We start from the raw sequence: 144179 nt of genomic DNA on the forward strand, positions 1-144179 counted from the left end.
TAGAGGACTTCCCATCTTCCTATTAGTATACTATCAGTGTTCCCAGACTGAACAGCAATGTCTACAATAGGAGCCAAAGTCAGATGGGAAGTAGTTTTATGGTGGCACAATGAATCCAGCAAAGAAACTACACCATGCTTAAGGGGAACTTCTGGACCACCCCACACAAGGGAGAAAAGGACTTCCAGCAATCAGAAACTATGAGTTACACCTTCGACAAATGTCCTTGATATGATTGGGCCCACTTTCCCCTGAGCTTTGCATGTTCTTACAGGAGAATGTCACAGACTTTTTTTTTGGTGGAGGATGTTTTGTACTGTCTATCTTTAATATACCACTGTAGTAAATATCCCTTTGTAAAAGCCACTTATAGTTGTCTGACTAAATTGTTTCTTAATTTATAATCTTGAGGGGAAACATACTAATGGGGGCTCACGGGCTATAGCACTTCTTCCAACTTCTCAAAGGTAACCCTAGAGCAGAGGTGTCAAACATCTGATCCATAAAACTCCTAGGTGTGGCCTAGTTGGATTAAAATATAGTGTTTAATAAAATAAATAAAAATATAATACTATATAGATAATGTTAATTTTTAGTTTTCTGAGTCAATATGTGACTTACAGGGATCTGTTTCCATTTGAGTTTGGCACCACTGCTCTAGAGTACTAAGGGCATATTGTAAGCCAAGCAATTAGGATAAACACTTCAAAAATGTGCTAAATACACACACACACACACACACACACACATATGTACATCTGTATGTGTACATATATGCATGTGTGTATGTATATGTAAATATATGAAATATATACAAAATAAATACACGTTAATTTGGGGAGAAAGACACTAGCATCTAGAGGGATCAGGAAAGGCCTTCTATAGGAGGTGGTATTTATTGCCCATGATCACACAGCAAATTAGTAGTAGAAATTGAATTATAAATTGGGTCTTAGCTCAGTATATTTGCCTTCATACCAAATAAGCTTGAGGTTCCTAGATTTCATTCTATTCTGTTCTACGCTATCTTTCTATTTATTGCTGATCAGTTTTTCAGTCACATCTGACTCTTTATGACCCCATTTGGGCTGTTTTTTTTTTCTTTTTGGCAAAGATACTGGAATGGTTTGCCACTTATATTTTCAGCTCATTTTATAGATAAGGAAACTACAGTGGTAAGTGACTTGTCCAGGTCATATAGCTAGTGAGTGTCTGAGGCCGGATTTGAACTCACAGAGATGAGTCAACCTGACTCCAGGCCCAGCGCTCTATCCACTGTGCCACCTAGCTGCCCATATCTTACAAACATTTATTATCTCTCCCTCCTATTTCTTCTCCCTATCACCTGAACAATAAAAATTTAAAAAGACAAAACCATCATAATAAATAAACATATTTGAGCAAAACAAATTCCCACATTGGCCACTTTCAAAAATGTGCATCTCATTCTTCATTTCAAGTTCATCACTTCTCTGGTAGGAGTTCATTACTGGTCTTCATGTTCAGTTATCTAGAATTATGTTTGATCCTAGCATTGATTAGAGGTCCAGAGTCTTTTAAAGTTGTTTTTCTTTATAATGTTGTCATTACATTAATTATTCTAGTTCTGCTCACTTTGTTCAGCATCAATTCATAGAGGTCTTCCCAATTTCTTCCAAAACTGTCCATCATCTTATGGCACAATAATATTCCATTACATTCACATACAATGATTTGTTTAGCCATTCCCCAAAAGTTGGGCATACCCTTAAACGCCCAGTTTTTGGTTACTACCAAAAGAGCTAAAATAAATATTTTCATACCTATGGATCCTTTTCCTTTTTTTTTTTTTGGTCTTTTTGGGGTATGGACCTAGTAGTGGTATTGCTGGGTCAAAAGGCATAGATATTTTACTGCCTTTGGGGGAATAGTTATAAATTGCTTCCTGGATTTAATTCTAAAATGAAGTGCACGCTGTATGTAAGAGAGAATCGACCAACCCACTTCCAAACTACCAGTTATTCATATAGCCATAGATTTAGAGCTAGAAGAGACCTTAGAGTTTACCAAGTCTAAGCCGCTCCTTTTAAAAATGAAAAAATTAAGGTTCAGAAGAGATGCTCAAGGTTACACAGGAAGTACACTAAACAGGATTCAAACTTAGGTCTTGGTGACTCCAAGGCTAGTACTCTACCCATTTTTCCACTCAGCTGCCTCTCATTCCTTTTATAGTCATTCAAATGCCAACCAAAGCTTGGGCACAGTCTCTGACTTTTTTGCAGTGTAATTATAGCGAGACTAACAGATGCCACTATAGCAGAAGTTTTACCACCTTGGGGTCTAAACCCTGTGGGCTTTTTCTTAGGCCCTACTACTGTGGAGGACATTGCAATAACAAAACCCAGAGATTCATGCTCAATCTCAGAAGGTTTTATTTGTTAGTAGATGCTGGGGTGTTGCTGCTGGTTGCTGCTTATTGGCTATTGATTAGAATTTCTCTTCTTTTCCAGGATGCTTCTCATGCTGGTCTTCTTCACCCTGACTTCCCCTCTCCCCTGCCCACCAGAAGGATACAAAATAATACAATGTTTGCCTAGATAAGCTACAGTGCTTCAGAATTAGAAAGTTCTGCAACTTCTTCAAAGTCAAGAGTTACCTACAGAAAGAGACAATGCAATTCAATGGAAAGCACACTGGATAATGAGACGTGAGACCTACTAGCTGTGGGACCTTAAGCAAATTTGTATCTTCTCTTTTGGCCTCAGTTTCTTCATCTGGAAAATGGGGATTAAAGAAAAACCTGGGTTGCCTTTCTTGCTTAGTTTTCGGCTATCTTTTGCAAAAGAAAGTTTCCTGACTCCCTTAAGGATAGGAGAGGATAGGTCACACCTTTGAAGCACCCTTAGCAATGGCCTTTACAATTCAAAGTGAGATAGAGGTTCAAACAGGCATGTGAATCATTTCCAATCATCAGTCTAATAATAGTTATCAGGGTAACAACAACTCCTTATGTTTGTAGGAGGTAAAGTACTTTCCCATCTGGTTTTGGCTTCACAGAAGCCCTATGGAATAGATGAAGTCAGAGAATAATTATTATCTGGATTTTATTCAACCAACCAGCCAATAAACAAGAATTTAAGTACTTACTGCATAGCAAGATCTGTGCTGGGTTCTGGGATATGAACAAAAAAAATGGAAAATTTCTTGCCCTCAAGGAGCTTCTATCCTGGCAGGCTGATGGTATACAACAAGTATACATATAAGAATAGGACAAGAATAGAATACATACAGAATAAATGTCCCTTCTCAATTAATATAATCACAGAAGGCCTAAACATCTCAACTGAATCAATTGACAGTTTAAACTAGGCATTAAGGAATTTTCCTACAGCCTCAATCCATTGTATGAATAAACCCTTAATCAATTTGAAAGGATCGTAGTACTCTGACCTTCAAATGAAGGCTGATGATGCCATGCAGGAAAGATTTTATATTTTGTTGAAAGAATCAGACACCCCCCTGGGCCTTTGTATAAAAATAACTGTCAGTCTAGCTATGACTCAGTTAAGTCCTCTCCAAAGTTACCAATGACCTTTTGGAAAAAAGACTGTCTCTCTCTCTCTCTCTCTCTCTCTCTCTCTCTCTCTCTCTCTCTCTCTCTGTCTCTCTCTCTCTCTCTCCCTCTTCTCCCCCCCCCCACCTCTCATGCTCTCATCTCTTACTGACCATATCACTAGAGAGACTGGACCAACAGCAGACAGTATATCCAGATGGTGTATGAGAAATTGGACTAGTAGGAGACAACATATCTATCCAGGACCATAGTAAGCCACTGGGGACAAATGGTTTTGGAAAGATAGTCCCCCCAAATGGGAGATAGCTTCAAAGAACATGACCCCCACTGTACTAGAGAAGAATGCTTGCTATGGATTAAAGAAAGGACTTCCAGACCACAAAGCACCAGGAATACTGAATTATCCCACTTGCCACACATGTATCTTACATGTGTGACTCAGTACCATTCTTATCTAAGTTTGAGCCTATTCTTCTCATGGACCTCTCTGTACGAATAGGATAAAATATCCTAGGCTTTGGAGGGGAATGTTTTATACCAAATATTCTTGTTAGACCATCTTAGTAAATGATTTTGCTAAAACCTAATTAAATCAACTGGTTGATTGTTAATGGGAAGCACACTAATGGGGGCTCATGAGAAATCATACTAGAAAGCTAGTTTCTCAAGATTACAAAAACCTTGATCAATAGTAGTAGCCACCCTTTAGAGACTCCAAAGTATAACTGCAAGTACAAGTTGGGGAAGTAGCCCTGTAGAGTCTACTACATAAATACAAACTAGTTTGGGGAGGGCATTAGCAACTGGGATGAGAAGAGAAGACTTCATGTAGAAGGTAGATCTTGAGATGAATTTTGAAGGAAGCAAGGGATTCTTTGAGGTTGAAGAGTGGAGGGAGTATATTCCAGGCATAGGTGACAGCCAGTTCAAAGGCACAGAGACAGGAGTTGGAGAGTCATACTTGAGGAACAGCAAGAAGGCCAGTTTGACTGGACCATAAACTGAGTGAAAGGGAGTGATGTATAATGAAGCTGGAGGGGTAGGTTGGTGCTAGACTACAAAGGTCTTTAAAAGCCACATGGAAGACTTGATGTTTTATTTTAGAAGCAATAGCGAGCCACCCACTGGAGTTTACTGAGTAAGGAGATGACTTGCTCAGACCTGCTTAAGGAAAATCACTTTAGTGGCTGTGTCATCCCTTTTCCTTGGACTTTAAGAAATATTTGGTCCTATGGTCCCTCTTCTAAGTGTTGTGGGATATGAAGAATCAATCAATCAATAAACAAATGTTTATTAAAAGTGCCTACTGTATGCAAGGCACTGTGCTAAATGCCAGAGGTCTAAAGACCAAGTAAAACAGTCCTTGCCTGCAAGGAAGAAGATATGGGCCATAGAATTTACAGTCTGGAGACTTACAATAGAAAAGGAGGTGGAGGTAGTCAGCTAGGACGACTGAAAAGAAAGCTTGCCTGGTAACTTTTCTTATGCATGGGGTCTCTAATACCTTGGACTCTTTTCCAGAAACATAAAATGTTTCTATCTTTGCTCTTCCCTTTAAAAAATGGAAATCTATACCAACATTTGCAAATCATTCTTTCATCATGGTAAGTCATTAACTGGAGCCTGCCCAGTAGGGTACTTCCTCTACAAAGAAGAAGGAGAACAGCTCAATTACAAATCCTATTTCTAGCTTCCTAACTGTAGGTTGTGAATATTCACTGCAGGTGGAAACTTGGTAGACAGAGCTCAGCATGAGAGGAAGTTATTTCTTCCAGTTTTGCTAAATAAATAAATTTTGCCAGCTTTGCACTTGGCGCCTAGGAAACCCAGGAAAGAGGCTTGGCTCTAGGGCTGTGGTTTTTGGTTGGGGAGCAGCAAGTAATAACAAAAGTAGCTCCCATATTAAAGTGCTTTAAGTTTTTCAAAGTCCTTTGCGCACAATCTCTTCTCTGAGCCTTACAACAAAATGGTGAGGGAGTAAAGGCATTATTATCCCCCAAATGAGTCTCTGAAACAGAATTAATTAATAATAATAATTGCCCAAGGTCACACAGCTAGTAAATGACAGAGCTCAGACTAAACCAAAGTCGTGAGATCTTAGGTTTCCATCTCAAAGGGGCCTTAGAAGCCTTGAAGTCCAACCCTCTGCTTTTCAGCCAAGGAAAATGAATCCTAGAAAGGATAAGTAACTCACCCAGAGTCACATAGCTAGTGAGAGTCTGAGGCAGCATTTGAACTCAGGTCTTCCTAACTCCCTGCCCTACCCACTGCGGCACCTACCAAGGTAGGTCATCTACTGTTCATTGCTGACTGGAATCTTTTAAAACTAAAGCCAAAACATCAATGTCTAGAGGCTGTAGTGGTATAAGCCAAAGAGGCACTGGGCTGGGAGTTTGAGAAAACTGAGGCCTAGAAGGTTTAAGCCTTGTGCTAAGGCTGATCAGTTGTTCCAAACTTTAAAGCCTTGAGAATTATTAAGTACTGTTAAGTACAAATACCAGGAGTGCTGTTAAGGTTAAGTGATTTGCAAATGGCTACACTGCTACTAAGTAACAGAGCTGGGAATCAAACCCCACTTCTCTGTTCAAAATAGGTGGGAAGCCTGGTGTAGTGGGAAAGACCCTTGATCTAGGGCTTTAAAGTTGGTTCTGTCACATACTATGCATCTGATTTGGGGCAAGTGATTTAACTTTGGGTCTTGATTTCCTCATCAGTAAAATGGAAAATAAGGTGATTGAAGTCTCTTCATCCTATGATCCCAAGACCAGGTCACAATGAATACCGAAGGCAGACTATGTGGAGGAGCAGGGTAGGGTTGGCTAGAGGGGAAGTCCTCAAAGGCCAGCTTGAAGTAAAGAGAAGGGCAAGATTAGCCCTAGTTGATTTGTCTAGGTGGGTGAGAGCAAATCCTGGGCTGATTTTGTTTCTCATCATCTCAACTGTAATGGTGGCCTCTGAGGAGGCCATGAGACACTGCTACTGCCCAGGTATCCTGAGCTGTGAGATCTGTTTGGTACCTGTAAAGACCTTAGTAGCATCCCCACTCCACAAAAATGTAGTAGTCAGTTGGAGATGAGGGTGGGGGAGGAAGCTCCAAACCCCTGAGTTACTTTGTCAAATTAATACCAGTACTAAAGTCCAAAAGCCCCCTTTCTGCAGGGGAGTTTGAGTAACCAGCAGCCAATTCTCCAGGAGTTTTTCATGTCCCAACCACTCTGCTCTCCTATGGATCAATAGCAGTTCCCAGGGCAGAGCTCCCTTTTCCTAATACCTGGTCCTGCTCAAGACCCACATAAAAACCCTATAAAAACCCACCAGACTTACCTGGTGTGGGATGCCCAATTCTGCCAGGAGTCCCAGCAAACCTAATCTGTTTCCATCCTTCCTGACTGCCTTTATTGTAGGTATGGCTCTTCAATAAAGCTGGTTTGCTTTACTGTCTTATGAGCTCTGCATTTCCTTGTATTAGGCTTTGGTATTCGGAACCTTAAAAGCAAAGAAACAAACAAAAACAACCCCATGCTGAGACAGTATCATCGTGGATTTCTGGCAGTATGGTAAATAAAGTGGCAATAACTTCAGACTTGAAGTTAGGAGATCTGGCTCTTTTTACTAGCTTTGAGAAGATGGGCAAACTACTTTAACCTCTGTAAGCCTCAGTTTCTTCATCTGTAAAATGACAAGAAGAAGACTAGCTGGCTTTCAAATTTTGCAAACCACTTTACATAAGTTAACTGATTTTATCCTCACAATAACTTTTGGAAGAAGAGGCTATTGTTATCAGACCCATTTTACAGATGAGGAAACTGAGGCTGGTTAAGTGATTTACACAGGGTCACACCATTAGTAAGTGCATGAAACAGTATTTGAACTCAGGTTTTTCTGAGCTTGGTTTCCAGGCTCAGTCCTCTACCCATTGTACTACGTAACAATCCTGCTAACAAGATATTTCCAGGTTGTGATGAGGAAGGTGCTTTAAAGACTCTAAAGTGCTGTAAAAATATGAGTGATGAATATTTCTGGTTCTTGACACCAGTTCTTTCCCTTTCTCCTCCCCTACTCCTCAGGGCCATCCCAGGGGCTGTAGCAGAAATCCAGTGGTACAGTAAGAATACTGTCTCTGGAATCAGAGGATCTGGATTCAAATTTAGCCTCTGACGCTATCTGTGTGACCATGGGCAAATCACAACCTCCTGGGGCCTCAGTTTCCTCACTTGTAAAATGAGGAGTTGGACTGAATGATCTCTGTGGCTCCAGAGCCATTGGTTGTAGAGCCTATGACCTAATATAATAGGTTGGGGGGAGGGGGAAGGCAGTGAGAGAAGCTATGCCTGGTGTGGTGTGTCCTCCTGATGGATACATGATGGCCTGCAGGTTTGGCCCTGCTCCTCAGCAGAGCTCTGGCTCTTTCAGTCTCATTTCTCTTAGGTTAGTAGAGCCTGCTGGGATGACCTAGTTCCCCAATTTAGAGATTGAGAGTAATTTGTCTTCTTCCTGGTAATTTCAAGCAATGTATCACTTCCCTGGCAAGGTGGATTTCCTTCCAAGATGCTTATAGAACAGACAGCCCATTTGTTGGCAAGTCCTAGTGCCTGCCTGGGCACGAGGAAATCATCTCCAGGAGGTGTATCTTCCCTTAAAAATTGGGATGGGGAGCCAACTTGTGGGGGTGTGAGGAAATTATTATATAGTTCTGTTTGCAAACGTAGAGTAATCAGCTGTTCCTGATTGTTAGTGTTTATTCTTACTGTTGTAGATAGAGAGAGGTAATAAGGACTGGACCTATGATGGCACTGGTATAGAGAACTCCCAGGTGAGGAGAGCCCCTCTACCAATGAAGGTTGGCCCCTCCTCTGCACCTTCTAGTCTTAGAGAGGTCTCCAGACCCCTAACAGGTTAAGCAACTTGCCCAGGGTCATGTCACCCACTTACTCATATAATGTCCAGTGGCTCCCTATTGCCTCCAGGATCAAATATAAAATGCTCTGTTCGGCATTCAAAACCCTTCATAACCTAGTCCCCTTCTACCTTTCCAGTCTTCTCATACCTTACAGCCCAACATGTACTCTTCAGTCCAGTGAGACTGATATCCTGACTATTCCTGGACAAAGGCACTCTGCCTCTTGGCCTTGGGCATTTTCTCTGGCTGTCCTCAATGCCTGGAATATTCTCTCTCCTCTCCAATTACTGACCTCTCTGGCTCCCTTTAAGTTCCAGCTAAAATCTTCCCAGGGCAGCAAGGTGGCCTAGTGAATAGAACACCAGGCCTGGAGTCAGGAAGACTCATCTTCTTGAGTTCAAATCAGACCTCAGCCACTTACTAGGTGTGTGGCCCTGGGCAGGTTACTTAACCCAGTTTGCCTCAGTTTCCTCATATGTACAATGAGCTGCAGAAGAAAATGGCAAACCACTCTAGTATCTTTGCCAAGAAAACCCCCAATGGGGTCACAAAGAATGAGATACAATTGAAACAACTGAACAATGACAACAAAATACTCCCTTTTACAGAAAGCCTTCCCGAACTCCTCTTAATTCTAGTACTTTCCCTCTTTTGTTTACCACTTATCCTGTATTTATATACGCATATGTATATGTACACACACACACACATACACACACACACATACACCCACCCACACATGCATATACACACACACACACACACATATATATATATATATTTTTGGAGTGTTGTTTCATCTATTAGACTGTAAGCTCCTTGAGGACAAGGACTGTCTTTTGCCTCTATTTGTATCTCCAACACTTACCACAGTGATTTCCCTCTTTTAACTATTTCCTATTTATCCTCTCTATAGCTTATATTTGTTTGCATATTGTTCCCCTTCTTCCCCTCCCCCATTGGACTGTAAGCTCCTTGAGGGCAGGGACTGTCTCTTGCCTCCTTTTGTGTCCCCAGCACTTAGTGCAGGGCCTGCCACGTTGTAGACACTTAATAAATGTTTATTGAGTTGAATGGATCCAAGATGTGTCAGAGGCAAAATGTGAACCAAGGTCTTCCAGGACAGCTCTTTGCCTCACAGTGATGTCTCCCTTTATAGAAAGAATGAATAAAAGAATAAATAATTAACTGGAGAAGTAGCTATAATTTCTGATTCAGTTGATCACTACTTTTTGTAAGGCAATACTATTTGTAGCATAAGGTCACAACCAAAGGACATTTGTATATCTGGTGACAGGTTACTTTACTTACAGTCATAATATCTGGAATGAAATAACCAACCAAGAATCATTAGCCTTTTTAATTCATTCAACAGACATTTTGGAAGTGTGTTTTGATGTATAGAGAGCTGGCTTTAGAGTCAGGAATTTCAGTCATTTTTCGGTCCTGTCCAATTTTTCATGACCCCATTTGGGCAAAAATGCTGAAGTAGTTCGCAGTTCCTTTTTCAACTCATTTTACAGATGAGGAAACTGAGGCAAACTGGGTTACGTGACCTGACTAGGGTCACACAGCTAGGAAGTGGCTGAGGCCAGATTTGAACTCACAAAGATGAGTCTTCCTGACTCTGGCCCATCCATCCACTGTGCCACCTAGCCTTGGGCAACCACTCAGTTGCAGAGAAGGTGTCAACCGCATTGGTAGAGGGAGTTTCATCTTCCTGGAATTCTCTATATCAATAAAATCTCAGGGTTAGGCCTTATCCCTAATAAACATTTGTTTAGAGCCTTCTATGCAAAAGGACTCCCTGCTGTAAGGGAGGTATCAGGTCCCTAACCTCCAAGACCTCCTAGTCTATTAGGGGAGGGGTAGAGGTGTACAGAAATAAATATGCTACTAAGTAGAATGTGATAAACGGTGGGTGCAGGAAAATTCTGGGCCAAGGACCTCCTTTGGATTCATTGTAGCCTGTTCATTTTCCCTGACAAGTATCAAGAGCTGGAAAAAGACAACAGGGTTGGTTTGGTTTTAGAATCTCAGAATTTTCGAGTTGGGAGGGAGCTCAGGCTCCTTCCAAGGTGCTTATAAAACAAACACCTCCTTTGTTGGCAAATGCAGTGCTTGGGACTCAAGGAAGCCTTATCTGGGAAGTGTCTTCTGTTAACGCCTGAGACGGGGAGCCAGCATATGGGGGTATGAGGAAGTCATGATAAAGCTATGTTTTCAAACCTGCGGTAATTAGCAATTTGCTGCTGCTTAACGTGCTCTCTGGTCCAAACTATACTTTGTAAAAATAATTCCCTTTAAGGTATACACAGCAGGGGCATCTATGTGGCACAGTGAATAGAGCCTTGGAGTCAGGAGGACCTGAGTTCAAATCTTGCCTCAGATACCTGATACTTACTAGCTGTGTGATCCTGAGCAAGTCCCTTAACCCTGATTACCTCACAAAAAAAAATAAAATGTATGTGCAGCAAGTAGTTGTCTGGCCTCTGTTTGAGGTCTGAGGTGGAACTCAGTATCTGTCATTCCACTTTGGGGCAGACCTCTCTTTGGTCATCCCACCTACAAATGGACATCGTGTTGAGGATTCTCCTGAAGCTGGCATGGCAGAGAAGGAGCTCCATGGGGATGAATTGCTCAATGTGAAAGGGACAATTTCAACAAGGGGATTTGCTGGAGTGGCCTGTTAAAGCTGGAGGCTCCTGAGAGTGTGAGGGGAGAATGTAGGCTGAGAGGCAGGTGAGCTGAGAGGCTCAATGAGTGATGGCACCCGAAATGTTGGAACTCCTGGGGACTGATTCTCTTTTGCCTTGGTTACAGTGTGTATGGGGCATTTATGGGTGTCTGTGTCGGTTGTGGCCTCTTCTGGTTCAGAGACCAGACACAAAACACCAGAGCAGGGAGATGGAGCATTGAAGAAACCGTTCTTTCTGGAGCACAGAATTACAGAGCCTTAGGCCTTGAACAGACCTCGGGGATCACAGAGGTTATGCTGTTCCTGAGTAGAAAAGACCTCTCTCTGCAATATCTCCAGCAAGTGGTTATTTAGCCTCAAGCGGAAGACCTCCATTGATGGGGAGTTGACTCCTGAGTGTCTCAGCTGAACTTAGTCCATCTGGAGAGAAAAGATGACTGATGACAGGTAGTACGGTGTGATAGCTGACCTCATCTCTCTCCTCCACTGCCCCATTTTCCCATCTTCAAAAATGAGAGGCTTTTGGACAATTGTCAAAGAATTCCCCAGTCAACTCAACCAACCTCACTTATGGCAGCTACAAGAGCTTAAGGAAAAACAAATTATTAAAAGAGCCACTTAACTGTGTCAATTTTTCAAGTCCCCCAGGTTAGGAGTCAGGGTTAAGCAATTTCTCTGAAGGGCTTATGAAAAGGATTGTCACCAGCAGGCTAGGCAGCTGAAGGAACTAGGCAGAGAGCAAGACTCTAGGGGAGAGCATTCCTGCCCCCGGGAATAGTGGAAAGGGAGAAAAGAAAGAGAGAAGGAATATAGGAAGAAAAGAGAAAGAAAGACATCAAAAAGAATGGCATTTGAGGGGGTGGTCTTAAAAGGATAACTTGCCTCAAAAGGAACATGTTTCCATGGAAGCAGTGAGAAATAGTTTACTAGATCAGCTGGGGCCAAATTTTGAAAGGCCTTAAATGCCAAGGAATCTTAGAACAAATAGGCCTCTCTGCCTAGGAAAACTGTTCGGAATCTGAGTCACCCCATGCAATTAGGTCCTTTTTGAAACTCGAGAAAGGCCAAAATTAAGTCAAATTGCAAAGTGAGGAGTTTTAAAATACCAGAAATTGGGCCAGAGTCAGAAGCCCCAACCATGCCTGTGAGATTCTTTTGGTCTGAGACCTATGTGCCTAGCAGAGGCAGCTAAGTGGTGCATCTTTACCAATGGTGGTGGATTTTGAGCCAGCAGCCCCTGACTCTATCGGGCCATGGAGAGGGACCCATTATTAGGCCCTGAGGCAGAAATCAAGGGAATTCTTCCTTCTAAAATAAAAGAAAATACTACCCCTCCCAATAGCACCAGGCAACATGGAAACCTTTCAAGTAAAAATGCCTGGGGTAGAATATGGTCCATTTTCTTCTGAAACCACCTCCCCTCTGGTTGTATACTTTGGCTTGTCATATTATCCCATCTGAGAAGGGCAGGAAATGGAAATAATAAGTCACAGCTGAGAAAAAGGATTCCTTCTGCAAATTCAGGAAAGCTGTTTGAAATGAACAATGTGGGGTTCTGATTCTGGCCCCTTCGGATCTCGACTCACAGGCCTTACTAAGAACTCAGTTCACAAAGGTAGCTATCATTTGTTTCATTTGCACAGATGAATAAGCGACATAAAGCACTGATTATTATATCTGAGTCTCTCAGACATGCTCTTTGAATATCAGGGTGGAGTTTCAGGGAAAAAAAAGTTAGCATATGAAAAATATGGTCAGGGCAGCCTCTCATGCCTTTATTATCACATATTTGCCTGTACTGGAAAACTAAACACCTGCCCCTGGTGACAGTTCCAAGAGTTGCTGTGGCACATGGGATGCCCAGGCCAGGAATGTGAAATACAGATACAATACTTCCTCCTGTGGCTGCTTGGGGTGCAAAGAAAGATTGTCCAGTGTGGCTACCTCTTTTTTCCTGAGCTAGTCCCTTCCTGGGCTTGAATACTCACTCCTTAAACAACTTGGTTTTCCTAGAATAGGATAACCTGTTCTTAACCTAGGGGCCCAAGACCCCCAAGGTGTTTTTGCATAAGTTTCAGGGATTCATAAACTTGGAGCTTTAAATATTACTATACTTCAATATAATTGGTTTCTTTGGTAATTGTCTGCACCTTATTTTATGCATTTAAAGACCTTATTCTGATAAGAGGTCTAAAGGCTTCATCAGACTGCCACAGTGGTCCATGACACACCAAGAGTTAAGAATCCCTAACCTACAGGCAAGTTTTATGACCAATCTAATTATCTGCCTGCAACCAGCAATTTACCCTTCCTCACCCTTCAAAATCTCAACTCCGTTCACCTCCACATTCTCTAGCCAGCTCAGTTGCTCAAAATGTTTTTCACCTGGTCTTCTGGTCTCTGCTGGGCCCTAATTAAGTGCTATCAACAAGAAGAATAGAGAGGTTGGGCACCTGGCCCAGGTCACACTGAGTGAACAAGGCATCCCAGAGCCTCTCGTGAACTTAATCTCTCGTCCCCCACCTGAATTAATTTTACACCAATGAGTCTGAGTAGCCGAGCCAAAGAAAAGCATCACTCCAAAGAATTGTAAAATTTATTGTATAAGTAGTGCAGTGTTTTTGAATGTCATCACTGCTGCTATTGATTACTGTTATACAATAAGCGTTTACAACAGATTTTTGTAAATTGGCATCAGAGTACATATTTATACTAAAACAGCAAAATATAGATTAGGTACTGCATTGAATGTGCTGCCAATAGTTTACAGAAGTTTATCTTGAACAGAACTCAGGATACAGGTCTGCCTATAGCTGAAGCAACATAATCGGAAGTTTCAGAAAATATTAATACAGTGAAATGTGATTATAAGGCAGGCAAATGAGGACTGTAATGTCGTCCTTCTGAGCTCTATAGTACAGCAAAGTCTGAAGCGCGGTTTCTGGAAAACATGGTTTGGTTTGGTTTTTTAAAATTTTTGTATCTGAGCTGCACGTATAAAAATCTCCGAAATATACAATTCACAGGGAGTAGAAATGAATTCGGTTTTTGCCTAGCACACTGTTTATGCTACACATCTGGATTCTGTCAATTTCAACCCTTTATGGAAATGGTGGGCATTTAAAAAAAATATGGTGATTAGTGCAATTTCAATATGTCCATCCAACATACAAAAGGGGTTTGCTGAGGAAACCCACTCATTACCCTTCCTTCCACTTAAATACAATGATGGACTTGGAAGGAAGCAGTTCACTAGGTTAGGAAAGTGTCTACCTGCCCTTGAACTCCTCAAGGAGCAGCTGGATTTCACCAGTCTCTACACCCAAGGGAATGACCCAGACTGTCCTCCTTCATCAAAGAGTCACATTCACCTTCAACACCACAAGGCTTGGGTGACGCCATCATCCCTATTTGGTCTAAGAGACAAGACCCCTCCCCATTTTCACCTTACTTAAAACTAGTGTATGTTTCTCCAGCCGGCTGTTGAATGAGAGGGAGAGCCTGCTGAGAACTGTCTGGGAATATCTGCCTCCAAAGAAAGGGGGACCAAGATCCAAGACAGGAATGTTCCCTGTCGTCTCTGTTGGGGTGGGGGATGGGGTGGGAAAGGGGAGTGCTCTATGGAGACATGCTAAAGGAAACACGAGCTATGACACACTGTGATTTGTGGGTAAAGCACTGTCCTGGGGATATTGTGATATTGGCTATTAGCATGTTGATTTCAAGTGCCCCATGCATGACTGCCCTGCTGTTTACTGAGGCCAAGAGTAAGTACCAGCAGCATTTGGATGGCATCTGTCTTCAGTTCAACTGGAAAAATAAGATAGAACCTTTTCCTCTGTCATTTCACAAGCCCTGCTTCCTGACCAGAGCTTTGTCGGAAGGGCACTGGGTGGGCAGATGGAGAATGGCCTTTTAAGCCAGCTTCCTGGGGCAATTCTAAAGACAGGTGCTGGTTTTTGGTCAGTGTCCTCCTATAGATCAGCTTGCTTTCCTGTTCACATTTTTCCCCACTCTCTGCTCATAGGAGTGGCCCCCTCCAACCAGGCCAAGCCCAAGTGGATGCTTCAACTCAGAATGTGACACCTACTTCTGCCACCAACCTGCAAAGGCAATCGTTTTTCTTTCTTTTTATCTCATGGCAAAGAAACCACTCTGACTGCAGAATGAAACCCCATTACTCAAGCATGCCAGCTCAAGGGGGCAGTGAATCTATGCCAGTCTTTTTGGTTGGTGTCATGTAGGCAATATCCACTGTGGCTCTTCAGCAGCACAGTGCCTGCCCAACAGCCCGAGAACATGGGTGACAGAAGGGCACATCTTACAGGGCCAGGCACATTGCACAGGGGCTAGTGGGTGAAGGGGATGGTTTTAAAGAAGCAGTAGCCCTTGTCATCGAGGAGAACAAACGCCGGTTCCCTTTGGTGCTTGTAACAGGAGTTTTACTTCCTTGACCCCCTTTGCAAGAGAGGGTTACTGTTTCTTTAATAAGGCACTAGATAGACATGTCACATAAAAAGAAAGATACATTTTAAAAACTTCTACAAATGCGTCCGTGTACCTTTCAGAACAAATTGGATTGGTTTCTCTACGCGAATTTTTTTTTTTGAGAGACAGAAAGAGAGAGAGAGGGAGGCAGGGAGGGAAGCAAAATTTAGGTGATAGGACTAAAGTCCTGGGGATTTGAAGACATCATAAAGGAGCAGATTCAAATATTGTGAAGGTACAGTATTGCCAGGCAAACGAGCCAAGTGGTGAAACTTCAAGTTTGTCTATTCGTCATCTTCTTAAAATATATATATATGTGTATATATAAATATTGTTCAAATGGTCAGAACTTCAAAACTGTTCTCAAGTTTTTCAAGTAATAGAAAAAAGTTGCTTAAAAACAATAGTTATTGCCTTTTATATCTTTCATTTATGTTATTCTACTAGTTAGCAGAAAATGAAACACACCTCCATGGGAATAGAACTCTTCAGCCTTGGGGTTCACCCAGCTAACACTACCTCCCAGTTCAGGGAAGTCCAGTCCTTAGCGGTCAAGAAAGTGTGGCAAGCTTGGTTATAACTGCCCATCAGACAACAAGGAGGTGGACTCCTCCCTTCCCATTTCCTGGTCTCTCTTCCTCGAACATTCTCTTTCCCTCTGGCTCCCACTCGCTCTCTCTCTGACATACAAGTACACCGCAAGGGTATCACATCTATCTGAAGTAATCAACACAATATAAAAATGTAAACAATAGCATAGTAAGACAAAAATGCGTATGTAACACAGATAAATAAACACATCAAAACGATTGTTGGGGTGGAGGGTCAGGGGAGTGAGGGATGATGCTGCCTAGTGAAAACACCTCAGAAGAGGTAAAGAGTTTTGCTTCTTAAGCATCAAGCATGACTTTTTTTAAAATTTATTTTTTAAGCCTTAAACACATCACAGGAGCCAACCTAGGTTCTTTTATTTTTCCCATATGTGGTCTTTTTTTGTTTGTTTGTTGCTTAAGCTAGAATCTATTCACAGGGATGCAATTAGCTCCTAAACATTTTGACTGCACTAACCCTTCATGAAAGTTTTGGAATTCACTGAATCACTCTGAAGACATTTTGCACAGTGATGAAGACTGTCATTTGAGTCTTCAAAGAAACACTGAAACTCTTAAAGGCAGACTAGCTATATTGCAATTGACTCCCGTGGACTTTTTGAAACATTCTCAATGGGGACCTTCATCAATCTGATTTAAGAAGAAAAAAAAAGGGGGGGGGACTAGATTCCTTCAGTAACAGAAGTTTATTGTTATCATGGAAAAAGATATAGCTCACAACAGGTAATTTGGACTTCATAACTTTCTGGGTTTCCTTGGTAATTCAGAAGCATTTGAATTTTGTTTACTCCAATGATCATAACTGGCCCAGAGGAGAATTTCCGTGCTCAGTACGGAATGTAAAGAACAGTAATTGTCTATCACTAAAGTACGCCTTACTAGGTTGGGACATCCTAGGCCCAAGCTTGGGGACCTTGGAAATGACTGTTTTGCCTAGAATGCAGTCTCTTCGACTGTGCTCTTATAGAGGGGTGTTGTTTTTCAAAGTTTGGATAGCCTACCCCTTCGGCTAATTAGATTCCATTGAACATTTATCCCCTACAGTCTGTGGTAGATGTGACAGAGGCTGCCATAAACACAAGCACTGACATATTTATATTAAAAAATAGTGCAAAATTTCAACATTTATATAAATAACTCTAAACCCCTGCTTTGTAGGTTTTTTTACAATGTAATTAATACACACTTTTTTTGAGTTGGCACTCAAAAAAATTGCCATTTTTTCTTCTAGTCAGAAAACAAAACTTTTTTTAATAGGCCTCTTCTAATACAAAAATACTCCTGCCGCCGCACATACAGTTTCTCATATTTTATATATATTTATATATATATATTGCAGATCTTTAAACAAATGTTTTTGTGCAAATATGTCTTTAAAGTTAAGTGAAATCATCATAAACAAAAAAAAAGCATTCACGCACACAGCTCAACTAGAAACAAAAACAAAGACTACTGTCAATTTTTTTTTCTTTTGACTTCAAGACACAGCTAACAAAGAAACGTTTTTGCAAGCTTTCTTGGCTTGAGCATTCAGACCAGACATAACAAGTAAATATTTATACACAGAGAGGTGGAGACGGGTTGATTTTGCTCTCACTTCCCCCATCTCCTCCCATCCTCATCCCCACCCCACCCCCATCCCCGGTCCATCTCTTGCTTTTTCTTTTAAGAAGTGCAGAGTGTTTAATTTACTTTTTTTCTGTGTGTGTATGCGTGTTTCTGCGTTTCCTTCTCTTGGATTTTAAAAGGGGTGTCCTTTTTGCTTCTCTTTATCTTTGTTCCATGCAATTGTGCTCTCGAGGCTACTGATTTGTGACTGGTGAAGTCTATTGTTCTCCAGGATGGAGGGCGTCCCATTGTTTTGCTGGTGTTGGTAAAATGTTGACCCAGGATAGTGCCCGATCACTTCATTGTACGTCGGTGGTGGTCCTTCCATCCTCCCGTTGCTCCCGTAACATGTGGCGCTGATACCAGAGTTACTGCTTGGAGGGCAGGGCCCCCCATACATGGAATTGTCTATTAAGTCACTATCAAAGATGGTTCTGTTAGGTGGGGCTCGGACAGACTCACGGTTGAGTTCCATCTGCTGCTCTGGGTCCCGAAGCTGAAGTGTGCATGGGCCTTGGTAGGGGGGTGGCTCTTCTCCATCAGAGAGGGAGATGGTGGGTGGGAGGTCTATCTCATGCTGCAAATAAGGGTAGGTGGGCTGAAAGCGGTTGAATCGGTCTCTCTGGAGGAAGGATGGCACTGTCAGGCGGTCTGCTGAGCGTGGTGGTGCGTAGATCTGCTGCTGAAGGGAAACAAGGCAGTTAGTAGGGCTGACAGAAGAAGGTTGGACTAGTTGAGGACTAAGGAAAGGAAAGGGGTATAGGACAGGGGGTTGTTCTTACCTCTGTGAGGCCATTGCCTGACACTGTGCTTTCTGAAGGCCACAGACTTCCTTCCTAAACAGAGGGAAACAAAAAGAGGGATAAATCACTAATGGGGGGTTGGTGGTTTATTTCTGCTATTCCTCATGAGTCTGGAATAGCAAAGAATCAGAAATATTTCTGGGTCCCCTCAGCTAGCTGTACACCCTTCAAGAAATCACTTTCATTCTCTGGGTCTCAGTTTCCTCATCTAGAAAAGGAGAGGGTTGACATGAATAAGCTCTAAGGTCCCTGACAACCCTAAAAGTTCATTCATAAGTTCTGAGGACTTAGAGAGGGGATTCTGACCAAGGTTCCTTCCAGCTCTGATGGTCTATAATCTGTTTTAAAGCTCTTCTCAATTCTTACAATCTGTTTACTGAATGATTCATAAAGTAACCAGGGCTGAAATAGATGGGGATCTCCAGGATATCTTATGGAGTAGATCCTTATACCATCCCCCAAAGTCCAAGAACTAGGCAAGTGGTCCCCAGAATGCCCTCCCTATTAACCACTAAACATGGTATGGTGAGGCTTTGGGGGGGCAGGTAGAGCGAGGAGAGCAGCTGCCTGGTTTACAGAGGAGATAGCCCCAGCACACCCTGTGGAGTGTCCAAACCACACAAACCACTCTCACTCATCACAGCCAAGCAAGGTTGAGACATTCCAAACCGGATTTCATTAGGGCTCCATTGCTGCCAGAGGCAGGCCCACCCAGCCAGGCCTCTCTGGCCTAAGAAGGTGGTGTTCTTTCCTGCTGAGACCTCACATTTCCACCAGTTCCCTGGGGGGGACCAGCCCCCTTCTATCAACTAATAAGCAGCAAAGCCTTAGCCAATTCTCTACCAACCGTATGATTTTTTTTCTACTCTAGCTTAACTAAAGCAAATTTTAAACTTTCTTCTGCCCCAAATGCCCATCCTCAGTCATCAGCCAGTCTTTCTACACAGAACACAAATTCATTTTAATGTTGGCCAAACTCCATTATGCTTCCTTCCCCCAAACCCAATAATACAAGGCATCCTAAGTCAAACAGAAATGGATTTTGGATCATTTGTTGTTGGGAAGGAGGAAGGAGGTATGAATTGTGTCACTGCTGCCTTCTCCTTCCCTCACCCTGTCCCCTATAATACATATAATTTTACATAGATTTTGTTAATGTTGTTTGCTGTTATATCACCTGTATTTCTCCCTGTGCGCCTTCCTTTCCCCCTCCCCAAGAGTCAGGCCTGAAAATAAAGAATTCACTATGCATATAATTGAATTACTCTACCTGGTTGCAAGCATTCTCAGCCTGGAAAGCAATACAGGCATGTTGTCATTGTTGTGGTTGTTGTGGTTGTTGTGGTTGTTGTTGTTGAGTCACGTCTGAGTCTCCATGACTCTGTGGATGATACTGTCCATAGGGTTTTCTTGACAAAGATACTGGAGTGGTTTGCCATTTCCTTCTCCAACTCATTTTACAGATGAGGAAACTGAGACAAACAGGGTTAAGTGACTTGTCCAGAGTCACCCAGCTAGTAAGTGTCTGGAAGCCAGATTTGAACTTAGGTCTTCCTGACTCCAGGTCCAGAGCTCTATCCACTGTGCCGCCTGGCTGCTTCCTGATACGGATGTAGATGCCAGCAAAGAAAGGCAGTTGTGTCCCCATGGAGTTCTCAGGGGAAGAGCAGTATGGTGCATTTGAAAAATTATTGCTTTTAGATCAGAAGACCTAGGTTCGCATCCTAACTCTGCTACTTACTCCCTGGCTGACCTTTGGGCAGTCACTTAAATGCTCTGAGCCTCAGTTTCCACAATTGTGAAGTGAAGAGTTGGGACTAGATGGTCTGTAAGGGCCTCTCCATCTCTATGGACTTTTAGAGGAATAGGAAAATTCTCTGGGTGCCAGGGAAATAATCCCTTTAGAGGGTTGGGCCTGTAGTCAAGAAGACTCATCTTCCTGTGTTCCAATCACTTACTAGCTGTGTGACCCTGGGCAAATCACTTAACTCTGTTTGCCTCAGTTTCCCCATCTGTAAAATGAGCTGGAGAAGGAAATTGCGAACCACTCCAGTATCTTTGCCAAGAAAACCCCAAAAGGGGTCACGGCTGAAATGACTAAACAACACCTTACAATTCACATTTGCACAGTGCTTAATAAGCTACAAACTGCTTTCCATGCACTATTTCTTTTGGTCCACATAAGCTCTATAAGGAAAGTAGAACATATGTTACCAGCTCCTCTTTATAAATCACTAAATCCGAAATAAACAATGCTATTTCAAAGAATCATACACAATTTTACCTTGGTAAAAATAATTGAAAAACAGAGATGCAAATGTACCCAAGGGAAAAAAATTTCCAAATGAAATCACGTTATTTGTTTAAAATTGAAATATGGTACCTCCACTGAACGTGCAAGTTCACTAAATGTGAACAGTTTTGCTTTTCAAATGATAAGACCCTCTTCCGAATTATAGAAGCTTTTAGGAACCTTATTACTCTCGTGATATTTCATTAATCTCCATCATGCATGCTAAATCTGACATATTCGAGAGTGAGGACAATGTGGCTTGCTCTTTTTAAAATCTACATATACTACATGTTTCACTGTACTCCCAACGTCTATTCTGGATAACATTCGACGAAAACAAAATAACAACAAAAACCAGAAGATGAATGACTTGCCCAGAATCAAGGGTTAACAGCTGCTTGAAGGAGAGGATCAGAATACAGAAAAACTGACTTTAGTCCCCCATGGGCCCCAGGGGGTCTTGTGAAGGCCAGAAGACCAGAAAGCAGAGGACTCAGACACCTAGGAAACTGTTCAGACAGTCCGGACAGAGTCAACAGCTGTCATTCCCTGCTGACCCACTAGAGGGGACTTTCAAGTCTCATGAACAATGCAGGCTCTGCTGCAGAAAGCTGGGCCCCTCACTGCTCCTTTTCCAAGGGATGCACAGAGCTTATCTATGACACGGGCCAGAAAAGAGTAGCCTTTTGGCTGGGCCTACGTGCTGTATGCTACAGCCCCTGGCAACAGGGCTCACAGACATTGAGGTGGAAGGAAAGCAGGAAATCAGTAGTTCCTGACCTCAGCTTGCTCCCAGCTAAAGGAGGGGGGTAAAGGGGGTGTTCTTCCTTTCCACAGCATCCTGTATGATATCCATGTAGACGATCCTGAGAGATTGCTGGGAATTCAGCTTTCTGAGGACCCTCTAGAATATGGAGAAGAGTTCATTCATTCCTCATCTTCCAATGGTCACCACTGGGAATGCATAGGTAGTGGTAAGAGCACAGGAATTTGGAATCAGAAGCTCTGGGTTCAAATTCTGCCTCTGCTACTTTGTATCCGCATGACTTTAGACCAGACACTTAACTTTCTGGGCTTCGGTCTTTCCTGAATAATTGGAGAGTTGGCCTTGCTGATCTCTAAGGCCCTTTCCAGCTATAGATTTCATAATCCCCAGCTAAGTTGGGGGAGGGATTCTTCTCGTTGTGGTTGAGTCATTTTTCAGTCATATCTGACCCTTCGTGACCCTATTTGGGATTTTCTTGGCAAAAATACTAGAGAGGTTTGCCATTTCCCTCTCCATTTCCTTTTACAGATGACAAACTGAGGCAAACAGGGTTAAGTGACTTGCCCAAGGTCACACAGCTAGGAAGTGTCTGAAGCTGGATTTGAACTCACAAAGGTGAATCTTCCTGATTTCAAGCTCAGTGCTGTAGCCACTGTCCCACCTAGCAGCCTTAGGGATTCTTCTTAACGGTGGTCAAAATCCTGATCATGGTATATTGTAAAGTATTCAGCTGAGAGTCAGGCAATACCTTCCAGGGATTTGTTAACCTAAGTGACACATATGTCACTTAACTTTGCCAGTCCTCAGCTTCCTTATCTCTAAGGTGGAACTGATGATACCTTCTCTGTTTCTGCAGGGTTGTGATGATCAAAAAGTGATGATGGTTGGTATGTAATAGGGAAAAAAAAGCACTACACTATGTCATAGAAAAAAAAAAGCCAGATGGTCTGGGTTTGAATTCTGTGTGTGACCTCAGGAAAGTCACTAGACCTCAGTTTGCACATCTCTAAAGTGTGTGTGGGGGGGGTTTGAACTAGATGGTCTCTGCAACTTTCCATCTCATGTAGCATGGCATTCAATAAGGGGCCCCAAGTGGTCAAGAACTTTTCTCACATTTTTAAGAGAGGAGGAGGGAAGTTGGGATGATCTAAGTTCCAGTCCAGAAGAATGTCAGCTCCTTGAGGACAGGGACAATTTCATTTTTGTCTTTATGTCCATCTCCAGTGCCTAGCACCATCCCTGGCATAGAGTAAACAAAGTACTTAATATAAATGTTTGTTAAATTGAATTTAACTGGTTCTTCCACGGTGGATATTATCCTGTTCTGCCCTGACTTTCCTGTCTGCCTGGGGAGTGATGTGGGGAGAAGACTCCACTCTTCACAATCTCAGACTTCCTATCTGGAAAGTGGGAAGAATAATTAGCCTTGCTTCGTTCATTGGGACAATGTGAGTTTAGAAGGCTAAATGATTTCAGAGACAGGCAATGATGGTGACAGCTGCCTTGGCTTAATACTGTGCTCCCTGGTTCTGGCTTCTGACTAAAAGCCTCCTATGTCAGAGGCTAGATCTTAACCTCTAGGCCCCAGATTCCCAATATCCACTGACAGGCGGGAGCAAGTTATGCTTGGAGGCAGAAGGCAGCTTTTGCCCTATCACATAGGTCTCATCAAAAACACAGAGTATTCCGAGGGAACCACTGATGAAGTGGCTATCATCATTCAAGATGCATAAACATTTGGAAAAATAATTAAAGGTTGCATAAGGAGAGGAAATTAAAAATAGGAATGATTTGGCTAAATTGTTTCATGAAAGCAAAGCTCAGAGCCCCAGCAATAGCACTGAAACTAACAGGGGACTTCCCTGGTAGAATATCCCCAAGCTGTGCCAATCTGACTGGCCCTCGCCCTGTCCCACATGAGCCTTGTGAATTCCCAACCTGGACCTTTGCTCCAGCCCATGAAAATAGATGCCCCTCTCTCCTCCTCAGCTACTCTGAGTCTTCTTCAAAAACTAAACTCAGGTCTCATCTCCTTCATGAAGTCTTCCCCCTGTTCCTAAGCCTATACCAGTCACCCACCTACAGTGTTTATTTTCCATTTAATCTACTGTTTCTTTGTGCTATTCACTGACTGTTTCCTGCTGGAAGTGGAGTCAAAAAGGGTGGGTCTGAACGCTAGTTCTATCACTCACTAGCTGTGTGACCTTGAGCAAAATCATTTAAACCTCTCTGGACCTTAATCTTCCCCTCTGTAAAATGCGGCATTAGACTAAATGGTCTCTAAGATCCAATTTAACTTTAAAATCCTGTGATCCTTTGTAGGTTGTATTTCTGTCTCCTCACTTGACCCAGTCTCTGGCTTAAAATCAAGCAACACGTCTTTATTTAGGATTTGTCATGTTAAGGCAGTGTAGGGGTAGTGGTTAGAGGTCTGGGCTCTAAGTCAAGAAGAACAGGGTTTAAATCTCACCTCAAATATTTACTAGCATTGTGATTATGACTTAACTTCACCATGCCTCAGTTTTCTTATCTGTAAAATGAAGGAATTGGACCCAATGGCTTCTCAGGTCCCTTCTACCTCTAAATCTATGATTCTACATACCCAACCCTGTGGTCAAGGTTGTGGGGGATAACACAATAAGTATAAATAGCCTTCAAGGAGTTCACAGTCTAATTGACAAAATAAGATATGCACACAGGAAACAATAATGAACCATATAAAACAATGTATAATTAGCAGTTCAATTACATAGCCGAGATTATAAATAGGCTAAGAGGTGAGCCGTTTGAATCAGTCAATGCATTTCTATGAAGCGTCTAGTATATGCCAGGCACAGTGCTGAGCTCTGGGGATACAAAAAGGACAAGGACAGTCCCTGCCCTCAGGGAGTACACAATCTAATTGGGGAGCCAACAAGCAAAGAAATACATATAAATAAACCATATATTGGAACAATTGGAAATAACAGAGGGAAGACAGTAGAAGATGATTCTGGCAGTGTGTACAAGACTGCTTAGAGAAGGAAGCATGGAGAAGAGGCAGAAAGCTCTTGCAGAAGATGAGGGTAGTTAGAGTAGGAAATGAAGAGGAAGAGGAAGAGGAGGACTTGACAAGTACTTTGGAGGGGAATGGACAGGACCTGGTAACTTGATGAGATGAAGAGGAAAAATACCTTCAGGGTTTGGGGTCTGGGTTGGGGTAATAGCAGTGCAGTACTCTAAGGAATGAGGTGGGGTGATGAGGATCAGGGCTAGCTCAGGAGGTAACAAGGAAGCAGACATGAGAGACAACTTGAAGAGGAACTGACAGGAGGACCTGGTGACTGCCTGGATATGGAGGCTCAAAGAGAATTCCAGGGTTATGAGGCTGGCTTGAAGCTGGCAAGGTAAGGGAGAGGCAATATGATACAACTGGCTCCAGACCCAGCGAATCTTGGTTCAACTGCCACTGAGCACTCACCACCTGGATGCCCCAGGGCAAGACCTTTTAACCTCAGTGGGCTTCAGTTTTCTCATCTACCAAACGAGGGGGCTGGATCTGAAGGCCTCCTAGGTGGCCATGAACTACAAAGAAGGTGTCGAATTCAGTCTGGTGGATCCTGCAGTTTGAGAATAAAAAGGACATTCAAGCAAAGATGTCCACTAGGCAGGAGGAGGTATAGGACTGCGGTCTGAGAGGGATGGCAGAACTAGAGATAGGGATTTGGTCACTGGAATTCATTCGGAGACAGGAAAATAACAGGGTAGCTCCTCCATGGCCAGACAAGGCAGCTCTGTTCATGGAATGTGCTTCCTTACCACTCCGGGAGGTCACTGGGGTGTGTGAGGGCCTTAGTTTGCTCATCTGGTGTACTCTCTGATGGCTACCCACTCTTGGGAAGATACACCTTCCATCCTCCCCCTTTCTCTGCCCTCCTGCCAGAGACATCTGATTTAATGAGGCTTTGTGTTTACACGGTGGCCTTCCCCAGGGGCCAGTGGCTGGCTTAGCTTTCGCAGGAACGTTGGTCAAGGGACTCCTAAGCTGACTTATTATAATAATAATGATAATGGAGGAGGGAAAGTAGAAACCACAGGAGAAGGATGTCCCTCATGGCCTAGTCATGGGATCATAAAGGGAGCTGGAAGGGGGACCTCAGAAATCATAGCACAACCCATGCATTTTGCAGATGAGGAAACTGAGATCAAGAAAGAAGAAGCCATTTACTCAAGGTCATACTTAGCTAGAAAATAACCCAGTCAGAATTAGACCCAGGTCCTCTGACTCCTGATCTATTGTTTCTTGATTCTTTTTTTAAACATATTTTCTTTTTTATTATGAACTGAAAAATCATCAACATAACATTTAAATTCACAGAGTATAACAAGTAGGAGGCCTGCAAGTGAAGTAGTGAACTACTTAAACGGTTCATTTTTTAAAGTGCATATTAAACTTAACAAGGTAGTTAACGAAATTGCCCTGGTTGTGTCTCTTTCTGAACTTTCTGTTTCCTTCTGTGCGTATGTTTTAAAATGTTTTATCAGTGCTTTTCTCTTCCATGTTTTGTATCTCTATCATTGCCTCCTAGTTCTCTTCTCACTCCACCAACCTACTTCCAGCTTGCTCCCTTATCTTTCCACTTTTGAACTCTGCCAAGTTATGGGGAGGAGACACTTTGGATTTCTCTCCTGGTGGCAGACAGGAGCCAGACTGAGTTTCTGCAAGTCTTCTTTCCACATGTGGTAAACCGTGGCCAGATCCTTTGCTCTCTGTGTGTCTCATTTTTTCCATCCATTAAATGGGAAAGATACTATGAAAATGGACTGTGAAAATGACTACTGGTTTCTCTAGTGAAGAGTGGGTCTTCCCTTCCCCCCCTCCTCCCGCCCCCAGAATGAGATAAGGCATAACATTAAAGAAAATGAGCTTCATTTTGGTCAGGGAGACGCAGGTTACATAACAAAGTATGCCAGTCACACCTTCTCCTGGAAGAATCACCACTTTGTAGGAAGTAAAGGCAAAGAAATAACTACCCAAAGCTCAGGGACTTCAAAGCAAAATGTGGCTTTTTCTTTAGTAGCACAAAAGCTGATTGTGAATTCCAGGACAATGACAGCGCCAGAGATTTCAAAGTGTCTTTTGCTTTTCTGACTAGATGCTTAACTACTCCCATTTTCAATGAGGGCACCTTCCTACCTGCCAGCCTATGCCTGGCCCCTCGGTGCTGACGTAGTAGCCTCCAGGGTCTGGGCGGCTGGAGGTGCCCCAACCTGCCAGGAGAAAGCCTGTTTGCTCAGTACCCTTTGCCAAATGAACCTTATACCCATTGCCACCAAGTCTTCTCCTGCCTGGGGCCCCAGGTTGTGTAGATCTCTCTTGGAAGGGGCCTTCCTTGAAGGATTCAATTCAGAAACTTATGAGGTCACTCAACCTAAGGGTCCTTTACAGAAAGGTAATATGAAGCCCGCTCTTTCCTCCACAACAACTCTTGACTGCTCTGTGTGTGTGTGTGTGTGTGTGTGTGTGTGTGTGTTTGGGAGGGGGCAGGGGGCTAAAGTATTGCCTTAATGTACTCTAAGCAACATAAATCAAGGGCTGTGTCCCATCTACTTTTGTACCTCCCCTTGTCCCCAGTCAGTGCTTTGCAAACAGCAAGTGCTCAACTTGTTGAATAATCATAACTCATAATTATATGATGCCTTAAGGTTTACAAAATGCTTTCTTCATATAACCTTGAGAAGAGAGTAATATAAGCATCATTATCTTCATTTTACAGATAAAGAAACTGAGGTTGAGAGAGATTAAGCACTTTGCCTAAGGTCACACAGGGAGTAAATGTCAGAGCTGAGATTCTCTCCTAATTCCAAGACCCATGTTCCTTCTGCTATGTCACTCGGCAAGTCCTTGACTGACTGACTAATTGGCCTGGTGTCAATTTTGGTAATTCCAGCTGGGCTCCTATATGATTAGCTGCTGAACACCCAGCAGTGTGTGCTTCACCAAGGTGTTCCGCTCAGACAAGGACATGGCTCCTGCCCCGAGGACCTACATCCCTTCTCAATTCTCCTCTATAATTTCAATTAGGCACATTATACGGCGGCACTTCCTGTCTTAAATTATTAAATTATAGATCACAGAGACTTAGGAGGGAAAAGGTCTAGGAATTAGTTGGGTCACACCCTCTTTTCTTTCCAGACTCCCTGCTCCCCACCAAGTGCCAACAGGTAGGTGAGGCAAAGGATAAAGGGCATAGGATAATTGTGTTTGCTTTTCAAAGAAGCTAAGGGCATCCCATCCTGCCCTGGAGGGAGTGCTTTCTGAAGAAGCTAAGGGCATCCCATCCTACCTGGTAGAGGGTAGATTTCTAGCACTAGATGTAAACTGATCCATCCTGCCCTGTTTGAGTCCACATTAGTCTGGGAGACATTTCAAGAAAGTGCACAGAAGGCATAAAAATATTCTGTAAGAATCCCTTACATCTGGACATCCCTTCATTCCTTTCAATGTTTTCTTTCCTGCTATCTCATTGGGTCCACCTTGTGGGATGGGTAGATTGTCACATTTTACATGAGGCCCAGAGAGAGAAAGTGATTTGCCCCCCAAATTCCCAACAGCTGAGGGTTGGGGAAGAGATGGACAAAGAGGATTGCTTACCGAAGAGAGGTTCTCTTCTCTTCTCCGCCCTTGGCTGTGCCGGTGGATGAAGGAGCGGGCAGAGAGCTTATAGTGATTCAACAGGCATGTAATCACCACCACCATCACCATCATAACCACCACAATGATGATTATCTGCACGAACTCCAATTCCGCTGTCAAGACAGAAACAAAGAGGTACTGAGACCTTGGAGACACAAAAGATGACTTGCAACACAGTGGAAAACATATTAGAGGGGAAATGAGAGGTCTTGCGCTTGAATCTGGGCATTGCCACTCTACTCCCCTGTGTTTCAATTTGTGAAATGAAGACATTTGACCTAAATGACTGAAAAGGTACCCCTTTAATTCTTAAGGGATTGGAAAGGAGACAGTTATCAGACTAGGTCTTGCCTTTCTTTATAACCTCTGACAACACAAGTATGCAATAAATGTTTTCTGACTTGTTCTTTGTTTCACGAAAGAATGAGAAAACTATTCAGCCAACTAATACTATTATACCGGTGAAAACAACAATAATAACACAGAGTGAAGTTGAAAGAAGGCTGATTTTTGAGTCAGAGGACCTGGGTTCAGTACCCATCTCTGCCGCCAGCTACCTTGTGGGACTTTGGACAAGTCTCTTTACCCTGCTAGGACTCAGTTTCCTCATCCACAAAGTAGGCTAAATGATCTCTAAAGTCCTTCCAACTCAGTCTATGTTCTTATGCTCTGGAATCCAGAAATGATATGATATGACACAAATATCCTCATGTTTCCATAATGCTTCATTGGATACAAAATGCTTTACACTTTATCTTATTTAAGGAGGACGGTATTTCAAGTATCATTATTTCTGTTACAAATAAGCGAAGTCAGATTGGTGAGATGCACACATGGGACTGGGGTCAGCAAGGTAGGCCGTGATATAGGATGTAACAAGCCATGGCTAGTTATCTGGAAAAGATCTAGGAGGCACTAGTGAACTGCAAACTCAATATGAGTTAACGGTATATCATTCTGTTTGGGATGGTTCAGGTGTCTGGAGACGGAAGCGGGGACTAATCTAGCTGACATTCTAAAGTCATTTCCTCTTCAGGGATTTTATCTTCTCTTGAGTAACATCAGGGTAGATGGGGAATTTTTAATTTCTGCAGTTAGTGTGGTAAAAGATGGAGTCTGCTGGCCTCATAGGTACCTGTGTATATGTAAATTCATAATTATATTTTTGTGGTGTTATTTTTCTAAGACCCAGGACCCTTTAAAAAAGAAAACAGAAAGAGGGATGAGTCAGCAGCATTTTAAATGGACCCAGCTGGGTGGGTGGGGTGAAGAGTTACTAGGGAACAGGCAGTGATTCAAATGGGAGAAGAGAAGACTATTTCCTGGCTGTTACCCAGGCAAACCTGCCTTAATCAGAAGAGTCAGAGAAAAGGAAAGAAGCTGTGAGGGAATAAGCCTTATACCCTTGGCCTGAAATGATGGGGTCTGGAAGGGGAGAGGAAATGAGATGATCTGAATATCGTCTAACTAGAGAGAAAATGGGGCCACTGACTCACAGGCATATGATGGGGCCACTTTTCTCTGTACAAACTCCCTTAATCAATTTAATTCAACAAATGGTTATTGAGATAAAACTGTCGTTCAAAGCACACCCAAAGTGGTACCCTTTCTATGAGGCCTTTATCCCTGCCCACAGGGATCCCTCATTTCTCAAATTCTTATATCATCTCCCCAGTCAGAATGGAAGCTCCCCAGAGGCAGGGATCATAATGCACCAGTCGAGCCAGTCTGGAGTACGGTACCCATTACAGAGTGCCACATGCTAGGAGGGAAACTGACAAGTATGAGTATATGCAGAGGAAGGCAATCAGGTTGGTGAGACGACCCCTAAACATATCATTAAATGCCATACGAGGCTCAGATGAAGGAAATAAATTTGTTTAGTCCAGTGAAAAGGAGGCTCAGGAAGACATTATCATCACTATCAACCAGCACTTATATAGCACACTTTAAGACTTGCAAAGTGCTGTATATATGTTAGATCATTTGACTCACAATAACTCTGAGAAGTAGTACTTTTATTATCTTCATTATCCCCATTTTACAGATGAGAGAAGTTAAATTAGTTACCCAGGGCCCCATGGCTAGTAAGTATCTGAGGTAGGATTTGAACTGAGGCTTACCTGACTCTAGGTCTAACCCTCTTAGCCACTAGACCACCTACCTATTCCCAGACCTCTTGATTCTTTCCATTACACTACACTGTGTTTTTTCTGCTCATTTCATGCGTAATCAATAAATATTTGTTGGGAAGTAAGGGCTGAGTCCTTCCTCTATCTGGAGCCTCAGATTTGTCTTTGAATTACAGTCACAGAATCTTAGCGTTGGAAGGGACCTCAAAGGTCATTCCACCTGACCTGTACCTGTACCTCTACAGAATACCCAAGAAGCAGTCATCTAGCCTCGACTTGAGCCATCCCCCCTATCCCAACCTCCCAGATGAAAATCATACCACTTCTCAAGGCAGCCCACTTCACATTTGGACAGTTCTAATTGTTAGGAATTTGTTTTTCCTTACATTGAGCCAAAATCTGCCTCTCTGCAACTTCCCCACATTGTTCCTAGTTGTGTCCTTTGAGGCCAAAGAAAACAAATCAAATCCCTCTTCCAGATGACAGCCATTCAAATGGACGTCTTTTTATTAAAAGTCTTCTGCAGGCTAAACATCCCCATTTCCTTCAACCAGTCTTCCTATGTCAACATTTGAAGTCCTTTCACCACTATAGTTGCCTTTCTCTATAGGGCAGCTTTTTAGCTGGGCAAGGTCCTTTCTAAAATGTGATGAAGATATAATACTACATATATGGTCTATAGAAAGCACCACAGTGAGATTATTAACTCCCTCATTCTGGACACTATGGCTCTGTTAATGCAGCCCATGTTTGGATTGCATTAGTATGTTTGGGTGCCATGCCATATTTTTAAAAATTCATATTGACTCTGACCTTGTACTTTACAGATACCTCAAGGTCACATGAACTGATGTTTAGCCACCCCTTCCCCAATTTGCCATTTATTCCTATTAAATTTAATTTTAAATGTGACCATAATTCTAGCCTGTAGTCGCTTAGATAGCTGTTCTGCCATCCAATGAATTTGGCTATCCCATCCAGATCTGCAAATCTGATACACATGCCTTTCATCTAAGTCATTGATAAAAATGTTAAATGAAATAGAGCTATACAGAGATCCCTGGGGCACTCCATTGGAGATCTCCTACCAAGGGCAATTGCTATTCAGTCATTTCAGTCACGTCAGACTCTTCGTGATGCCATTTGGAGTTTTCTTGGCAAAGATGCTGGAATAATTTACCACTTCCTTCCATAGTTCATTTTACAGATGAGGAAACTGAGGCAAACAGGGTTAACTGACTTGCCCAGGGTCACACAGCTAATAAGTGTCTGAGGTCAAATTTGAATTCAGGTCCTCCTGACTCCAGGCCCAGCACTCTATACGCTGTGCCACCTACCTGCCCCCATCAAGGTCATTACTGATCCTTTAATCAGCACTCTTTGGAATTAGTTGCTTAGGTAGTTTTGAAGCCATCTATCTGTATTATTATACAGCCCACACACGGGTGTGCTGGAGCCAGCTCCAACTGGCTCATAAAGGCTTATTATTAAATTTTCAAAATTTCAGTGTGAACATTTATATCTTAGAAATGGACAAATGCTACAAATCAAGTCTTAATTTATTGTTTTGTTGATTATTTAGACTTCAGAAAGTGATGACAAAAATGTTAATAATGCAGATTAAACTTAAAAGTGGGTCATGCAGACTTCTGGGTCATATGAGCAACAATATGGAAGACTAGACCTTTTCTCTAATCCCTATGACCTTGAAAACCTCTTCAAAACAGATAATATGTACCAAGGATAAAGCAACTTCAGCTATCTCCATGGTCTAGTATCCCCAGAATCCAAAAGAAGGTTAAAAACTCCCCCACAAAACCTGAACTGGAAAAATCTGAACCAAAAACTGCAAAAAAGAATAGAATAATGTGTTCCAAAGAGCAGTGGAGCACAGGATACAGCCCAAGGTGACCAACCCTGCAAATCTAAGCTTAATCATCAATGAAAAAAAAGAGGGATGTTCAATAATAAAGAAACCTTTGAAACATTTTTGGAAAGAAAACCAGAACTGAAGAGATTAATTGTTTCCAGAAAAGTAAGTTGTATACAAATTTTTTTTCTCCCAAAAAGCTGGTTGTTAAACATTTACTAGCATACCAGTAAACCCACACCTCTCTATCTTGCCTGAGTGAATACCTTGAGAGACTTAAGTCAAAGATTTGGTTGAAATTTAGTTGTACTATGGCTCAAGCATAGTACAACTAAACCTACCAATCCAGGAATCCTGTTAAAAGAAGGAAATGAATTGAGGAAATGAGGTTAGGTGTCTCCGAACATATGAAGGTCTATGTCATGTGCATGAGGGATTAGATTTGTTCTGCATAACTTCAGAGTTTAGAACAATGACTAGTGGGCATAGTAAACAAAACTGGAGTCAGAAGATCTGGGTTCAAACATAGCTCTACCACTCATTACCTCCGTTGCCTTAGGCACATTATTTTGCCTCTTTAAGTCTTGATTTCCTCATCTGTAAAGTTAGGGGGTGGGACTAGATGACTGAAAAGCATTTATTAAACAATAGTCAAAGCAATGTACTACATGCTGAGTGTACAAATGGAAAAGAAAGATAGTTCCTATCTTCAAGGACCTTATTTTCTAACAAAGCAAAGAAATACATGGTGGAAGGGAGTTTTGATCTGGAAGTCATAGGGTGCCCCTTCCAAAAGCAATGGTAGTATTGACTCAATTACTGTTGTCAAAGCCAGAAGTGGAAGAAGGAACAGCATAGGTTTCAGCAAACAGATGGCAAATAGATGGCAGAAGTTGATGCTTGGGTGAGATGTAAAGTATGGCCTTGTCTGGGGCTGGGTAGATATAGTGAGCTTTCTGAATTTGTGCTCACTCACTGCCCTATAACGCAGTAAGGACGAAGGTAGAGGACAGGCAAAGGCCAGCTTGAGGGCTAAGCTGTCTTGACTGGCGACTAAGCATAAATTCACATAGCCTATCGTATCTAACCAGACTTGGACTAGGCCATGCTTTACATCCTATCCAGCCAGTGTTCAATTGTCTATCTCCTCTGATGATCTCAGTTCCCTTCTAGCTTTAAAACTATGATTCTTTCACCTACCCCAGAGCCTAGCAGAGCCTAGCACTTTGTAAGCCCTCAATAAATTGAAAGAACTTTCTTTAAGAAATCCTAGGATCAGGCTCAGACACCCAAAATTCAGACAGGATCATTTAATAAACTGACCAGGCTTCTGGAACCACAGACATTACCTAACGGGGCAAAAAATATTAGAGAATTGAAAAAAAAAGAGGGAAAATTAACCCAATTAACTTTAGGTTGGTGTCAAAAAACAAATTATAAGAAGGCTTGCGAGAAATGTGAACTAAACTCCAAGGAAGTGTGTTCCTTCTCTTCTTGCCCAGCTCTGACCACAGCTGGCAGGAGATGAATGGGATTTCACACTGGAGATGGCACATCATAGTTTGATAAATATTTCCACGTGTTCTCCAGGTCCAAGGATGTCTTCAGCATTCAGGAAGAGGCTGGAAGCCACCCTTATGCTTTAGCTTCCTGTCAGCTGGCCAAGAAAATGCTGTGTAATTTGTCTGTGAGGAGAGGCAGAAGGCTCTCACCTGTCTGGGTAGGACTGAGGAAGGAGGGGGAGTGGGGAGAAAGGAAACAATTCCTTTGTGTGTGACAGGAGGTATTGGTGGAAGCAAAGGGGGAAGGGCTGACGGCTGGGGAGTTCTGGTGGTGTTTGTGGTGTTTGTGGTGCTCCATTCAATCAAAAGGGACTCGCGTGAATTGGGAGCCTTCCAAGAGAAAAAAAAAGCAGGAAATACACACACACACACACACACACACACACACACACACACACACACACACACACACACACACACACGGCAGGTTGGTGACTTATAAGTAACCTGCTTTCCAGGGAGGAGGCCACAGAAACCACGCTCAGAGAGGCTGGCTTCTCAAATATCGCAGATGTTGCAATTTCCATTAAAAAAAAAATATCCAGGGGGGGAAAAAAAGGAAGAATGTTATTTTGATCCTGCATGAGATGGGACAGTTTTTGCTGACTAAGGCGGGTTTTTAACTGCGAGATCTCCTGACAGCTGGTAGTTGTTAAGTGCCAGTAAATGCATAAGACTGTTCCGGATGGCAGTTCCTGCCAGTTACCTTGGAGTTAATTCTGCTAAACAGTCACCACCCTGCAAAGACCCAAAGGGGAAACGTCAAGGTCCCCACAGCTCCATTCTTCAGAGCCAATGTATCAAAAAAGAAGGAAAAGCTGTCTAAGAGATCCAGCAGAACAATGAGCCCACCTTGTTCTCTCCCTCAACCCGGTCAAGGAAGGAAGGAGAATGTCTGTTCAGGCTCTCCGGCTTAGATGCTGCTTAAAGGGACTGGGAGGCATGGGGCTCTGGGACTCCCCAGTGTCACAAGTTCAAGTCTCAGCTCTGTTGACTCAGCTCCTCACCCTCCCAAGACAGAGAAGCACAATGAGGAATAGGAAGTTTTCAGGTGAGAACTTGCCCTGCACCACACACAAGAAAAATGAGACCATCCAAAACTGAAAAGGACCTTGAGAGGTCATCTCATCCAGCTCATGATTCCTAAGCAAGAAAGCCCTCCAGCCATGCCCAGGAGATAGCTAGCTAGGCTTTTATTAAAGGAAACAATGCTTTGTGCAAGTCCTTCCCCTGCCTTAGACTTCTGTTTTCTCATCCGTAAAATAAAGGGGATAGAATAGATGATATGTGAGTGGGAGGCCCCTTTCCATTTCTACTTACTCAAACCTCCGCCACAGACTCTATATCCTTCCTAAAGTAATATATTCTATGGTATTAGAACCTTATTACTTAGGAAGTTCTTTGGAGTGTCTCACCTGAATCCCTACAATTTTTCTACAGCGAAACTCTTGCCCTAATTTTTTTTTAATAGAAACAAAGTGCAGGTTCAATATAACAATGTCAATGATAGTCCCATCTATGTATAAGTGCTTAATGGTCTTGAAGGTACTTTTCTACGTTCCCCGCCGCCCCCTCCCCAAACAATCATCCAGTGAGGCAGGCAGCACTTTCCTTGCTTTACAGATGAAAAGATTTTCTTCAGCATTGAAATGAGGCCCAAGACTCAGGAACCTCCACTATTTATTCTCTAGACAGGGGATGGGCAACCTTTCTGAAGTAGCATGCCAAATGGTCAATCATCCCTTTCCTTATATGTAGGGGAAAAGATTGTTGAAATTTAGAGTGCTTTCAGGCACCATGCTAAGCGCTTTACAATTATTATGATTTCATTTGATCCTCACAACAGCCCTATAAGGTAGGTGATGTTTTCATCCTCATTTTACAGATGAGGAAACTGAGGGAAACAGAGGTTTGCCACTTACCCGGCGTCACGCAGCTAGTGTCTGACTCAGAATTTGAATTCAGGTCTTCCTGACTCCAACCTCAGTGCTCTATCCACTACTCCACTTGACAGCAGTATGTAGTTGTTGCTAATTTGGGTCTAGAATATACCTGTATACAGCCATAGCGTGGCAAGGTAACTAATAGTGCTTGCTAACACTTAGGACACTGATAACATGTTTAGTTCTTCAGTGGCATAGAAACAATTGATCTTAAAACCCAGCGACGGTTAGGGACTATACTTGCGTTTCATAGATATAGGACACTCCCAGCTGAGGCAACTCCCTCTATGAATCAGGCTGGCACCTTCTCTGCAAATTCTAGTCTTAAAGAGCTGCCTATTGCACTGAGAGGTCATGACTTGTGTGGGGTCACATGTTCAGTAAGGATTACAGGCAAGATCTGACCTAGGTCATCATGGTTCTCAGGTCAGCTTTCTACCCCTATGTCATGCTGCTTCTCTACTAAGATTAATTAATTAATTAATTAATTAATTGACCTTCACTGAATAGAGGGAACATTTCATATTATTTCCTCTAGGCACAGAAACGTTCAGTTACTGCTCTCCTGTTGGGGTCTTTCCCCAGTTCCTCCAGTAAAGCCATCAAGGGAAGTCTATCCCAACAACCCATATGGCAACAGTTGAGTATTTGGCACTCAAACATGTTCCATTTCAGACTTCCTAATATCTTGTCTTTTACCATTGTATAGGTATTAGTGATGTCTCCCAAAAGAGACTATAAGTTCCTTGAGGTCAGGAATCATGTCTAATATTTCTACTGTATACCCTGGATCTCTTAGTTGCAGAGTATTGAAGCTGGCTGGGGCTTTAGAAATAATTTCATTTAACTGCCACATTTCATAGTGGAGAAAATTGAGGCTTGAAAGAGTTGAAATCCGGAGTCATGGGTTGGGAATATGACCTGTGTGACTTTGGACAAGCCACTTCTTCCTCTGTAAAACTTCAGGGTGACCCTAGATGATCCCTAAGACTTTTTCTAGCTCTAAATCCCATGATCCTGCACTATAGGTACAAGAAAATCATGCTGGGAGCTAATGGCACAGCCAGGACCAGAAGCTACATCTCTTGATTCTCAATCTGATCATCTCCCCACTAAACCATCCTGACCCTTTGCTTAATAATAATAATTATGATAGCTGATATACTGTGCTTTAAGGTTCATATGATGCTTTACACACCTTATTTCATCTGACTCTTACAAATCTATGAGGCATAAGCTATAGGTTTTTTCTTCATTTTATAGATGAGAAAATTGAGGCTTTAAAAGTTCAAGTGACTTTCCCAGGGAGATACAGTTTGTAAGAACTAGAGAGGCCCTCTAGTTGGGCCTCTCCTAAACTCTGAGTCTAAAGTTCTTTCTACTGCATCGAGCTCAGCAGTAGGTGCTCAGAAAGATCTGTAGAACTGAATGGGAGTAAGTAGGGCCTGGGTCTTTCATACCTCCCTTCCTTATCATTGATCTTGGGACCTTGGGGTCTAAACTAAACCTTAAGTTCTCTCCCTATTCAACAAATCCTTCCCCCTTGGGAGTGGGGTTAGTTTAATCAGGGATAGAAGGGCTTAGAAATGATTAATTGCATTAATGTTCCTGTTATGATTATTCAGGGAAGACTCTATAAAAAAGCCTCCAAGGGAACAACTCCACCCCACTGTAAAACACTATTTATTTTCCTTTGAAATTACCTGGGAAACAGTTCTGGCAAAAGCAGATGCCAGGGATATCAAGAGTTTGCTCTTGCAAGGGCCTGAGATCCAGGTCACAGACAAGATCCCACCAGTCCCTCTGTCCTTAATTAATAGGGACCCATAGGGTCCCAGAACTGGAGATACAGGAATTGGGATGGGGAAGAGTAAGTTAAATTTCTAAAGCTAGAACTCTTCCATAGCCATAGAATCATACACACTAAATTTGCCCAGCAACAGCAAGGTGGGGGGCTCATTTCTGGTCCCTGGACGGTTCTTTCAACATCTCAAATAATACACTCCATTCAGTGGGTGTCATACAGTATGTATATTGTTCCTAACACCCACAGCCTGTGTCTCAGACTGTCTCAGGGGAGGGTTTAGGAGGGGGGTGCTCTCCCTAAACAGGGGCTTTTAAACTGACTTGGAAAAAAAGGGAGGGGGAGGGGGAGGGAATAGTGGGTAAGGGTGCACTTTTCACCTCAATGAGGAGGGACAGAGGCAGGCCCTCAGACATTCAGAGGCCTTGGCCCTTATTTAAATGTGTGTGTGTGTGTGTGTGTGTGTGTGTGTGTGTGTGTGTGTGTGTGTGTGTGTGTGTCTCCTTTCCATTTAGGACTCAAGGCTCTTTGTGGAAAGTTTTTGCTGTGGTGACCAAAAGGACGAGCTTTGAACCCATTGCTAAGGCCTGGGAGTAAGGCGGGTGGGTGGGTCTGTTTTTCTCCTTTTCCCCAGGCTGGGAAGGTTAAAGGTAGCAGGAGTTGGACCACACTTGGCTGCTTCCCTAGATGGCTTGTTCGGGCCAGGCTACCAACTAGGCAGCTGAGGTTACGGGGTGGAGTTTGGGCGGACTGGGCATTTGGCAGTCCCCTCACGGACACCACAGGCCTCAACCTTGGACTGGGATGTGCGTGTTGGGGGGAGAAGCTGGGGGATGAAGGATGAGGCCAGGAATGGAGGCTAGGGAGGAGAGCCAAGAACACAGGAAGATGGATTTTGCTAGTTGAATTTCCAGCTAGCTGTGTGCACTGGGAGGCACTGGCTCTCTATCCTCTTATGCTGGGCAAGGATGAATGGATTTCAGCAGGCCTGTGTGAGCGGGGCAGGGGGGAGAGAAGCTAGGGGAGATGGACACACAGAGGCACTGGTCTATCTGCAGCTGCCAAGGCCCTTTGAGGCCACCTAGTTCATCCCCCCCCCCATTTTCCAGATGAGGAAAGGGCATCTCAAAGAGGTTAAGTGACTCTCCCAAAGTCACATAGCTGGGAAGTAGCAAAGCTGGGATATGAATGGGAGCTGGATGATGGCAAAAGGGAAATGAATGTAATGCTTCTCAGAGTATTACATAAATGTGAGCTATTATTATGATAAATGATATTATCATATATCTTATTTGCTGGGAAACTGACCCCATTAAGAAACCACCCTGAGAAATTCAGATTAGGGGAGGCAGGCAAGAGGAGAGAAGGAAGGGTAAATTACTAAGTAATTTACTAAGTAAATTAGTACCAATTCTTTCCTGAAAGCTATTGGAAGCTTTTTGCCAGGCTCTCCCAACACACAGCATGGTGTGGTTGAAACCAAGAGCCCTGGGTTCTAGGTCTTACCTCTGCTTACCTAGCTGGGTGACCTTGGGCAAATCCCTTTCCCTTTCTTGGCCTCAGTCTCCTCTGTAAATTAGAGGGTGAGACTACATGCTCCTTTAAGGTCCTTGCCAGCTCTAGCAATCTCTATTTTAGGTTTGAATGCCTCTCCAACATTCTAGGACTCTCTAAGTCCTTCAACCCCCACGTGATTTCCGACATAATTGTCCCCTCAAAACCTTTGTCTCTAATTCCATTATCCCTTATTGTCTATAATCTAAAAGAAATCCCCTTCAATGGCCTGACATTGCGAGCAGGTCACGTAGGATCCCCAGATGCCACTGTGACATTTGCAGCACGCGTGGGTAATGTTAAAGGTTGTCCTACTTCTCCGGGTTTGATGGCATTGGCCCAGGAGGGAATTATAGCATCAGAGGCTTAGCCACAGCACAGCTTACTCTGCTGGAGGCAGGGTGAGACCCCAACCCCTATTTTACAATGCAGTCTGGATTTACTTTCCATGGTTCCATTGAACTTTCCCTATAGTCTCCCCCTTGTCTCCCCTGACCCTTTCCCCCTCCCCAAAGGCTATTGAGCATAAACAGTTAAGTGTTTATTCTGTAACTAACACTTGGCATGGGCTGACTAGTGCACTGATGAAGTACATTCCAGTTCTAATTACTCTGCCCTTGTCAAGATGCCCAAATTACTCAATGATTCCATTTTGGCAGATGTAATGAACAGCTCTTTAAAACACGGCGCAGGGATCTCTGGTTCTTATAATAATGTCTTTTCTAAAACACATGCACTCAAATTCCCAGTCCAATCTAGTTAAGTAAGCATTTACTAAATACCTACTGTGTGCATGGCACCTCCAAACCCTGACTGTCTCATGCTCAAGGTGTTATAAAGTAACATATATTAAGTTTGGGAAAAGGTCGGTCCTCTGGGGTAATGGACTAACTGCACAGAGAAGTGACAGTATCCAAGAAAGCATTGGACCCTGATTTCCTCAGTTTGGGTTAGATGGTCTCTGAGGTTCCTTGTAGCTCTAACATCCTAGGGTCATTTGAAGTATATATGGACACCTATGTATCATTGACCTGTGCTAGGTACAGCAGGAGAAATACATGATACGATAGCCCTGAGCCCTCCATTTGCTCAGTCTAGTTGGAGGAGGCAAAATGATCACGAGTGAAGTTCAGAACAATAGAAGACAGTTTAGGATTGAGGACTAGACTATGTACAATAGAAGGCTGGAGGGACAGGTGGATATGGATATGGACAGAATGAACCATGCAAGAAAGCTTGGGCAGGGATAAAGAAAGGGAGGGACTTGACTCTAGTACTTCTGTACCTACTCTATCACTGGTTCTAATGAGATTCCTCTCTGTCCAAGCAGAACCTTTAACACTGTTGGTGGGAGAAGGAAAATGACGAAGGGGAAAAATATTCACCCAAGAATTACAAAGCCAACTTTATTGGCCCAAAGGTGACTGGAGAGGCATACTGGAGGATTTGGTCCAATTGATTAAGTTCCCTGTCTTTCAGAGGTGGCCATTCTTGAGCACAAATACCCATATCCCCTCCAGACTAATATTTAGGAGACAGTGTAATGGAACTTGGAGTCAGAAGAGAGCTCGGTTCAAATTCTGGCCTGAATGCTTAATACTTGTGTGACATTGGGCAAGCCCCTTCATCCCATTTTTAAGTTCTTGTAAGGATCAGATGAAATCATGTACGTAAAGCACTTTGCAAAACTCAAAAGTGCTAAATAAAAGTCAGCTATTACTGTTATTATTCTCTGCTTCAGTCCTCTGTAATCTCAACGACGTGGACAATCCCTCCGCTAGTCCAGATCACTACCCATCTCTTCCTCTTCTTCTGTGTGATTCTTCTCCACATCTTTCCATGAATTCTCTGAAAAGAGGACCTACACTAATGTGCATGGGAAACACTGCAGCTGAACTAAGCTATGAAATAAGAATGGAAAATGCTTTCCTGGAAAGAAGCTTCCCTACAATCTTGTTGCTGGCCCTTGTTTTGAGGGAAATGGTATGCCCTGGGCCAAGCAAGTGTGTCCAAATCGCAACAATATCCACCAGCTGACAGTGCAAACTCTGGAGCGCTTGGTCCCAAGGCCCATCTATGCAAACAGGAGTCTTTTGGAAAAGGAAATTTCATTTTCACATTTGGGTATTTGGCTTCAGATACTTGTCACTTTTAAATTGCGTAGTAAGCAGTGGGCAGGAGTGAAAAAAAATATCCTCATTCAATTTCTCCCTAAGGAATTTGGCTTTTATGAGGTGGCCAAGCTCCTTTCTCCAAATACAAAGTAAGGTCACACTAATTTAATTTAGCATCATTTTTACTCATGAATAATTTCAAATTAGCAGGTTCATATGTCACATTTGTGTAGTCTAATACAGCTTCCCCCACCCCTAGCTTTGCATTTTTCTCCTGAAATAAACAGTTCCAGATGTATATTAATCTTACTGTTCATTCCCAGGATGCATTTTGAACAGATTTGCCAAAGACTGCCCACTGCACTTGTTATCTAATGAATCGGTGCTATGGAAAGGGGGCTGGATTTGGAGGGAGGGTCTGAGTTCTACCTAGCTTTACCTAGCTCTAGGCCTTAGCTGTACCCCTTACTACATGTGTAACCTTGGGCAAGTCATGTCAACCTCTCTGGGCCTCAGTTTCTTCACCTGTAAAATGAGCAGGTTGTACGAGATGATCTCTATGATTCCTGCTAGCACTATGACTCAAAACTACCTGAAATGCCCTTTCAGTGACTGGACAAATTTTGAAGTCTTCGTGGATTAAGGAAGGGTTTAATGCTGAACCAAAATGAGAGTTAGGTTCAATCAGAGATGCACCAAGCCTTTCCACAGGCCGCTTGCTTTTGCATGGAATACATGCCCTTCCTCCAAATACAAAGTGAGTCACTTTTCCACTTACAATTTTCTCATCTGTAAAACAAGGTGGGGAGGGGGCTTGGGTAAGGGGTACAGTGGCTTAAATATTCTTTAATGTTCTTTCCAGTGGATAGAGCATTGGGCTTGGAATCAGAAAGAATCATCCACATGAGTTTAAATCCGGTGTCAGACATGTCCTAGCTGTGTGACCCTGGGCAAGTCACTTCATCCTGTCTGCCTCAGTTTCCTCATTTGTAAAACAAGCTGGAGAAGGAAATGGCAAACCACTCCAGTATCTTTGTCAAGAAAACCCCAAAATGGGGTCACAGACAGGCAGATACGACCGAAACAACTAAACAACAACCAGCTCTAAATCCTTTAACGCAATGAAAACAGATGATTGGGAATGGCCTGTGATGAAAAATGAACTGAAGGTAATTCCTGGTTACCAACTTGGGTAAGAACCAAGGAGTCACCAATAGGCTCTTCTTTTTCACATGTAATTTTATTTTTCGAGTCATGCCAAAAGTGCAGCTAGGTTGGCTACTGCCACCTGGCTCTTGTAAACAGATCAAGGCCCGAGAGGCCCCAGGATTTCCCTCCCAATTCCTTTTGTGTCTCCTTCATCCCACAGAGCCCCAACTGCAAAACTGGCCTCCCTTAATGGAAATTAGAAGGAGCCAGAGAGGAGCAAAGCAAGTCCTTTCTGGTTAACAAGCAACACGCACGCATTTAGCCTTGTCTGGACCTCTGGCTGCCCACTAAGGTATTAGGAATTGGAACTGTCTGAAATTTATGAAAATCTAATCTTGTTAGCTGCTGTTGGGATGTGACAAGGCAGGGGGAAGACTCATTGTCATTCCAACTAGCCAGGCCCCTTGTGAGTGACTTTCAACTTGCTTGCCATTTCATTTATCTGGATTGAGGAAAGCAGCAGAGCTAGCTAGGCCCCTCATTTGAATGAGAACCTGGCTCTTTAGAATTTTAAATCAAATTGAACCAGACGTTAAAGGAATAACTTCTGGATCGCTCCTACAGCAATTTCAAATGCTCTGCCTTTGGAGCATTTATTTCCTTCTATGAAAACTTGCCTGGGTAAGAAGTTGGTGTGCATATTCCTCCAGGCTTGGGGTTTTTTTTGGGGGGAAGGGGAGAAGGGGAATTGTTGGGAGGGAGAAGGGTTGTAAGCGAACCCTTGACAGATTCCCTCGGAGGGCATTACCCATTTCAAACAGATGCTACAAGCTTTTTGGGCTGAGAAATCATTCAGCTGGAAAACCTAGGAGCTGGAGGAAAACTGCAGAAAAAAGAGCTCCCCAATCTTTACTCTTCAGTAGTTATCAGATAAAGGGGTCTCCATTTGGGACTTTAGCTAGTTGTCTACCATCTTGACCCCTTCATACATGCAGACCAGGCCCCATAGCTAAGACTCTGGACCTCTAAGTCATGGGGACCTCTAAGATTAGGAAGGGAAGGAAGGAAGAAGCTATAGATTTAGAGTTTTGTTGAAATGAACACTGGTAACAGAAAGGCATCTTAAAGATCATCTAATCCTATAATCACAGAATCTAAGAGGTCTCTCTGATTATTTCTTTTCTTTTCTTTTTTCTTTTTTCTTTTTTTTTTAAGGCAATTTGGGGTTAAGTGACTTGCCCAGGGTCACACAGCTAGTACGCTTCAAGTGTTTGGTCTGAGGCTGGATTTGAACTCAGGTCCTCCTGACTTCAGGGCCAGTGCTCTATCCACTGCACCACCTAGGTGCCCTCTCCGATTATTTCTTAATGAATTAGCAAAACTTTGCCCTTAAAAACACAACTACTGGTTACAGCAAGACCACCACTGCCCTGAGATTTACACCTGGAAAGGTATATGAAATACAGCTACTCTTTTCTCTACCCTGACCTCATTCTGAAGCAAGTACCGGGCTGTAGGGAGAACTTTCAAGGTAGGGCTTATGAAATCACTTTTCAGGTCACAAGGAGAGCTTAAACCATCTAAAGAGCTCAGAGTTTGTTTATCGCCATGGCTGCATTTTTCATACCTCTTCTTCCCACCCATCTTTCCTTTTTTCAATCTTTAATAGCATCCAGAAGCCCAGGGGCCAGGCTGTTCTGTTATCTTTAACTACCCACTATCTTCAATCATGACATAGAATGAAATTACATCGATACAAGAGAAGAAAATGACAATGGCAAACAAATCACTCAAAGAGATAATGATGTCATTAGATTTTATTCTACTGTCATTAGTCCCAACTGGAAATATAGAGATGGTTTTGACTGGAGCATATCAATATACCAATCTACTGGTGTCCTACAAAGAGTGCTGGATTTAGACTCAGAAGAACTGAATTCAAGCCCTGTACCTTACTACCTGTATGATCTAGGGCAAGTTCCTGAACCTCTCTGGATGTGGATTGGGATAGATGATATTTTCCATCATTCCTTCTAGCTCTATATCCTGTGGAGGTAGGAGGGAATCACACTTCTAATGAGATTAAGAGTTACTTATACACACTTTATTTTGGAAGTGCTCTGAGTCTGTGGTCTTCCCAATATTTGAATTGAAGACCCTATATCGTAAGCTTTCATGTGAAGCAGTGTGGTATAGTGGGTAAAACACTGAATTGGGAGAAAGAAGACCTGGGATCAGTTCCTTTTTTACCCATCTCATTTTGACCTTTGTTAAGTGTGATATATAATATCCTTGAACGTTAGAGCTGGAAAAGGCTTTGCTGATCACTGAACCCCGTCATCTCATTTTATAGTTGAGAAAATGCATGCCCAAGTAAGTGCAATGACTTGCCCAAGGTGACATAACTAATTAGTAATAGAGCTGGGATTTGAAGTCAGGAACCCAGCAAGTTCAATGCTCTTTCCCACTAGGCAAACTGCCCTTATGAGACTCAATATCCTTATTAATAAACTGGAAATAATAATACCGCTGTTCCCTCCCTTAACTATTTCCTATTATTCTGTATGTAAGTTATTTGTCTATATTTGTTGGCTGGTTATCTCCCCTATTAGATTATGAGCTCCCTGAAGGCTTATCTTTTGCCTCTTTTTGTATCCTTAACACTTAGCACAGTGCCTGGCACATAATCAGTACTTGATAAATACTTATAGACTGGTTGACTGACCAGTGAGATAATGGATGTGAAAGCACTTATTACAAAGCCAGTCAGAAACATAAGGGGTTCACTAGCATATCGCATAATGTTTCTCTACATTTGGAATGTCCCATTCTTGGGAATGCACAAAACAAGGTGTACACTACACAGCCTAGGATTTTAAGCTCTCCTGGTATGACCACCTCCAGGATGGACTCACATGATTCCAAAGCAGCCCAGTCTACCACTAGTAAGTAAAAATACAGTTGGACAGCTCTTGCAGGGAAAAGGTTGTTGAAATATACAAACTCCTGGGGATGGCATAATTGGGCTAGACTTTAATGATTAAAAGCTCCTTCAATAAGGAAAGACAAAGAAGGAGCTTTCATCTTTCCCACTTTTATCCAAATGGAGAAGACTAATGGTCTTTTGGAGTATTTTTTTTCTTCCCTCCATCACCAGCAGTGAACATCTTTAAATACACACTGTCGGCAAAATATCAGTCTCCACTCAATAGCTATTGGCAGAATGAAGTGAATTCGCTGTATGAAATCAGCTAGCTTGTGGTCAATGGGCAGCTAGACCAGGAACAAAATTATTGAAAAGAATGCATTTTGTTAATTGAGGAAAGTAATAGGCAAGCTAAGTGTAGGGCTTTGATTTTGCTTTACACTAATATGGTATTGTAAGTTTGACTTTAAAAAGTCAATGTTAATGTGCCCTCCTTTTTTGGTCTATATAGAAGGTGGCTTTGTACTCTCTTCCCCAATAGCTGAGTGACATGTCTTTATGTAAAAGAATTTTTAAGAGGTGATATTTTTTGAGAGAGAACAGAATTGGATCTATCTTGGGGAAACAGTGCAAGGTTATATTTCTAAGACACTGAGAAATCTGTGAAGGTGGGGAGGATGATTGATAGACACACACACACACACACACACACACACACAGAGGCAGCATTTAGATGTTTCTCTAGAGTTGTCAATTCAATTCAATTCAGTATTTATCAAATGCCTATTACTTGCCTAGGAATATGTTTGAATTTTCTAAAAACTGATTAGCTGTATCATCATTCAAAGGACTATGGGATTTAGAGTTAGGAGGGACCTTAGAAATCATCCCACTCCAACTCTTTTTTTGAAAGTAGGGAAACTGAGGCCTAAAGAAGGAATATGACTTGCCTACACACAGCTAGAAGTAGGAGAGCTGGGATTTGAACCTAATCCACTCATCTCCAGATATAGTGCTCTTTCTATGACATACTCACTTATTCATTTAACAATGATTTAACTATATCATATTCAATCTTAATAGCTCACATTTTCGTAGGACTTTGTAAAGCTAAGTGATCTTCTGTAAGGCAGATCATGAGAGTCTTCAATAAGTGAAGTGATTTGCCCAACATCACCCAACTTTAGTGCTGAGCCAGTATTCAAAGAGAAATCTCTAGAACAGCACATAGTAGACACTTAATGAAAGCCTGTCCAATAACTGGGCAGAATTAATCAGATGCTGGATGAATGTGAGTAAGGAACTCCTATTTAGATGCAGAATGGACAAGATATTTCCAATGTCCCTTCAAACTCTGATATTCTAGAATTCTATGACAAAGTCTTCTCTAATAGGGCCCTAAATGCCCCTCCTAGCTCTAACTCCTACTGTACTCTCCTATACATTTCCACTTAGGATTGGTCAAGTTCTGTCTTGAACAAAATCTGTTCCTTTCCCACTTTGTACATTTGCTGGAACCATTTTCCTATGTAGAAGGGATCCTATTGTCTCTTCTCTCCCTCTCCTTCCTAAATCTTGTCCATTTTTAAAGACCTACAAGTCCCAAGTGTGAGATACAGACTATTTCCAGAAAAATGATTGCTATTACTAGAATACCCCAGCTCATGGTGATCTTTCCCTCTTTGATTTTTTTTTTAACCAGGCTGACTGTCTACACAGAAATTTGGATCACAACTATAGGAACTGCCTTAGCCTCTCTTGTATTATTGTCCTGTTGATTTAACATGTGAATTATTATTTAACTTTTCATTGATTGTATCTTAGCTCTCTAGCTAGAAGGTAAGCTCTTAGAGGGCAGGAATCAGTGGCATATATTGGGAGGAACACTGGCAAGCTGGATAGCATCTATAAGAGGTCAGCCAGGGGGCAGCTAGGTGGTGCAGTGGATAGAGCACCAGCCCTGGATTCAGGAGGACCTGAGTTCAAATCCGGCCTCAGACACAAAACACTTACTAGCTGTGTGACCGTGGGCAAGTCACTTAACCCCATTGCCTAACCAGAAAAAAAAAAACCAAGGGGTCAGCCAGGATGCCACGGGTACTGGAAAGCATGTCATATGATGGTTGGCTGAAGGAATTGGAAATATTTTAGCCTGAAGAAGGGAAAACTTAAGAAGAACATTATAGTTGTCTTCAAGTACCTGAAGGACTATTCATGTGGATGAGAGCAAACTTGCTTTGTTTAGCCCTACTGGAAAGAATTAGGAGCAGATGGATAGAAGTTGCCAAGAGGCAAAATTTGGCTCAGTGTAAGGGAAACAAATTCCTAACAATTGGAGCTATCCCACAGTGGAATGAGCTGCCTGGTTAGATAGTGGGCTTCCCATCACCAGAGGTCAGAGCTACTGTAGATGTGATTTAAATATGGATTAACTCTGATGGATCTTTGAGGTCCCTTCCAAATCTGAGATTCTGCTTTTTTGATATTTCCAAAATATGATGTTCAGCATGTCAGTTGCTCAATAAATATACATATTTTTAAATTTGCAGACACAGACAAGAAATAGAAATTAGTTAAATGGGAACTATCCATGTCATGAAGCCACATCAGTATATTCACAGGCTAAATATGCCATGCTTATATAGCATCAGAGTTTAGTAAATACTACTCCATTCTGCTATAGAACATAGACTGTCAGAGCTGGAAGGGACCTTAGACTTGCTCAGATTTCAGAGAAAGAAATGTGTTTTGTCTCTTCTTATATCCCCTGTACTTAACAGTGCTTGGCATTTAGTAAGGACTTAATAAATAGTTATTAGAAAAAAATGAACGAATGAAACTGAGGTTCAGAAAGGGAAAGCAATAGATTATAGTGTCTCTGAGAGCTGTTATTTTTCACTTTCATATCCCTAGAAATCTGCACAGTGCTTTTTTTAGCCATAGTTGGCATGGTTATGTATAGTATTTGCCAAATTTACTGTTGAAGGGACATGCCCAAAGTCACACTGCTGGTTTATGATTGAGGCAGGTCTCCTGACTTCCAGTTTAGTACTCTGTCTACTGCACTAACGTTACCACTAAAAGGAAGAATGAGCTTGAATGTTAGAATTTCACAAATAACAGGAAGTTCACTCTTTGAAGGCAAGTGAAGCAAGATGTGTACACAGAGTTCTGAATCTTCTAAAAATGTCAGTGGAATTGTCCTGATGATTAAGGTACAGACACCCACTCATCAGCCCCAGACCTGTGAAAAAGACCTCTGGTGACTGCAAGCTCCATAATTAAGAGGCATCATTGTCATATGGGAGCCCAAAAGGCTACCAGGATCTTGGGCTAACTTTACAGATGCAGATTATCAGTAATGAGGGAAGTGAGGGTTCCACTGTATTCTGCCCTAGTTAGAACTGACCTGAAGTACTGTGTTTGGTTCTGGAAGCCACATCTTAGGACAGACATCAGCAAGCTGGTTGGAGTCTAGAGGAGGTAACCATGATGGCAAAGGGAACTGGATAACATGTCATACAAAGATGGAGGAAGGGACTAAGAATGTCTACAATGGAGACAAGAAAAGTCAGGTGGGCCAAGCATGACTGTTGTCTTCAAGCAGGACCACAGTATCATAAAATCATAGCATTTGGGCTGGTATTTGACGGGCTGTCACATGGTAAAAGGATTAGCCTTGTTCTGTTCACCCCCTCTCCCCCCAAGGTCAGAACTAGGATCAATGGGAAAAAGTTGTAGAAGAACAGATTTTGGCTCAAAACAAGAAAAAAAGCTTACCAAGAATTAGAGTTGTTGAAATAGTGGGATGGTTGGTCTCAAACAGCAGTGAGCTCCCTAACAAATGCTAGATAATTATTTTTCAGGACTGCCTCCCATGCATGGAAACCCTAGCTTCCTTCTAGTTTCTACTCAGGTACTATCTCGAACAAAAAGCCTGTCTTGATCTTTCCAGGTACTAGTAATTCCCCCAGGATTTTTTTTTGTACTGAATTTTCTATGTACGGGTTGTTGTCTCCTAATAGAATGTAAGCTCCTTGAGAGCAGGTATTAGTTTTTGTTTTGTCTTTGTATCTATGTTGCCTAACTCGACCAGTGGCACATTATAGGTACTTAATACATGCTTCTTGCTGAATGAATAAATATTGTAAGGGAAATTTCCTGTTCAGGTACAGGAGGGACTAGATATCCACTGAAATTCCTTCTAACTACAAGATTCTATAAGTCAGAATAAATTTAGGGAAACTGTCCATGGAACTCTGATGGGTTTTTTTTAACATATATTTCCTCTTGTTTGTAAACCTAACTTTTAGTTTCCAGGTATTTTAAAATCCTGGGCAAGCTACTTTTTACTTTTTATTTATTTATTTTTGTTTTTTCACAAGCTACCTTTTAAAAACATAGTATATTTATTTGTTTTGTGTTTTACATTCTCTAGTTTGAGAGGCATTGTGGCATGCAGGATAAAGCTGACTTAAAAACTAGGAAGACCTGGTTTCACATCCTGCCTTAGGTACATACTGGCTTGTGTGATCTTTGGCAAATCCCTTAACCTCTCAGTGTTTCCGATCAACTCTCTGAGATGAATCAGTTGCAGAGGTGTCAATCTGTACTAGTAGAAGGAGTTTCCTCACCTGGGACTTCCCTCTATTGAGGGAAACACAGGTCTAATCCTATTGCCCATGTTGCCGGGGCATAGATTTAACTTAGAGTTCATCTGTACTCAGTCCCAATAGCCACCACAGTCCTTCTGAATGCCTGTTCTAACACCTGGATACTTAATAATTCTTCTCATAATTAGACTCAAGAGCAAACAAACAACCAAACCAATCCCTGGGCCTCTATTTGCAACCATAGTTTTTAATCCCATATTGATCTTTCTCATTCTCTTTCTGCTTCCTCTAATCCCTGGCTCAGGCAAGCCTCTTACCAAGGATAGCTGACCACTAAAGGGAACAACTGTATGGGAAAGAAAGTCAGAGAGGAGTGGCTCTCCCATTTCTAAGGACCACTCGATTTGCTTAAGATCCAGGCTCTGGCAACTGTGTATCTGAATGAATCTGTGTCAAGCAGAAGTGGTTTTGTTCAAGGCACGGGCGATAGTCAGGTTTACATATGACTTTGGATGAAATCCTGAAGAACAGGATTGTTATGTATATTAGGTATTTCTTGCCGTGAGTTTGTTTTGTAATCTCTCTGAAGAAGGGCAATTCAGAATGAAGAACAAGGGACACATTTGCATTTGTCCCCAAAATTGGGCCCCATAAAAAGGCTACGAAGCAGAAGATGTTTAGTCATGGCAAAGGGAGGCTCAGGTGGCCTTCTAAGGATGATATCATTACTCCTATTGTCTTGAAGAGCTTCTTGACTCTAAGCTGGTCATGAGTGCTAATTTCTAGCTGCTTCTCTGTTGCTGACTGCCATCTCTCCTTCACACCATTGCCAGGATAATCTCTCTTATCCACATATTTGTTCATGACCTTCTGCCTGACTCCCTAACAAATTCAGTGATTCCCTATTCTCTCCCAAGTAAAATTCAGACTCCTTTTCATGTAGTTTGAGGGCCTCTATAATTTGGTACTATGTACATTTCCAGTCTTATCTCACATTATACATATATACATATATATATATATACACACACACACACACACACACACACACACACACTTACACACATAAAATCATGGGTGTGACTTGTGCTTTTATATGACAAGCGCCTGCCTTGGTCTTTGTAGGTTATAGGTGTAGTGACTTGGTAAGGTTGATGGAAATGGAGAGAAGCTGATGGAGCAAAGGAGCCTGAGAGGCAGCAGGGTGTACAGGATCAGAAACTGAACTTAGACTTAGACAGCCCAGGATTTAAATCCTGCCTCAGATATCTATTAGCTGTGTGACCATGAAGACTGAGGAGGGGCATTCCTTGGGTACTTTCCCAGACTCTCTTCAACTGTAAGATGAGGTAGTTGGACTTCATGCCCTTTTAAAGCCAGCCCTGAATCTATGATCCCATGATTGAAAGGATAGCCATAAAAGTGAAGAAGCCAAAGAGGAATGAAGAGTTGAAAAGGAGGTAATGAGCTCCCTGTCACTTGAGATCGTGAAGTATAGCTTACATTGCCTCCTGCTTCTTAGGACCTGGAAGGAAAAGGGAGAAGAAAGAATATCATACATAAAGGGTGAAGTGTGCAGGAGACAAAACCAAAAGAAGGAAGAGTTGAACACCAGCAGAGGTTCTAATGTCTTAAGTTTAAATTCTGAGTCCTAAAGAAAAAGTAAGATTCAGAGGGTCTCGATTCCTACCACATCCCTTTGCTTCTATTAACTTTGCTTTTATTAGTAAACATTCTCATACTGAGGGCAGCTAGGCGCTGCAATGGGTAGACTACAGGACCTGGAGTCAGGAAGATTCATCTTACTGAGTTCAAATCTGGCCTCAGACACTTCCTAGCTGTGTTACCCTGGGCAAGTCACTTAACCCTGTTTGCCTCAGTTTCCTTATCTGTAAAATGAGCTGGAGAAGGAAATGGCAAACCATTCTAGTATCTGCCAAGAAAACTCCAAATGGGGCCATGAAGAATCAGACATGACTGAATAGCAACAACTAAATTGAAGAAGGGGCTTGCCTTTCCTGGGACATCCTGCAGTTGACCATTACACAGAAAGACTCAGGAAAAAAACAAAACAAAACAAAAGCTAACAGAGAAGTTCTTGCATATAACACACATCTCTTGAGAATAAAGGGGTAGCAAGAGATCTCCATGAGCCAACAAGCTATGGTAGTAAGAAGTCTGGGGAGAGAACAGCTCTGTGACTCTTCAGTTCTCCTTGGTTCAAAGGTTCCAGAACTCATGCTTGGTTAACTTCCCAAGAGAAGAAAAAGGTCCTTGACAGGAAGTGAGAGAATCCCTTAAGCCAAAGGGCCTCCCCTATTCTAAAGAAGTATTTCCCAGCACCTCCAAGTATTAGACTTTTAATAAAACAGTAGCCGATACCCACATGGCACTTTGAAGTTTACAAAGTCTTTCACATGTATTATTGCATTTGATCCTTAAAATATGTGAAGTAGGTATTTTATGTATTATCTCCATATTGCAGGTAAGAAACTGAGGCTCAGAGAGGTTAGCTGATTTGCCTATACAACTCAGTTGGCCAGAAACCCTGAGGGTCTTCCCCTCCCAGACTGATTTTTTTTTGACTAGGTAAAAGAGGCCATTCTTTGCCTCATTTCTTATCTAGCCTTAATCACTGAATGGGCATTGCCTCAGTCAAACTGAGACCTGGCAAAGACCTTAGCTTAAAAAGGCCGAGGTCTCCCACTGTATCCAGGGTCATCTCCAGTCATTCTGATCTAGATCTTGTCATTGGACCCAAATGGCTCCGGAGGACTTTGCACAGCCTGCCTCACTTAAATCCAATTCACTTGCAAGTCAAGACATCACCTTCCCGATGTCATTGGTATTCTTCAAGAATGAAGGACAAACAACAACAACTACTAAGTACTGGTTAGTGCAAATAATGAATTTCCTCTCTCAGATGTTGCATTATTAGAACTTGCACTGCATATTTCCATTGGGCTGGAGCTCATTACTATATTTCACATAATTATAACTTCAAATAATACAAATTTGAATGGATGTATGCATGCAACCACTTTGCAAGATTCATTATTTGTACTAATTGAGACCTGGCAAGCAAGTATTAAAGATCACAGATAAGATTTGTATATAAGTCTCTTGATTTTGATTTCCACATTCCTTTCACTATACCCTTATTGACTCAGTCATTTTGTCCTTAGAAAATTCTATACATTTCAAGACACTTCATGCCCTTTAATCCCATTTGATCCATGAGATAGGTAGGGCAAACATTTCTGTCCCCATTTTATAGATGAGAAAACAGTCTGGTAGAGGTAAAGTGACTTACATTAGAACACACAAAAAGGCAATAATTAGAACCACATCTTCTGGCTCCAAGACCAAAACAATATACAGATATAGATATAGATATAGATATAGATATAGATATAGATATAGATATAGATATAGACATAGACATAGACATAGACATAGACATAGACATAGACATAGACATAGACATAGACATAGACATAGACATAGATGTGGATACGGATACGGATACGGACACGGACACGGACACGGACACGGACACGGACACGGACACGGATATGGATATAGGTATAGGTATAGGTATAGGTATGGATATGGATATGGATATGGATACGGATACGGATACGGATACGGATACAGATGTAGATGTAGGTATAGGTATAGGTATAGGATATAGATATAGATATAGATATAGATATAGATATAGACATAGACATAGACACAGACACAGACACAGACACAGACACAGACACAGACACAGACACAGACACAGACACAGACACAGGTATAGGTATAGGTATAGGTATAGGTATAGGTATAGGTATAGGTATAGGTATAGGTATAGGTATAGGTATAGATATAGATAAAATGACTTCTTGGTGTGGACTACTATTAAGGACCGAGAATGTCTTCAAAGACACTTTCTTCATAGTTCCTCCAGCTCCCAAAGGATTCAGTCCATTTGTGTCCGTCCCTGACTTTGAGTACTGATCCTAGTCTCTTCTGTTTAAACGTTGATAATGCTTGTGGGAATTAAATTGCTTGGAGTCCCTTTCAGCTGTATCCAAGGTTATGGTCACTCTCCTGTGGTTTTTCTTCCCTCTCCACTAAACCTATCCCTCCAAGTTGGCACAGTGTTACCCTAGGGGTAGGGGTGAAGGTGGGAAAGAAACAGACATTTTCAAAAAGAGAAACAAAGATTGGGGTGGGGGGTAGTTTGAGGCAGAAACAAAGAGACAAACAGAGGCAAAAAGGAAACAATATGGGAAGGGAAGAAAAGTGCAAGTGTAAAGAAGCAGAGGAGGTAGACCATTGTTTTACTCCTTTTCTTCCTGATAATCCTCGTTGCTTTCAGAAATGCCACCCTACTTGGGGCTCATCCAAGATAAGGTTTTTCCTAGGGAAGGTTCCTTAGCGTGGCTTCATGGCACAAGGAAAAGGAGAAGAGAGAGAAGGGGAAAGTCACTCCCCTTCTCTCTCTTTCCCTTACTCTCTTTGCATCTACCGTCTGGCTATCAATTCCAGACAAAAAATATTAGTCACTCTCTCCATCTTTCATAGCAACTCACTTTACGCACGACTTAGGGTTCGGGAAATGAAATTCTAAACTTCTCCTTTGAAAAGATGGCACAGTGGATACAGCATCAGCCCTGGAGTCAGGAGGACCTGAGTTCAAATCTGGCCTCAGACACATAACACTCACTAGCTGTGTGACTCTGGGCAAGTCACTTAACCCTCTCCAAAAAGAAAAGAAAAGAAAAGAATAACAATAATAAAATGTATTTGAAATGAACTCCACTACATTCCCTCCCTTCCCCACCTCCCCATCATCATCCTACCACACCCTCAAAGAAAACCTGAGGACAGCTGTACCAGACAGCAGTGTTCAAAGGGCCTGGTTAGACAACTTCCAATCTCCATGCGAAGTGGCAATTCTAAGTCACGGAAAGAGCCAGAGTACTTCAGGGATATCTTTGAATAGCATATAGCTCTCTTCGTAGAGCCTCAAGACTCATTTAAGTCAAATATCATCTGTTGGAGTTGGAGGATCAGACATGAGTTAGACTTAGTCTCACACTCCCAGCAGGTCTTTGGTGATAGCAAATTCTGCCCCTCCACAGGGTGGAGATACTGAGGCAGGTGTTTATACACTAGGTTTGGGAAAATTGTGAAGAGTCTAACAAAATCCGGAGCTCCTTTGGAGGACAATTCTCTTCATTTCCCACACAATTACATTCCTCAGGACTCTGCTATCATGTCTCCATGGCTGGGCACCTCTAACCACCCTCCATGCCCCTTCTTAGCTTCCTTTTATGTGTTGTCTTTCTACATTAGATTGTAAGCTCAGAAACTACCATTTCTTTTCTTCTTTTTCTTTCTTTTCCTTCCTTCCTTCTTTCCTTCTTTTTCTTTCTTTCTTTCTTTCTTTCTCCTGCTCTTACTTTCCTCCACTCTTTTCTTATTAATGCTTAGCAAAGTATCTACCACATAGCAAGTGCTTAATAAATGTTTATTGACTGTCTGAATAAACAATGGCACTAATCTAACTGATTAGTGGCAACACAGGCATCTCTGAGCCCACTACAATGAACAGAAGCAGCATGGTCTGGTGAAAAAACTGCAGGATTTGGAGTTGGAAAACTTGGGTTTGAATCCCAGCTCTGTTACTTATGAGCTATGCAACCTTGGACAAATCATCAACCGTCTCAGTTCTCTCATCTCCAAAATGAGAAGAATGGAATAGATCACTTCTAAGGTCCCTTCTCGCTGCAAATCTACGCTTCTATGATCACAGAGTTAGAAGAAAACTTAAGAGCCTTCCAGCTCTTCATACTGGAGCTGGAAGGGACCTTAGACACCCCCTAGCTCCATTCCCCTCATTTTAGAGATGAGAGAATTGCCCCAAGCCATACACTTAGTAAGTTACAATATAAGCACTCAAACTCCGGTTTTCTGTCCTTGAAATCAGTCAAGTAACGTTGAGAGGCAATATAGCCTAGTGAAAAATATAATAGATTATATGTCAAAATCTCAGCTCTGCCACCTATGTGACTGTGCAAATCACTTCCCTTCTCTTTTTTTTTTTGTCTACAAAATTAAGGGGTTGGATTTATTGCTCTTGACTATCCCTTCCAGCTCTAAATCCTGTGATTATAGAAGTACTGAAACTTGAAATCATTCAGAGAGGTAAACATTGTGGTTGTGCAATGCTAGTATGTGTGGGCAAGTCCTGGTGAGTCTTCCTTGATGATATTGCTCCCATCCATCCCCTCCTCTCCACTCCCTGAATACAGGCCCTTTTTACCATCCACTTGGACAATGGCAGTAGGATATTCCTGCCTCCACTCTATTCCTTCTATCCATCCTTCACATTGCTAAGAGAATACTCTTTCTTTTGTATAGCCCTGGTCTTGGTGGTCCCCTACGACCTGCTAACTAAAGTTCAGACTCCTTTGATGGCATTCAAGGCCTTCAACCCAAGCTTTCTAGTCTTATCTCACATTACTTTCCTTTATACAGTTGGTGCTCCAAATAAATTGGACTGCTCTGTATCCCCACAAAATCATCTATACCATACTCTCCCATTTCTTTGTGCATGTTCCAGATGTTCACTATACTTAGAATATTCTCCCTTCCCTCCTTCACTTATCCTTTGGGGACCAATTCAAATGCTACTTTCTCTATCTCCCCCAGAAAATTTGGATTTTTCCTAGCCAACAACCTTTATCCTTGGTTTCCTTTAATACTTTGCTTCCCAACACTCTAAATAATTATTAATTGCAAGATATAATATGCAATATTATCATATATTATTGTGTGTCAGAGTTACCTGTACTGATTTCTGATCCTTCTATTAGAGTTTAAGTTTCTTGAAGACAAAGGTAGTTTATTTTTACAACTTACTATATATTAGGTAATTATATTATTATTATATTATATTCAACTTATTATATTCCTTCAGTGCCTAGCAGTGTCTTACATCCAGTAGGTGCCTAATAAATAGCCACTGAATGAATGGGCACAAGATCTCAGGAGACACCTCCACATGTACTATAATAATAGATACCTTCCAATGTCCCTTTCTGAAAGGAAGATATAAGAGCCAATCAGTATGACCAAGATGATTCTGGAAACTTTGGGGACTCTTCTCAACTGGACCATGAGCATTAAAGGGAAGCCTGGCATTTCCTGTTCCAGCATTTACCCTGAATCACACATCTTTGAACCTACCCAGAAAAAATTAGGGTCCAGAGACAAAAATGAATAAAAGATGCTGCTGACATGGAATTGTTTTCATTATGGCTAAGTGCCTTCAATGGAAAGTATAAGTAGAGGTGAGAAAACTCTTTCTCCCTAGTGCTTAACACAGTGATTGGCACACAGTAAGCACTTAATAAATGTCTATTGCTTATTGACTGCCTGGGGGAAATACACCATATAGACCAATATGAAGCAACCATATCTCTGGGCCTCCCCCTACTCAGCTCACTTTTAGTAGCTCATGTAGTGTAGGGAATATTGAATGAATGGGGAATGTGTGTGTATGTGTGTGTGTGTGTATATACACATACATATATTTACATCACATCACTAAAGGCCCCCCAAATTGTCTTCCCTTGTCTTCTCTTAGAGATTCATTAACCCAGCTTTCCAAGCAGCCATTTATCACAGCTGAGTGGAGTAGGCAGGTTCAATGCAAATCTCACCTCCCCTAGGAAGTGATCCCTAACCTAGTCAGCCCACAGCGATCTCCCTTTTCTCCAAATTCCTATCATACTTCTAGTTAAGACTACAGTTTAGCACCAGAAAAGTCTCTAACAGCTTCATAAGTCTTGGTCTTAATTAGCCAGCAAGGCAAGGACTGTGAGTCCTTGGAGGGCATGGCATGGACTGTGCCAGATTTCTTGACATAGTGGAAAGAGCCCTGGACGTTAAGAGGCAGGTGACCTGGGTTCTAAGGTAGTCTAAATTTCACATGCACTTTCTGGGTGACCTTGGATAATCACTTTCCCTCTCTAAGCCTTAGTCTGTTGAATTAGGACAGGGCTCCATGCCAAAAAATGGGTTCAGAACCTTGCATCTAGTTCAACCCCTCATTGTATAGACGAATAAACTCCCAGAAGGCTCAGAAAAGGTAAGTGATTTACTCAAGGTGACCCAGAAAATGAGTGGCAAAACGGACACCCCTGTAGATAAGTGGCTAATATGACAAAAAAGGAAAATGTTGGATGTTGGAGAGGATGTGGGAAAACTAAGACACTAATGCAATGTTGGTGAAGTTGTGAACTGATCCAACCATTCTGGAGAGTAATTTGGAACTATGCCCATAACGCTATAAAACTGTGCATACTGTTTGATCCAGCAATACTATTTCTAGGTCTATATGCCAAAGACATCCAAAAAAGGGGAAAAGGACCTATTTGTACAAAAATATTTATAGCAGCTCTTTTTGTGGTAGCTAATAATTGGAAATCAACAGCTGTGGTATATTATTGTAATAGAATATTATTTTGCTATAAGAAGTGACATGTAGGATGATTTCAGAAAAACCAGAAAAGGCTCACATGAACCGATGCATAATGAAGTGAGCAGAACCAGGAGAACATTATACGCAGTAGCAGCAACATTGTTTGATGAAGAGCTGTGAATGACTTAGCTATCTTCAGCAATACAATGACACAAGACAATCCCAAAGGACTAATGGTAAAGCATACTATCTGCCTCCAGAGAAAGAACTGATATTGATTGAACAGACTGAAGCATGCTATTTTTCACTTTCATTTTTTTTCTTTTATTCGAGTCTTCTTATATAAAATGACTAATACGGCAATGTTCTACATAATTGCAATTGTATAACCTGTAACTGAAAGCATACTATCTCAGGAAGAGGGGAAGGGAGGGATGGAGGGAGGGATAGAATATGAAACTCAAAATTTTAAATACAAATGTTTAAAAAATGGAAAAAAATAAAAACATTATTCTGGGGAAAAAAAAGAAACCCCTGTAGAAGCTTGGTGAAGTTTATGGGCTTTTAAATGCATAAAATAAAATACATAGGATTACAAAAAGCAGCTAATTATATTGAAATACAATTATCAAAATTTTTTTTTAGAACTGAAGTTCACAGATTCCAAGTTAAGAGTCCTGGGACTGGATCTACTATAAGGTCCTTTTGAGTTAAAGACAAAATACTATGCTAAGACTTCCTCTGGATCCCTCACAGAGCTGAGCTCAAGGCTGGATTCCCAGGACATACCTGCTTTGGCCCAGACATGATTTTGAGGATGCTAATTGAAATGAAATTTGGTCTTGAATGCCCATGCATACAGCCTTGTGCTGTGTACCCCCTCCCTCTTCCACGTCTCTCTCATGCATCAATATGGGCTGGGTCACAGGTCTGTCAGCCAAGTGGTCTTTTTCTCTGTTGGTTACTCTGAAACACGACAAGTCCAACCCTCAGGTGTCAACAGTCCAGACAACCAGCCAATCAACCTGTCACATCAAAGTCCTCCGGCCAAAGAAGGGAAGTCATTGGAGAGAAAGAGAATAATAATTAAAAAAAAAATCTTGCACCATGTTCTCAACAGAATAAACCCTCTACACAAGGCAAGGCTGCTGCAGTGTCCCTGATAGCAGTGAGTGAACTATAGCAATGAGATCTGAAAAACAATTACTGACCCCCAAATCATGTGAAAACAGTAAAACTGTTTAAATGCCAACCTTGGGAGCAGGGAAGGAGTCCACTGCAGCCAGACATTCAGTCCTGTGCAGAGTGAAGGCAGGAATGAAAGATCACTTATTAAGTACTTAGAATGTGCCAGCACTGTGCTAGTGTAGATGATATTCCTGTTAGATTCAAATCCAGAGACAAAACGTGGGGATGCAGTATTTCAAGTTTCCAGAGTGCTTTTCTGACAACAGCTCTATAAGGTAAGCAGTGTAAATATTAGTAGCACCGTTTTACAGATTAAGAAATGAAATGACTTGCTCGTGGTCACAATCAATCAACAAGCATTTATTAAGTATCTCACATTTTTCATAGCACAGAGCTACTAAATGTCTGAGCTGGGACATATTGCAAATCCATATTTTCCATTTCCACGGCCACTGCTTTTCCTACACCCTAACCAATCAATGAATCCATAAACTTTTGTTAAGCACCTACTATGTGCCAGGCACTGTGCTAAATGCTGAGAATACACAAAAAACATTCCCAGCCCTCAAGGAATTACTAACAAATAAGAACCCATCTAGAGAATCTGATAGATACAAGCAAATAAATTATGGGGCGATAATTCATATAAAGAAATTCTTCCTTTATAAAAATGATTCTTTAGTCATATGATGCACTTCCTTGTTTCTTGGACTAGGAGTCAGGAGACCTGGGTTCGAGTCTCAGCTCTATCCTTATCTAACTGTGTGGTTCTGGGCAAGTCAATCTCCCTTCCTGGGCCTCAGTTTCCTCTTTTGTAAAAGCAATAGTTTAGAAGAGTTTATAGGATTCTATATTTAAAGTCTGAAGGGCTTCAGAGGTCATTATAATCCAACTCCCTCATTTTATATTTAAAGAAACCAGGGCTGACTTAAATAATTTGCCCCACATCACATAGGTAATAAGTAGAAGCTCCAGGATTTGAACCCAGGCCCTCTTAGTCATGCTCTCTAAGGGCCACTCTAGGTCTAACCAGGAAAAGATTATGTTAAATGCATCTAAGCATCTGCTTACAAATCATTTCTTGGGGAAAAGGGAGAAAAATGTAAAGTTCTAGGAGAGGTAATTTTCAATGAAAGATCAATCAGGAATGAAAAACCTTAATACTATAGGTCTAGAACTGGAAGAGATCCTGGTCAGTCTGTCTGGTTCAACTCCTATTTTATAGATGAGAAAACCGAAGCCCTAAGGGGTTAAATGATTTGCTGGAGACCACATGAAGTAGATGAGCCTAGTCCTCGACTCTAAATTCAGTACTCCTCCCACTGTACCATGCTGTCTGACTCAGCAAAAAACTCTAAAGGCCTAATAGAGACCAAGGGGAAAATATAATTTATCTATAACTTTCAGGAAAAATGCCTAATCTAGCGCCAGAGCCTGGAAGAGAAGCACTTAAATATTCATTCCACAATCATTTATTAAGCATCTACTGTATGCTATACTGGGCCAAGCCCTGGCCTCCTTACTGTTCCTTGACTCTCTCTAGGCTTCAGGCATTTTCACTGTCTATCTCCCATGCCTGGAATGCTGTCTCTCTGCATCTCCACCTCTTGGTTGGAAAATGTAAGTTCTCTTAGCCCCGAAATCTGTTTTTGGAGAACCCTGCAAAGAAGAGCCGCTAAGGGATGAGACTGTTCACCCTGACGATGAGTGGCTGGGTAACTCTGGGTGAATCCCTTTACCTCCCTGTATCATGCGCTTCCTTGTTTCTAAAGTGAGGCTGGATTGGAAGTCAGGACAGGTGAGTTCTCAGCCTGGTGAGAGGCTCCTGGGCCATCCTGTACACCCAGAAATGAGACCTTAACAAGGATGCAGGGTAGAAAGAACGCTGGCTCTGGAGTAGGTTGCCCTAGGTTTGAATTCTTGCTCAACTGCTGAGGTTTTAGTTAATCCATCTATAAAAGTAGGAACTGGAGTACTTAATATCTAAAGGTTCTTCTATCTCTAAATCACCATGAGGGGGTTTGACTAGCTTAGAGGAATTCCCAGGTTTCTTTTGGCTAGGCGTGGTTTGTTTTGTCTTATGTTTCTTTTCAAGGTCCTTTTCAGTATTCTAGGAGATATTCAGAGTGGACAGAGAGCTGAATTTGGAATCAAAAGACCCAAGTTCAAATCTCAGCTCTTGTGAAAATTACTTAACCTCTCTTGGCCTCCCTTTCCTCATCTGTAAAAGGAGGTGGTTGGACTAGATAAAGATTTAGACTTCCAGGTCTAAATCTGTGAGCCTATGATTCCATCTAAGAGGCTCGGAGATCAGGTGGGAGCAGCTAGATGGCGCCATAGTGCACAGTGTTGGACCTAGAGTCAGCAAGTCTCATCTTCCAGAGTTCAAATCTGGCCTCAGACCTTTTTACTAGCTGGGTGACATTGGGCAAGTCACTTAACTCTGTCTGCCTCAGTTTCCTCATCTGTAAAATGAACTGGAGAAGAAAATGGCAAACCACCCCAGTATCTCTGCCAAGAAAACCCTAAATGGGGACATGGACAATTCAACAACAACAACGACAAAGCACAATCTACTTAGCTTTCCTCAGTCTCATTCGAATCCTTCCACATTTAGATAAAAAGAAAGGACACAGGTTCCCACTTCTGACTGCACGCTGAATAAATGATGACATGAATGGATATGTCTTCCCTCTTCTCCCATACCTCCCCCAAACCTTGAATCTGATCTCCTAACCAGTATATCGGCACTAACAGGACAAGCATAGTATGTGTCTTATTCTCCCTGACTAAACTGCAAGGTCGCTAAGAACAAAGACTGGGTTTTATTCATCTTTATAGTGCACCCCAGCACCTGGCCCAGTGTTCTGCTCACAATAGGCACTTAATAAATGTTCATTCAATTGAATGGAATTAAGCAGATACATCACTTCTCGAGGGAGCTCCCCAAGGACTCTGTACAATCCACAACCAGGAAGGTGAAAAACATCTGCTTTTCCTGCCCAGATAATGGGGCAAAGTCTTTGTTGGGCCACAAAGACTTTTTCCGTTTCTATTTTTAAAACAGCCCAGTCTAGCCTCCAACAACTCTCCATAAACAAAGCGTCTGTATTCAGAGCTTTTTCCCACCAGCAGAAACCAACTCATGAGAGAAGAAAACATGCTCAACTGAGGAGCTATAAATATTTTTTGCTAAATGCTGTTTTGGAGTTTACTTTCTGCATGAACAGGCCCTGCTGAAAAGAAGGCACTAACCAAATTTGTTTCGAATTATGAAAATAGATGTTGTTGCTGCCCACATCTGCTTTGCCTGACAAATGATCAGCTTTTTGCCTCCCAAATAAGGCAGCACTGAAAAGTAAACTTCTTCAAATTCCAGCTTCTCCAACTTCTCAGGGGAAAAAAAAAAAGAAAAAAAAACCAAGGCAGCCAAGATCTGAAGCTTCCTAAGACTGCTTTTCAGGCTCATCTCTCAGCTGCCTGACTAGAAGCGTTTGTGCTGTGAAGCTCCTTAAGTAGAATTTGGAAAGCTCAGATCCCCCTATGTGAGTAAAGACTGTTCACATTACAGGGAACCAAAAAAAAAAATCTCCTGCTGCTACTGAGAAACAACAATAACAACAACAACAACAACAACAACAAAAACAGGAAATGTCTGATCAATTACAAGCAATGCAAAAACTTCGGCTGAAGATAATGTCTTGATGTGCTGAAAATTTCCATTTTCTGAGGAAAAGGCAAAGAAGGTACTGATATCACCTCTGTGCACACTGGTCTGGAGACTGTATTAATGTAATTATTTTCCTTTAATTACTTCAGTTCAGAGCCAATTACCAAGCAGACATATCTGCCAGCTTGAAAATCCAACGTTTAATAGTCCATCAAGGATTCATCTTAAAGCATATCACAGCTTCTTAAGCTTGCAATGCAGTGCTACAAACGAGATACACATATTTCTGGGGACCACATATTTGGAAACTTTGCAAAGTTTCTGTCCTCTGAACAAGACATTTATTGTTGTTTTTAATCAGTCCTCTGCTGATGTCTACTCATTTTGTTAGACATATTAATCTTTTTACCCATCCCAAAAACTACTAAAACTATGAGCAGTTGCTGATTATTCCATTTCCTATACTATTTGGTACCTCTCCTTATAATGAATGGCTCACAGTTATTTCAAAGAAAAAAAATCAATTAAAATCAATTAACCTTAAACATTACAAAATAAATTACCCTAGCCCCTCCCCTCATACACTCACCACAAACTCAGAGAATAACAACTTCACATAAGACCTAGGTTCAAAGATCATTTCTGCCAATTCTGTGCATGACCTGTTCATTACCTCCCTGAACCTCAGTCTCCTCATCAGAAAAAAAAATGGGGCTAATCACATACCTACCAACACTGCTTTTAAGTAAAGTATGTTGTAAGTTCTAAGTGCTAGAGAAAGGAAAGCTACTATTATTATCTTGACATAAAAAATGAAAACAGATCTGTAAACCTGGAGGCAATCTTACAACAATTCCAAACATCCTTAAGTTGCTTTCAATCCCAGTAACCCATACTGTCCGAATAGCTTTTAAAACACTGGCAATAAAATATATTTCCATTACAATTGGGGGTAGCAGTTTAACAGGTCAACTCTAGCTTGTAGATTTGGCGGGGGGGGGGGGGCGTGGCGAGGCGGAGGAATCTGCACAGGAAACCTGGTGCTTTCTGCTACATCCATTTCCTTTTCTACACTCCAGCAGTTGGGGAAATTTCAAATTACTTAGGGGAAAAAAAAGGAAAGTAGATTTATATTTAGTCTCGTCTTCGTTGGCACAATAAGATATGGGAAGCATTTTAGAAACCCCAAGAGACATCTGCTGTGTGCCCCCTGCTTCCCCCTTTCTCCCTCCAATCCGGGGGTGCTTCCCTCCTCCACCCCTCCCCTGGACTCTCACCCCTAGCATGTAAAAACCAGAAGGCAGATTGATGACTGTGCGGGGGTTGAAAATTTACGGCTTTTCAGTAAGGTCAACAGCAGTGACAATAGTTTTAAAGGGAGGTGGGGTGGTGTAAGGGGTAGAGACGGAGGGGGGAGGGCCAGGCAAGGTCCCTTTCTAGGTTTATATCCTATCCTCCCTAGAAGAGAGCTCTTTACTACTCACACTAGCTTTGAAGAAACCTTACAACCACGGCTTATTTGCAAAATCATTTTCCTAAGTTCACAGTGGTTTTAGGGGCTGAATACTCCTCCCCCTCCTCCCTGTCCCCAGTCTCACTGCAGCAGAGTCTACCAAACCCTGGAAGGCGAGCCTGCGGCAGAGGGTCATTTTTAGGGCTTTGAGAGTGGGGCGGAGAAATATTTGACTTCACAGTTCACCTCCCAAGGGGGTTGGAAAGGGGGTATGTGTGTGTGGGGTGGAGAGAGGGCCTGGGGAGATTATCCACAAACACAGCTTGTCCCCTTTTCACTCTGTTTAACAATCACCCAGTAGCTATGGCAACGGGGTTAATTAATGCATCTAATTCGCATAACTAAAAACCCCCGGACCCATTCAAATTAGGGTGATATTTTCATTCTTAAACCCAACCTACGGTGCCGTATTAGTTTATTCTTATCACAATATGAATTGGAGGGGGTGGAGAAGGGAATCACACTCCCCCGTTGCTTCCCCCGTCCCCCAACAAAAAAGAAGGGTTATAGACACCCCCAATGAAGAACTTTGTGTGTGAGAGATAAAATCAGCAGACGGGCAAATGTGTTACAAACACAAAGATAACAACAAACAAGCTACACACCTTTATGTGTGTGTGTGTGTGTGTGTGTGTGCGTGTGTGTGTGTGTATCATATACATATACATATACATATCAAGGGACATTCGGAGGGCACAGTCAACACCAATGGAGAAGGTGAAGGGAGGCTGTGAGACTGAAACCATTCCATTTACTCTCCTATAACCAGAGGGAAAAGTCATTTCACCACAAACATGCATCTGCAGGATGTCTAGACAGTCGTAAAAGGAGCAAAGAACTTCGAGCCGCAATAAGCTCCTGTCTCCCCTTTCCCCCACATAAGCAGCTTAAAACACGGTTACCAGCTTGCTCTCCAAGAACTAGGGGGATGGTCCAGGGAGAGAGTAGAAGACAGTTCAGGAGAAAATGCCCCCCCCTTTTTTTACAAAGCTGGTAAATGAATTCAACCTTGTCAAATCTCTCCCTTCTACATACCAAATATTCCGCCAGCGTCCTGTCTAGACAGAGATAACAAAGGACTTTTACAGCACCCAGAGACGCACTGACAAAGTGCCCATTTAAAGATGCAGTATTGCTTTCTCAGTCTAAAACGATTTGTCAGATGGAGTTAAATGAAAATGATAAGTTATCGGTCTGGTTCTTGATTCACAAGGAAGAGGGAGGTATGGGGGAGGGGGAAATAGGGGAGGGCCATTTCAGAGAAATATAAAATAGGTAATCATTCTGATTGGCCTTCTTTCCTGGCTGCTGTTTAAAAAAGAAAAAAAAAAGGGGGGGGGAGAAGGGCTTGAAATGCAGATCTCTGTCCAGCAAAGCTCATCACACATTTTCCTAACACCTGCCTAAGAACCCTCAAGGTTTCAGGACCTAGGCTTAAAGGTCTCAAGATGGCCATTGTTGTTGTTGTTGTTGTTGTTGTTGTTTTGAAAGCCCACTTGAAAGGGCTAAGGCCAAAAAGGAAGGAGGCTTCACATCACATTCTCACAAGTCCCTGAAGGATAAAGCTAAATGAATTGAGTGTCACCTCTAACTTTTTTTTTCCCTTACCAGGCTTGACCTGGATAATAACGATCTTTCTCCTGCAGTGAAATGAAAGTTGAAATATATCAGCCAGCGTCTAGACTAGAGTGGATAACAAAGGGTGTTTCTCTGGGACATTCACAAGGTGGCTTCAAAGCACAACTAATACTAGAAACAGATTTCCCCCTTTATAGCCTGATCAAGTGTTTTAAAGGAGCTGAAATATTTATAAAGTGGATGTGAGCAATAGGATCTTGCCTCCTCGAACCTGAGGACTTAACAGAGGATCTGATGCAAATGAAGGAAATTTAGGTCACACAAATTAAAGGGCTGTGGATTCACTCTTCCCTCCCCATTTTAAACCATAGAAACTCAAGGCATCAACTGAAGACATACTTCTGTGGAAAATGTACCATCACAACGGAAGTAGGAAAGGCAGTGTTCTAGCTCTAACGCTAGGTCTACCACCAATTTACTCCTCTCCCTTCCCCCCTCCCCCAATCTCTGGGGCTTCAGGTTCCCTCATATATAGACTGAGGGAAATTGAACAACATTATTTCTAAGGCCTCTTTCTTCCAGCTCTGCTTTTACTATGGCTCTAGGAAAGCTTTTATATTTATTAGTGTCAGCTTCTTGAGGGCAGGTACTGAGTTGTTTTTCCATTTTTTGTATGCCCATAGCAAGTAGCAAGCACTCAGTAAGGAAAGAGTTAATGTTTATTGAGATGACCTTAATATCGGCTATCCAAAAGTACATCATAGATACCACCAATTCAGCTGATGTCTCAAATCGCTTGTTTCCTAGTGGCAAAAAAGGACATTGATCTACAATTCCTAGGACTGTCTACACTTCCGATTACAGCAGCCTACCTTTTTGTTTTGTTTCTCTCCTCATTTTTTCATGATTATTTTAATAACACTGCTCCCAACTTCACTGTTCATATTGCCATCACCCAGGGGCTACAACTGTTCATTAGACAGAATTTCTGTTTTAATTGCAGTAACACAGATGTATAGGTTATTTGGAAGAAATTACTAAAATGGGCAATAAAAAATGGAGAGTTGGATGAGTTTCTCCTTTTGTAAAGATTTTAATTTAGGATATATTCTCTGGCTGCAAGAGCAGCAGGCCACAGACTTCTCAGTCAAGTTGTAATGAGCCAATACCTGTTTGCTCTGTCAAGCCCAATTCAAGGTCCCTGAGTCCTTTTCAGAAAACAAGTGATGAGCTCCTTGGAGTAAATGGATGATTGAGCAAATGGCCCAAATGTAATAACAGCCACAAAATATCAGAGAAGCAACAGGGAAATCTAGACAATGTACTCAATCTACTAACCAATGCCCATATCACCCCTCCCCCCACCTCCACCCAGATACTATCTCTGCAGATATCATTGGGGGGCTAGACTAGTTGACTTCTAAGTTCCCTTCCACTTATAATTTTTGATTCTATTGTCCTCACCCCTGAGGAAGCCAACTCCTACTCTCCTTTAAGGAACAGGGACTGGAGTGTGATTTCACTGGTATAGGGAACTCCAGGTAAGAAAATTCTCTCTACTCATGCAAGTCAACATCTTCTTTGCAACTGGAGAATACAGAGGAGAATTTCCTAGAGCAGCATCTAGGGCAATATGTCTCAGAGCAAGGATTTGAACCCTGTCCTTCCTAATTTGGAGGCTAGCTCTCCATCTACTACATACAAGTCCCTCCAAGGTCCTGTTTCAGTCCCATGTCCTCCAGTGAGCCTCCATTGACTATTCCAGTCCAAAATGAGGTTTCCTTCCTCTGAACACTAACAGGCCTGTATTTATTACTTTGTGATGTTGGTTTCCTTCATATGTATATGTCTAATAATAAGAGGGGCAGCATGGGTCTTGGATCTTGGATAAGGTGCTTGCTTAGGAATCAAGTCTTGCCTCTGACACATACTAGCCATATGACTCCTGGCAATTACCTGAACTTTTCAGTGTCATAGGCAACTCATTAAGACTATCAGTGGCAGGAGAGTTGCTACTGAAGGTCTCTAAAAAGATGAAACCACAGATCTAGACCAAATGTCTAATAATAGTACTTCCAGTGGACCTACAAAAGATGAGCTGCCATCCCAATATTTTTAATGCAATGACAAAAAGCAGTCATTTTTATCTATCCATGACCAGCAAATATTAATCCTAAAAGAACAATAGTAGAATAGCAGTTTGTCCCAGGATCATTTCTATTCAAAGTCCATCAAATAAGATGAGAGCTATACTGATAATGATGAGGAGGAGGAGGAGGATGAAGACACAATGATGATAGCTGGCATTTATATCATCTTTAAGTTTTACATACATTAAACTATAAACTCCTTGAGAACAGAGGCCTATCTCTTATGGTTCTTTGCATCCCACCCACCCAGCCCTGCAGAGGCAACAAATTGAACAATATGCCAAACATTTCTCAAGCAGCCTACAGTGTAGTGGATGGCATTGGAGGAGAACACAGAAAAGAACCACATAATCAAGGAATCCCAGAAATGAAAAATAACTCCTAAGTCATCTAATCAACCCTGACTAAAGGCTGATTTAGATGTTCTCAATTAACTAATCTCTCAGATTTATTTGAAGACCAGTGATGGTGAATTCACTACCCACTGAGGCAACACATTTCATTTTCCCTGGATGGAAACTTTTCTTACACTAAACAGAAATCTGCCTCTTCATGGCTTATCTCAACTGGTCCCAGGTCTTACATAACAACTCCTAAAATGCTTCAGCCACTATGTCCTACTTCTACCTGAGTCTTCTCTTCTGCAAAGTAAACATCATTTTCAACTGACGCTAGTATGCTGTGATTTCTGAGTCTTCCCCTGCTCCCCACTCCATCCTGAGATCATCCCCTCCTGGCCATGCTCCAGTCTGTCACTGTACTTAATAAAAGAAGATACCCAGAACTGGTTCACAATACTCCAAAGACAATCTGGCCAGAGCCACCAGAAAGCCCTTGAAATGGGCCAGAATGGATATTCATTTGTTCATTTATTCAATGAATATTTGTTAAGTACAGTACTATAAGAACATGGATAAGTGGACTTCTGAGAAAGCCCCAATGCTAACAATGGTTTGTTTTAACTTTGGGTTGCATTATTAGAAGTATGAATACCCAGAATGGGGGAAGTAATTGTCCCACTGTAATCTGTGCTAGTCAGACCACATTTGTAATATTTTGCTCAGTTCTAGGTGTCACATTTTAAGAATCACATTGACAAGTTGGCAGAAACTCTCAACCACATCTGATTCTTCCACATGGAAGGACTTGGAGGGGGGAGCCATGTTAAGGTTGGAAATGAAACTTAAGGGATATATAATCACTGTCTCTAGATAGTTTAAGAACTGTTACTTGGAAGAATGATAAGCCTCAGTATGCTTGACCTCAGAGTGCAGAATTAGGACCAACGATAGACTCTAATATATCATTAGATTTTTGCCTCAATATAAAAGCTCACTAATAATGATAGCTGTCCCACAATGGAGGGTTGCTTGACTAGGTAATGAGTGCATGGTCACTATAGGCAGAGACTGGAGGACCACGTGTTAGGGATACTTTAGAGGGATTTTCTGTAGAGGTTAGGGGGTTGGACTAGATGCTTTCCATGGTCCCTTCCAACCCTGGGAGTCTAAGGTTCTAAAACCTGAAATACTATATTGATAGAGGATGTCTTTGGGAGAACCTCCAGGTCAGGAATAAAACTTTATATATCCTACAAGGTACCTAGGTTGATCATAATGAAGTTACTGTGGATGGCCATGGTAAAGGGATGTCCTAGCTTGATGGTGGCCAGGGCTTAGTCCCTGGGTTTCGTTTTTAAAAAGACAGCTGCTTGATTCAACATAGAAAGTATCACCATTTCTGTGGGAGTCTGCCAATAAGCTCCCACTCTTTTTGCCAAGCCCTTCCCACAAAGGAAACCAGCTGGGTGTATGTATGCCCCAGACCTAAAGTGATGTTGCTGTAGTAACAATCACAGGCCAGGGGGTGAAAAGCAAGAATCACTTCAGCCTTATTTTCTGTAGCATTAATTTTAGGTTTGGGGGCCCAAGGAGAAGGAGATGACCTGTGTGTAAAGATTTCAGTGGCTGAAATGTGGTATGAAAGTGCCAACATCAAAGTGGCTGGAACGTGGAGATATTTCATGTTTTTAAAAATTGGGGAGAAATATTTAATGTTAAAATTGAGCTACAGAGGCCAGAGTAGTCAGTGTAGGCTAGAAAATTTAAAATGAGCCATTTGACACAGGTATGAAACTTTTATGCTCTAGAGACATCTCCATGAAGAACAACTGTGGCATTTACTTGCCAAATCTAACATTTGGGTGAGTATCACCAGCAAGTGGACGAAGTGGGCTTATAGTCTGAGTCCAGGCAGATCCTTCACTCTCCTCCTATTGTAACTCACCAATCATAGACCAGCGGGGTCAAAACAACTTCCCTTCTTTATTGAACATCAGGCCTGCTTCCAACTGTAGCTCTACAAGTAACTGACAGCAGCCTCAGAGGCCACAAAATAGTTGAATTTTAAAGGTGGAAGGGACTTTACTTGTAACATGGAATGTTAGGGCTGCAAAGGCCCTTAGAACACAAAATATCAGAACAGGAAGAGAACTTACAGCATTCAAGGTTAGTGATAGAAGAGTGCTTAGACTATAGGCTCTGGACATTCTAACTACCTGTTCCCCAGGCCTAGAATGCTCTCCTTCCTTGTCTCTGCTTCCTGGCTTCCTCCCACTTTCTAAAGGAATCCTTTCCTAGTCCCTCTTAATTCTAGTGCCTCCCCTCTGTTTATAGCTTGTTTGTCCATAGTGGTTTACATCTTTTCTCCCCGCTGAGACTGTGAGCTCCTTGAGGGCAAGGACGGTCTTTTACCTCTTTTTGTACCCCCTGCCCTTAACACAGTGCCTGGCACACAGCAGGCACTTAATAAATGCTTAATGACTAAGCAGGTGGGAGTTGGAAGGGATCTTGGGGATGCTTTACTCCAACTCCCTCATTATTTCAGTAAGGAAACTGGAGCCTAATTGGGGAGGTGGTTCACCCACGGTCACCCAGTGAGTTACAGAACCCAAACATGAATCTGGGTCTGCTCACTCTCCAGTCTAGTGCTCTTTCCACTAGTGGACAGGATTCCTTAGACTTCCTTCCCTTCCTTCTGGCAAAGGCTAGAGCTCTGATTGCTTGAGGTACGTGTGCAAATACCTGAGACGGGTATTTCTATTTATAATGTTCAGTTGCAGTTTTACAACTGCCTCTTGCCCTCCCGGGTACACATTTCAGCCTGGCACATTTGAACGGTTAGGCATTAAGTGTGGTCGTAGGTTTGGGCTGTGTGTTTGTTCGGCTGGCTTGTTGTTTTTATTCCAAACACTTGGAGGTTTTCTTGTCAAAAAGTGATAACAAATGTACTTTCAAGTTAGCTTATGGAAGTAATGATTCTCAAGATCTATTAAAAGACCAAAACTCAGTGCCCATGCTAAATGACAGTGCTTTAAAGCCATTGAAAGTGTCTGGTGCTGGAGTTTGGAGCTAAGTGCCTGCAGAAAGGAGAAGAGAGGAGATATTCCAGTTGACTCTGACAGTGTCTTTTGTTCCTATTACATTCTACAAACTGCTCTCTGTCACAAAAATCTGTAGTTAAAACTCTGTTTGAGAGCAGGGAATTTATTCCTTTTGCATCTGCTAAGAACATTTCCGCCCCTTTTCTTTGCTCCTAAATATTGTGAGTCTCTTGTGTGGAGGCGAAGCCTGGGAGGGAGAAGTGTGTCAGTGGTAGCTTTACACACACCAGGCCTCTGCTCAGACCTGGCTGGGTTTGGTCTGGTAGCTTGGTCTTGGCTTCTTCTTGGCAGTAGGCTCTAGACTTATTGGCATGGGTCTCCAGGGTTTTATTTAGATGGTGTCAGCTGAGCATCTGTGCCTGTAAGAACCGGAGTGGGAGTCAACTTGAGTGTGTTTCAAAGGCACAGCACTGTTTGAGAGCTTCCTCAGTTGGCAGTGCTAAATCCAAGCATGTTTAAATAGTGGGGTTACTCACCATGTGGGGAGTGCCCCTCTCCTTTTCCAAAGAAAAGGCACCTCCCCCCTCCTTAACCCCCCCCTCTACCCCGCCTTTCTGGAAAGTCCTTCCTTGCTCAAGCAAAAACCCCACAGTCTGGGAACACTTCCCAACCTATGACCCTGATGAACAAAAGGTAGAAAAAGTGTCTAGACCTTCCGTCTGAACGTGAGAAGACATGCATTGTGTCGCTTAGATGTGAGGGTCGGCTGGCAACAAGGGGAGAGGCCAGGGTGCGTGCTGGGAGGGGCCGCCCAGCAAGCCCAATATTTTTGGCAAAGTGAGAAAGGCTGCTGGCTTGGTCTCAATCTGCTCTGTCCTTGTTCCTCCCCCTTTCCCTCCCCTCCCCTCTTTGCTGTCTGCACCAGCATTGCTAAGAGGCAGAGGGGGAGAGGGCAGATCTGTAGAGGATGACAAAAGCTGTCTGTCACTGGGTAAGTTCATCCTCCCGGCTGGGGCAGGTGCTGCCAGAGCTAACAACCAGACCAGAGATGTAGGCCAGAACCCAGTCATGCAGCCAGGGGTAGGACCTGGGCTGGTGCCAAAGTTGGGAAGCCCTATCTCTGTATCTGATGTGAGGATTAACTCTATAAAGCCCGCTGTTCTGCCTGAAAGATTTGGATGCACATTGCAAGTTGTGGTACCCCTAGTATGTGTGGGAGTGTGGGGGGCCTTAAAACAAGGGAGAGGTAACTGGCAGGGGAGAAGGTATAAGATCTAACTAAAATCCAGAGATTTTCTCTGACCCCTGCTTAAATCTGGTACATTAAAAGGCAACCCCTCAAAGACAATCATCATGGAACAGTGAAAAAAAAAAGTACACTGTATAAGGAACCCAAGACCTGAATTCTGTTATTAGATCTGCTGCTAATATAGAGCTGGGTGACCTTGGGCAAGTCAGTGGGGCTTCTCTGGGTCTCAATTTTCCACCCTGTAAGATAAGAAGATTGGACAAGATGATGTCTAAGAATGCATCTAGCATTCTATGGTTCCGTGTTTTGGGGGATTTTGTTGGTGCCAATAAGAGTAAGCCTGACCTAATAAGCCCAGAGTAGGGTTAAGGATAAGGCAGGGGGTTTTAGCCCTCCTAAGGGTCAATAACATTTACAAAGAAAAATTCCGTTGTCTGGAAATGGATTATACCCCCCAACCTCTGGCAGATATATACCAATGGTTTCAAGGAAGACTGTGCAGGAGGTGTGGGTGGTTCTATTCAACCCGTGACACTCTTAATGGGAGGGGGAAAAAAGGTCAAAGAGCATGCATTCACATTGGTGAGTCTGAGTCTATAAAGAAAGGATAGCTTATGTTTCTTCTGCCTCTCTCCCACTTCTTCCTACCTCCCCAACCCCCTATCTATCCAACTTCATTGTCTGAGAAGTGGGTACTGGACTGTCACCACTCAACTCCTCCACCCAATCTAGCCACAGGGGAATGACCTTCAGGTCCTTCTGCAGAGTTAAGGAGACTCAGCATTCTCATCCAGAAGCTGATCTCCAGAGGAGAGAAGGGAAAGGGGTCAGAAATGAAATAACAACCCAACAGAAGCCAGAGGATAAAATAATTTCAGGAACCACAATTTCTGTAATACATGGGCACAAGCTGCAATGGCAGATAGGGGCCTGGGCACAAAGGCCCCAAGGGATAGCATCTGATAGGGGGATTTCTGTGTGGCAGGACGAAGCTTTTAAATCTCCCAAAAGTCAAGTCTCTTCTTTTTTTTCTGCTGTCAAATACAGTCTCTTCCTGCACTCTCCACCGCCATTCTCTAACATCAGACAAAACCTATTTAAATACATGGGGAAATCTGAACAAGAAGGTGCCTTTTGCCTGCAAGTCTGAACTCCAAAGAAAGAAACCATTTTAATGATTTTGAGCATTTACTCCACCTCAAGAAAGAAAGGGGCAATACAAAGTCTTCCCTGAAGCAAGGAGCCAATGAAAGAGAGAATTTTCATGAGCCCCTAGTTTCATCTGGTTTTGCCAACAGGAAAGCTGGAAGCCTTATAAACATACCCCTAGGAAGAGGAAGGGAGTGGACCAAGGAGGAAGCCAGAGAGGAGATGAAGTGCATTTTCTAAACCACAGGAGGAAAATAATAAGTATGAGTGTTACAAAATGAAAGAACCACATGTGTCTGCCCTCTTAGTAGAACGGCTCATTGTCGACAACATTCCAGGTTCTTCCCCAGGTTTGAACTTCACTCTCCAGGCTATTCAGAAGATTCTTTCTCTCCCCTCCAACACAGATATGACTTTTACCCGCATTAAAAACAAGTTACCACAGTGTTCACTGAGATTTTTTTAGGATGTATTCCTCAATCCAAAAGAGTGTTTGTTCCAACTCAACAATTCTATGAGTCTCTGACTATACCACAATTTCAAAGCATGATAGTTTCTTAATATTTAGCATCTTAGAGATGGAAGGGGCACCTAGGTGGTTCAGTGGATAGAGCACTGGGCTTAAAACCAGAAAGATTCAACTCCATGAGTTCAAATCCATCCTCCAATACTTTCTAGCTATGTGACCCTGGGCAAGTGACTTAGCCCTGTTTGCCATAGTTCCTCATCTGCAAAATAAGCTGGAAAATGAAATAGCAAACCACTTCAGTATCTCTGCCAAGAAAACCCCAAATGGGGTCACAATGAGTCAGACATGACTGAAAAATGACTTAATGACAAGAGATGGAAGGATGTGTAAAAAGGCTCTAGTCTGACATCTCATACAATATAGGAATCTTATCTATAGCATGCCTGACAAATGGTTATTCTGCCCCTGCTTGAACATTTTTAGGGACAGAGAACTCATTATCTCACAAGGCAATCCATTCTATTTTTCGATAACTAAGTGATAAAAAAATCTTTCTCATAGTGTGCTGGAATCTCTTCAGTTTTACTATGGCAAAAAAAAACACTGATGATGATGATGATGATGATGATGATAGCAGCCCACATTTACACATCATCTCCATTCTCAATAAACTCCAGTGGCTCCCTATCACCTACAGGATCATGTACAAAATCCCCCATTTGGCTTTTAAAGTCCTTCACATCTTATCCCTATCTTTCCAAGTCTTCTTACACCTTATTACCACCCCCACCCATACCTCCACCAACCCCTGTCTCCTTGCTGTTCCAACAACATTCCATCTCTCAATTATGGGCATTTCCACTGGCTGTCCCCCATGCTTGGAATGCTTTTCCTCCTGTTCTCTGCCTCCTGGCTTCCCTGGCTTCCTTCAAGCCCCAGTTAAAATCCCACCTTCTATAAGTCTTTCCAAGCCCCTCTTAATTCTAGTTCCTTCCTTCTGTTGATTATTTCCTATTTATCCTGTTTACAGTTTGCATGTATTTGTTTTCTTGTTGTCTCCTCCATTAGACTGTGAGCTCTTTGAGTGGAAGGACTGTCTTTTGCCCCAGCACTTAAAACAGTGCCTGGCACACAGTAGGTACTTAAAAATTGATTACTGACTCACTAATTTTGTGCTTTACAAAGCACTTTTCTCAAAATAATCCTGTGAGTTACAGAGTGCGGAAATGGAGGTTGAGAAATTAAGTTATTTTCCCAGGGTCACATTGTTAAATGAGAGTGTGAGTCAAAACTTGAACCCAGGTCTTCTGACACTAAAGCCCTTATAGAAGGCTGGCTGAGATTGAGGAGACCATACTGCTTTGTGCATAATCTGTGCAGGCAGCTCTCCAAAGGTCTTCCCAGTTAGGCAAAGCACTGAACGGTGAGATCAAATATGTATCCTATTTCTCTCCAAGGGTGTGGTTCATCAAGGGCAGAATTACCCTCTCAGGGCAGGTGAGTAAGAAGTATGTAAGAACATCCAAGAGGGTGGGTCTTCTGGAGGCTTTATCAATGCATGCAACATGCTCCCAAGTACAGTCTAGAAAACTGCTTTTGGGATATCATGAAGAAGACAGAGACAAAGACTTTTTCTTCCTGGATAAAGAAGAGAGGACAGAGGCAGAAGTGTGGTACAGTGGGCAGAACCTTGGGCTTGGAAGAAGAAGCCTTGGCTTTGTCACTGACTAACTACATGACTCTATGTAAGTTACTTCACCTCTGAGCATCAGTTTCTTCATCTGTGAAAGAGGCACACTAATCTTTGCAGGGTAAATGTTAAGAGAAGCACTTGGTAAACCTCAAAGCTATATAGAAACTCAAGTTGTCGCCCCATTACATTGCTGCCAAGCATCACTTCTCCAGGATTACTTTTAAGGTGCCGTGCTTTGCAGAAACAATTCCAGCAATGATGTCAAACAAATCTTGAAATCATTAGAATCCTCAAGTGTCTGATCTGGAAGGGATATTAGAAATGGTCTAGTCCAACCTTCTCATTATACAGAAGAGGAAACTGAGGCTTAGTGAGAATAAAAGAACTTCCCAAAGTCAAACACTGAGTTAGGGACTGGGCTAGGAACAGACCCCAGCTCTCATGACTTCTAGACTGGCAGGCTTTCCACTGTGCCAAGCTGCTTTGAAAAGGAGGCAGGTTTAATGAAGCAACGATCATTGTGCTGTTTTCTTTTCATGAGGGAAGTGAGTTGAACAAAGAGTCAAATCTCTCTGTCTCCTGCTCACTTGTGTTTCTGTGATTAAATATCATTTGAAAATTCATACCATTAATGAATGTGTCTTGAATAGAGCTGGGGTGGGCCTTTCATCCAGAGAATCTCATAACATTTTGTAGTCAATCGAGGTGAAAATTCAGCCCATTTGGGGAGGGGGCGAATGGGAGAGCCCTGAAAACGACCTCAATTTCACAAACACCCCCAATTCACAGAGCTCTAACATGGAGCCAGCATCCCTTATGTCACAACAGACAAGCTCAGCTTCAGAAGCTCGTGGGGAGATATGCCTGGCACTCCAACGATGCAGAGATTGGCTGCAAACAGAGCATGGCACGCTGCCTGCAAACCCTGCACACAGGTGGAGCTGCCTTTGTGGCATGATTTGGAGGTTGCTGCAAGAAGGGTTGCCTGCGCCTAAATATATCCCCTTGGCCTGGTACCTTCTTCACTTCCTACCTCATTAGGGGCTCTCCTTAGGATCAATCTGAAAGTTATAGTGAAAATGTATGTCTTCTCTGGGAGTTGGCAAATGCGGGAGTTGGGGGGAAAAGGGGACTGGCCAATGGGTACATCAGAGTTGCATGGTACAGTGGGGAAAACGACAATCTGGAATCAAGGAGAGGCCTTTGAAATCCTTTCCCACTCCACACCTGTGATCCTTTGAGAGCTCTATAAGCCAGAAGCTATCATGTTACCTAAAAGTCATTATAGAGGCGATTGTGTCCAAATTGATCTCATTAGAATCCCACCCACTGCTGATGCTCCCTTAATATTAAATTGTATCAAGAAGAAAGGCAGATTTTACATGAAGAGATACAATACACAGGCAAGCAGCAACTTCACACACATGCACACACACACATCACTGGGTAGTCTTTTGGGAGTAGAATCTAACTTTATCTGTACTATCTCTAATCTTACCTTCCCTTATTCTTTTTCAATTTGGGCAACTAGGTGGCTCAGTGGAGAGTGCTGATCCTATAATCAGGAAGACCTGAGTTGAAATCTGATCTCAGATACTTACTGTGTGACCCTGGGCAAGTTTTTGAAGCCTATTAGCCTTAGTTTCTTCATGTATAGAATGAGCTAGAGAAGGAAATGACAAACTACTGCAGTAGTTTGACCAAATGGGGTCATGAAAAGTCTCAAACATTCTTCTTCAAACAAAAGGCTACCATTTCTGTAGTGCTCTGTGGTCTACAATATAATTTCTTTACAACTGGACTTTTACTGTCTGTGGAGAAGTCCTGTTTGGGCTGTTGGTGGTGGCCTCAAGCGTTGGGTGTTTTCCTCTCAAAGGAAAGTATTTAGGGGGCTCATCCCATCAATTGAGAAAGTCCTAATGATATCATCCTGGAACATGCATCAAATGTAGGCACATTGGAAGCTGAAACCTATTTATAGCAAGTAAGGAGAAACTACACATTCTGCAGGCCAAGCTTAAAGAAAAGGGGCTAAAGACTGGGGACACAAACATGACTGGAGCCATAAATAAAGCAAATCACATTCCTACTAGGAACAAGGAATAAGCTTGATATCATTACTAGTTGGATCAGGGAAAATCAAAGTGAACCCCAGAGAGTAAGATGGTGCACTTATCAGTCAGATTAGAGAATAATATGGTACACTCCCTTAGTCCTTACTAATATGACCTTGAGTAAGTCACTTAACCTTCAATGAATCTTATTTTCCTCATCTGTAAAAAGAATAATATACTATCTACATGTCACAGGGTTGTAGGGAGAAAAATGTCTTGTAAACCTTAAAGAGCTGTAGAGATATGAATTATCATCATTTTTACAGATCAGTTCTCCTTTAAATTTTGCTGAAATAGCATTTGTCTGGAAATTTCTTCCTTCCTTCCTATATTCATTCACTTACTCTTTCTTTCAAACACTATGGGATGGTTTATGTTGATTCTGTACCAGGCTGTGACTGGGGGAGTATCAAAGACAGAGAAAAAAAGGGTCCATGACCTTAAGGAGCTGGGAATCTATACTGGAGCACCATCTTAACATGATCAATGTCTGAGAACCAAATCAGTCACTTAGTAAAAGAATTCCTAAACATGTGCTCTGTTTGGACACTTTAAAAAAATCTAGCCTTGGATGCTAAATTGACTGCTAAAATTAGGGTTACTTTTTTAAGTAAAAAAAAAAACTTTAAGGGTAATATCAGATTCTTCAGCTATCTGTGGAAGATGGAATTCAGCAAGTGTTTATTAAGATATTGCTATGTGCAAGCCATTGTTGGGGATATATATTAAACAAAGGTCACTGCTGTCAAGGACTTAACATTCTATTGGGTGTATATGGCATGTATACAATTAAGTATACTACAAGGAAAACCGAGAAAGAGGCACTAATTAATAGGGGGATCAGAAAAAGTTCCCCAAAAGAGACAGTACTTAAGCTGGGCCTTGAAGAGACTCAAGAATTTACAAGACAGAGATGAGGTAAGTGTGTTCCAGGAATGAGGGACAGTTTGTCCAAATGTATAGAGGCACAGGATGGAAAGTGGAGGTCAGGGAATAGTCAGTAAATCCAGTTTGGCTGGAATATAGAGCTTATGAAGGGGAATAGGGGAAAATAAGGCTGGAAAGGCAGGTAGGAGTCTGATTGAGGAAGCACTTAAGAACGCCAGGCTAATGGGTTTATATTTTAGCTACGGGAGGTATGGAAGATTTTAGGAGCAAGGAAGAGATATCATCAGAGTAGGAATGATTACTTATTCTGTGTGACTTCCAGGGCACAGAAGTAAGATCAGTCAGTAGAAGCAGTGGTATGATAATAAATGTTTAACAACTGGTTCTCTAGAAGAAAAAAAATGTACCTAAAGCATACTTTAAAATTTTATCGGCATCATCAATATTTTCTCCATCACTTTCTTAAGCCTAGATAATCGACAAAGCACTAAACCAAGCCCTGATGTGTAGTGTTTGCTCATTTCTGAGGGGCAAATGTTTACACTAAAAATTTAACAATCAGTTCTCCTTCAGTACCATCCTGGAGGTGGAAGATTTCAGCTGCATATAGGGAAGGGCTTTCTAACAATTAGAGTTGTCCAAAAATAATAGAATGGGCAGGCACGTAACTATTAGTGAGCTCCCTGTTACTAGACTTGGGGGGGAGGGGAGAAGGTAGTTTAACATTTTACTTAAATGAATGGAATAAACTAAGAAAAAACTAACTAGTGGCAAAGAAGTGGAAACATTCCCCTATTAACTGGGGAATAGCTAAACAAACTGTGGTATATGCCATGTTTTACTGAGCTATAAGAAATGTTGGCTATAGAGAAGTATGAGATGACACGTGTGAACTGATGCAAAGTGAAGCAAGCAGAATCAGGGAAATAAATGCAAATGGAAAGACCTTGAAGAGAAAAAGGAAAGAGAAGTCTGAGTAATAATAATGACCAAGCTTGGTCCTAGAGCAGAGTTCCGTTTTTTTGCTGAGATGAAGGAACTTCAGGTATCAGACATCATTGATGCGTCAGTAGATTTTGCTAAATTTTTGGGTTTTTTTTTTCCTTTTCCATTTGCATTCTTTGTTATGAGGCATGGCTCAGTTTGTAGGGGAGGAAAGATAGATATACTTGGAATGAAGGCTAGCAATAAAATTTTAAGAAATGAAATTGATTACATAAAGTTATGACATGAAAAGTGAACATTTCCTGTGACAAAGGCTACACTACCTCAGGGTGGGGGCAGCCCTTTTACCATTGTTGGTTACCTCCGATTGTTAATAGATCTTTCCCTACATATGATGAACTGAAATCTGCCTCCTCTTGTCCTGTGGGCCATCATTGGTATCCTCTAAGATGTACCTCACTACTCCCACACTTAGAATCTTCAGCATTCCCACTGGTCTTGAAGGGAGTCTGTGCTAGCCATAAAAATTCCTAGACAGCTAGTCAGAGAAGAGACACATATATGGGGGGTGGAGGGAGTAGAGTGAAGAGGTAAGTAGGTAGACATAGGCTGAGGAGAGAGAGATAGAAAGACAGAGAGAGATATAGAAAGACATAAAGAGAGAGAGACAGAGGCAAAAAGGGAGGGGAAAGAGAGAGACCAGGGACAGAAACACAGATCGAGACAGAAAGACAGACACAGAGAGACAGAAACAGACAGAGATAGAAAGGGAAAGAGAGAGAGAGAGAGAGAGAGAGAGAGAGAGAGAGAGAGAGAGAGAGAGAGAGAGAGAGAGAGAGAGAGAAATTTGGAGAGGAAGAGAGAGAGGGAGGGAGGGAAGTAGAAAGAAATAAGAGGGAGATGCAGAGATAGACAAAGACAGGAAAAGGGGGAAAGATAGGGGGAGGGAGAGAGGATGACAGAGAGAGACAGAGAGAGAGAGAGAAAGAGAGAGAGGAAGAGAGATGGAGAAAGAAAGAGACAGAATCTGAAAGCATGACAAAATACAAGAATTCAAAAGAGAGAGACAGAGAGAATGGGAGACACAGGAGACCAAGAGAGTCAGAGACCAGTGCCCATGCAGAGTCAGAGAAAAACATAGAAGTGTGGGAGTGACTGTGAAAGAGAACATGAATCAGAGACAGAGAAGTGAGAAGATACAGACAGAGAATAACATTAAGACTTAATAGAAAGCAGTTTTGCTCTTACTTGCCTCATCAGCAAAAAGGTTAGTAGGAGGCTGGCAGTTAGGTTTCTTCCCTCTCTAGCAGATCCCAATTCACTTGTGACCAAAATGCCTGCATAGGCCAGTGGGCCTGGGGTCCTGAGAGCACCCCAGTGCTTCGGTACATGCCTTGATCTCAATGTGACCTCTTCTTCCCATTGTTCCACATTCCCCTCATCTTCTCAGGGCTCATTTCTCCTTCACTTGCCAGAAATTTAACATTGTTAAAGAGCTTTCATTCCCAGCCATAATTACAGTCTTCAGAGGAAAAAAAAAGCTTTTTCTTTTCTTCCCCCCCCTCCCCATTTCCAACCAGAACTGGTTTAAAAATAGCAGAAATAAACATGGCTCTATCTAAAGCCCTGCCAGCCAGCATGCCTGATTGGCCATGTGGAATGTATGCCCAATGACTTCTCTTCTACTTTTCCCAGCAATCACCAAATAATGGGGAGCACTGACCACTGTAAGTCCCTGGATAGGATGAGGGAGCACAGACAAAGCCTGGAGAATGGCAGAAACCCCGAATCTGGAGTTTCCCAGGCACAGACAATTGTGTCTGTTGTATTTCCTAATTGTCCTTGTCTTTATAGAGCTAGAAAGTTGCTATTGCTTAATAAAGATCCATCTCAATCAGAGGAAAAAGAGCACTCATTTCTATGGTGCTTCCAGGCTTATGAAGTGCTTTCTCTTTAAGAATATTGGGGGGGGGGAAGAATATTGGGAAGAAGGATAGGTGAGGAGTGGAGGTATGTGATATGAAGACCCATAAAGGTCCAAGTGATTTGTCCACAGTCACATTCAATACAGAATGCTGGACTTGAAGTCAGGGATTTAATTTCCACTCTGACATTTACTAGTGATGTGACTTTGAACAAATCTTAATTAACCCTCACAAGCCTCAGTTTCTTCAAAAGTAAAATAGGGATAATAATACTTGCAATATCTACCTCACAGGATTCCTAGTGCTTAACACAGTGTCTAGAACACAATTGGTGCTTAATAAATGCTTGTTGATTTAACTGGACAGGGCTCTTGAGAGAAATCATTTGGTAAACCTTAAAGTGCTTATAGAAATCTGAGTAATTACTGTTATCAAACCAACTGTTTGATGTAGGGGCTGAATATTTAAATCTTGAAGTTTTAAAAAAAATAGCTCAATTTAGGTGAAGATGCTACTGGTCCCCCAACAGTAGGACCAGTGTTTTCTTCAGAGAGTGGGGCTAGATTGCACCAAACCATCCACAATCTTGGCTGGTCCCAGCTGTGTAAAGCAGAATGGAAGCATCAGACAATTAGCCCAGGGTACAAATCTGTGGAAAAGGGCTTCCTTTTTCTCTTTTCTGTGTCCCAGATGACGCAAAAGCTCAAGACCTTGACCTCATTAGCACAGTGCTCACCCTGACCTAAAAAGCCTGGGCGATCTGAGAAGCACAAACTGTTAAATACTTTCTTGAACTCGGCATGAGGGACAGGATCTGTAATTATTTATTAAAGCACACACGCAGAGAAAAGATACTGCAGCCCTGTCTATTTAGGATCCGGGTAGAAAAAGAAATAAACAAGTTAAAAGAAATCAAAGATTAAATGGGGGGTGGTGACCACAAGAATAGTTTATCAGGATTTTGTAATACCGTGTGCCCATGTTCCCATATAGATAGGAATGTGTTACGAAGGAATCCAAGAATGATAATTTATCACAGCCACAAGGGACTCGAGTTAAGGGATTCTGAAACTGGGTGAACCTGTGAGTTAAAATGTGTGTGTGTGTGTGTGTGTGTGTGTGTGTGTGTGTGTGTGTGTGTGTATTGATGCCTGTGTTTTAATATAATTGGTTTCCTTTGTAATTCTATGTATTTTATTTTATGCATTTACTAACAGCATTCTGAGAAGGGGGCCAAGAGGGCAAAAGGGTTCCATAACAGAAAAAAAGGTAAAGAACCTCTGATCAGTCCCAACCTCTTCATTTTCAGGGTAAAGAACTTTGGTTTTACGGGGGCAGGTAGGTGGCGCAGTGGATAGAGCATCGGCCCTGAAGTCAGGAGGACATGAGTTCAAATGCGGCTTCAGACCAAACACTTAACACTTACTAGCTATGTGACCCTGGGCAAGTCACTTAACCCCAACTGCCTAAAAACAAAACAAAACAAAAAAAAAAGAACTTTGGTTGCACAACCCTCTGAAGCACTTATGTAACAGTATGGGTTATATTCAGTACAATGTGAGCTCCTTGAAGACAAGGGATCATTTCGTTTCATATCTCTACTGCCTAGTACATAAGGGGGATGTGCTGGAGCCAGTGCTAACCAGCTCATGAGAGCTGATTGTTAAATTTCCAATGTGAGTATTTACACCTCAGAAATTAGCATCTGCAAATCTGGGCTTGATTTATTACATTATTGATAGTCTAAAAGAGGGGTGGGGAACCTGTGGCCTTGAGACCACTCGTGGCCCTCTAGGTCCTCAAGTGAGGCCCTCTGACTGAATCTTTGTTCTGAGAAGTTTGGATTTAGTCAAGGTCTGTACTTGAGGACCTAGAGAGCCACAAATGGCCTTGCAGCAGCAGGTTCCCCCACCCTTGGGACTCTGAACTTAAGAAAGTGATGGAGAAAATGCTAATGATACAGATTAAACTGAAAAGTGTCTTGTGTGTACATTTTTTGAGAGCTAGTTGTTAAACATTTACCACCACACATTGTAGATGCTTAATAAATGTCTACTGAATCAAATTATAGTTATCTATGCTTGTACATTATCCTCACATTAGACCATGAGTTATATGAGGGCAAAGATGGTGTCTCATCTCAATTCTGTATCTCTCCTAGAACCTAGTATTCAGTGGTGTGCACAAAGGCCTTAGCAATGTTGATGGAAGGAAGGAAGGAAGGAAGGAAGGAAGGAAGGAAGGAAGGAAGGAAGGAAGGAAGGAAGGAAGGAAGGAAGGAAGGAAGGAAGGAAGGAAGCTTAAGCCCAGAAAGGAGCAGCTCCTAGAAAAAGAGACAATATTAGAACCAAGGTCATTTATACTTTTTTTTTTTTGCTTAGACCAATGTGCCTCTCAATGTGTCAGGGTGTGTATGCGTGAGTGTGCATGTATGTGTTAGGGACAACTATATAGTCTACCAGGAGTTAGAAGCTATAGTCTCTTAGGTGCAGATCTTTAATGGGTTTTGAATATTTTAAGATTAAGTGAATATTTTCGCGTGGGATCCTGATCACAAGGAATGTGCAACATTGAGCTAACTGTGCCTGAATGACTAACTCCTTCAGACATTATTCATACCTGTCTGGGATCACCCACATCTTCATTGCCTGTGAAAGAAAGAATGCAGACCAGGATGAAATGTACAGTGAACTCCAATAGGGTGGAGCATGAGTAGGCTCCTAGGTGAGCTCTGAAATATCTCAGAAGGTTGGGATCTGGCTAATCTGGAATGTGTGGCTGCAGTGCCAGAAGGGGGAGTAAGTCATATGGGCATGTGTTGGCACTGTGTTAGGTTCGGCAACTTCCCTGATTCATAGCCACTTCTGAGCCCTGAGTGCAAGGCAGGACATATAGGCTTGGAACTGTGTTTGACTTTAGGAAAAGTTAAGTGACTTAGGCACACATATGACATCTAGTTTAAGAGCAAGTCTGGCCTTTCTAATAGGTATCAACTACACCGGGGTTGGGGAACCTGCAGCCTAGAGGCCACATGGGGTCCCCTTGGTTCTCAAGTTCGGCCCTTTGACTGAATCCAAACTTTACAGAACAAATGCCCTCAGTCAAAAGGCTGCACCCAAGGACCTAGAAGGCCACATGTAGCCTCCAGGCAACAGGTTCACCACCCCTGGTAGAAGATACTGAAAGGGAATGGGGATAGAGGGAAAGGCACTGAGAAAAACTTTTTCAATTTCACTATTCTGCCAAGAGCCTGCCCTATTTAAGATTCTGAGACATAAAAACTCAAGTATAGTGGCAAGTTCAGATGGGATGACAAAGAGAGAAGACCCCACCTGAGTTAGGGTCTGATCAGAAGACAGCACAGGGTGAGAAATCACTGGCTATTTTAATGCTGGACATCCTGGAGAACTCCTGGGAGGGATTGGGTGAGGGAGCCTCAAACAGAGGGAAGAGGACAGTAAGACCTTCCTAGAACCCCAGGAAGCTTTGCCTCTCATCATTCTGAAAAAGGCTTTGTCCCACTGGGTTTGGCAGATCAGCATCAATATACTGGTACACTCAATGAACAGAGCCAATTGAGAATGCTTGTCTGTGACTCGGATCCCCCTGCCAAAGTTATTTCAGCAAACACACCACTTTGAAGAATAAGTTCCGGGCTCACTACAAGATGAAATAAAAAGGAAAATGGACACGCTGATGGCCAGCCTAGGTGAAATGAATATGCCTGCCTCACAAAAGGGTAGTGCTTTCATTGCAGTTTACTGTTACTGGGCAGAAAGTATATTCATTTCAAGAGGCTTGCACATGGCTAAGCACTTATCTACCAACACTGCCTGGCATGTAGTAGGTGCTTAATAAATACCTACTGACTAAATGACTAAGAATCTGGGTCTGACAAATTAAGTATTCTTTTTATTTTATTGTTATTTCTTTCCTTGGTACATTGACTTGTTAGCAGAGAAGAAGCCAAGAGCTTCTGACAATGTCCCTAACCCCAGCAAGGGTACCCTCTCTAAGGCTGCCTGTAGGTAGGTGACAAAAGCTGAGGGTCCAGGCTTCTGGATTGGTCTTTCCCAAGTTGGTTCTCATACTGTGAGAGCTAATGTCCTCACGGGAGGGAGAGCAAGTCAGCCACATAGCCATGAAGCTCCGGGGAGTCTGGTTACCTGGGTGGCTTTCCCTGTGTCTCTATCTCTGCTCCCTTGTGGCTTGTCAGTCCCTGGCAGAAGTCTCATGCTTTGGGCTGTGGCACAGCCGCCGTGCTATGAGTTGCTGGATGTCTCTGGCACAGAGAACACCCAAGGGCTGGGCGGTAATGTGAGGCTGTGTCATAAAGTCAGTTTACAGCTGCCTCCTGGACTACACCAGAGGTAACACAGGGCTGGATATGGAGTTAGAGGATCCAGGTTCAAATCCCTGCTCTGCTATGAAGTAGCTCTGTGACCTGAAATAAATCACTTCATCTTTCTCAGATTATTTCCTCACTAGTGAAAAGGAGGAGAGAATCTTTTACAAGTGGACAAATGGTTCTCTGACTGTATGTGAATGAGCCCAACCAATTGTGTTTTGGGGGCAGAGGCTACTAGATTATGAGCTCCTTCAGGGCAGGAACTGACTTTTGCCTTAGCCCAGTGACTGGCACATAGCAGGCATTTAACAAATACTTACTTCCAATAAATCTGTGGTGGTGGTACAATGAAAACACAGCCCTTGTCAACACCTACAAAGTGAAATAAGAAGCAGAGGCAGTGATCCCTTTCAGTTTGTCCCCAGATGGCTTTCACCTGTGACACAAAGGAAATCTGGGTGGTGTGACTTAGCAGACTAATTGCCTCAATAAGCAACAAAGACCGGCCTTGGTGTAAACCTTTGACCTGTCAAACTGGCAGAAGTAGAGCCCAGGAAGGAATGTAAGTGCTATCAACTTGTCTGGTTCCTTTCTTGACTTGTGGCTCAAAATTCCCTCTGAAAAAGGGGAACAAGGGGAGGGAATTAAGTATTTATTAACCACCTATTATGTGCTCAGCCCTTTACAAGTGTCATCTCATTTGATCCTCACAACACTGAGAGATGAGTGCTATTATCCCTGGGTTATTGTTATACACATTTTACAAATGAGGAAACTGATGCTATGAGAGGTTAAGGGACTTGTCCAGAGTGACACAGCTAGTCAATATCCTGGGAAAGAATTCGAACTCAACTCTTCCTAACTCTGCATCCAACTGCTCCACCTAGCTGTCTCTCCGAGGACAGACAAAAGTCCTTCACAGAGAAAGAACCATGAACGAAGAATCCAAAGTCCAGAGTTTTATTTCTGGCAGTATTAATTAGCTGAGCAACCTTAATCAACTGATTTCCACTCTCTGGGCTTCCATTTTCTCACACATGGATGATGAAAAGAAAAGCCTAAAGGATTACTAAAGTCCTTCTCAGCTTTGACATTCAATGTTTATGTTCTAAGTTTCCTTCCAGGTCTGACATTCTGTGTTCTATATTCTAAAGTTCTTCCCAGTTCTAACATTAACTTTATGTTCAGTTTTCCTTATAGATTATCTAGCTCAACCTTCCTCTAAGCCTTACAGTTCTGCTCTCCTGGCCCCCTTAATAAGATTATTTCATGCATAGAGCTTGACTGCCCCTCTATTTTTCTCTTTCATAATAACTGACACTAGAACACCATGATATTGTAAAATCTCTCCTTCCCTGTGACTTGGCCATCACTGCATCTGAAATCCTGCTAGGAGGATTGTAACTACTGTATAAGGTTTTTTTTTTCCCCCAGCCTTTTGAAAGATGGTGGCCCTCATTCAGAAAGATTTTTTCCCCCAGCCTTTTGAAAGATGGTGGCCCTCATTCAGAAATTTCTTTTAGCTTTAAGCTGAATTAATTATGTTTACGAAGTACTTTGAGGCTTTATATGATGTTTAATTCTAGGGACACTAGGAGGTAGATATGACAAGCACTGTCATCTCCACTTCATCAGATGAGGAGACTGAGGTGGCTCCAAGGGTGACTTGTTCAAGGCTGCACAGCTAGTGAGTGCAATAGAGAGCTACAATTTGAACTTGGGTCTTCCAGCTCTGATTCTAGGACTCTTTTCATCAGGCCACACTGCCTCTATAAGGGCCAAAGGCATCAGATGAATTAGCAGAAACCAGAAAGTTAACCAAATGACTGGATTCTGTTGCTTGGACTCTGGGGTCTAGAGTTGGTGCATCCAAACTTGGCAAAAAAGTAAGGGGTTGGGAAGGTCACCAGAGCCAGCCTAAGGCAGAAGTGGGAAGAGAAAGAATTGAACTTTGTTTTGACACTCAGCATCCTCCAACTCTCTCCTTTTCCTGTCAAACACAGTAAGTACCCTAATGTCCTCTCCCCTACCAGATCCTGCTTTCAGAAGAGAATTTCAAACTCACTTGAACTATGGACTGATAACAGCCCAAAGAGGTAGTCCTTTCAGGGTTATTTACCCTTTTAAGCTGAGGGGATGAGGCCATCATGGCAAAAATGTCAGGCACCAGCCAAGAGTTCCTGGAAGTACTCGGAGGGGAAAGGGGATGGCAGGCTATCTTGCCTGGCCCTGGAAATCATTTTAAGAAAGGATCACATAGGGGGAGCTGGGTGTCGCCGTAGATAGAGCTCTGGCCTTGGAGTCAGGAGGACCTGAGTTCAAATTCGGCCTCAGACACTTGATAGCTGTGTGACCCTGGGCAAGTCACTTAACCCCATTGTCTGGCCAAAAAAAATAAAAAATAAATAAGAAAGGATCATATGACAGACCTGGAAGGCATCTTACAGATAATCTAGTCCGATTTTTCCATTTTACAGATGAGCAAACTGAGACCTAGAGGGGTAAAGGACTTGCCCCTAGAGGGGCAAAGGACCTGGTAATATGAGGAAGGGAGATTTTAGTTCAGGTCCTCTCATTCCAGATGGAGTTCCCTTTCCATTATACAAGGCTAAAAATTATAGAATAAAAGAACTAGGCAAAATAAAGCTATGCTATAAGAAAAAATACAGACTCTATCAAGGAGTTTTCCAAATCTCTGGAAGAGAGCCAGCACTATTATACTATTATTTCAGAGGGTCTTGCTTTAGCAAATATTCGAGGTAATGCTTTTCACATAACAGTTCCTAGATTGAATTAGAGATTGTCAGGTTCTGAACCGAACCTAGTTTGGTTCTACTAAATCTGACATAAAGTAGGATTGATGATGATTTAGCAGACAGAGGGCCCGGGGGCTCCCCCGGGAGGGGGGGGAGACAGGCTGCCAGCCTATGGACAGGGGCCCTCTTCCTATCCCCCAAAGGAGAACAATGTAGGATGATGAAAAGACCACTGATATCTGGAGACACAAAAGATAGGTTCAAATCCCGTGTCCTCTGCTACTTATTAGTGGTGTGACCTTGGGCAAATCACTTCATCTCTCTAGACTTCCTTTGGTTTCCCCATCTGTAAAACAAAGGAATTAGACTAGATCAGGGATTCTAATGAACTCTTATTTTGTGTCATGGACCCTTTTTGGAACACTGGTGAAGCCTATGGATGTCTTTTCAGAATAGCATTTTAAAATGCATAAAATAAAATACATATGATTACAAAGGTCAATTATATTGAAATACAGATATCAAACTAATTTTTTTAAGTTCACAGACCTCAGGTTGAACTATAAACCAAGGTCCCTTCCAGGTCTATATTCTATATTCTAAGTTTGTATCATTCATAGTGGCACACTTCTAGGGGAGGAGTTGTTGTCTTTTGTCCTTGAAGGAGTAACTCTTGCCTACCCCCTCCAAGGAAAGCACTCTAATAGTGTGTTTGCCTAATGCTGATCCATCCACACTGTCTACACTAGGGATAGGGGTAAGAAGGCATGGGGTGACAGGCTGCAGTTTGGTATATCCTCCTGTGGAATCCAACCAAATGAACTTGCATGGATGGAAGCTGTCTGCCTCTCTCACTTTCACTAGTTAAAATACTGAACTCCCCAAGGGCCAAAGGGTCATATAATATTGTGGACAGAATATTAGATTAGGAGTTGGAGAACCGGGGTTCAAATTCTGTCTCTGCTACTTACTCTCTATGGAATTTTCTTGCATGACATAGGGAAATGAGTAAGAAACCACTCAATCCTAATTGAATTCTTCTTAAATGATTGGATTACTGCAAATTCTCTCTCCCTGATTAGCTTCTCTGCTACTACCCACCCAGGCTGTACTTGGAGAGTAGAATAGATTTTAATATTAGATTAAGTGAAACTACAGGGAAGGTGACTCTGTAGCAAAAATATCATTAGATACATGGCATTCCTTAATTTGGTTCAATTTATTTCAACAAACAATTATTGAGCACCTACTATATGCCCCACTCTATGACAGGCACTGGTACAAAATCAGAAATTAAACAGTCCCTACCCTTAAAGAACTTACATTGTAATGAAAGAGAAAAGGCCTATGTCAGTCAGTCAAGAAGCATTTATTAAGCACCTACAATGTGCCCAGCATGGCACTAAGTGCTATGTCAAGTGGTCATCTGAAAGGTGACTGAATATTGCAGGTAGCACAAAGAACACTGGACTTGGAGTCAGGAGATCTGCATTTTAAAATTCTGTCTTTAGCGGCAGCTAGACAGAGCAGTGGATAGAGCACTGGCCCTGAAATCAGGAGGACCTGAGTTCTAATCCGGCCTCAGATGCAAAACACTCACTAGTTGTGTGACTCTGGGAAAGTTACTTAACCCCAATTGCCTCACTAACAAAAAAAAAAAATTTTGTCTTTATGAGTACTTATTATATTGTTTTTCAGTCATGTCCAACTCTTCGTGACCCCATTTGGGGTTTTCTTGGCAAAGATGCAGGAGTGGTTTGCCATTTCCTTCTCCAGCTCATTTTACCGATGAGGAAACTGAGGCAAACAGAGCTAAGTGACTTGCCCGGGGCCATACAGCTAGTAAGTGTCTGAGGCCAGAGTTGAACTCAGGAAGATGAGTCTTCCTGACTCCAGACCCAGCACTCTATCCATTGTGCCACCTAGCTTATGTGATCTTGAGCAAATCATCCCACCTCTTATTGGTGTCCATTTCTGAGAAATGAGTATAATGACAGTTGCAATTTCTACTGTACAGAATTGTTTTTAGGAAAGTGCTTCATAAACTTTAAAGTGTCAGAGAAATGTGAGTTATCATTATCATCAATCTTCATCATCTTGTTCATCCTCATCCTCATCCATCACCACCATCTCTGGATAAAGAGGAAATCAACTTTTATCCCCCCAAAAGCCCACGAAGTCAGCAGCTATTTCATCCAGAGCAGAAACTGACTACGACAATTAAATTAAATCAGCACCATTATGTGAGTTTATACTGCTTTGCAGTATTATGCAAATAGCTAATAATTGCCATTGTTAGGGAAATGAGTGGAAAATGAGGTGCTTTCTTGGAGACAAATGCCTGGGCCTGAAAGTCTTGAAAACCTTACTGCAACTGTTTTCCTCAAGTATTCTCCAGAAATGTATTTGATATGTTAAAGGAAAGCAACCACAACAAACGGAAGTTCTTGCTTTTCTCAGTCTGCAGTTCTGACTGGCAAAGGCAACTTCATGCTCACCTCTGGGTCTTGTGGGGACGACAAGTTCCCAGGTCTGTCCGCTGAAGAAACCGCCATCCATAAACACACAGAGCTGATACACTAAACAGATAGGAGCGCATTTAGCCATGATCTATTGGAACGATCGCCAGCAGTGGACAGAAAGCGGTTTTTAAGTGATGGTTAGTGTTACTTAATCGTTTCTATGCACCAATGTAATTGACACCTATTCCATCATCCTTAATACACCCACTTCTTTCTCCCATACCATAAATAGATTAGAAAAGTTTCTGCAGATGGCTGTGACCCCATTTGCTCGTATGCTTAGCCATGTATGAATCACCCTTGGCTTGCCGAGGCACTCTGGAACTCCTGAATGATAACTAGGCAGCACAGACACCAATAAATGAATCATGCTTTCCATAAGACCAAACCTTCCGGGCTTCTACAGACACCAATTACAAAGTGAAAAAGAAAAGAACAAAGAAATTACTCAGGGTGTTTGCGCAAAGTTGATTCATCGGTTTACAGAATTATTACTGACTAAATTGTTTTAGGCAATAGAGTAATGAACCTGCTACAACAGATCGGCTGGCAAGAAGAAAATGAGAGCCAAAAAAAAAAAAAAAGAGGCACAAGATTCCTTCCAGTGATGGATCATTTCATTTTCTCCATCTTCGGAAAATATAGTTTTTGAGGCTCTATTTTCCAAGGCCTCGATTGCACAGATTGGACATTGTTAATGAGGTGTGTACTTGTGTGTTCTATGAAAATGGAGAATAAATATTCACCTAGTGTTAGGCAATGTCTGAGTAGTAACAAATTCTTATTGAATCACCCAGCACACTTCCTCCATCACCCCCACCCCCAGCCTAACAACTTGAAACCAAGAAAGAAATAACTGGTTCTGTAGCAGAACAGTAACAAAGAAAGATGTCCCTCTGTTCAGGGGATTATGATGCATATCAAACAAAAAGTTTCACACAGCCTTTTAACTTCCTTCTAGTAGATATATTTGAGATCAAATGCTTTATACTCTATAAAAATTTATGCAAACTCAAAAATGGTATGGGCTCTAAAGGTGGAGAATCTAAAGAAAAAACGTGTCCTCCAAATTAGGCCAATAAGTCTGGCTCGTTACCCCTCCTAGCCTAGGCAAATCCATTTTGAATGCATGCCACCTTGCTCAGGTGGGGCCTTCTGAGGGCATATGGCCCTCAAAGATTTGATGTCACGAACAGTTTCTATCGTATCTGATCCCATTCTTCAGTTGTCTGTCAGCTGAAACCTTATTGCACCAAAAGCACTTGGGGGTGGAGGTGGGGTGTAAAGCCAGAGTTCACCTCAAAGATTGGGCTGTGTTTCCACAGGCCAGGTGATGGGGAGAGAGGATTATGCAACACACCTGGGAATTTAATCAACATGGGCAAGCCATTTTCTAAATCATTTGGGCTGAAAAGCCTTCTGCCTAAAGGGCAGATTGGTTTGACAAAATTAGATATAAAGAAAAAAAAAGTCCAAACAAAACACTACCATAAATTTGTCCTCGCCTGCAAAAACTCCCCCTTGAAGAGTCAATTCAAGAAGCCTATTGGATGCCAAGGCGGGAGAAGGTTCATGGGTTTAAGGCTGACTCCTACCCTGGCACACCTGTCTGAACTGCCACGTCAACACATATTGACAGAGCCTTTTCTCAAGGCAAGGAGAGTGAGAAAGGTCCCTCCATGAACTATGATGAACTGGTAAAGCTTCAGTCAGGGCAGGCAGTCCATGCATGCTCAGGGAGGGCCCAGGCTACACCCAGACCTTTGACTGAAGTTATCACTTTTCATAGTGGTTTTGTGGCTTTGCATAGACACTGGTTATATTGGCTTTAAGTTTTTTGTTTTTGTTTTTAGGCAATTGGGGTTAAGTGACTTGCCCAGGGTCACATAGCCAGTAAGTGTCAAGTGTTTGGTCTGAGGCCGGATTTGAACTCAGGTACTCCTGACTTCAGGGCCGGTGCTCTATCCACTGCACCACCTAGCTGCCCCTATTGGCTTTAAGTTTTGAAGATGCATTTGGGAGGGTTGGGATTATGCTAGTAAAACATCTCTTCTTGCCATGTATACACATCTACTTGAAAATTCTGTGCCAAGGAGCAAAGAAACTCATCAATCAAAAAAGATGCAAACTTTCTAATAATGTCCTTGATGATTAACTTTAGCTACAACAACAAAAAACCCCTTGTAAGGTCGTGGTACTTTCTTTTTTTTAAATGAAAAACAAATTCCATTTATGTACATACAATATTGTTCTTTCTACTCTTCAGAGATGAAGCAAAATTCCTCAGGGGCTTGGTTAGCCCCATCAGGGGACAAAAAAATGTGAACAGGTCTTATGTTATTCAGTTTATATGATAACCTTTTATCTTTTCCCTGATAAATTCAGGGCATGGTAAAAAAAAATGTTATGAGTAAAAACAGTATCTAAAAATGGTTGTCTCTTACTTCAGATGCTGGCAAGTGGCATTTTAGGAAAACTATGGAAATCATCAAAGGAGGGAAGGAAAATTTTCACCCCCAATCTTAGGAGACTGTCATCAAGATCACCAACAAAATCTCCTTTTGCTATTGTAGGAATGTGCTAATAGAAGTAGAGAGACTAATTTCAATTCCAGCCAGAAGGGGCTGCAGGAGAAATCAGGAAGGATGTGAGCCAGAGACTTGCATAATACAATTTGTCAAAGACCTAAAGGAAATTGAGGCTGGTAGAAATGGAACCTGCTTGGAAAAAAAATGTTTACCCTTCCTGATTACTGTGTCCAAGGTGGCCATTCTTGACTTTGTGGCATCTGACAATTTGTCCAAAGTATATCGAGTGTAGTAGGGCAAAGGAAAGACTTTTCTGGGTTTCATCTAGATAAGGGTAAAGGTTCTTTAAGGAGAAGAGAATTAGTACAATGCTGGCTTGAGGGGATTAAAAAAAAAGGAACAAAAAATACCACAAAAACTCTGCTAGAGAAAATGCAAAAAAAAAAATCACATCACAAAGTTGTCTGGGAATTGTGCTTGTTACCAATAATGAAACCTTTTTTCTTAGTAAAAAGTAGCTCCCCAAGCTCACTGATGTATAATAATGATAAATGCTTGCTGCTGAAATATGTCTGGAAAGAAAGTCTTCCTCTTTGAATTACCCAATACGTCTGAAATCTGTAGCAGTTCATTTGAAACACTTTGTGGGATTCTAAACCAATTTATCCTCCTCCCACCCTCAGCCTTTACCACTCCCTGCCCCCAAAAAAACAAAAATCTGCAATTCTTTGAAAGGAGTGAGACACTGAACAGGAACAGATTGATATATTCTTAAGTCCACAGGCCCTTCAAATGTGTAGGTTTTAGTCTGGTAACTGCGAAAACAAGCTAAAATTCATTCAAATATGTGTGTCACACTTTAACTCCTTGAAAGCCTCAGGGTACTACAGGCTGGAGTGTCCTTTTCAAGTCTATATGCTACGCCCTAGATAAAGAAGAGATAAGATTAATAGGAATGTATCCAAGTCATTTCCAAAAGGAACAACTGTACACTTGGGAGAATTTTCATTCGGTGAAGTCAAAGCCTAGAGTCATATAATCTACATCCTGTTGCTTCCTGCAGGGAGGTAGGTTTTCTTGTCACCATAAATATCGTTTGCAAAGCCAGTGCCAAGAAATTAGCTGTAATGGATTGGTGGGTGGTTGCACATGTAGAGACCTGAAGCCCTTAGTAGTGTCAAAAGGAACAGAGCTTTCCCCCTGAAAGACCAGTTTCTATTGATTTCTGTTACCCAGACTGCCATAAATAAATGTTAACTCTTCCCGAATACCTAAACCTACCCATTTTGGCAAAACGCAATAACCACTGGGGAAAGGAGATGTGCTTAATTTCATAAGGAATGTTTAATTGGGACCAGGACCACGTAAACTCCAGTCCCCTACATAGACACTGTTCACCATTTCCACCCCATTCCCCACACCTCACTCAAAGCACCAGAGCCTAATGACTGATTGTTGGGTTGCAATTCAGGAAAAATTTTATTAGTTTTATTTTCACATCTCCCTCTACACAGTCAGAAATATAGGAACCTACAGATTCAGATCTAGGCTGTACCAGAAGAATCAGTGTGGTTCTGTGGGAAAAGTATAAGAGATGGAGTCAGAGGACCTGAGTTCCAATACTGGTTCTCCTATTTGTTACCTAAGTGATCTTGGTCAAAGCAATCTCATTTCCCTGGGTCCAAGTTACCTCATCTCTAAAAGGAGAGAGTTTGGACTAGTGCAGGGGTGAGGAGCCTGCGGCCTCGAGGCCACATGTGACCCTCTAGGTCCTCAAGTGTGGCCCTTTGACTAAATCTAAACTTTAACATGTTTGAAGGTTCATACTTAAGGACCTAGAGGGCCACACGTGACCTCGAGGCTGCAGGCTCCCCACCCCTGCACTAGTGGATCTCTAAAATGCCTTACACACCAAAATCTACAAACAAGGTGAAAGCAGAATTCAAACATGGCTGTCAACAGTCAAGTATTTATTTAGTACCTTCCATATGTACGGACCCAAACTTATAATTACTCCCCAAGGAATTTATTATCTAGTCCTACAAAATTAATCCCTAATTTCTCAAAGAAAATTTTAAACTGGCTGTGAAAACAAGACCCATACACAGAAAAAGGCAAGTGCCAAGTGAATGGAAAATCCTTCAAATAATTTTTTTTAAATGTCTAGGAAAAGTAATGGTTGGACTTTTTCTCCTCTTCCCTCTCTCCAACCCATGCACTAGAATGAACTGAATGCTGGATTTGGAGTCAGAGGACTTAGGTTCCAATAATGGCTTCACTATGTACTACTCCTTTCTGGGCCTCAGTTTCCCCATCTATAATAAAGAAGCCCCATCCCTGGTCTAGATCATCTTAGTATTTGCTGCCTGACAGCTGTAAATCTGCAATCTTTGGTCTAACCAGCAGGTGGTTTTAGGGGAGAACTTAAATTACTTTCTAATGATCCTTGCAAAGAAAAGATTAAAGATGAGAAAATGAGGAAACATCTAGGAATACCTTCAGAGAGACTGGAGAGCTGGATGTGCTCAGCCACCTGAGCCTAGGGACACCCCCAAATTTTCCATTCAAATGCACAAGGTGTTACTTCCAGTATCACCCCATGTTGGCAAGTTAATTCCAGCGGCTTCACAATAACCCATGGTAACTTTTCCGAAATGACATATTCTGGTTGGTAACAAACACCTCCATGCTACAGGCTGACAAGAAATGAGGTGTCAAAAAATCTGCTTATTAATGTCACCTTAACTCCTCACTGAAGAGAAGAGTTAGCTATAAGCTGTCAAGTGGTTTGCGCTGAAAATCATTTCGGGCATTGGCAAGTCAAGGGAATGTTTTAGTCCATGCCCTGAGATTCAGATATAATGCAGCAAGATACACAGTAACAATGTATATTGGGGAGGGTGAGCCTAAGCAGGCTAATCATAATAGTTGACATCTACATAGAGAGTTACGGTTTATAAACCACTTTATGTCCATTGTTACACTGTAACCTTACAACACTTGAGATGCTACCAATAATGTATATTAGCTCCCTTTTACTGATCAGGAAACTGAGGTACAACAAAGATAAATGACTTGGCACACAGACACACATCTAGTAAAAGTACCAGAGACAGTATTTAAACTTAGGTCTTTCTGATTCCCATGCCATGTGTCTGTCAAAAAAAAGGCATAAGTCACTATACTACAGCTCCCTACAATCCTGGGCTTTGAGGTTTGAAAGTGGTCTTCCTTTTTAAGCCATAGATGATTGTCAGATGGGATGTCTGCTCATTTTCCTTATCATTATCTCCAGTCATCTATGGGAGGACCCTCAACTTAGAGGGGCCCTGACACTTAAGAATGAATTGAAGATCAGGGTCTGTCCTTCAGCCCTGTGTGATTCTACCTTTGTTCCCAACAATATTACAGTCAAATTAATTGAAACGTCCTAGAAACAACAATATTGACATCCTCTTGAAGGATTTAGCCAAACATTTGCCAAGCAAATTTTCGAGTGTGGATATTTTGGTTTCTGCCAGTTAACTGAGTAGTTAGAGCATAGTACTAAGAAAGCCAAGATCACAGCCCCCCATAGGAAAAAGGTAGCTTTGCCTCCTTCCCTGGCCAAAGATTGTACTTCTGATCACTCAGCACCTGCAGCTGCAGTGACTGATGTGTGTAGGGCACTAGACTCACATATGTGGCTTGTCACAAGGGGAGACCAGGTGAGAGAATAGATCGGTCATTGTAGCGCATCCCAACTATTGGGAAAAACCCCCACAATCCTGATTGCTGGCAGGTGGAAGGTGTCCTCATCATTCACACCTGTGAACACACCAGCTGACTTGACAACAACTCTAAAAATGGCTTGTCAGTTCAGACTCATTCTTCCCATGAGTGCAGCACAGGAAAAGCCAAAGACTGGCAAGGGACTGGAATTGATAAATCCATTTGTAAGAATGTCTTCTCTTTCTTTGGCATGACCCTAGACTAAGAGCCATCAGTAAGCCCTCCCCCCCTTTTTTGAGGATTAAATACTACTGTACTTGAAAATGGGCAGAAATGAAAAACTTCTCTATACAAAACCCCCCCAAGTAGGGGGGTAGTTCTCTGGGAGTTGCAAACCAGTAACCTTTACAAAAACAAAACAAAACAACAACCCAAAACCTCCTTCAGCTGCAAAAGGACACAGGATATCTTGTTTTCCATCAGTAAAAGAATTCCGGATAGAAAATTCTAAATGTTTCAGGTGTTGTACTGAAAAACAACAACCACCACAACAACCACAACCACAACCAGTACTGTGTATTTCCTTTGGTGGGTGACTTGTCCCTGGATCTGGGCTCTGGTAGCTTCCACAGTCAGAGCCTTGGAGAGGAGAGTAGTCCCCCCTCCACTTCCCCCTTCCCCCTGCCAAAAGCAGCTTTGGCACCGGAGAAGCCTTACTCCAGGAACAGCTTAGCGAGACTCTTTTTCATTTGGAAAGGCTATTGCATAAATTTACACAACTCACCCAGGAGCCATTTGTTGTGGGGCTTTTTCTTCTCTTCCCTTCATCAAAAAGAGGTTTTAACCATTTCCAGAGAACTGGGAAGCTGGCCACCAAAGTGAGAAGGGTGTAGCATGACTGTGTTTGTTGAGAGGAATAATTAGTTATTTAGAGACTCAGCAAACATTGAGTTCACCCCTGACCTGTTACCCTGAACCCTTTAACTGGCTTAACCAGGACAGTGGGGGTGGGGGGAAATGGTGGCTGGAGAGACTGGTATGGCCACAGGAAGATTCATCCCTTGAGTCACTGAGAAAGCCAGACTTGAGCCTGGAATAATTCAGCATTTGCTTTTGTATCCTTAAGCCTAATTCCTTCACAGAAACTAGTTGCCTTATTTGTCCAGAACTGAAAGCCATTTGAAATCAAGATGGCCTGGAAATATCTGGGCCAATCCTACCTCCCCCTTAGACTATATTAGCATGTGTGCTGGGGGAGAGATTCATTGGAATGATTTTCTTTTTACTTTAATACTCAAAATCACAGATCCTTTCTCATCAAATGCCAGGGTTTCCTCAACCTAGGCATATGGCAAACCTTTCAAGCCTGAGTTGATTTTTGTGAATGTGAATTTGAAGTAGCAGAAAGCCCTTGTGGTCAACTCTTCAGTGGTGAATACTGGATATTATACTCCGCACTCTTTTAATGAACACCATCACTGAACAAATTAAATCCCAAATCCTGAATTACTAGCTTTTTAAAAAGATATAAACCCAAATCATTTAATAGGTCTGTCTCTTTCTCTTCTATCCAATCAAGAGATACCCCCTCAAAAAAAAATACTTGGTAATGGAGGATATGACTTAATCTGAAGATTTTATGAAAGGAAACTAACCAGACATTTTTTATGGCAAAATAGAAAGTGTACACCCTTTATACTGTCAAGAAAGGAAATGTTTGATTTGTGGGGGTCAGCAAATTACGATGGCTGGCAGGATTTGGTCCACAGACCATAATTTGCCAACCCCTAGATTAGAGTGTTAAAAGTAGGGTACAGTGGGAAAAGTATTAGAATTGGTGCTGGGTTCAAATCCCAGCTCTGCCACTGAATTTGTAGTGAGAAGCCCTGAGTTTGAATCCTGGTTTTGTTACTTAATTTACTGTGTAGCCCCAGACAAGTCATTCAACCTCTTTCTAAGACTCAATTTCTTCACTTGTAAGGTGAGGGTTTCGGACTGGATGACCTCTAAGGTCCCTTCCAGTTCCAAATCTATGATTCTATGGAACTATGATCCAGTTGAATCACTGACAATAAAGTCATTCAGTGCTACTTTGGAAAAAGAATCCAAAATGGCAGGATTCTGGACAGCAGAGGAGTTTTTGAAGAACCAGATTTATATACCTGATATTTATACAGCAATTCAAATGCAAAGTGAAATGACCTATATAAGGTCACACAGCTGAGTAGGAAACAGAGCCAAGATTCAAATTCCCCATCTTCTGATTACAAATTTAGAGATTCCTCCACTCCACTGTAGCTGCCTCCCAACTGCCTTGCTGTAAAGCTAGTCCACATTCAAATAAGAGCTCCGTTTACAGGAGTCCTGTGCCAACCACGTGACCAAATCATGTAGTAGGTGCTCAAGAAATACTTGTTGAATAAATGGATGTATGTGTTAAAAAGAGTGCTTGGGATTCACAGCCTTAAGATGTTTCTTGGCATTTGTCTGATCAGAAACTTCAACAAAAAGCCAATGGGTTCTTTTTCTAGAAGGCAGTGAAAAGAAGTTAATCAGAGAGCCCCCCAAAAATCCAAAACAAAACAAAACACTTGCCAGGAGAACAGTTCTTTCCTCAAAAGCAGGCAGTTTAAACATCTGTCCTTTGATCTGAGGTCTGTTAGCACTCGGCAGCTTTGAATCCCAGTGACCACCCCCCATTTCCCAAAAAAGAGATGGGTTCCATTGCAATCTGTTTTCAGGGCAGCAAACTATTTAAATGAAATTCTGCATTTTCTGACTCTCAGCCATCCCCTATTGGCTAGTGAAAGTCAAAAAAGTCTAATGTTCTACCCAGGCCCCCTGAAGTTATATGAACAGGCCACTGCAGTTTAGTTTTTGTCTGAACAGTAACCAGACTAAATCTACATACATTGCAAAGGACATATTCAAATCTAGGATGATATGTTTTTTAGCATTCCCCATAAAAGGGCCAGTCTGATTTTTCTAAAGTCATGGAAGGGTAACACAGTACAAAGAACTACAGGATGAACCTTAGGGAAGTGGACTTGTGGATTTGGTTCTCTGGTTTTTGGGGCAGTCACTTTACTTCTCTGGGACTCAGTTTCCTCATTTGATTATCTCTAAGATCCTTTCTAGTTCTAACGTTCTGTAACTCTAGGATCCTAACTGAAGCATGCCAATAGTACCAGTAGGACAGTATGCACCCAGGAGCTCATCCTCAAAGTAGAAGTAAGGTCTGACCCTATTGTGTATGAGTCAGCAATTTTTAATGGTGTTAACTCCAAGAGGGCAGCGTCTGTAAGTAGACTATAAAAGCACCAGGAGAGAAGGGACCTGAAAACATAGAATGACCATAGAAAGACAAGGCTGCCAGAGATTTTAAAAGATAAGGCATTAAGGGATAGAATTTAAGTTCCTTGAGGGAAGGAACTGTTTTGCATTTGTATACATAGGGTTTAGCACAAAGCTGGATATTTGGTAGATGCTTAATAAATTGTTGATTGATTGATTTGAAGAGCTTATCTGGCTCAACCTCTTCATTTTATAGATGAGGAAATTTAAACACAGAGAGGGGAAGAACCTAGCCACATAGTCCAGATAAAATGGCTTGTTCAGTACCTCTGTCAACCACCTTACTTGTAAATGTTAACTAAAAATGAAAATTACAAGCCTGACTCATTTCAAGTGCCTTGTTCTTAAAAATCAACTGTAAACTATTATTTGAAAATACATCTGAGATAAGTTCTTATAGAAAATAGATTTTCATTAGGACTCTCTAAATTTTCCTCCCAGCACAAAGACAGACTTGAACACAGGGCATTTGGACTTAACTCATGTCAACACAACCTTTTAGGGAAATCTGATTAGTATATGTAACAGATAAACATTTTCAAGATCTGTCCTTGTCTTTCCAGCTTTCTCTCCTCAAATAATTAAGGGCTGTGTTTAAAAAATATATTGAATGTAGGAACTAATTAGAACACCTAAAAGGCAGGCAAAAGTGTGAGCCATGCTAACCTTGTAGGTCAGCCTCCCCAGAGCCTCACTTCATCAGAAGTGAGAAATGAAGTCTATTTGGAAGAGCAGACAGTTAGGGCAGACAACTAAATTAACAAGACTGTCTCCGTGTCAGCCAAAACATCATTATGGTTGATTAGTTGAGAGGAAAGGACAGAAATAAAAATGATGAATTTAAAAAAAAAAGTAAGATGCAAGACCCTGAAAGGAATTAGAAGAAAAGGAAGCTGATAAAGCTCTGGAGCACAAAATAGGAGTTGACATATCATTTAAAGCTAACAGCAATTTGGTGGCCCTTCAGCATAATGCTTTAAAGCGAAATGAAATAAAATGTAGCTAGGCCTTTAAAATCGGTAAGATTTTATTTCCAAACACATGTGGACATATTTTAATAATATTCACAGGCATTTAATTATCTCAGGAGTTTACAAAGGCCCTTTGGAGAACTAAGTGGGCTATTTTGCCACTTCAACTGCCCTGACATTGAAAAAATATTAAAGGCCAAGGGAGGGAAGGACTCTGCCCAGAGCCCTTAGTAAGGACTTTAATTATTTGGAGGGAATTGAGTGGGATGTCTGGATTCTCGTAACCAAAGCAAACCAACATCTCTTGACAGCAACTCTGCTTTCTCTTCTGTCTGGGAAGGCAGGGCCCCTTGTTATTTTTACCTTTTGCATAGTACTGTACAGTGAGGTTGCAATCTTGGCCAAGTATTCTGTCTAATATGTAGCAACACCATGCTGTCCTGGCTAATGAATGTGGTACTCCCATGACCCTGCAAGCACCACTTGGATCTGTACACCAAAACAGGTCCCTGTCCTAAGTAAGTGAGGACACGCAGTCTAGATAAACTTCCAGCTACCTTCCCCCCAACTTTACCCAAAATATATCACCAAAACCAAAAATTCCACCTGGTATCAGTGTACACTGATAGGGAAAAGGGACTGGAAAGACATTCTGATGCAGTGATTACAAGAAAGAACTGGACCTGAAGTTAGGAGTTCTGCTTGGAGTATATGGTTCAGCAAGTCACAATCTCTCCCAACCTCCTTTTAAAATAAGGATAATGTGAATCCCATCTATTTCACAATGTTGTTCTGAGGCAAAGAATAGCTTAGTAGAAAAAGAGGTATATGTGTTGTCAGAAAACCTGGGTTCAGCTCTTAGCTTTATTGTTTACTATCTTGTGTGACCTTTAGCAAGTCATTTTAAACACTCTGTGCCTCAGTTTCTTCATCTGTAAAATGAGGGTGTTGGATTACAAGATCTCTAAGGTCCCTCACAGCTCTAAATCTATGACCTTAAAGTGTAAAAATGCTAGTTACCACTGTTAGGAGAATCAAATATGAAAATGCTTGTGCGAAGTAATCATCCCTGACTAACCTTCAGGAAAAGAAAAAAATGTGTGTGTGCCTGTGTATTCACATACACATATGTATTTCAGTGTTTTATGCTGGAATTTTGTACAAGTAAAGCACCCATAAAAATATAAGTACCTGAGGAGGGGGAAAGAGATTACCAGCTGGGATGTCTAGGGGTTTCCATGAAGGAGGAGGGGTTCTTAGTCCCAGTATGATGGGTTTTTCCAATTTTCCAATTGTCTTGAGTTCTTTTCTGACATTTCAATTGCAAGATGAAGCAGACAGAATAGCTTTGGCTCCTGTCCTTCCCCAAAAGGGCACTACCAGCATCAACAAAAAGTGCCCTAAACTTGGGTTCATGTAGCCATTGTCCTGGCTAGACATTGCCAATCTGCCCAGACCTGGGCTATTTATAGAAGCAAACCAGCAGGGAACACACACACACACACACACACACACACACACACACACACACACACACACACACACACTCTACTCTGTCTCTCTCTCTCTCTCACACACACACACACACACTCTCTCTCACACACACACACACACACACACACACACACACACACGAGTCTCTCTCTTTCAAACGTCTGGAAGGACATTTTTACCAGCTAAGTTGATAAGGAGGCCGTTTAATTGCTCCATCATTATTGCCCCTTAGGGAAGTAAAATGGAAACTTCATTGATTCCCCCCCACCCCCGACACACACAGCACTCCCCAGGGCACTCACAGCTTCAGAAGAAGGCACCCCCTCACCAGGCGGCTGGGATAAGGCGGCGGAGGGTGATGACAGAGGGGAGCCGCAGCGAACCAGACAGTCCCAGGGGACTGGGGAAGAGGGGTACTTTTTCCCAAAGAAGCAAACCTTCCTCCAGGCTGATCCATAAAGTCTGCTAGGCTCAGGGTCCGATACCTGTAGAAGGGAGCTCTTGGGCTAGGGGAGGGGGTCGTGGCGACTGCTCACTCTAGAAGCTGGGGCTTTAACTGGTTCTAGGGCCTGGCCATCGCCACCCCACTCCCTCCTCTCCTCACACCCCGCTGAGTTCGCTCAGGGACCATGGGGACAAAGCCGGGAATCGCGCCAGCTGGAGACCTGCGGCGGCGGCGGCGGTGGCGGCGCGCGCCTTCCCACCGAGCCTCCCTACCTCCTCACGGCGGCCCCCCGGGGCCAGAGCCTTCAAAGCCCGGACATCCCAGTCCCTCACCGTCCCCAGTCCCGGGCCCAGCTGGAGGTGACAGTCTAAGGAGCGCTGGGGGAGAGAAGTGGCTTGGTCCGACCCGGGAGACGCTGCCTGCGGGGCTGAAGAACTGGGAGGAATGGGCAACGACTCAGGTAGCAGAGGATGAGCCCTGTCCAGGGCCCTCAGTTCCGAAGTGGATCTGGAACAGGAAGCACCAGGGAGAGCAACTAGACCGCGGGGACCCCCACACCACCTGCCCCGTGGCCCTTCTTCCTCAGCCTCTCCAAAAGTCACAGACTCCTGAGCCCCTACCCGGAGCTGCCAGGCAGGGAAGCCGCAACAGAAAGCACTTTCAGGCTCAGAAAACATCCCAGACGCAGACCTACAGGATGGACAGACAGACAGGCAGACAGATAGACCCCGCACCTCCGGAGGAAAAGAGGATTCTGAAGTGAGAGGAAAGAGGACTGAGGTTTGAAAGCTTAAGGGAGAAGAGAGGTGAAAAGAGGAGAGGATGAGGTAGGAAGAAACGGAGGTGTGAAGAGGTAAGAAGAGGATAGGTTAGGATAAGAGAGTAAGGGTGAGAAGTGAATGAGGAGAGCAGAAAAGTGAGATGAGCAGAAAAAAGGAGAGAAGAGAGCAAAGGAAAAAAGGTGAGAGGAAACTGGAGAGGTGAGGAAAAAAGAGATGAGAGAAAAGCAGTAAGGGGAGAAGAGAGTACGCCGGAGAGAGTGCAGCAGAAGAAGGCTACAAGACAAGGGGTCCTCCAGGAAAGAGGCTAGGGAGGCTGCTGGGGGGGCCAGGACCGAGAGGAACCCGAGTGAGAAGTGAAGGGAGATAGGATACTCACTGATCTCCATGCTCTGGAACAAAGACCTTTTGCAGTTGCATGTGCAGGACACATTGGGCTGCCCGGCGGCCGCGGTGCTGTTGAGACCCATTAAGTTATACATTTAAAAAGGAGGGAGAGGAAAACGGGGGACTTGGAGAAGAGCGAGGGGGGCTCCGGGAGGCACCACATAAAGGAGGATCCTGCGGCTGCCGCTGCTCCAGCCCGGGGAGGGTAGAGAAGGCAATGCGCTTTTCTCTCTTTAAAATAGAAATACAATTCTGGAAAAAATAATTTATAAAACAAAACAAAACCCAAAAAACGGTGGGGGGGAAGAAACAGTCAAACGGGGGGAGGACCTCGCTGCTCTTTCTTCCCTCCCCCCGGCTCCCCTTCTCTCCAGCCTCTCGGTAAGTTTCCCTTGCCCCAGTGCTGGCAGAAAGCGCCTAGCTACTACTCTGTTTCTGCGCTGGCCGGACGGAGCGACGGACTCCCGGCGGCGGCTTCCCCAGCCACTCCGCCTCCTCCGCCTCCTCCTTCAAGTCCAAGGAGATTGGGTTTCATATGGAGATACGGGACTGAGGCAGGCAGACGGCCTGACGTCAGCGCTAGACGGAACTGCCCTTTTCCACCGCACTGGCGGGGGGGGCGGGGCGGGGGGGAGTCTAGGAAGGAGGAGAGGAGCCCCCCTCTAGCCTTGGCGGCTGCACCAATCCCTACCGAGGTTCCCCCGCACCCCCTCCCTTCTCCCTCCCAGCGCGAGAAGGGGGGGGGCGGAATGAATGGGGGGAGTGAAACTGACTCTTAAAGGAACAGAGTGCATTCCCGAATGCACCAAAGCTACCACCACACGCCACCCGCAGACTTGAGACACAGAGATACAGACGTGCACACAGACTCGTCAGGAGGAAAATACATCCAGTGGCTGTGGAGGTGGCGGTGACTTCATTAACTTATGTAGTAGTAGCTTAATGAATGTCATTCTGAGTTATGGAATTCCCAAGCGTCCCTGTCCCTGTCTTTTTGAAGGGGGTGGCGAAGATGGTGGAGAATGGGGAAAGGAGAGTTGGTTTTGTCAATGGCAGGCTCTTTTATTCCTGGCTCATTCCCCTCAGGCTTATCATATTTGGAAACTTCCTCTGCAGTGGGCTACAATCCTAGGATCCGAGCTGAGGTGGTGTGTGTGTGTGTGTGTGTGTGTGTGTGTGTGTGTGTGTGTGCGCGCGCGCACGTGAGTGTGTGCATGCGTGTGTGTGCGTGTGTGTCTGTGTCTGTCTGTCTATTTGTGTCTGTTTCTGTGTGTCTGCACATGTGTGGCGGGGGAAATCTGCGTAATCCTGGTCTAGCTTAGAGGGCGCAAGGGAAGTGGACAAGGAGTGCTCCTCACTTACCCTGCGGGGGCATAAGTCTCGAGTCCTAGGTAGGACTTCATGAAGGATAACACGGAGAAAAGCTCAGAATACCGCCCCCCACCCACCCACCCACACAGCATTCCAAGCACCAATTTGGAATAGAAAAAGCACCTCCTGTCTCAGTCAACCGGTGCTTTTCAGCCATTCCCTCAAATATAACAGACAGTGAGGCTCAAATAAATTTTAGTTGATGGTTTATGGCACCGGCTGACTGACCTCAGGTCAGTGTGAGGTAAAAGGAGGACTTTGTCCTTCACTTATTCTTTATAGGAACAAAGGAATGAAACCCAAGGAAGTCACATTTTAGAAGGCATTATTTTTAATTTATGGGTTTAAGCAATTTTATGAGGTGCAGAAACCCTGCAGAAGTGTATTGGCGTGTAAATACGTTTTGGAGACTGTGGCCTGGACCTCCCCTCGGTCTTTCTACTTAAGTGTTATTCCAAAGCTTTAGTCTTGTGAGGAGAGAAAGAGACAGAGAGAGAATTTTAAAAAATCGAGAGACAAGGCAAGATCAGAAACTAATATGGATTCCAGAAGTTGATTGTTTTGTTAGCTCCCTACAGACATCAGTGCTGTAGACTGGTGTGTTGAGAGACAGAGAGTTGATTATTTGGGAAAGGAATAGCGAAGAGATAGGAAATAGACCTTTAGAAGAAGAAAAGTGGGGATTTATGCTGCAAGGATTGGAGGGCAGCGCATTTTGTGCTCATTTTTTTAATCAAGTAAAAGTATATTACTCTGAATTTATTATAACACCACTCCTGCTTTTAGTGAAGAAAAAGACTCCCCCCCCAACCAAAAAGTCATTGTTTTAAGAAGGATTTAAATTTGGTAGCTGGTTAAATTTGGCTCACCATATGAAATGAGTGAACCCCAAAAGATATGAAGCTTGAAGTAGATTAATTGAAAGACAGCATACCAGGAACATTCAAATTGTCTGTGTTTTATGTATAGAAACTACAACTGTTTCTTTAAGAGAGAAGCCAAGAGGATGACAATTGTTAACTGTCATTCTATGAGATACTTCTCCCTATGGAGTCTGGGAGAGTGTGTGTAAGAGAGAGATAGTTTAACCTGGATCTGAGATAAACTATGGGGAAAACAGAAAGAAGGTGAGGGTACACGTCTTTCTTGTTAGAACTGTCAACTATTATTTTATGAAGAAACATTATAAAGAAAATTTTATTAAGAGTAACTCTGGAGGGAGACTATTAAGAGGGCTTGAGAGATGTGATTATTTTGCAGTCATGACTGGAGATAAATTGGAGAAGACAAAAAAGAGAAACAATGAGACCTTATTTGTTATCTTAAGTGAACTAAATGGTGTAGAACTGTGTGTTCTCAGATGTTGAGAAGTCCTCTGCAGTTACAGTGAGGGTTTGAGGTGATAACCTGCTGTGATCTTTCTCCTAGATAAAATATTGTAAAGAATTATCTGTATCTATTTTATTATTGATTTTATTGTTAAGCTAAATATGTAGCAACTTTGATATCTAGTCTGAAAAGATTAGATTTTAATAAATATAGAGTTTGAGTAACTACTCTTGGGAAAGAAGTTTTTTTCCAGTTTATTAAATTAATATTAACTTGATGAAGTGGAGTAGAAGCTCTGAGCTTAGTTGATTAATTTAGAAATATGTAAAATTTTTATTAATTAACAGTAAATATATAAACATGCTTTTATTTTATTCAAGAGCCTGAGATAAGATTAATTATGAAAATAAGCCAAATAGCAGACTGAGGGATGACAAACAAGTGAGGTTGGAGGCAGCTGGTGGCCTAGTAGATAGAGTGCTGGGCCTGGAGTCAAGACCTGAGTTCAAATGCAGTCTCAGCCAATTGGGGGAAGTCACTTAGCCTTTGCTTCAGTTTCCTCAACTGTAAAATGAGGATATTAATAGCACCTACTTCCTGGGTTATTGTAAGGATCAAATGAGATAATACTTGTAAAAAGCACTTAGCACAGTGCCTGGCACAAAGTTGGCACTATATAAATGATTATTCCCTTTCCTCTTTCCATATGACCCTATTACACTTAGGGGATTGTCATTCCTAATCCTGTTCAACACACACACACATCTCAATACACATACACCAAATTCCTACTTTGAAGTCTCATTTTGGCATAGAGGTGACATAGGCAGCACTAGAAGAGCACACTTTCTGACAAGTGGGAAAGGTTCAGAATACTAACTCAGAAATGGATTATATTGCAGGGGTGTGCCGGAGCTTGCTCCTATAGAACTGATAGTTAAATTATATGAGATTTGCACCTCAGAAGTTGGCAATCACTACAAATTGAGGCTTGATTTATTCATTTATTGATTATCTAGACTTAAGAAAGTGATGGGAGAAAATGTTTATAATGCAAATTAAATTGAAAAGTATGCCTTGTGTATATATTTGTTTGCTTTTTAGAATGGTTGTTAAACATTTGACACATTTGATTGTCATTTTCACTGAAGATCAACAAAAGCTAAACTTGGAGAAATTCAATACCAGGGAATTGGCCAGAGGTCTGTTACTTGCATTTCTATAATGTTTACATTTCCACAGTGTTTACATTTCTACAAGTGCAGCTTGTGTGTTTTCTTGCAACTTGTGAGGTGAGCAGTACATTTTACAGATGAGGAAACTGAGGCCTCAGGGATAAAGTGAGTTATCTATGTCACGCAGCTACTTAGTGTCAAAACAGGGATTCAAACCCAAGTCTTCTGAAGCTAAATCTGGAGCTCTTTCCACTATGCCAGGTTGAACATGAGGAATTGGCTTCAACATGGAGGAGTTGGCTTCTACATTGGTGGAGGAACTATACTAAGGAAATAATTGATCTTTGAAGTATTGCCACTTTTTTGAAATGCCAACAATCCATAAACAGAAAAACTCAGTTTTTTTAGTTCAGTGTTCCAAACAAGAACAAATTCTTCCTTTCCTTTCTTTCTTCTCTCCTCTCTTCTCTCCTTTCTTCTTTTTTCCTCTTTCCCTTCTTTTGCTTCTTTCTGTCTTCTAAGAAGGTATCACTGCCTCTTCTTTTTGCTAAGAGTTAAAGATCTAGATTAGGGCTTTGTTTCTTGGAGATGCTAGCATGCACACAGAGCTGCTACCAAAGCTGAGACACTTCTGCCTAATATGGAAACAGCTTGCTTGGCCAGGGAGTTCTAACTCCCATATAGCCAGCATAGAGCAAGCTCAAATGCTAGTACTTTATCAGTGGTAACTCCAATTCCTTTTGATTCACAGTGAGCTATTTGGAGAACAGACTAAATTGAGATGGGGACTGTGGCCTAGTCTACATGATGACAAAACAACTAATGGACTTAGTAGGAAAAAAATCATTCTAGTTTTTGCAGCACTCTAAAGCTTACATGAAAGCTTCATTATCCTTAATCACTGATAGAAAGGGCGGGCTACTGAAGACTTTAGGCTTCACAATTGATCATTTACTTGTTAATATAAGTATTGGGGGAAAACAAATGTATAGAATCACAGAATTTTGGAGTTAGAAGAGACCATGAACATGGGATGCCAGAGCTGAAAGGTACCTTAGAACACAAAGCATAGAATGCCACAAGGGAAGGTACCTTGGAACATAGAGTAATAGATTGTTAGAGATGGAAGGGACCTTAGAGGCCATTTGATTTGATGTCATCATTTTACAGATGGGGAAACTTCAAAAAGGATAGGTACTTAATATAAAGTAATCTTACAGTTGTATATAGCTTGTTTCATTCAGAAAGGATCTGGGTTATAAGAAAAACAAGAAGAATTAGTTAAAATGCTATTTATTTCTAGACATTTAAGCATTTCTACCAATACTGACCCTGAAGAATTAGAGTTCAAATGTTCCTTCCTCTACCTTTAAATTAGGAATATCCCCTTATCATTCCCAATCCTAAGAAGTGCTGTCCTGAAGAGTGGTTGAATAATCCACAGATCAAAGATAAATTCAATAGATTTTTTTTTCATAGAGGCCTTGATATGGAACTTGAGAATAGTTTCCCAAAAGAATTTCAGCCAGACACAATTGTGAAACTCATTTCTGTCCCAGCTCAACAACTTGGTTAGCAAGTGGTTCTCAGAACCTGACGGTGAAAACTAAGCTTCAGCACAAATTGTGTGTGTGTTGTCAGTGGGTATCATCTATAGCAAAGTGATTTTAAAGAGAAAAGGCCCTGTTCAAGCTGACAGGGAAACTGTGCTACCAACTGCACAACTGATTTGGATCCATGTTGCCAAGCATGGTTTTGACAGCCAGTTTTGAACACGATGGAAGCCAACGGGGCTTTTGGCTACAGCTGAGTGGCTGCATCATCATTCCTTCTAGTGGGTGCTGAGCCTTGTGCGAAAGACTGGCTGACTATCTGTATGGATGGAATTCTTTGATGAATGGTGGTAGTCTGAAATACTAGGGGAAGGCCTACTGTTTTATTTTTTTTAATGGCACTCACCATAACTTCCCATTATTTTCTCCACTCCCCCAAAAAAAGTACTAGGGGAAAAAGTTGTATTTTCAGAAGCAAGCTCTTACAAGTTTGCACATTTTTATCTACTCCCTTGTGGGAAAATACCAGTTTTTGAGAAGTGATTCTAGTTAAATAACTGACAACAACAAAAATTAGTTGTGATCCAAAGAGCCCTGAACAAGGAGTCAGGAGATATAAATTCTAATTTAGAGCCAACTGCCAATAACTGGTGTGTCTGGTATCAAGTATTGCTTCCTCTTTGGGGGCCTTAGTTTCTTCATCCACAGAATCAGAGGCTTTTGGTTTAGACAGTATCAATAGTCCTTCTAATCTACAAGGTTTTGGCTATAAATATTAATTATTTCATGTAGATTTTAGAATTTATTTCTCTAAGAGTATATAGCTTAATATAATTTCATCTTGTTTGTCTTTTTATCTAATTGATTAGAAAAGGACCTAAGTCCCAAGGCACAGCTAGGTGGTGCAGTGGATAGATCAGGAAGATCTGAATTCAAATTTGTCTTCAGACACTTGTTAGCTCTGTAAAATGGGGGCACACTGGAGAAGGAAATGACAAACCACTCCAGCATTCTTGCCAAGAAAAGTCCATGGGGTCACAAAGAGTCAGACATGACTGGACAACCAGTGCCAGGCACTATGCTAAGCACTGGGGATATAAGTACAAAAGAATGAAATGAATCCTACTTGAAGTGAGAATCACAGAATGTTAGAATGAGACGGGACTTTAGAACATAGAACGGAGAATGTTAGAACTGCAAGGGAACTTAGAGATCGTTCAGTTGGACCCCATCACTTCACACATCGGAGAATAAGACCCTGATTAGGGAAGTGACTTTCATAATGTCACACAGTAAGCTACTTGTAGCATTGGATGAAACTACCATCCAAAAAACTAGAATAAAGGAGTTTAGCAGAGATCTCTCATTTCCTAGTACTTCTTATAATCTATTTTCTATGCTACAGGCATATTGAGTTTTTTTAAATTGGAATGGGATGGTGGAGGACTAATAATTTCAAAAATAGCTCTTTTTTTAAGGTTTCCAAAATGTTTTCCTCAAAAGGAGTCCCTGAATTATATGTGTGTATATACCTATGTGTGTGTGTGTATATATGTGTGTGTGTGTATATATATATATATATTTATATATTTATATACACATCTATATCTATATATGAGGGATGAGTAGGGAGGGTACAGAGGAAGAAATCATACCAGTGATTTCAGGGATGCAAGAGCACTCATAGTGAAGTAACTCCCAGTAGATGCTGGTCCACACCTACTATTTGTCTTGTAGCTGAATTTAAGTGACTTACTTGCCAAAGGCAGGTTTGAACCCAAGTCTTCGAGTTTGGGAGGCTGGCTAGCTATCTAAGTCAAGCTGCTTCCTGTGCAGGTGTTACTGACCCCAATTTAGAAATGAGGAAACCGGGGTTCAGAGTTGGAAGTGACGAGCCTATGGCCACACAGCTAGTCTGTTAAAGTGACTGCAGCTCACTGTACGAAGGTGGAATTGCAGGGCGTCTTATGAGTCTGGCTATCAGTAGATGTCCTTATGTCCTACGCTCTCCAAAATGGCCCAATACTATCTCTTCAAGACCAGGACAGTATGGATTCTTTATCTTGCATCCGAGTGTCTGAGACTTGAATATGCCATATCTGATATTTCTTTCCTGCCTAAGCAGTAGCGACTGCTGCATAATGGCATTAAGCCACATCTAGTTAAAGGTCTATGGAAACGAATATTAAAACACGTTCTCGAAGCTGCTGCTTCATCACTGCTAAGCTTCAGCAATAAATCAACCGGCCCCTTTAAATGTGTCTAGACAAACCCCCGCCTCCAACCCCAACGGCAAGGGGGGGCGCACCAGACACTTGTTAAGTCATAGGCATCACCCCTCCCCCGCGACTACAACGTTAAGTGACAAGTCATTATGACCAATCCTAAGTTAAGATTCTGAAAGAAGCAAGTTTGATTGGTTATCAATAGCCGTGGGGGAAGCCAATGGCAGCAGAGGGGGAAGGAGCTCTGAGCTCCATGTGGGTTTTAAATCCACGTGGTGGCGGGAGGGCGGGAGCTGGCGGGCGTTGTTGTCTGGAGTCTCAGACAATTCATTACCCGGGCAATTAGGGCCGCAGAGGAAGGGGGTTCACCTCGGCCTGACCCGGGGCTATCACCCAGGCACAAACAGCGTCTCCTCCGCCTGCCGCCAGACGCGTTAAAGGCACAGAGACCTCCTTGTTGCCGTCTCCAGCTGGGCAGGGGGAACTGGGCTGGGGGCCGCCGTATCCAGAGCGGCGGGGCCGGCGTCTGGGCGAGAGAGCGCGCGAGTCAGGCGCTGTATCCTCTGATTCTCGGCGGGGGCGGGAGCGGGAGCGAGCTGGTGGGACTGTCAGTTCGAGCTCCTGGCCCGCAGATGGTGGGAAGCGAGCCGCCCGGGGACAGGTTCAGCTTGGATGTTGAGGGACCCTGCTCACCCTCTGCAGTCCGGCTTGGGGACGCTCCGGTGGCGCCGCTCAAGAGTCCCAGCGCCCGCCCGGCCTGCTGCGTCCAGATGCTGCCCCGGGAGAACTGTCTCGCTCCCTTGTCTGCTTCTCCGAGTCTGTTCCTAAGAAACCTTTCACATCCGAGATGACATACCTCCTTATTCCCGGTATTCATTCATTCAAACTTTCAACACACTCATTAAAATACCTACTGTGTACGGAGCATACTAGAAGAGATAGGAAGATAAAATAAGATACAGTCCCTACTCAAGAAGCTTGCCATTTAGAAGAGGAGATGACAGGCACACAAATAGCAAAAAATTAAAATGTGATAAGTAAGAATAAGAGAAGTAGTCTGATGAAATGTAAAGAGGACTGGATGCAAGAGTGAAAAGACCTCTACTTGAATTGCATCTTTGTGACTTAATAGATGTGTCTTTCGGCAGGTCACTCAAACTTTCTGGACCTGTTCCCCCTCAGTAGAATGAGAGGATAAACTAAATGACCTCTAAATGGCATTGTGGTTTTGTAGAAAGAACTCACTTGAAGACAGGAGAGATCTGGGTTTAAATCTTGCCTCTGACCACTTAAACTCTGGGAGCCTCAGTTTCCTCATCTGTAAATGGGATAATAACACTACTAAAAACCTCATAAGGTTGTTAGGATCACATCAAAGGATCACATCAAAGGATAATATACAGTAAAGTGGTTTATAATCCTTAAAGCTATGTAAATGTAAGCTATTATTACTCTCTAAAGTCTCTTTTTCTTCTAAACTTTTAACCTGTGGGTGAAAGATCATGATACTCTCTTCAAGTAGTTGTCCTGTGGGAAGGGATTAAATTTCTTCTGCTTAGCTCCTGAGAATAGAACTAGGAACACTGGAAGAAATTAGAAGGTAGGAGATTGATCAGGACACCCACAATGAATCGACCCTATCTTCTCTAATGAGGTTGATGTAATCACAGAAGATAAGGAGCAGGCAACTGAGGCAATAAAATGTTGGTGTCAAAAGGAAATGTGAAGAAGGGCTTATACAAGTATAAGTTGTGGAAAAAGTTCTGTGGTAGAATTAGAAAGCAGCTAGTCATTGGATGGTCAAGGATCAGCCATGCCCTTAAAGTCCTTTTAAAAAGCAAGATGTGCTCTCTAAGGTAGGAATGAAGGCAGCAGAAAACTCTTACCGAACTTGGCCCCCATTGGGTGAGAAGAGCTATGGAAGAATCCATCACTTAAGAGAGAGCCACCCACACTGGAGGGTGGCTGCAGAAGGGTTATTTCTTCTGATCACTCCTCCCACCCCAAGGCATTTTTTGGAGGAGCTACTCCCTCAGTAGGATAACCATCTTAGTAGGGAGTTGAGGCAGGAGACAGCTCTGAGCAGTGTTATCTCCAGCAGTCCAGAAGAGAGCCAGACCTGGCTGTCAGTATTGAGCTATATAGAGGAACAGACCCACTGAGCCCAGCTGAGTAATCTGCCCAGCAGAGATGCTGGGGAAAACATGAAGATACAGTGAGAAAGGAAAGGATATTGAAGCCCTGTAGTGCTGAAAGAATAAGTTGGTATTCACCCATGTTCCTTACATGTGTGCCTCCCTCAATTGGTATATTCAGTGTGTCTACCTTCTCCCTCATGTGTGTATAGCTCTGAGAGAATGTGTTTATAGAGGGAGGGGGATGTTTTTTCACTATTTCTCTTGAGATGCCATCTCAGTAATGCCTTTGCTTTGAGCTAAGTGTGACTATTAGAGATAAACATGTCCAAAACTGACCTCATTATCTTTCCCCCTAAGCCTTCCCCTTCTCCCAACTTCTCTATTACTATAGAGGGCAATGACATCCTCCCAGTCCCTTAGCCTTACAACCTAGGTGTCATCCTCAACTTCTTACTATCTCTCACCCCACATATCCAGTCTATGGCCAAAGCTTGTCGATTTCACCTTTGCAAAATCTCTCAAATATACCTCTCCTATCCTCTGACATGGCCACCACCCTGATGCAGGCTCTCATCACATTGTGCCTAGACTATTGAAATAGCCTGTTGGTTGGCTCTCACTCCAATCCATCCTCCATTCTGCCACCAAAATAATTTTCCCATAGGGAAAGTCTGACCATATGTCATCCCTCCACTCAGTAAACTCCAATGACTTTCTATCACCTCCAGGTTCAGATACAAAATTCTATGTTTGGCATTCAAAGCCCTTCATAACCTACTCCTCTCCTACTTTTCCAATCTACCTAACACCACACCTTACTCCCGAACACAAGCTTGTTGATCCTTTAACGCTGATCTATTGACTGTTCCATTAATAATGCATTACGTCTGTTTGTTAAGGTATTTTCTCTGGCTGTCCCCCCTGTGCCTGGAATATTCCCCTTCCTCATCTCCCCTTCCCAGCTTCCTCAAGTCTCAACTAAAAATCTCATCTATAGGAAAGCTTTTCCCAACCCACTCTAAATTCTAGTGCCTTCCCTCTTTTAATTATTTCCTATTTATTCTGTATATAGTTTGCACACATTTGTTTGCTAGTTGTCCCTCCCACTAGATTGTGAGCTCCCTGAGGCCAAGGGCTGTTTTTTGCCTCTTTTTGTGTCCCCAGTGCTTAGCCCTGTGCCTGACACATAGCAGGTGCTTAATAAATGTTTATTCTCTGACTGGTAGGGACTCATGAACTATTGTTTTAGGCAAGGGAAATTCCAGAGTACCTTGAACCTGGAGACCAAAACAGAGTGTAAGTGGGGTGGGCTAACACTGAAAGAACTGCTATGCAGAGAAGCAGATGTAAGCTTGATGTAAGGAAAAACTTTTTCACAAATAAAGTTGCCTTAAAGTAGAATGGACCACCTTGTAAGGGCATGTATTAGAGGTCTTCAAGTCCCCTACTTATCAAAGATTCTGTAGAGGGGATTCCTACATGTGATCAGATTAGACTAGAGAACCTCTAAGAACATGTGATTCTGTGAACTGTGCCTTTAAGAAATGGTAAGGTGTCAGCAGGCAGAGATTGGAAAAGAGACGCCATTGCAAACTTAGAGAACAGCATGAGTAAGAGCACAGAAAGTGGCAGAAAATGTAGCAAGCGTTTTAGGGTTCATCAGTTGTCTAATTTGATTGGAGCATAACATAAGTAGAGAAGAGTAATGTGACCCAAGAATCATAGAACATAGAGGTTATTTAGTCCTACTGACCCCTAAAAGGAAGTAACTGTCTGGAGTAACATGACTAGTAGGTAACAGAGCCAGGATTTGAACCCAATTCTTCTGACAGCAAATACAGTGCTTTTTTTTCATTACAATATATCACCTCCAATTTGGAGTTTTATTGTGAGGGTCTTCAGTGGTAGGTAGACATTGGGAAGCAATCATAGATTTTTGAGCAGTGCATACACAATCATATATTGATAACCTGTTGAATGTAAGGCACTGTGCCAAGGGCTGAAGTGATTTAAAAACCTGATCAGGGCCAAAGTTATAATGGAGAAATCCAGGAAGTAAGAATCAGGATGCCTACGTTCTCATTTTAGCTCCAACTGTCCTGGAGAATTTCAAGGGTAAAAGGAAGTTGTGGTCTCTTGGATCCATATAACCAATCATTTAAAGAGTTTTGGAATAAAGATCCCTGAGAAGTGATTGGAAAGGGAATACAAATTGATAATCAGAACTACCTAAAGTTAAAGACGACTTTCTAACCCTGAGTCAGACAGAGCCTTGAAACAGGGTCTTGGATCATGCTGGAAGGAATTAGTTCAAAAGGCACACAAATTAACTGGCTGACCTCTCTGTGTTGCAAAATAGCTTAGTTTCTGACAGACCTCTCTCTCACAGCTGAAGTTTTACCATCATCCAATAACTAAGTGTGTGGAGGTCTGACTTTCTCAATAAAGAATTAAAGCTTAGCTTCTGATCTATAAATTACAACAAATAGAGATGGAAAGAGCCAAATCACCCTTTATGGCAAAGAGTTAGCGCCTTAGCTGAAGACTACAACTGGGGCTCATTGGGTGGCAGCAGTGAGAAGAATGCAACAGAGAGAGCAAGAGAAAGCCCTAGGTCAACGCAGAGATGTAATGTATTGCCTACTGGTGATACCAGCCTAGTGAGAACAACACAGTGACATTAGCAGAAGACATGGGCAGCCTGGCAGCATTGGAGACATGGGCTATGTTTCCATGCATGTATTAGAAATAGGTGTCTCCTACACGTGTATGTCCTGGCCACACACATTTCTTTTATGTTTCATCCCTAATATGTGGTCCTGAGGTGTGTCTACTCTTCCTACTGATGTTAGGTGTATTTGTGGGAGAGTGTGCCCCTGACTTATGGGAAGAAATTCTATAGCTACTTTTCTTAAAATGTTATTTCATTAAATGCTTTTGCTTTGGACTAATTGTGTCTTCTGAGCAGTAAAATAAACCGAAAAGGAGGAGCACATTAGTGGAAGTTTATAAATTATAGTATTAGGAGTACAGATCCACAAGGTACCTATAACCTAGAAGGAACAGCTGCCCCCTGGGGACCCAACCTATCACTGTTGAATGTGAGTTTTTGAAACAGCTGAAAGGAGTATTAGATTTACTATCCTTAGCGCTTCTCTCTCTCTCTCTCTCTCTCTCTCTCTCTCTCTCTCTCTCTCTCTCTCTCTCTCTCTCTCTCTCTCTTTTCTTAAAGAACCATAGCTCACTGTGGGCATCTATTGAACTTGTAACTAGTTAAAACTTTACATCTTTTCCACAGAATGTCAGTAGTGAGGAAACTGTCTAATAAATAAATCAGACCACTTCCTTTTCCCCAAAAACCTATTCTAGACGTTGGAAGGCATCAACCTGCTGATCCAGAGAAAAGAAGGTCACTCTTCATGCTGCAAAGAGAAGGCCAGGGTCCATTGAAATTCATTCTCAAAAATCCACAGCCATCTGGGCAGTTTGGGGAGATGGCCAATCAGAATTTTATAGGTAAGAGTTGGGTTAATAGACCCTCTTTACCTCATTAAAAATCTCATTTCTGCCTCTACATTTCATTCAGCTAAATAGAAACTTAGCAGAAGCCATCTTGTGCTTAGGATTATAAAATTTAGGAATGAGACCATAGAGACCATCTTTCTTCAACAACCTTTTAGTTTTACAAATGAGGAAATTTAGCCCCACAGAGACAGTCATATTCTTCCCCTGCCTCAGATTTAGTAATTATTTATTTATCTTTAACATTCTTAAAATTTTTTTTTGAGTTCTAAATTCTCTCCCTACCCCTGCCCCTCCCCACCCAGTAAGAAGACAAGAAACATGATATCAATTATATATGTGAAATCATGCATCACATTCTCATCTTAGCCATTTTGCAAAGAAAAAAAAAGCAAGAAAAATAAAGTGAAAAAAATAATGCTTCAATTTGCACTCAGACTCTACTAGCTCTTTCTCTGGAGATGGATAACATTTTTCATCATACATCCATCAGAATTGTCTAGGATCATTGCATTGACCAGAAAAGCTAAGTCATTCACAGTTGATCATTATACAATATTGTTGTTCCTGTATAAAATGCTTTCCTGATTCTGCTCACTTCACTTTGCATCAGTTCATATAAGTCTTCCCTTTTTTTCTTCTGAAACTATCCTACTTGTCATTTTTTGTATTATAATAGTATTTTATCACAATCATATACCACAGCTTGCTCAGCTATTCCTCAATTGATGAATATCCCCTCAATTTCCAAATTTTGCCACCAAAAAAAGAGCTGTTATAAATAATTTTGTACAAATAAGTCCTTTTCCCTTTTCTCTGATCTCTTTGGGATACAGACCTAGTAGTGGTTTTGCTAGATCAGTTTTATAGACCTTTAGTCATAGTTCTAAATAATTCTTCAGAATGTTTGGATCCGTTCATAACGCTAAAACCAGTGCATTAGTGCCCCAGTTGTTCCACCTCCCCAACATTTGTCATTTTCCTTTTTTGTCATATTAGCTGATCTGTGGGTTTGAAGTGGTACTTCAGAGTTATTTTAAGTTGTATTTCTCTAATCAATTGTAATTTAGACCATTGTTTAGTGTGACTATTGATAGCTTTGATTTCTTCTTCTGAAAACTGTCTGTTCATATCCTTTAACCATTTATCAATTGAGAAATGACTTGGAACTTGGGGAAAGCTTGGAACTTTGGGCTTATCAAACACTAGAGTACTATGGTCCTTTACTACATGTATTGTGTACCTAATCTATTCCACTGATCCACCACTGTATTTCTTAGCCTGTACCAGGCTGTTTTGATGATTACCACTTAGTAATACAGTTTGAAATCTGGTACTGCTAGGCTACCTTCATTTACATTTTTCTTCATTGATTCCCTTGATATTCTTGACCTTTTGTTTTTCCAGATGAATTTTGTTATTGGTTTTTCTAGCTCTATAAAATAATTTTTGGTAGTTTGGTATGGCAATAAGTAAATTAATTTAGGTGGAGTTGTCATTTTATTATATTGGCTCAGCCTACATAAAACAATTAATATTTCTGCATTTGTTTATATTTGCTTTTATTTGTGTGAAGTGTTTTGTAATTGTGTTCCTGTCATTCCTCGGTTTGTCTTGGCAAGTAGACTCTCAAGTGTTTTATATTGTCTGTAGTTATTTTAAATGGAATTTCTCTTTCTACCTCTGCTAGACTTGGTCACTAATATATATAAATGCTGATGATTTATATGGCTTTATTTTACATTAAAAACTTTGCTAAAGTTGTTAATAGATGTTAACTGTTAGTTTATTTTCTAGCATTATCTGAGTATACCATCATAATTTGCCAGGAATGATAGTTTTGTTTTCTCATTGCCTATTCTAACTACTTCAGTTTCTTTTCTTGTCTTACTGCCATAGCTGGCATTTCTAGCAAAGCATTAAATAATAGCGCTGATAGTGGACATCCTTGCTTCACCCTTGATCTTATTGGAAAGGCTTTTAACTTATCCTCATACCTAATGCTTGCTGATGATTTTAGATAGATACTACTTATCATTTTTTAAGGAAAGCTCCATTTATTCCTATGCTTTCTAGTGTTTTTAAAAGGAACAAGTGTTGTATTTGTCAAAAGCTTTTTCTGCATTTATTGAGATAAGTATATGATTTCTGTTGTTCTTGTTATTGATATGGTCAACTGTGCTGATAGTTTTCCTAATATTGAACCAACCCTGCATTCCTGGCATAAATCCCACCTGGTCATAGTATATGATCTTTGTGATATGTTGTTATAATCTCCTTGTTAGCATTTTATTATTATTTTTTTTTACATCAATGTTCATTACGGAAGTTGGTCTGTAGTTTTCTTTCTCTGTTTTTGTTCTCCATGGTTTAGGTATGAGCAACGTATTTGTGTCATAGAAGGAATTTGGTAGGATTTTTTCTTTGCCTATTTTTCAAAAATAGTTTATATAGTATTGGAATGAATTGCTCTTTGAGCAATTTGCCAGGAATGATAGTTTTGTTTTCTCATTGCCTATTCTAACTACTTCAGTTTCTTTTCTTGTCTTACTGCCATAGCTGGCATTTCTAGCAAAGCATTAAATAATAGCGCTGATAGTGGACATCCTTGCTTCACCCTTGATCTTATTGGAAAGAATTCAGTTGTGAATCCATCTGGTCCTGGGGATATTTTTTAAGGAGCTCATTGATGGCTTATTCAATTTCTTTTTCTAGGCTAGGGTTATTTAGGTATTCTATTTCCTCTTCTGTTAATCTGGTCAATTTATATTTTTATAGGTATTCATCCATTATACTTAGATTGTCACATTTATTGGCATATAATTAAGGAAAGTAGCTCTTAATAATTGCTTTAATTTCATTTTCATTGGTAGTGCAATTGCTCTTTTCATTTTTGATACTGGTAATTTGATTTTCTTTCTTTTTTAAATTAAATTAACCAATGGTTTTATCTATTTTATTGTTTTTTTTCACAAAACCATTTCCTACTTTTATTTATTGGTTGAATGACTTTCTTACTTTTAATTTTATTAATCTCTCCTTTGATTTTCAGAATTTCTATTTTGGCGTTCCTTTTCTAGTTTTTTTCAATTACATGCCCAATTCATTGATCTTCTCTTCCTCTATTTTATTAATGTAGGTGTTTAGAGATTTAAAATTTCCCCTAAATACTGCTTTGGCTACATCCCATGAATTTTGATATGTTATCTCCTCGTTATTTTTGATGAAATTATTGATTGTTTATATGATTTATTCTTTGACCCAATCATTCTTTAAAATTAGATTATTTTATTTTCTAATTAATTTTTAATCTATGCTTCCATGGTCCCTTATTAAATATAATTTTATTACATTATGGTTTGGAAAGGATGCATTTAATATTTCTGCTTTTCTGCATTTGTTTGTGAGGTTTTTATGTTCTAATACATGGTCAGTTTTTGTGAAGGTGCCATGCACAACTGAGAAAAAGGTATACTCCTTTTAAATCCCAGTCAGTTTTCTCCAGTGGTCTATCCTATTTAACTTTCCTAAAATTCTATTCATCTCCTTAACTTCTTTCTTACTTATTTTATGGTTAGATTCATCCAGTTCTGAGTGGAGAAGATAATTCCATTCACATTTATAGTTATGATTACTAACTGTGCATTTCCTTTCATTCTATTTCTTTCTAGTTTCTTCTTCTTCTTCTTCTTCTTCTTCTTCTTCTTCTTCTTCTTCTTCTTCTTCTTCTTCTTCTCCTTCTTTCTGTCTCTTTCTCCTCCCCCTGTTACTTCTCAAAAGTCCATTTTGCTTCTGACCACTGCCTTCCTTAATCCATCCTCCCTTTTATCATCCCTCTTATCCCTTTCCCTTCCTACTTCCCTGTTGGGTAAGATAGATTTCTATACCCAACTGAGAGTGTATGTCATTACCTCTTTGAATGAATTCCAATGGGAGTGAGGCTTAAGCATTGCCCACCACTCTTCCCATTTTTCTTTCCACTGTAAATGCTCTCCCTTACATGTCTCTTTTATGTGAGATAATTTCCCCCATTTTTCCTCTCCCTTCTCTCTTCTCCCAGTACACTCCTCTTTCTCATCCTTTTTTTTTTTTTGACATCATCTCATCATAGTCAACTCACTCATGCCCTCTGTCTATTTATGCTCCTTCTAACTGCATAATAATGATAAAGTTCTTAGGAGTTACAAGTATCATCTTCCCATATAGGAATATAAATATTTTAACCATATTAAATCCTTTATGATTTCTCTTTCATATTTACCTTTTTGTACTTTCCTTGAATCTTGTGTTTGGATGTCAAATCTTCTATTTGGCGCTGGCCTTTTCATCAGGAATGCTTGAAATTTCTCTATTTCATTAAATCTCCATTTCCCCCAAAAGATTATACTCAGCTTTCCTGGGTATGTTATTTTTAGTTGTATTCCTAGCTCCTTTGCCTTCTGGAATATCATATTCTAAGCCTTCAGCTCCTTTAATGTGGAAGCTGCTAAATCTTGTGTGATCCTGACTGTGGCTCCATGATATTTGAATTGTTTCTTTCTGGCTGTTTGCAATATTTTCTCCTTGACCTGGGAGCTTTGGAATTTGGCTATAATATTCCTGGGAGTTTTCATTTTGGGATCTCTTTCAGGAAGTGATTGGTAGATTCTTTCAGTTTCTATTTTACCCTCTGGTTCTAGGATATAAGAGTAATTTTCCTTCATAATTTCTTAAAATATGATGTTCAGTCTCCTTTTTTGATCATGGCTTTCAGGTAGTCTAATAATTCTTAAATTATCTCTCCTCAACCTATTTTCTAGGTCAGTTGATTTTCTCATATGATATTTCAAATTTTATTTTATTTTTTTCATGTCTTTTGACTTTATTTATTATGTCTTAGTGTCTCAGAATCATTAGCTTCCACTTGACCAATTCTAATCTTTAAGGAATTGTTTCCTTTAGTGAGCTTTTGTACCTCTTTTTTTTTTCATTTGGCCAGTCTTCTCTGTAAGTAGTTTTTCTTTTCAGTGAATTTTTGTGTTTCTTTTACCATTTGGCCAATTCTATTTTTTTAAGGTGTTATTTTCTTCAGTATGCTTTGAGGCTCTTTTACCAAGCTGTTAATTCTCTTTTTATCATTTTCTTGCATCATTCTCATTTCTTTCCCCAATTCTCTCTCTCTTTCTGTCTGTCTCTGTCTCTGTCTCTGTCTCTCTGTCTCTCAGTCTCTCCCTCTCCCTCCCACCCCCCTCTCTTATTTGATCTTTAAAATCCTTTTGAACTCTTTCATGGATTCTTGTTGGGTTTGTGACTAATTCATACTTTTTTTTTTCCTTTGAGGTTTTGCTTGCATCTGATTTGACATCAATGTCTTCTCAGTTTGTGTTTTGGTCTTTCCTGCCACCAAAGTAGATTTTTATGGTCAGGCTCTTTTGTTGTTGTTTGCTCATTTCCCCAGCTATTTCTTGACTTTTAACTTGATGTTAAAGTTGGAATATGCTCTTGGGGTGGAGGGGGCACTATTCCAAGTTTCAGGTTTTTTGTGCTGCTGTTCTTAGAGCTAGTCCTGAAGGTTTGCAAGTTTTTGGTACTTCCAAAGTGGTATGATCCAAGGAGAGGTGTGGTTACTGCTCTCTGGCCTGTGGTCAGGTCTTTACTTAGGCAAGGACTTTGCTTCCCCGGTAGCTGCAAGTGTTAGTGCTCTTGTTGGCATGGAACTGAGTACAGACAATGCAAAGGGTTCCTGCACCCAAGTACCATCAAAGGGTCCCCTGTAATCTCTTTCTGACCAGTTGTCCAACCCCCTTACTATCTCTAAGCTGAGAGCTCCTGAAGCTGCAGCTGTTGCTGCTGTAACCTCCTCCCAGGCCTGCCTTACAGGCTGGCTCCTACCCTGGTGTCATAGAACTCTCTTGCCAATCTGATAAGTTGGGCTGAGCTGGGAAAATGTCTTACCCCCTACCATTTGTTGGCTCTGCCACTCCAGAATTTGATTTGAGGCATTATTTTAAAGTTGTTTGCAGGAGAATATTGGGAGAGTTCAGCCAAGCAGCTGCCTGTACTCTACCATCGTGTTCTCCTGTGAGACAGTCACTTTCCAAGAATACATGGAAGCGAATGGCAGAGGAAGGATTTGAGCCTAAGTGCTCTGACTCCAAATCCCACTAAACCAGGGCTTCTCACACAGACCCACCAAAGGTACATGAATTTTAGAAAATATTTTGACTATATGCATAATACAAATGTATGTTTGTATGTTTGTATATATGTATTATATACATATATGTGTATGTATGTATGTATGTGTATATGTACACACACGTGCATGCACATTTGAGTTACTGTCACTCTATCCAGACAATTGGAAAGAGGGCAGTCAGAATTCTGTGGGCAGGATCCGAGCTGGAGCCTCTTCCACCAGTCCATTACTTCACCTCTTTACATTTCAAAGAAGATCTGGGATTTGGGAAATGGTTAGTTGCCATGTATCCTTACCTGCTCCCCAAGTGCCCTGTCTGGAATGCATTATGGGATCTGGAACTGTGGCATAGCATTGACACTCCGTGTTTATAGAATCATTTCCCTCTTGGCCATTTGGTGACACGTCTGTGTTTAAAGCATGCAAGAGCTGCTGAGATCCATTGACTGCTGAAGGTGCTGCTGTTGGTGGGGAGATTGGGAAAGCCAGCCACTCTGTCAGGCTAGACTTCTGTTTGAAAATAGCCTTGACTTTTAAAGGAATACGACTTAAATCCTGGTGTACACATAGCATCTTGTGTTGCTTTTGGGGGTCTTTGACATTTATTTAGACTTAGAAGAAATGTGCCCTTTTCTAGAAGTGTTGAAGGGGAGGGGGAATAGTTATGGTGCATAATGAGGAAGGCCAAGGTCAGTGGTTCAGACTCTGTCTTTATTAGTTTCTGCCTCCTCAATGGCCTCACCACATCTTTAGGGCTCCTCCCCTGCCTGGCCTGGCCTTTCATCTCTAGTGGCTTCTCAGTCTTAATTCAAATAAACAACACTATCTTACAGTGCCATAGCATTTGAAGATTTTCGTTACATTTCCCCAACTTATTATCTCCATGTCCTTGTGCTAGATGAAAGATCATTAGATTTGAAGTCAGAAAACATGGGTTTAGTCTCCACCTCTGGTATTTCCTAGTTGTGTGACCCTGGGCAAATCGTTAGCTTTCTCTGGACCTCAGCTTCTTAATCTACAAAATGAGAGGGTTGGACTTGATGGGAGGTTCCAACTCTAAATACTGGGAAGCTTGGGAGATGAAAATACCATGATGGGGGGCAGCTAGATGGCACAGTGTATAGATCTCTGGCCTTGGGGTCAGGAGGGCCTGAGTTCAAATCTGGCCTCAGACACTTGACAATTATTAGCCGTGTGACCTTGGGCAAGTCACTTAACCCTGATTGCCTTATCTAAATAAAATAAAATACCTTGATGGGGTGAAATTGGTTGTGTGGTGGTAGTCTCCTCTTTTCATAGGATCATAGACTTCGAGATGGAAGGGACCTTAGAGCCCATTGAATTCAATCCCCTTGTTTTATAGATGAGAATATAGAGGACCAGAGAGGGGAAGTCACTTGCTCAGAGTCACACAGCTGGAAAGTACCTCAAGGGAGATTTGAACCTATGTCTTCCTGAGTCCAAGTCCAGCCATTTCATGCTTTTCAAAGTGCTGTCACATACATTACATCATTTCATTCTCCCAACAACTCTGTGAAGTTGGCAGGACAGATAATATTGATATTAATTATTGACATTTATTATTTATCATCCCAGGTGCCTTATAATATCTGATATCATTTAATATTAAACAAGGTTTTGTGGAGATTGAATGAAATGTCTGCTAAAGTGCTTTGAAGACGGTAAAACCTGCATATCTTAAGGGGTTGCTGGCTGGCAAGGAAACTCAGTGGGGAAGGGGTCAGAACAAACATGTTCCAGTACAGCATGGCTATTGATAAGTCACTTCCCCTTTCTGAAGCTCAGTGTCTTCATCGTCAAGATGGGGTAATAACTTTGCCCCACCTAGCTCACAGGGTGGTGAATAATATATGGAAAGCTATTTTTCAGATTGTAAAGGCTGGATAAATATAAGGAGCTATTAGTGTTCTCACCTGACATGTGAGGAAACTGAGCCCTAGATCAACTAAAGAACTTGCCCAAAGTTACATACCTAGTGAGTGACATCACCAGAACTAGACTTGAGGCCTCAATTCCCATCTGTCAATTAATTCAATAGATATTTACTAAATGCTCACTGAGGAAAGTACTTTGCAGACCTTAAAATGCTAGCTAAATGTGAGTTATTATTATTATTATTATTATTATCATAGGGCTCTAGAGGAGATACGAAGTTAGATAAATATATAAGATATTGCCCATTGGATGCTAACATAACGACAGAATGTCAGAACTGGAAAGGACCCGAAAGATCACCTAAATCAACCTCCTCATTTCACCCCTGAGGAAACTGAGGCCCAAAGAGGGAAAATGATTTTTAACACAGTTAATAAATGGCAGAGAAAGTATCCAAGTGTGACTCCAAGTCCAGCGAGCTTCATGTTTTACCATAATGCCTTTCTGTTATATCCTAAATCCCCCAATAAAGGTTTCTTGTTTTGGAGAATTGGGCATCTGTATTCATTTATTCATTCAGGAAGCATTTATTAAATGCCTACTATGTGCCATGCCCTCTGCTAAGGAAACCAAGAAAAAAAAACTTGCCAAACCATTCCTTTCCTCAAGGAGTTTCTATTTGACTGTAACAGCAGGACCTTAGATAAGTAAGTACATTTATGTGAAGTAAATAGGTGGCTCATTAGATAGAGCACTGGGCCTGGAGTAAGGAAGATTCATCTTTCTGAGTTCAAATCTAGCCTCAGACACTTACTAGCTGTGTGACCCTGAGCAAGTCACTCAACTCTATTTTCCTCAGTTTCCTAATCTGTAAAATGGGCTGGAGAAGGAAATGGCAAACCACTCCAGTATCTTTGCCAAGAAAACCCCCAACTGAGGTAACAAAGAGTCAGACACAACTGAAATAACTGATTAACAACAAATACAGAAGTTGGGTATGGTGGTGCATGTGGGTCATCTTGGCTTCTGGGGAGGCTGTGTTGGTAGATCACATGAGTTCAGGAATTTTGAGCTGCAGTGGGTATCAGGTTGCCTACAGAGGGGCAAACCAGTCCAGGATGGAAATAGAATGGGTCAAAATGTTCATGCCAATCAGTAGTGAGATTGGGCTGTGAGTATCTTCTCTACTTCCACTTCATCTCAGATTAGGAAGAGCCAGCCTTTTTTTTTTTTAAACTAAAAAGACCCAAATAAATACAGAGTTATAGACAGAGTGATATTTAGAGCAGGTGGAGAAGGAAGGCCCTAACAACCAGGGAAATCATGAAGGACCTCATATAGGTGACCCTGGAGCTGGGTCTAAAGGAAGCTAGGTATTCTAAGAGGTAGAGCTGAGGAGGTAGGGAATCCTGGGAATGAAAGTCAGCCTATGCAAAGATGTAATCTATAGTGAATAGGCCAGTTTGACTGATGTGGACAGCAGTGGAGGGGAATAAGGCACACTAAGCTTCCAAAGGTAGGCTGGGGCCAGGTTGTGAAGGGGCTTTTAATGACAAATGGAAGATTTTTTTATTTTATCCTCAAGACAGTAGGGAGCCACTGTCATTTCTTTCTTTGAGCTGGAGAGTGATATGATCAGATCCATGCTTTAGGAGTGTCCATTTGGCAGCTATGCAGAGAATGGACAGGAGAGGACAGAAACTGGTGGCTGGAAGACCAATTAGGAAACTGTGGCATCGGTCCAGGTGAGAAGCTCTGAAGGCCTTAATTAGGCTGTCACCTTGTGAGTGGAGAGGAGGGGATGGAAGTGAGAGATGTGGAGGTAAAATGGAAAAGATTTGGTGGCTAACTGGCTATGGGAGGTGAGGGAGAGGGTGACTCCAAGGTTGCAAATTTAGGTGCAAACGTGTCAAAGCTCACGGGGTTCTCTCCAGGACTCTGCTTATTCTCTCTGTCCTCTTTTAATTCCTTTTAAGTGACATGATATTGGCCGCTTGTAAAATGATCAGATTTGGCAAGCTAGCAAAAAATACAAGACAGGAAAAGGGAGAAGAGAAATCTCCCTGTTCCCCAGAGCTTCCCATTTTCATAATGACAAGTTACAGCATCAGCTAAGTCCCGCGGCTTCACTTTTGCAAACCTTTTATTTTAGATTTTGTGCCGCTAATACATGGCCAATGTTTCCTAGGTAACCAACATGTCTGGTGCAGGCTGTACCACATCTTAATGTTAAAACAATTAGAAATCTAATTTGGGCCCCTTCACTTTTTTTTAAAAAAAGGTCTTTGTATCATTTTAAACATTTAATTAAAAATGTGGTTGGGATACCCATCCAGGGCATATATGGCATGTACTTCTTTGCATACATTGGGGAACAGGCACCATCCCCCAGCACATCATTCCTCAATAATAAAAATGCATTTCTAAAAGCTCTGTAAGAAACAAGTCATTCAGTTCACAGAGGACATGACAAATCAATTATATCTGTGGGTGGGTCCCTGAGGACTTCTAGCCATCTGCTGGTAATGAGCTTAAAACTCAGTGCTAGGTGTGAAAAGAAAAAAAAGAAAAAAAAAACAAGCAGGATAGCCAAGTTTCTGGGATTCAGGAAAAGGGGTGTCTTCAAGACAGGCTAGCTGCTTACTAACATGCTTTGCCCTTCGTGCCTGGACTTTTGGAGTTGCTTCCTAACCTGCTTCTTAGTTTCCAGGCCTTCCCACATCTAGTCCATCTAGTGTATTTACCTAATCACTTCGTTCTGATATCAGACTCTCCTATCTCGAATTCCTCTAGTGACTCTCTGTTACTGACCTATCCTTCTTCGAAGAAAGTTAAAATTCCTGAGCCTGATCCTTAAGTCTGCTCCACAATGAAAATATTCTAACTCCCTTGTCTGTTGACCCCTCAAGCTTACAAAGCATTTTTCTTGCTACAGTTCTTCAGGTTAACTAGGCAGGTATTAGCCCCATTTTACAAATGAGGAAGCTGAAGCTCAGAGGTGAATCGACTTACCTTTGGTCAAACAGCTAATTGAATTCAGATCTCCCGACTCTTAACACCATCATTTTTCCCCTATACTATGTTGGGCATCTTGTTGATGTTGAGACACAGAAGCCTATCTATGTTGTGCTGTGAAAGTGGATGAACTCCTTTCCTTCTCTGATCTTCATTTCATTCTATGACCTGAAATGGAGTTCATTACCTTTTCCCATGAGCCCTCCCCTCATCCTATCTTTCATATTACTGAGGGCACCGACATCTTCCCAGTGACCTAGGCTCATAACTTAAGTGTCATCATGCACTCCTCACACCCTCACCCCCCAACCCAATATCCAATCTGTTGGCAAGGATTGCTGATGTTACTTTTCTAGCACTTCTTAATTTTGCCTTTGTAACATTTCATTCACTATTCTCTTCTCTGATACTGCCACCATCCTGGTTCAAGGTCCTTGTCACATCCAGCCCGACTCTTGCAATACTGGCTGGTTGGTCTCCCTGCCTCAAGTCTCTCTCCATTCCAGTCCACTTTCTCCATTCAGCTGTCAAACTGATCTCCCTAAAGCACAGACTTGACCATGTCACCCCACATCATCATGTTTATTATTCAGTAAACTCCAGGATCAAATGTAAAATCCTCTGCTTGGCATTCAAAGCCCCTTTCAACCTGGCCCCCTCCCACCAGTCTTCTTAAACCTTACTCCCTCCCCAGCCCTTCCTTGTCCTTCGCCAGCCACCTCTCCCCTTCCCACCCCTGACAATGCTCTGTGATCCAGTGGTATCCTGGCTATTCCTGGGACAACACTCTCCATTTCTTGATTCTGAGCATTTTCTTTGTCTGCCTTGGTTTCCTTTGAGTCCCACCTTCATTAAGAAGCCTTTCCTAATGCCCTTCAATGCTAACGCCTTCCCATTGTTGATTATTTCCAATTTATTCTGTGTATATTTTGTTTGTACATGCTTGTTTGTATGTCATTTCCCCCACTAGACTTGAAGCTCCTTGAGAGCAGGGACTGTCTTCTACATTTCTTTGTATTCACAGCTCTCAGCACAGCTCCTGGCACAAAGTAGGTGCTTAATAAATACTTTTTGACTTGACTTGCTCCTTGACAGCAGGGACTGTTTCTTTTTTCTTTCTTTCCATCTCCAGAGCCTATCACAGTGCCTGAGACAGATAGAGTTGGCATTTCATAAATGCTTGCTGATTGGTTACTGATTGCCTGTAGCACCTACCACATAGTAGGTGGTTCAAAAATGCTTGTTGAATTGACTCAAATTCAATGTTCAAAAATGAGATTGACCAGAATCGCGCCCCACCCGACTCTGTTCTGTGTTTTGTTCCAACTCTGACATTTTATGTTCCCTTCTACCTCTGACATCCTGTTTTCTAAGGTCTTTTCTTGTTCTGTCATTCTGTGATCCTCATGTAGGTTGAAATGGTTGCTTTCTCCACATGTGACATCAAGTTGTGTAGGTCCAAAAGGGAAAACTGCCCCAAAGCCTGCTTCCAGGTTCAGAGGAAGAAAGAAACCAGAGACCAAGATTCATGATTTCCCTAGCTGTGCACACTTAACACACACATATGTATATGTGTATGTGTGTATATATATATATATATGTGTGTGTGTGTGTGTGTGTGTGTGTGTGTGTGTTTGTGTATGTGTTTGCAGTTGTGCCATATTTATTCCTGTTTCGCTTTCTGGATCTTGAAAATCACCCTCACTAGAATAACTGTTTTGCAAAATAATCTGCTTTCCCAGTAGGGCCCACAAGTGCCTTTAAAAGAGACCTAGACTCTGGAGCATACGCATATTGTGAGAACATTTATAGGCAAAGCAATTTCCTGCCTGCTTGTCCCCAGCATTCCCATTGCTATTACAGAAAGTATTCATGCTTGAATAAGAATGTTCTCTCCTGGTGTCAAGTCTTTGGCATTGTCCTGTGTTTGCATCCCTGTGGTTCCCTTCTTAAGATATAATAACTAAAAATTGTGCAGCCTTTTATGATTACAAAGAGCTTAGCATGCATCTTCTTGCTGGATTACCCACAACTAACCTGTGTGATAGGTAAGACAGATGTTAATACTTATAGGCATCTTTCAGATGTGGATAGGAGGTTAAGTGTTAAATGTTTTACTGCAAGTCACACCCAATGTAATCTAATCCAACAAATAATTATTAAGGACCTACTTTTTGCAAGGCACTATGCTGGGTACTAGGACTACAAGGACAAAAATGAAATCCCTGCCCTCAAAGAGCTTACATTCTACTTTGGGGATCGAACATGCACAGAGGTCAATAAAGGGAAGATAATTTTAGGAGGGCAAACACAGTAATGAGTTCCTATAGAAGGGGGCATCTGAGTTTATCCCTGAAAGAAGCCAAGGACTCTCATGGCCAACAAGCAGCAGGGTTGGGCTTGGACCCCTTATTCTTCTGACTAGTTCTCTTTCTGCTCTGTCATAATACCTTTCTAGCAATAGAGAGCGCTTTCTAGGAATAGCAAATGCAATAGAAAAAACCAAGCCTTTCTTAAAATTCTATTAGCTAACATTTCTATAACACATATACTACTTACCTCACAACAATAGAATCAGTATGGTACAGAAAGGTATGTGCTGGAGCCAGCTCATACCATCTCCAGAGAGACCTGATTGGTAAAATTTCATTGTGAACATTGCACCTGGAAAATCAGCAAATGTTACAGATCAGGGCTTGAGATATTGTTTTGTTGATTGTCTAGATTTAAGAAGGTTATAGGGAAAATGTTAATAATGCAGATTAAATGTGAAAGTGTCTTAAAATTGCTCCTCTCATAGAACTGGTTGTTAAACATTAACCAGCCCACCTCTAGGTATAGTGGAAAGAACAGTGGATTTCAAGTCAGAAAAGTTGGTTTCAAATTCCACACCATGTGTGACCCTAAGCAAGTAACTTAATCTTGGCCTCAATTTCCTCACCTGTAAAATGAGGAGATTGGACTAGATGTCCTCGAAGACCTCTTCCAGCTTTAAATCTACGCTCCTATGAACGCCATTCACTTTAGGTAAGGAGAATGTCATTATCTCCATTTTACTGATGAGAAAACAGAGACTCAAGAGAGAAGAAACGATCTGCCTGCCATCACACAATTAATGGATGTTGAAACAACATTATGTTTTTTACGCAAGCCTAAAAAAAGTGTTAAAATTGCTTGTGTGATTTTCTTTCTTTTTGCACTTGGAGAAGAGAAAATGTAGATAGTAGGAGGATGCAACTCATAAAAGACTTGAGAATAGGTAGAGAGGAGGTGAAGACAACTCAGTAACTATCAATGCCCATTGTGGTAATGATCTCAGAAGTCAGGAGACTTGAGTTCTAGTCCCATCTAGCTGTGTGTTTTGGGGTAAAATTGTTCCCCTCCCTCTGCTTTAATTTCCCTCTTTCCTTCTTTCTTTCTTTCTTTCTTTCTTTCTTTCTTTCTTTCTTTCTTTTCTTTCTTTCATTTTCTTTTTTTTCTTTTCTTTCTTTCTTTTTTTTTGGTAAAATGAGGGAGTCAGATTAGTGGATTGCCAAGACCTTTTCTAGCTTTCATATTCTGTGAGTCTGTCTTAAACCCTGAAATCTAACCAGTCAGTTTTGCTCAGAAACCAAAGATCTCATGGTGAAACCATTGCCAATGAGATGGGACGCAGATGTTCTGTCCTTTTGCGGGAGACAGTCATAATTCATACTGGTGACAAATTAGACTGTGCTAGATCCCCATAAAAGAACACAACTATCTTTCATCCATAGGAACACTGCTTTCCCTGCTTCCAATGAGGCCTGAAGCTTTGTATGGGGAATTTGGAACTGTTGGACTGTTCTTTTTTGGGGGAAAGATGCCTCCTTGCTCCATCCCTCTGAGTCTTTTGGGAGAAACAGTCAAAAAATTTCAGAATCTGTGTTGAAAGGGATTTGAGAGAGTATCTAGTTCAGCTTGTACCTGTGCAGATATGCCCTTCTTCTACCTCCCCATCAAAAAGTCATCCAGACTTGAAGAATAGAATTGAAGAATTCCAGAAACAAGGGACTCATGGGAGTCCCAAACACAACCTAACTTATTCTGGGATAGCTCTGATTTTCCCTTCCATTGAATTGGAATTTGTCTCTATAATTTCAACCTACTCCTAGTTTGGTCTTTGGGGACCAAGCAGAATAAGTCTAATTGTTCTTCTGGATGACAGTGGTTTAAGGGCTTAAAGACACTTTTCAGGTCTTCCTAACTCTCTGCTTCTGTAGTTTAAATATCCCCATTCCACTGTCACTCAAATGCATGTGTGCATGCACATACATGCATACAAGTCTACTTTCCATAAAAATGTACTCACCTCTGGAAAAGAAATCGCAAGCTTTTTAATAGAATTGTGATCAGAATATGTAGGAAAGTCAATGAAGAATTACAATATATGCTACTGATCTTGCCTAGGAAACTTAGGAAAACAATTAAATAACCGAGTCCAAAATAGACTAGGATCCCAGTGCTAACACAGAGATATGCCTCATGGCACTTGTCAAGAGAGACATGGTCCTCAACAGGTCAGAATGTGGTTTTGGACATGCTATAAATAGTTTAAGAGAAAACTTGGGGTTGGTAGAGCAGACACACATAGCTCTCAGTTTTCAGGGAGAAGGGGAAAGAGGCAGTGAGCACTGGATTTGGATTCAGAGGACCTCAGTTCGATTTTTGTTGTTGTTGTTACTACCTGTGTGGCCCTGCACAAGTCTCTGGGCCTCGGTTTCCTCAGCTGAGAAAGGGTAAGATTAGAATCAGAGGTCAGCAAATTACAGGTGCCTCCCCCTCCCACCACTTTTTGTGAAGCTAGCAAGATAAGCAAAATTTTTCATTTTAAAATATTTTGTTTTATTTAAAATTGTAAAAACCATTCTTAGCTAGTGGGCCAGCAGTTGACCAGATTTGGCCCTTAAGTCATAGTGTGCCATGGTCTAGATGGTCTGAAGGTCCTTTCTAGCTCTAGGTCTATAACTCTATGATCATTATCATGGTCAGCAAACACTGAGCACCTACTTTGTGGTCCGGGCAAGGACTTGTCCTAGATACAGGATCTATAGAGAAGTAACATGAAGTCCCTGCCCTCAAGAATCTCCAAGTCTGGTGGAAGAAATAGAACAAAAATACAAACAGACATTCTTCTCTTCCTGTCTTCATCTCCCTCAATGTCCAATACGAGGCAGCATTTGAGAGGTGATAAATATAAACACTAGGTCCCGGGGTTCAGGAACTTAGAGTCTCAAGTGTTATAAGAAGAAAAGAAACTCTCATGCTTCAGATCTAAATCTCCATCATTTTTGTCATCTGCCTTTTTAAACTGGCTGATTAGCAACACTGACTCTAAGAGGCAGCATGGATTAGTGAAAATACTAGCCTTAGGGTCAAGAAACATCTGTCGATTTGTCCACATTTAAATTTTCCCTTCCTTTCTTCCATCCATCCATCCTTCCTCTCTCCCTCCTTTCTTTCCCTTCCTTCATCTCTTTGTTTCTTCATTCCTTCCCCCCCCTCTCTCCACTTCCCTGCCCCCAGCTAGGATGTGATACTGATGGTGGTCAGATCACTTCAGATTTTCCATTTCTCTATCTGTCAAATGTAATAGCAATACTTAAAGCTCTAGATAAATGTGAGCTGCTATTACTACCTACTTAATAGTGGGGCACAGCAAACTTTGTATAATAATATATGGGTAAATACTTTCTTGAATTTTCTTTTGATTTCCTTTTTCAAAAGAAAAAAACATTTTTATCAGTAAGAGCAAATGTAATTTTATTTTCTGATCTGTAATTCTCTATCTTTGAGTTTCCTTAAATACTTTTGGATGGGCTTCCTTCTTCTCTTGTTCTTTCCTTTGTACCTCTCTGCTCCCTTTCCCTTCTCTCCCCTTCCCTTTCCATTCTTTTCCTCCCCTTCTTCCCCTCCTTGTGAACTCAGAATCCTGAAGAATCCTCCAGAAATAATATGTAGTTAATATGTGGTTTAACTTTAATATGTGATTAATATGTGATTTAACCTGGGGCCTTGGGTTCTAGACCTGTCTATGCTGCAACTTATAAGGGTCACTTTAGAAAAAATAACTTTCCTCTCTGGATCTTAGTTTCCTCTTTAGTGAAATATGGGCCCCAGATAATCTTCTTTATGGGTACAAGGAGGAATGCAAGGCTAGGTACCATAGTGGAAACTCACTCCATTTTGCTTCTGTTTCTATGCTGGGTTTCAACTCTAAAGAACAAAATGCGCCCTTTAAATCAATGTTCTACATTCTGAAGTTCCTTCCATTCTATTATTCTGTCACTTTCCTGCTATTCCAAGGTTATCCCTTAGCCAGATACTTTCTGGACAATGCAGAGTAGCTTGGAGGACCCAATTGCACAGATGTGTCTAATGGAGCTAATCATACCTAGTGCCTTGCTCATAGGATTGTTGTGAGGATCAAACACCATAATTTATATAAAGCCTTCTGCTGGCCTTAATATACTGTAAAATGTTAAGAAAACAATAGGTATAACAATAGAAATTGAAAGAACAGTCACGCACATGAATTAAAAGTAAATGTAGCAAAGTTTTAAAGATTAAGCATGACTGGAATGAAAAGTATGAGAGGACTCCCCCAACCCACTCCTGCCTAGAGAGAAGAGATTTATAGGCGTTGGATGTTAGACATGTTTTCTGACTTTTTCAGTGTATTGATTGATTGTACTGATTTCTTCCTCATCTTTTTCCTTTTTTGTCTTTAAAAAATGCTATTTGTTCTATGGGATGACTTTCTGGGAGGGGCAAAGGGAAGGACACTGGAGAAAACTATCATGTTAAAAAAAGACATCGATAAAAACTTATTTTAAAAAAATGTCAATTCTTCTTCTTATTATAAGGCCTTGATTCTACACCTCTGATCCTGATCAGTCCCATGGGAGGTTATTATTGTATAGGTTTTTATAATCAACGAGCATTAATTTGAGAACTTTCAATTAGTTTTCCATTTGCTGTGTGTGTGTGTGTGTGTGTGTGTGTGTGTGTGTGTGTGAGAGAGAGAGAGAGAGAGAGAGAGAGAGAGAGAGAGAGAGAGAGAGAGAGAGATTTAAATCAGCACCGGCTCCTTATTCAGGCATGATTTAATTGGCCCCTCCATAAATGTATCCATTTCCTGTCTGGCCTTTCCTTGCTGAGGTCTCTTGGGCAAAAGCAAATGTAAAGAATAATAGGAATCCCTCTGGGAGATGAAGGGAAAAGTCCAAACTCCTTTACCTGGAATTTAGGGCCTGCTACCATCTGGCCCTAGCCCTGGTGATAATAATAATAATAATAATACTATTAGCTAACATTTATATGGCACTCTAAAGTTTGCAGAAAGTTTCACTTATTCGATCCTCACAACAACTCTGTGAAGAAGAGGTTATAATTATGCCCATTTTACAGATAAGGACACTGAGACTGAGAGAGATTAAGTGATTTGCTCAGGGTCACATAGCTAGTAAATGGCTGAGGTAGGATTTGAACTCTCGAAGTTTTTCTTGACTCCAGGTCTGATACATCATCTACTATACTACTTAGCCTTGTCCCTCTTTGCACCCATAAAGGGAACTGATGTTCCATACATATTGCCAGATACAATATCTTCTCAACCCACTTTGTACTTTCTTTCCCCCATGGACTTTCTCATATCTTTGCCTTAGTCAGAAAGAAACAGAATCTGTAGTTAGGACCTTATCTAGTTCTTGAATGCCTATACTTTTCCCTATCCCTACTTGGATAGCAATCTGCCCTGCAACATCTCTGACAAAAGTCATCTAGTCTTTGCTTGAAGATCTCCAGAGGAAGAGGTCCAACATACCTGTTCATCTTTGGGACACTATAAGTTGTTCTATACATCAGTCTAGCCTTATAGCAACTTTCCTCCATTGCTCCTAGATCTGTCCTTGGAGGCCAAGCAGAAGAAGCCTAGGCCTTCTTCCACACAACAGCCATTCAGATATTCCAATACAACCATCAAATCCTACCCCTCCAACCCCCCCATCCCCAATTTTGTTCCTCTCCAGGCTAAAGAGCTTCAATTCCTTCAACTGATCCTTCAGTGAAATAGTACCTGATGTTTTCAACATCCTGGTCACTATCCTCCGGGTGTTCTCCACTTTGTCAATATTCTGCCTAAATTGTGGCACTTAGAACTAAACACAATATTCTGAATCTGTTCTGACCAAGGCATAGGATAGTGGGAACTCTTCTTCTGGATATTATACTGTTACTATTATTATTTGCTATCGAGTCATTTCAGTTGGGTCTGACTCTCATCACCCCATTTGGGATTTTCTTGGCAAAGATACTGGAGTGGTTTGCCATTTTCTTCTCCAGCTCATTTTGCAGATGAAGAAACTGAGGCTCACACAGCTAAGCCCAATCTGAGGCCCAATTTGAATTCACGAAGAGGAGTCTTCCTGACTCCAAGCCTGGTACTCTACCCACTGTATCACGTAGCTAAATTTTTTTTTACTATTGTTTATTATTAATTATTACCATTATTAATGTCAAATGCTAATTTAGCAATCAATAAACATTTATTAAGTATCTATATGCCAGGTACTGTACCAGGTACTGGGCATACAAGTTCAAAAAATGAAATAATCTGTACTCATAAGGAGCTTCTATCCTATGGGAGAGTGGGTGGGCAAAAAGTGCATAGGTAAGAATATAGAGAGAATATGCAAGGTAGTTAGAGAGGAAGGGTACTAGCACTTGAAAGGATGGGGGAAGGTTGCATACAGAAACATAACATTTATCTAGTGCTTTAAAGTTTGCCAAAATGTTTCACATATAGTATCTCATTTCATCTTTACAACAGCCCTGGGAGGGAGATGCTATTATTATCTCCACTGAACAGACTAGGAAACTGAGGCCAAGAGGAGTTAAGTCACATAGCTAATAAATTTGAGATTGAATTTAGGTGTTTCTGACTCCAAGTTCAGTGTTTTATCCACTGTGCCAAACTGCCTCTCAACTCCAGATTGTATTAGCTTTTGAGGGATAAAGCACCCTTCTTCCAGCTTATTCCAATCTTATCCAATCTTCAGCTCAGGTCACATCCCTCCTACATAAAGTCTTCCTTGGCCTCGGGCTGGCCCAGTGGGAAGTGACCCCTCCTATATCTGAGCTCTCCTAGCAATTATTGATTCATACTCCTTTCATACTTTCCCAATCTAATCCAATAAATGTTTATTAAGTGCCTACTATGTGCCTCAGCACTTAGCACAGTGCTGAGGATGTAATTAATAGAATACAATGAGGGACAAGGCTAGGTCCCGTAGTGGACACTCACTCCACTTTGCATTTGCTGCTCTGCAGAATTTCAACTCCACAGAAGATGATGCTCTTCCTGAAATAAGCTCATCACCTCTTGTCTCATCTCTATGCTGCTAACTCAAGCCTTGATTGACGCCCTCACCCTCACCCTTCTTCTCTCCTCTGATTGGAGGGCTAGAGGGTGACTATCAAGTGCTTTCCTTTATGTGGAGCAGAAACTGGACTCAGCTCACTCCACTTCCCATCTACTGTTCTTCCTGGTTTCAGCTCCAAGGAACAAGATAACCCCTTGTGCCTCCCACCTTCCTGTCTCCTTTTTGGGTGTTGTCTCCTCCCATTAGATTGTAAGTCCCTTGAGGGCAGGGCTGTCTCTTTTTATTATTATATTATTATTTATTTATTTATTATAAATAGTATTGTCATTTTTATTATGTTGGCTTGGCCTACCCATGAGCAATGAATATTTCTCCATTTATTTAGGCCTATATTTATATAAAGAGTGTTTTGTAGCAGTATTCACATGTAGTCAATCAATGATCACCATTTAACTTTTGTGACTTCAAACATTTGTGTGATTTTATTAGTAACCTCATTTTCATTTTCACATTGGTAACCACACACATTTGTAACTATGTGCAGTAGAGAAAAAAAATGAGAGGCAGGAATGCATGGAAAGTTTATATCCACAAAATTGAGGAAAGCATTTGTAAAAGTAATAGTGAATCCTCTCCAGAAACTGCTAAAGTAACCTGTCAAGTGTGTGATGAGGGAATTGAAAAAATGGAAAAGTGGCTAAGTTTGTAGGTAAATGAGATGGTGGTCATCCCTGGCAAGACTAGTGGCTGGATATGCTGGGTTAGGGCCAGGGTCTCACCCCAGGCATATGATCTTTATCAGGGAACAATGCAACCACAGAGCCAAAAGGAATATTAGAGACTGCAGGTTGTCTTTTTTTTTTTTACTTGGGAGTTACTCTGATATCTCCACTCCTGCTCCTCCCCATTCCATTCAGCATAGCCTCTCCTTGCCCCTGCATTTTATAGGTTATTTCAAGTTTACTGTGTTAGGAAAAGTGCATATTTCAAAATTAATGTTTTGTTACAAAGAATTGTATGAAGACATGTATAAACTGTATCAGATTGCTTACTGTCTCAGGCAAGGGGGAGGGAATGGAGGGAGGGACAGAATTTGGAACTTAAAGCTTTTTTAAAATGTTAAAAAGTTGTTATAATATGTAGTTAGGGGAAAATATAAAATGAGAAAAAAAGAATTATATGCAGAAAAGTGTATTGTCAGTAAACTCTAGTGAAAGATTAATTTTTGGTGGCCACAGGAACCTAACCCCTATTTCCCTTAGGTTCAATGTAACAACATTTACATTTTTTACTTTTTCACCGTTTTCTAGGAACATTACCCCCAAGAAAGTTGAGGATTGATTGTAGTTCTAGTATGTCTCTTGTCTGGTAGACTCACAAATACTTTATACATTCTATTGTTATCTTAAGTGGAATTTCTCCAGGAAGATTTATAATCGTATCTGTGGATTTTGATTTTGCCAAGGCCAGACATCATCTTCTATATGTTCTGCATATCCCTTCTCAACAAGGGATTGCTACTGGAATAAGATGCCACATCTCACAGAATGCTAGAGTTGGAATAGATTTTAGATACCAGCTACCTCAGCCCTCTCATAATTTTGTTATTAAAGATGAAGTCTCTTTATCTTGCCCAGGCTGGAAGTGCAAGGGGGTCCAGTCCCGTTCTGATCAGGAAGAGGAACTTTGATCTGTTTGGTCCTGGGCTGGTCCACCTCACAACCCTGACTTTCACCCAGACATACACATATATTAATGTTGGACTTAGTTTGGACACCAAATTGGTTTAATCTCAGAACTCTTGAGCTCAAGAAATAACACCAGCCTCAGTCTCCCTGTAGCAGGGATTATAGGTATGTGGTAACATGTCCATCTAGTTTCCTAATTTTATAGAAGAGGAAACTGAGACCCAGAGAATTAAAATGACTTGTTCAGGGTCATACATCAAGTGGCAAGGCTAGGACTTGAATCCACATCCATGCAGAGTGGTTGAAGGGACAGGTGTCTAGGAAGGGTAGATAAAGTTGATTGGACCTGCCCCTGCCTTTAAGGAGCTGACATTTTAGGAGGAGAGAAGATTGGGACGCAACATTAAGGAGTAAATTACATTAACAGCTTTAAGAGAACCAAGAGCATAGGATTGTGGGAGTTTCTGGAAGGAGGTATTGCTTTCAGGGCTTGGGAGTATCAGGAAAAGTAATAACTCTTGTTTCTCTCATTTTAAGGTTTGCAAAGCTCTGTAGTGCAAATGTTGCTATTCTTCTTTTTCTGGATGAAGAAAAGTCAGGCTTGAAGTGATTTGTCCAGACATCAAAGCCAGGACTCGAACCCAGGTTTCTTGGCTCTGAGTCCTGTACTTTTTCCATACACCACTTGAAGCTGGATGGATTTAGGGATTTTGACTGCTGCAGTTCTTATGTGTGCCAATTCACTATATTTGTTTTTGTGGGTTTTTTCCCTGACAGTGACTGATGATTGACTAGCTCTGAATGGGCCAGGGTTAGGATGGGGAAAGAGAGAAGAAGAGGTCTTGCTCTGGTTGAGGGTGGTAAAACAGCCTGCTGTGGTGGGAAAAGCACTGGAAGCCAAAGCAAGAGAGTAGAACCTGGATTCTATCACCGGTGTGCTGGTAAATTTTAACCACTGGCTCCCAGGGCTGCTGGAACCTCAGAAATCAGCTAGTTCGACCTCCTCATTTTTTCAGAAAAGGAAACAGCCCAGGGAAGGGAGAAGGCTTGGGCAAGATCACATGGGTACTAAAGTTGTAACAGAGCTAAGATCTGAACCCAAGTCCTCTAACTTTATATACATTTCTATTTCTGCCATGTTGCTAATGGGAGATAATGGGTTTATTAGTAGTGATAGGGAAGGCCAGCACTGATTTTAGGCCCAGTGTCAATAGTCATAGGACTGAGATCCTTTTACAACTTTCCTCAGTCTTAGGGAATGTTACAGTTAAAAATCCCAAGAAAAAGAAGCAGCTAATTTTTCTTGTTTTTAGCTTCCTTCTCTGCAGCATCTCCTCTGAGCAGACGAGATCTGACAGCTTGTCTTGTTCATCAGCTGGAAGCAAGACCCCAGCGTGACCGTGCCTCATCTGCCTGAGCTCAGGTGTTCCTGGACAGACACACTGGAGTTTCCTTCCTGCCCCAGCAAACTGAGCTGTTCTCAAGGGCTGTAACCAGGGAGGGAGGCTGGTTCAATCATTAAATGCTCAGCTGCCCGGCAGGCGACTTGGTGATGAGGCGTTCAGTTTACACCGAGGTCAAACTGCAATGTTAATTCTGGGGCAAGTCAGCTCACGGATTTTTTTTTTTAATGTTAACCAGGTGCAGACTCTGGGAGGCAGCTGCTGGGCTGTCTAATGGGAGCACAGTTGAAGGAATTCCAATGAACCCGATTCCCTTTGGCTTGCACTTACATGTTCCAAACATCCCAGTTCCCACAGTAGGAAACTAAGAGGAGTTTGAGCGATCCCATCGCTGGAAATGGTCTCCACTTCAAAAAGAACAATTTGGCCCTTGAAGCCTCTTCTTCTGAGCGTGTATATGGCCTGAAACGTTGATGAATGCAAGGAGAAAGCTGTTAGGAATCTGGTCTGCTGTCCTTCACAGACCAAATGTTTGGCAGACCGAGTGGGCCCAGAGACTGCTACAGGGCACTCCTGGGGAGGAAACTCCCTCTAGCTGACGGTACAGTCTTAGAGAGTTGCCTAGAGCACTCAGAGGTTAAGTGACTTGTCTGGGGTCATGCAGTCAATAGGTATCAGAGGCTGGACTTGAACCCATATCTTCCTGCCTTTAAGGCCAGTTCTCCTATACACAATATCCCATTGTTTCTGATGGACCGAGTGTCATAGGGAAAAGAGTATGTCTGAGGAGAAAGAAAGCAGGATTGGGAATCATTGAATTCTGAAGCTCGAAGGGGCCATAGAACATAGATAACTGATGTGCAGTGAAGTAAACAAACCAAGAAAACGACACAGCCAAGACACACAGTGAGAAATTAGGTAAAGAAAAACAATGCCAAAGTACATCAGAACTCTTATTGATACAAAGAGCAATCAACTCCAGGGAACTGATGATAAACCATCTTTTTCCATAGAGAGGTGGTGGATTCCAGGTGTGTAGAATGAGACTTATGGTGTCATCACTGATCTGTGTATCAATTTGTTTTGTTTAACTCTATTTTATTACAAGGGAAGGTTTGATGAGAGGAGAGGAATGGGAAATTCATGTCACTCTCCTATAAACTCCAATGGCTCCCTGTCACCTACAGGAGCAAATACGAAATCCTCCATCTGGCATTCAAAGCCCTTCATAACTTAGCCCCTTCCTACCTTTCCAGTCTTCTTACACCTTCATCCTCAGCACTTACTCTGATCCAGCCTCTGGGCTGTTCCACCAACAAGACACTCCACCCCTTCACTCTGGACATTTTCTCTGGCACTCCTCCTTGTATGGAACATGCTCCCTCCTCATCTCTGCTTATTGATGCCCCTGGCATCCTCTGACTCCCTGCTAAAATCCCATCTTCTATAGAAAGCCCCCTCTTAATTCTAGTTCTTTCCCTCTGCTAAATATTTCCTTTTCATCTTGTCTATAGCTTGTTTACACATAT

The 144179-nt window shown here is 41.8% G+C and overlaps 1 protein-coding gene across 3 annotated transcripts; it reads right to left on the minus strand.

Annotated features, from left to right (window-relative positions):
• Positions 1 to 13729: 13729 nt before the first annotated feature.
• PMEPA1 (prostate transmembrane protein, androgen induced 1) lies at positions 13730 to 106319 on the minus strand. 3 transcript variants are annotated; one of them, XM_020981447.2, is made up of 4 exons: positions 105749 to 106319; positions 28355 to 28509; positions 18641 to 18694; positions 13730 to 18540 (listed from the first exon to the last, which is right to left on the minus strand). In XM_020981447.2, exons 1-4 carry the CDS (start codon positions 105849 to 105851, stop codon positions 17992 to 17994), a joined length of 861 nt encoding a protein of 286 aa, XP_020837106.1. In that variant the 5' UTR covers positions 105852 to 106319; the 3' UTR covers positions 13730 to 17991. The 3 variants fall into 3 exon arrangements, with proteins under 3 accessions (XP_020837106.1, XP_020837107.1, XP_020837108.1); XM_020981448.2 differs by having other exon boundaries at positions 13730 to 18537; positions 105749 to 106318; XM_020981449.2 differs by lacking the exon at positions 105749 to 106319 and adding an exon at positions 104448 to 104763.
• Between the last annotated feature and the right edge of the window lie 37860 nt (positions 106320 to 144179).

This window comes from Phascolarctos cinereus, unplaced genomic scaffold, assembly GCF_003287225.1.
Source record: "Phascolarctos cinereus isolate Bilbo 61053 unplaced genomic scaffold, phaCin_HiC Scaffold_2;HRSCAF=192, whole genome shotgun sequence".
Lineage (NCBI taxonomy): Eukaryota > Metazoa > Chordata > Mammalia > Diprotodontia > Phascolarctidae > Phascolarctos > Phascolarctos cinereus.

Excerpts from the sequence above, each read along its gene's own strand:
- PMEPA1 (XM_020981447.2), bottom strand. The coding sequence starts at position 105,851 with ATGTATAACTTAATGGGTCTCAACAGCACCGCGGCCGCCGGGCAGCCC. Across the intron at positions 18,695-28,354 it reads GAGAAGAGAACCTCTCTTCG|GAAGGAAGTCTGTGGCCTTC; the intron begins GTAAGCAATCCT and ends CCCTCTGTTTAG. Across the intron at positions 18,541-18,640 it reads CAGGCAATGGCCTCACAGAG|CAGCAGATCTACGCACCACC; the intron begins GTAAGAACAACC and ends GTTTCCCTTCAG.